Source organism: Oncorhynchus clarkii, chromosome 4, assembly GCF_045791955.1.
Source record: "Oncorhynchus clarkii lewisi isolate Uvic-CL-2024 chromosome 4, UVic_Ocla_1.0, whole genome shotgun sequence".
Taxonomy (NCBI): Eukaryota; Metazoa; Chordata; class Actinopteri; order Salmoniformes; family Salmonidae; genus Oncorhynchus; species Oncorhynchus clarkii.
The window spans coordinates 63,307,401-63,411,855 of record NC_092150.1 but is presented as its reverse complement, the minus strand read 5'-3'; the positions used below and the strand labels follow the sequence as shown (position 1 = coordinate 63,411,855).

The 104,455-nt window shown below is 43.9% G+C and overlaps 1 protein-coding gene across 14 annotated transcripts; it reads left to right on the top strand.

The window, feature by feature from the left end:
• The first annotated feature begins 1,539 nt into the window (after nucleotides 1-1,539).
• Nucleotides 1,540-95,329, top strand: LOC139407083 (erythrocyte membrane protein band 4.1 like 2). Of its 14 annotated transcripts, none has more exons than XM_071150442.1 (22): nucleotides 1,540-1,971; nucleotides 48,542-49,128; nucleotides 49,921-50,151; nucleotides 62,278-62,382; nucleotides 65,365-65,407; nucleotides 69,764-69,839; nucleotides 71,124-71,342; nucleotides 71,619-71,706; nucleotides 72,858-73,010; nucleotides 73,328-73,425; nucleotides 75,597-75,769; nucleotides 78,487-78,581; nucleotides 82,254-82,316; nucleotides 83,832-83,990; nucleotides 85,372-85,566; nucleotides 86,121-86,183; nucleotides 86,505-87,161; nucleotides 88,327-88,455; nucleotides 88,534-88,632; nucleotides 90,088-90,168; nucleotides 90,963-91,078; nucleotides 94,232-95,329. In XM_071150442.1, exons 2-21 carry the CDS (start codon nucleotides 48,556-48,558, stop codon nucleotides 91,068-91,070), a joined length of 3,408 nt encoding a protein of 1,135 aa, XP_071006543.1. In that variant the 5' UTR covers nucleotides 1,540-1,971; nucleotides 48,542-48,555; the 3' UTR covers nucleotides 91,071-91,078; nucleotides 94,232-95,329. The 14 variants fall into 14 exon arrangements, with proteins under 14 accessions (XP_071006543.1, XP_071006540.1, XP_071006542.1 ...); XM_071150439.1 differs by lacking the exon at nucleotides 1,540-1,971 and adding an exon at nucleotides 6,698-6,783; XM_071150441.1 differs by lacking the exon at nucleotides 1,540-1,971 and adding an exon at nucleotides 28,490-28,584.
• Nucleotides 95,330-104,455: the final 9,126 nt, after the last annotated feature.

Sequence of the window (104,455 nt, the reverse complement as noted above, 5' to 3'; positions counted from 1 at the left end):
CCTCAGTTAGACTAGGCCACAGAGGACCCCAGGACATGGTTTGTAACGCACACATGCTGTGTAGGTGGCGTGGTGAATAAAATAGATCAGAGCTCTTACAACTATCTGAGTACTGTTTATCTCTTCTCTTCATGTATATAATAATTGAGGGGAAAAGACTCATCAAATCAATTCACACCTTATTGTATTTGTGTTAGTGACAGTTATCAGCTTTGTAATTTCAGCCATATATTGCCTCTTGTAAAATAACACAGAAGTCACATACATTGAGGTGATCCTGAAGGACAGATCTCTCAACAAGCCAGTAGTTTGTCATCATATAACATTGAGTCCAATTCACCTGCTGAAGCTTATGCAGTATTGAAATGACATTAAAAACATTAATTTCATTTCTGTTCAAACTCCATGAGAAGAAGTACACCACACTCCTTCCTTGTTCACCATCCTCTCCTCGGGTAACACCTGTATTGTTTGCGGAACAAACAGTGCCTTGAAAGTGTAAGGTTCACATATGTGCTTGTCTCTGCCTTTCACGCCTTTGTTTGTGTTGTAACTGTAAACCACTGGATTTGGTTTCAGGTTGTGGGGGAGATATCCGCCATCACAGAAAGGGAACAGGTGTAATAGCAGGACCAGTTTGGCGACTTGTTCTTGAACTAAACAGAAGCAGACAGGTGAATGCATGGAATGTCTCTCACCACCATACCCCTTGTGCCCATGTCATTTGTAGTACAATCTCTGAGGTGAGTAAGAATCTGAAATGCCTATATTTGCTTAAAGTTCCTTCCTCCAGGATATGTGACATGGGGTGCAGTGTTACACAACAGCAACCATTCATAGAACCACAATTAAGATGTTTTACATGTAAATTGTAGCCATGTAAAATCAAGACTTATTTTTACACTGAAGTATTCTTGAAATGTACAAAGTAATCTCAAAGATGTGTAATTGATTGCGGTATGTGCGGAATATCAGCCATTAAAGGCATATGCATGCCGTCATGAAACAGATTATAATGTGGAGGATTAAAATTAATGGATTTTTAGTCATTCCATCAGCTCCACTGTCATGCACCTGTACATGGCAGTCATCCTGCGTCATGGGGGGTATTACATGAAAAGATTATGAAGAGAGCAGTTGCTGTTGTCTCAATAATCAGTCAAACAATGACAGTGGAGCTGCTGCTTTAAAAAAGTCGAGGATTTTGAACCAGGCTGCCTGTGTTCAAGGCTCAGCCCCAAGGTAGCATCGAGAGGATTTACTTGCACACAGTGTGTGACAGTCACTGCTCCAAGTACTTCTTCTTTCTCCCTCTTAATCCACTGTTGACTTTAACACTAGCCATCCTCATTGGTCAGCAGTAAGGAGAACTAGCGGATACTCTATTTTCATCCCATTGGAATTTGCTTCATTGAAGGTAAACCTGGACCTAGCTCTTCTACCACAGGTGATGTTAACCTAGAGCAACCTCTTTGCCAACAAAAAGTGAGCAGCCAGGATATCTTTTAATGCAGTTTTTAATGCATTTAATATCTACATCACGGGCCAGATGGTGAATTGTGAATTCTTCTAACTAATCCCTTTGGGTAAATCTGCATAGCCACCATGTTCCGGGATTTGACAAGAAACAACAACCCTGGGTGGTTAAGAGAGAACAGTTTGATTCCCTGGTAGTATCACTGCACATATCATGCTAATCAACTGGAACTAGGATTTATCTGTCGTTAATCTGTAATTGAGAATCAGTGGTTTAAACAGGAACCACACTATTGAGGTATATCATTTCTCTTTTACTTCTGGTTTTAAATTCTACATGGGTGTGGTCTTGTTTCATACCTCTGACAGCATGTACAACTATTAAATTAATACAAGATGGGCATAATTCTCCCTTTGTCTTTGTTTTGCACCCGTATTTCTTGGGATGTATCGGTGGACCTGGCTGTCATCTGGGATCATGTTCATCTTCTGCTGGTGAGTTGGATGTTACTTTTACCTTGATGTGTGAAGAAAGACGGAATATGGATAGTTCAATGAATTCAAACTTTATTTGCCACATGCGCCGAATACAACAAGTGTAGACTTGACCGTGAAATACTTACTTACAAGCCCTTAACCAACAGTGCACTTCAAGAATAAAATATTTACCAAGTAGGCTAAAATAAAAAGTAATACACTGACTCAATACCGGGCACCGTTACCGAGTCAGTATGCAGGGGTACAGGCTAGTTGAGGTAATCTGTACATGTAGGTGGGGGCGAAGTGACTATGCATAGGTAACAAACAAACAGCGAGTAGCAGCAGTGTAGAAGGGGGGGGGGGGGGGGGGTCAATGTATATTGTGCGGTGGTGATTTTTATGAGTCTAATGGCTTTGGGTTAGAAGCTGAGGAGCCTGTTGGTCCTAGACTTGGCGCTCCGGTACCGCTTGCCGTGCGGTAGCAGAGAAAGCAGTCTATAACTTGGGTGACTGGAGTCTCTGACAATTTTATGGGCTTTCCTCTGACACCGCTTATTATATAGGTCCTGGATGGCAGGAAGCTTGGCCCCAGTGATGTACTGGGCCGTTTGCACTACCCTCTGTAGCGCCTTACGGTCAGATGCTGAGCAGTTGCCATACCAGGCGGTGATGCAACCAGTCAGGATGCTCTCGATGGTGTGCTTTTGAGGATCTGGGGGCCCATGCCAAATCTTTTCAGTCTCCAGAGGGGGAAAAGGTTTTGTTGTGCCCTCTTCACGACTGTCTCGGTATGTTTGGACCATGATAGTTCGTTGGAACATGGAACATGAAACTCTTGACCCGCTCCACTACAGCCCCGTCGATGTTAATGGGGGCCTGTTCGGCCTGCCTTTTCCTGGAGTCCACGATCAGCTCCTTTGTCTTGCTCACATTGAGGGAGAGGTTGTTGTCCTGGCACCACACTGCCAGTTCTCTGACATCCTCCCATAGGCCGTCTCATTGTTGTCGGTGATCAGGCCTACCACTGTTGTGTTGTCAGCAAACTTAATGTTGGTGTTGGAGTTGTGTTTGGCCACGCAGTCGTGGGTCAACATGCAATGTCTCAAGAACTGCATATTTGGCTATTTTTCTTTGCATTTGTGCTTTATTAATCCTATTTGAAATTGACCTTTCAAAACCTTTTTACCAAAATAATTTGCTCTTTAAAATGTGATTCCTCAGTCTATTTTATGTGTTATTTGGTTGGCTGAAATTAAGATGTTGGTTTCATCATGGTTTGATGTTTCAGATGTTGGCTTTTTGACATGACCCTATCACAGGAGTGTTGTGAGGGACCCTTTAGACCTCTGTAACACAGTCCTATTATGAGCTACAACTAAAGGTCGACCGAATAATCAGCATGGCCGATTAATTAGGGCCGATTTTCAAGTTTTCATTACAATCGGTTAATCTGCCTTTTTGGATGCTGATTACATTGAAATCCAGGAGTAGACTGCATGGCAGGCTGACCACCTTTACGTGAGTGCAGCATCAAAAGGACCTTGTGGATGCAAGGAGCCAAGGTAAGCTGCTAGCTAGCATTAAACTTGTTTTATAAAAAACAATCTTCACAATCACTAGTTAACTACACATGGTTGATGATATTACTAAGTTAACTATCTTGTTCTGCATTGCATATAATCAATGCGGTGTCTGGTAATTTATCATCGAATCACAGCCTACTTCAACTTCGCCAAGCGGGTGATGATTTAACAAAAGCGCATTTGTGAAAAAAGCACAATCGTTGCACAAATGTACCTAACCATAAACATCAATGCCTTTCTTAAAATTAATACACAATTATATTTTTTTGAACCTGCATATGTAGTTAAAAGAAACTCATGTTAGAAGGCAATATTAACTAGGGAAATTGTGTCACTTCTCTTGCGTTCAGTGCAAGCAGAGTCAGGGTATATGCAGCAGTTTGGGCAGCCTGGCTCGTTCCGAACTGTGTGAAGACCATTTCTTCCTAACAAAGACCGTAATTAATTTGCCAGAATTTTACATAATTATATAACGTTAAAGGTTGTGCAATGCAACTGCAATATTTAGACTTAGGGTTACCACCCGTTTGATAAAATACTGAACGGTTCCGTATTTCACTGAAAGAATAAACGTTTTGTTTTCGAAATGATAGTTTCCGGATTTCACCATATTAATGACCAAAGGCTTGTTTTATTATATTATAATTAAGTATATGATTTGATATTTGATAGAGCAGTCTGACTGAGCGGTGGTAGGCAGCAGCAGGCTCGTAAGCATGCATTCAAACAGCACTTTACTGTGTTTGCCAGCAGCTCTTAGCAATGTTTGAAGCACAGTGCTGTTTGACTTCAAGCCTATCAACTCCCGAGATTAGGCTGGCAATACTAAAGTGTCTATAAGAACATCCATTAGTCAAAGGTAGATGAAATACAAATGGTATAGAGAGAAATAGTCCTATAATTCCTATAATAAGTACAACCTAAAACTTATTGACTGGGAATATTGAAGACTCATGTTAAAAGGAATCACCATCAATCAACCGATATGTTCTCATGTTCTGAGCAAAGAACTTAAACGTTAGCTTTTTTACATGGCACATATTGCACTTTAACTTTCTTCTCCAACACTGTGTTTTTGCATTATTTAAACCAAATTGAACATGTTTCATTATTTATTTGAGACTAAATTGATTTTATCATATTACATTAAAATAAGTGTTCATTGTTCATTCAGTATTGTTGTAATTGTCATTATTACAAATATATAAAAACTGTCCGATTTAATCGGTATCGGCTTTTTTGGGTCCTCCAATAATCGGTATCGGTGTTGAAAAATTCTTTATTAGCATTTTGCATCATCATGATGATGTGGCCAGTGACACTTTGCTTCTCGAAAGTACAATATCTTGAAAAGTTGACTGCTGACATGCAAAATATTTTGGGACTGTATCAACTGTGGGCTAATGCATTTCTTGGCAGAGTGGTTTTCCTTTTAATGTTCCCTGTGCAGTAAATATAAGTAGTCTAGTATAATCACTAGACATATATATATATATATATATATATATATATATATACACACACCATATACATGCTCACACGCACTACATTGACACTCACACACATTCACATACTGACACCACACACACACTTTTACTCTCATATACTGCTGCTACTCTGTTCTTTATTTTACTCTTATTATATATCCTGATGCCTAGTCTCTTTACCCTGCCTTCATGTAGATACTGTACAGTATCTACCTCATACCTCTCTCTGCACATTGATCTGGGACTGGTACTCCCTGTATATAGCTCCATTCTTGTATATTTAATTCCTTGTGTTACCATTTTCTTTTTCTACTCTGGTCGTTGGGAAAAGCTTAGAAACAGGCATTTCACTGTAAAGTCTACACCGGTTGTATTTGGCGCATGTGACCAATACAATTTGATTAGCTCACGTCTACATCAAGGTTATAAACAAAGACAAGGCCATCAGCCCATTGATTCATTACACTACAAACATTTAAAAGGTAATCGATGCATTAATAAAGCACACTCAACCTCCTAAACATAAAATGGTATATTGATCCCCAGTGCCCACAACAGAATATCTGCTATGTAATGGATATTTGATGGCAAGTGAAATTGCTAATGGTTGTTGTGCGTGCTGCTGCACTACCCTGCAGCAAGGTGGTCCAGTCTTTTATTTGTTTTGCCAAGTAAAGCTGTTGATATGTCATCTGATGCTGCGGTTGTTGAACACACAACACTGTTCTTTGATACAAATTCACTCCATTTAAAAAAAAATGTTTAGTCTGTCCAGGTCAAAATGATATGGTGTTGTCTCTGCTTCACATTAATTTCTAAAAGGAATTGAAAGGCAACATGTCAACCAAATATCATGGGATCATTACAATATTACACTGAGTGTACCAAACATTAGGAACACCTTCCTTATATTGAGTAGTACTGCCTTTTGCCCTCAGAACAGCCTCAATTTGTCAGGGCATGGACTCTACAAGGTGTCAAGCGTTCCACAGGGACGGCGGTCGATATTGATGCCAATGCTTCCCATAGTTGTCAAGTTGGCTGGATGTTCTTTGGGTGGCGGAGCCTTCTTTTAGGAAACTGTTGAGTGCGAAAAACTCAGCAGTGTTGCAATTCTTGACACACTCAAACTGGTGCGCCTGGCACTTATTACCATACCCCATTCAAATGGACTTCAATATTTTGTTTGGCCCATTCACCCTCTGAATGGCACACATACACAAACCATGTCTCAAGGCTTAAAAATCCTTCTTTAACCCCCCCCCCCTACACTGTTTGAAGTGAATTTAACAGGTGACATCAATAAGGGATCATAGCTTTTACCTGGATTCACATGGTCAGTCTATGACTATAATGGAAAGAGCAGGTGTTCATAATGTTTCTTGCAATCAGTAAAATGTAAAAACATGGCAATTACAATACATTTTCAGTAGTGGGAGCCACTTCCACGCCAAACTCTTAATACACGTGCAAATTGTAGACCGCCAATAGAAAAACGACTACATTTACAGACTGGTAGCGAAACCAATCACAATGCATTCTAGGATACTTGTAAAATGACTAAGCCAATGATATTTGAGGCACCTGTTTTTTTTTTTTTTACGGGGCGGGGCTAGTGTGATCGACTGAGTTGCCTTTTCTCCCAGACAGATTTTTGGTCTGGGAATTTCAATTTTAGAATATAGGAGGTTGACCAGAGCATATTTTTATGAGGCCACGTTCTGAAAGTGTTTCTTATCTCATCTGAACTGCATCAGGTAAGTTGATTAGCCATGGTGCAACCTAATTGGTAGTCAGTGATGAAAGTGAGGTAAACATAAGTATTTGTAAAACGTGAACATTTGTAAAAAAAAATACAAATAAAGGTTTTTAACCTAGTAGGCTAGCAAGCCAGGCAGCTAAATTAAATTTCCTTGGTCAGTTTTGGAGCATCTCCATCTGTTCCTTGACCACGTTGTTTAAGAGGTAATGGGCATGGCATGTTTGTGTTCAACACTTATCGTTACCTATGACTGGTTCTCAAGTGGGATCCAACCTTTTACTACATGACAGCTGGCTTGCCCGAAAAATCTGACTCTTTGTGAAACATGAATGCCTTTATATAAGCAAGTTGTAGCTAGTTAATCCTCAATCATTTTATATAACCATGGTCTACATGGTTACCTTCTGTTGGAACCTCTTCTTATACCTCAAGAGGTTCATAGGCTTCTTCTTATACCTCAGGAACTCCTTTGAGTTGGCTAGAAGCTCCTGCAAGTTTGTCTAGCTAACGATAGTTATCGACATCATTATGCATTTCAGGATGTGCCCAACTACTGTTTACTTGTTTACTTGTTTTCTTGGGTAAATAATACTATAGCTCGCAGACAACACTAACAGATAACACTGGTTACGTCTGATTTATGAGATGGCTAGCTACGCGATTGAGAATTGTTGCTAGTAACGTTACCTGAATTCGTAAAAAGTTGACATTGACAGGCTTACCGTAATTAATAAACACGTTAGTTACGTATCGGTTGTCTTTCTTTGCTGTAACTCAAATCCTTTGATAATGCTTTCAAATGGAATCACGCCTGCAGACATTACACGTGCAGTTATCGCCAGTATATGTTTTGATTTTACGCGCAAAACAGACCGCTAGCTAGCTGATACACGCTAACTTTAGCTAGCGACACTTTGCTTTTAAATGGACTTATCTGGCACAATCTTGCTAAAGTTGTGGGTGTAGGATGCATGGCCACTTAAATCAAGCACGTCATTACAATGAATGAATGTGATGGTTTTGTAACGTAAGATCATAAATCTGGAACGTGCTCTGAGCATTCCGTATTCCTTACGTAAATCCGAGACACTCCATTTAGTAAGAATACGTATGTTACGTTTCACATGGTATGTATTCATGTGTGGATGTCCACGATACATTTTGCATGAAATATTACGAATTTGCTAAGTGTATATTACGTAATATATTACGAATTACAATTGGTTGTGGCTAACGTCAGCTTGCTCCAGGACAGCGTTCACCAAACCCCCCCCCCGTAAAAATACACATCTGATTCAAATGATAAAAGTTTGACGATTATTTGAATCAGCTGTGTAGTGCTAGGGCAAAAACCAAAACATGCACCCATTGGAGTGCAGAGGACAGAGTTTGGGAAACTATGGTTAAGGTTTTGATGTATGTTAGGGCAGGGTGTCAAACGAATTTCCATGGAGGGCTTAGTGTCCGCTTGTTTTTTTTTTTTTTCATTTCAATTAAGATCTAGACAACCAGGTTAGGGGAGTTCCTTAGTAATCAGGTACCTTAATTCATCAATCAAGTACAAGGGAGGAGCGGAAGAACCGCAGACACTCGGCCCTCTGCTGAATGAGTTTGACATGTGGGGATGGGTCAGCTAACATACTAAGTAGCTAAAAAGTAGTGAGTAGTTGCTAAAATTGTCCGTGATGCGATTCGAACACGCAAACGTTGGGTTGCTTGGCATTTCCTATGTTACATCTAGTCTGAAACCAGTCTGCAAAGCTCAGTATTTCTCTCTCTGTGTAGCATCTGTGTGATGCTTCCAACCAAATCCATGTAGACTAATGACAGATGGCTTGCCTTGAGCTCAAGGACACGCCTCACTTGTAGACACCCAAATGGCAGAACAGGCTGCATTGGAAGAAAGCCAAGTGTAATTAAAACCTCACCCAAACCAAACCGTAACTATAGACATTTAACAGCTTTTTCAGCAGGAGTGGAAGTGAACCCTGGAACCCCAAATAACTTCTGGTGTATTTGTAAACAACAGCTGTTCTGTTGCGGCTGTAAACCACTAGCTAACTTAGTCTAGCTAATGTGAAGTTGGCTAGCTGGTGTAAGGTGTTAAGTTAGCTAGCTGCCTAACATTACGTTAGCAGCTCATTTGAGTTAGCTTGCACACAAACTTACTGTAGCGTGCTACCTAGCAAATAATATTTTTTTTTAATCATAAAAAAATATATATATTTACTGACTTGAATAGGTTCTCCGCCTGCCTCCATTTTCAGGGTGCTTAGAAAAACAAAATAACTAGCTATCTTTCTGATGGCTCCCGAGTGGCGCAGCGGTCTAAAGCACTGCATTTCACTGCAGTCCCAGGTTCGAATCCAGGCTGCATTACATCTGGACATGATTGAGAGTCCCATAGAGCGGTGCACAATTGGCCCAGCGTCGTAATGATATACAGTACTAGTCAAAAGTTTGGACACACACACTTCCAGGGTTTTTCTTTATTTTTACTATTTTCTACATTAGAGAATAGTAGTGGAGACATCAATACTATGAAGTAACACATGGAATCATGTACTAACCAAAAATGTAGAAACCAAAAATTTGTTAAACAAATCAAAATATTCTCTCAACCAACTTCATGGAAAGCATTTCAATTAACAAGATGGATAGATTTGGTAGAATACCAAGTCCATATAATGGCAAGAACAGCTCAAATAAGCAAAGAGAAACGACAGTCCATTACTTTCGCCTGTGATTTCAGTTTTGTTATACTCACAGACATGATTTTAACAGTTTAAGAAACCAATTATATGCATATCCTAGCTTCTGGGCCTGAGTAACAGGCAGTTTACTTTGGGAACTCTTTTCATCCGGACGTGAAAATACTGCCCCATATCCCAAAGAGGTTTTAATAGTCAAATTGCTGCAAAGAAACCACTACTAAAGGACACCAATAAGAAGAGACTTGCTTGGGCCAAGAAACACGAGCAATGGACGGACATTAGACCGGTGGAAATCTGTCTTTTGGTCTGATGAGTCCAAATTGTAGATTTTTGGTTCCAACCGCGGTGTCTTTGTGAGACGCAGAGTGGGTGAACAGATGATCTCTGCATGTGTGGTTCCCACTGTGACGCATGGAGGTGTGATGATGTGGGGGTTCTTTGCTGGTGACACTGTCTGATTTATTTAGAATTCAAGGCACACTTAACCAGCACGGCTACCACAGCATTCCCATCTGGTTTGCGCTTAGTCCCGCTATTATTTGTTTTTCAACAGGGCCATGACCCAACTTGAGGTCGACCGATTAATCGGAATGGCCGATTTAATTAGGGCCGATTTCAAGTTTTCATAACAATCGGAAATCTGTATTTTTGGGTGCCGATTTGCCGCTTTTTTATTTATTTAATTTTTATATACCTTTATTTAACTAGGCAAGTCAGTTAAGAACACATTCTTATTTTAAATGACGGCCTAGGAACGGTGGGTTAACCTCCTCGTTCAGGGGCAGAATGACCGATTTTTGGCGTTTTGCCAGCAGTTCTTCGTTGTGCGTCAAGCATTGCACTGTTTATGACTTCAAGCCTATCAACTCCCGAGATGAGGCTGGTTTAACCGAAGTGAAATGGCTAGCTAGTTAGCGCGCGCTAATAGCGTTTCAAACGTCACTCGCTCTGAGCCTTCTAGTAGTTGTTCCCCTTGCTCTGCATGGGTAACGCTGCTTCGATGGTGGCTGTTGTCATTGTGTTGTCATTGTGTTGCTGGTTTGAGCCCAGGGAGGAGCGAGGAGAGGGACGGAAGCTATGCTGTTACACTGGCAATACTAAAGTGCCTATAAGAACATCTAATAGTTAAAGGTTAATGAAATACAAATGGTATAGAGGGAAATAGTCCTATAATTCCTATAATAACTACAACTTAAAACTTCTTACCTGGGAATATTTAAGACTCATGTTAAATGGAACCACCAGCTTTCATATGTTCTCATGTTCTGAGCAAAGAACTGAAACGTTAGCTTTCTTACATAGCACATATTGCACTTTTATTTTCTTCTCCAACACTTTTTTTGCATTATTTAAACCAAATTGAACATGTTTCATTATTTACTTGAGGCTAAATGTATTTTATTTATGTATTATATTAAGTTCAAATAAGTGTTCATTCAGTATTGTTGTAATTGTCGTTATTAAAAACAAAACAAAAATCGTCAGATTTAATCTGTATCGGCCTTTTTTGGTCCTCCAATAATCGGTATAGGCGTTGAAAAATCATAATCGGTCGACCTCTAGACCCAACACACCTCCAGGCTGTGTAAGGGCTATTTGACCAAGAAGGTGAGTGATGGAGTGTTGCATCAGATGACCTGGCCTCTCAATCACCCGACCTCAACCCAATTGAGATGGTTTGGAATGAGTCGGACCACAGAGTGAAGGAAAAGCAGCCAACCAGTGCTCAGCATATGTGGGAACTCCTTCAAGACTGTTGGAAAAGCATTCCTCATGAAGCTGGTTGGGAGAATGCCAAGAGTGTGCAACGCTGTCATCAGGCAAAGGGTTGCTATTTTGAAGAATCTCAAATATAACATATATGTTGACTTGTTTTAAAACATTTTGGGTTACTACATGACTCCATATGTTATTTCATAGTTTTGATGTCTTCAGTATTATTCTACATTATAGTAAAAATAAAGAAACCCATTGAATGAGTAGGTGTCCAAACTTTTGACTGGTACTGTACATCTGAGGTATTTATCATCAACCATTCATTACTAAGTAATGCTTCATTACTCATCAATAGTTCTGCCTGCAAATCACTTGCAAGTTCACTTGTTGAGAGGATGAAAGTGAATACAGTGCCTCATTATGGCTTGTCAGATGTCCTAATGAGACATTTGGGGGGTTGATTATCTCCTAATTAGACAGTGGCTAGCATGACAGTACATGGAACAGTGAGTTATTGTGTGAAGCTGCATGATGGTGCCCTGTCACAGAGTTCAGTAGATTTGCTCGTTACTTGAGTTTTTGCAGCTTGGTAAATGACTGTCCAAAATGTTTTGCATTAGCCTATTGGTAGAAGGGTAATATATTTTACTAGAAGTTAAAGAGCTATGGTACTCTTATTGATGTTAAACCTTTCGATGGGAAATTACAGTGCAACCTATCCTGGGGTTTGTTTCTGATACTTTTGGGCCATGCCTGATAAAATGTAGGGGTAGGACTTCTCAAGCAGGCTATCTGGTGCTGTGCTGTGCTTGTTGAGCACTGCAGTGCTATTATATACCCCCTGGCCTATTCTTATGCAGCCTTGAGATTCCTTTCTTGGACACGTCTCTGAGCACATGCAGCACTACGTTTGTGGTTCATGGAAAGTTGAACTGGAATCACGCTGTAACGGATTTTGCCTAGATTTTGGTTTAGGGTTAATCCATGGTTCATGTTCCATTAGCTTCAGTGGTTGAGGAGACTGAAGGCGAAAGATCTGGTTGAGAAACATCTCTGGTGTATGGGAGGGCGAGTGGGAAAAGCTGCAGCATAGTGTACTCATTAACCTACTTCAGGCAACCGCTCATGTTATCTCTTTAGAGTAACATCAAGATAGTATGAGGTCAGGTGACACATGTCCCCTTTCCTTGGTTCAGTACCTAAGGATGCCTAAACACTTGTTTCCTCTTATCTAGTTTCCATGGTGGTTGGACTCAATCTAAGCTAAATGTAGCATTCAGCTTGGCTCTGTGTACTCAAAAGAACCCTGTTGAAAAGGTTTCAACTTGACTTTCTCATTATATATATATATATATAAAAAAGTATATATAAACTGCTGTAAATTGGCACCACTGACAGCTGTTAGAACAACTGATATGCCAATTCTTAATTGTTCCAAAAGAGGAAGAAATGCCAGCGCTCTGAAATGTCAACTTTGTTCTGTCGCTACAGGTAAGTACCTCAGATTGTGATTGGACAAAGGTGAGGTGGGGATTTATTCCTGTTTGAACATTGTTGCAACAGACCCCTCTCCATGACGCTCAGTCTCCAAATTCTGGGTGTGCACTGTGAGAGTGATTGCTTAACCATTCGGAAGGGTTATGGGAACATCCCGCTTTTAGAGTCCTGTGTTCCTGACATCCTGCCATGGCCACTGTTTTTCCACAGGGATTGTCACAATGGTTTAGGCTTCTATGGAATGGCTCAACAAATAAAAGTTACACGCCTCTGGAACAAAAACTCTGTTGCTTCTCAGACAGTTTCATATCAAGCATTTTTCAAAGATTACCTTTACAATCCAACACAAGGCTTTTGATTCAGTTGACTTCAAAGCTCTACACAATTCTCCCAACCAAAATTGTTTGCAACAAGCTTCATTCATTGGTAGAGCTAAACAAAAGTAAACCGTGATCAGAAATGACTTGCTAAAGTAGTAAGCCACCATGTCTCTATATACAGTGCATTTGGAAAATATTCAGACCCCTTGACCTTTTTCCACATTTTATTAATTTAGTCTTCTAAAATTAATTAAATACCCTTTTTCGCTCATTAATCTACGCACAATACCCCATAATGACAAAGCAAAAACAGGTTTTTAAATGTTTTTGTCAACAAAAAAATACTAATGAAATAGCTTATTTACATAAGTATTCAGACCCTTTGCTATGAGACTCAAAATTGAGCTTTGGTGATTCCTGTTTCCATTGATCATCCTTGAGATGTTTCTACAACTTGGAGTCCACCTGTGGTAAATTCAATTGATTTGACATGATTTGGAAAAGCACACACCTGTCTATGTAAGGGCCCACAGTTGACAGTGTGTGTCAGAGCAAAAACCAAGCCATGAGGTCGAAGGAATTGTCCGTAGTGCTCCAAGACAGGATTGTGTCGAGGCACAGATCAGGGGATAGGTACTCAAGAAATGTCTGCAGCATTAATGGCTGGAGGAAGTTTGGAAACAACAAGACTCTTCCTACAGCTGGCCGCCCGGCCAAACTGGGCTGTCGGTGGAGAAGGTCCCTGGTCAGAGAGATGACCAAGAACTTGATGGTCACTCTGACAGAGCTCCAGAGTTCCTCTGTGGAGATGGGAGAATCTTCTTGAAGGACAACCGTCTCTGTAGCACTCCACCAATCAGGCCTTTATGGTAGAGTGGCCAGACAGAAGCCACTCCTCAGTTAAAGGTAATGACAGCCCACGTGGAGTTTGCCAACAGGCACCTAAAGACTCTGACCATAAGAAACAAGATTCTCTGGTCTGATGAAACCAAGATTGAACTATTTGGCCTGAATGCCAAGCGTCACGTCTGGAGGAAACCTGGCACCATCCCTATGGTGAAGCATCGTGGTGGCAGCAGCATGCTGTGGGATGTTTTCAGTGGCAGGGACTTAGGAGACTAGTCAGGATCGAGGGAAATCTGCCGGAGCAAAGTACAGAAAGACCCTTGATGAAAACCCAGAGCGATCAGGACCTCAGACTGGGGCGACAGTTCCCCTTCCATACAGGACAACGACCCGAAGTATACAGCTAAGACAACACAGGAGTGTCTTCGGGACAAGTCTCTGAATGAGCGGCCCAGACTTGAACCCGATCTAACATCTCTGGAGAGACCTGAAAATAGCTGTACAGGGACGTTCCCCATCCAACCTGACAGAGCTTGAGAGGATCTGCAGAGAAGGATGGGAGTACGAAGATGCAGCTATTGATTGCCTACAGATTCTTACTCAGTTTGCTTGGTGGCTGACCTGCCTAAACTGTGTCCCTCCCCTCTCTCTCTGTCCTTCGGTAGCTTGCTATGAAAGAGAGTTTGTTCTCCGAATTATGGCAACTAATGTCTCCATTACAAAAATACTGAATCTTAGGAATCGAATCCTAGCGGAATCAAATCTTGACACTCAGAAATGGGAGTTGACACCAGCAGTAAATATTTTGAGTTGATTCTCCACCTCTACATCACCGTCGTTAACACTTGGAAAAATTACAGAGAAGGGCAAGTGACCGCAGTATAGGAGTACTTTGAGAAGTTACAATGTACAAAAATATATAAATTCAACATGCAACAATTTCAAAGACTTTACTGAGTTAGTTCATATAAGGAAATCGGCCAGTTGAAATATTCATTCGGCACTAATCTATGGATTTCACATGACTGGGAATACAGATATGCGTCTGGTCACAGATACCATTTAAAAAAAACAAACAAATGGGCATGGATCAGAAAACCGTCCAGTATCTGGTGTGACCACCATTTGGTCTTATGCAGCGTGACGCATCTCCTTCACATAGAGTTGATCAGGCTGTTGATTGTGGCCTGCGGAATGTTGTCCCACTCCTCCTCGATGGCTGTGCCAAGTTGCTGGATATTGGCGGGAACTGGAACATGCTGTCTTGTACGTTGATCTAGATCATACTGTTTAATAAGATTCTTGATATGCCACACATTTCAGGAGGGTGGATTATCTTGGCAAAGAACATGCTCAGTAACAAGGATGTAAACAAATTTGTTTAAAAATTAGCGATAAGCTTTTTGTGCATATGGAACATTTCTGTGATCTTTGATTTAAGCTCATGAAACATGTTACCACCACTAAATGTATCGTTTAAAAAAAAAAATTGGGATGTCATTTTCATGGACAGCAACTATTCAACATTTCCCCAAACTATACTAGCCTCCCTCCACAGCAACGATCTGAACCTGAATGATACCTGGGCAGTGGTCACAGATAAGGCATCCTACTGCCTGAAGGCATACAAGGTGGTTCTGAAAGGAGTGATATCCAACAGGAGTGATGCCCTATGAAATTCCGTTTTTTTCCCTGTTCAAATTATGAATTCGGTGTTTTACAATTAACACATTTTATCATCAAGTGTCTAATGTGAATGAATACAATTTTATAACATAACAGTACATTTGTAATGACGCAACACAACATTGCACAATTTCTTTTATCAAGGCAAGTGCTTCAATACTGAGTTCTACTAAGTGTTAAATTACAAATGAAAGAAAGTCATGCAGCAACCTTCTCCTCTGTTTCCAGCTGGCTGAGGATGTTTGTGACTGCCTGGGGATGTTTGTGACTGCCTGGGAGGGTGACTTTTCTGCCAACAAAAACTCTGTACAGATGAACATGCTCTGCATGGTACTTCACTGCCTCAAACCAGCTACTCCATCTGGAGCTCACTGCTTCAGGAAGAGTCTTGGCCTGCACAAACGCCTTCATAATGAGGAAGCTCACCCATCTTCTCTTTCTGGCAGGCTTCTTGAAGAAGACAGATCTCATCCATGTCAAAAGTGATGAAACAGAGAAGTGAACTCAGCAAAAAAAGAAACATCCTCACTGTCAACTGCGTTTAAATTCATATTTGTAAATATTTGTATGAACATAAGATTCAACAACTGAAACATAAACTGAACAAGTTCCACAGACATGTGACTAACAGAAATGTAATTATGTGTCCCTGAACAAAAAGGGGGTCAAAATCAAAAGTAACAGTCAGTATCTGGTGTGGCCACCAGCTGCGTTTAGTTACTGCAGTGCATCTCCTCATGCACTGTACCAGATTTGCCAGTTCTTGCTGTGAGATGTTACCCCACTCTTCCACCAAGGCACCTGCAAGTTCCCGGACATTTCTGGGGGGAATGGCCTTAGCCCTCACTCTCCGATCCAACAGGTCCCAGACGTGCTCAATGGGATTGAGATCCGGGCTCTTCGCTGGCCATGGCAGAACACTGACATTCTTGCCTTGCAGGAAATCACGCACAGAACGAACAGTATGGCTGGTGGCATTGTCATGCTGGAGGGTCATGTCAGGATGAGCCTGCAGGAAGGGTACCACATGAGGGAGGAGGATGTCTTCCCTGTAATGCACAGCGTTACTTATTCCTTTGACGATAAACGCGAAGCTGACCATCGCCCCCTGGTGAGACACAACCGCGTCAGAGAAGAGCACTTTTTGCCAGTCCTGTCTGGTCCATAGGCGACGTTGTTGCCGGTGATGTCCTGTGAGGACCTGCCTTACAACAGGCCTACAAGCCCCCAGTCCAGCCTCTCTCAGCCTATTGCGGACAGTCTGAGCATTGATGGAGGGATTGTGCGTTCCTGGTGTAACTCGGGCAGTTGTTGTTGCCATCCTGTACCTGTCCCGCCGGTGTGATGTTCGGATGTACTGATCCTGTGCAGGTGTTGTTACACGTGGTCTGCCACTGCGAGGACAATCAGTTGTCCATCCTGTCTCCCTGTAGCGCTGTCTTAGGAGTCTGAGTACTTAATTGCCTACCGTCTGTAAACCGTTTGTCTTAATGAACGTTCCACACGTGCATGTTCATTAATGGTTTATGGTTCATTGAACAATTATGGGAAACAGTGTATAAACCCTTTACAATGAAGATATGTGTAGGTATTTGGATTTTGTCACGAACGGGCTCGAAGTTCGTAACAAAAAGGGAGACAACGTGGAGTTAACCTCTTAAGTCTACCCCTTCCTTTTTTGAACATTCTGTTAAAAATCGCGCAACTTTTCTTTTTTTTTTTTTTTTCATTTTTTTTTTTTTTTGTTTGTTTTTTTGAATTTTACCGCTTTTTCTCCCCAATTTCGTAGTATCCAATTGTTGTAGTAGCTACTATCTTGTCTCATCGCTACAACTCCCGTACGGGCTCGGGAGAGACGAAGGTTGAAAGTCATGCGTCCTCCGATACACAACCAACCAAGCCGCTGCTTCTTTAACACAGTGCACATCCAACCCGGAAGCCAGCCGCACCAATGCGGCGGAGGAAACACCGTGCACCTGGCCACCTTGGCTAGCGTACACTGCGCCCAGCCCGCCACAGGAGTCGCTGGTGCGCGATGAGACAAGGACACCCCTACCGACCAAGCCCTCCCTAACCCGGGCGACGCTAGGCCAATTGTGCGTCGCCCCACGGACCTCCCGGTCGCGGCCGGTTACGACAGAGCCTGGGCGCGAACCCAGGACTCTGATGGCACAGCTGGCGCTGCAGTACAGCGCCCTTAACCACTGCGCCACCCGGGAGGCCCCAATCACGCAACTTTTCAGCGTCCTGCTACTAATGCCAGGAATATAGTATATGCATATGATTAGTATGTGTGGATAGAAAACACTCTGAAGTTTCTAAAACTGGTTAAATCACGGCTGTGACTATAACAGATAGTGTGTTTCATTGAAAAACGCAAGAAAAACTGCTCTCTGAAAGCTAAAAATAATTTCCATAAGTCACTTTCATGGGTTGTTAAAAGGGGACAAAATTTAATATCGACCTGCATGCAATTCATACAAATTCCACACGATGTCGCCGTTGTCGTCATTTTCAATGGAATTTTTTGTTGGAAAATCCAACTATCTGGATTCCGTTTCTTCCGGTCTCCACCAGGATCTTTTCAATGTGGACATTGGCAGCCATTGATTTGCAGACGAGGAGCTATTGAATATACATCGCCCTGTAATCATTTTGATAGATTATAAACGTTTACTAATACCTAAAGTTGGATTACAAAAGGATTTCGAAGTGTTTTGTGAAAGTTTATCGTCGACTTTTTTAATTTAAAAAAATGACGCAGCGTTTAAAAATGATGTTTTTTTCTGAATGACACAGCTTCCATAGAAAGCTATTTTGGGTATATATGGACCGATTTAAACGAAAAAAAGACCCAATAGTGATGTTTATGGGGCATATAGGAGTGCCAAGAAAGAAGCTCGTCAAAGGTAATGAATGTTTTATATTTTATTTCTGCGTTTTGTGTTGCGCCGGCTAAGCTATATCTTTGTTTACATCGCATTCAGGCATTTTGGGGTGTTGCATGCTATCAGATAATAGCTTCTCATGCTTTCGCCGAAAAGCATTTTAAAAATCTGACTTGTTGGCTAGGTTCACAACGAGTGTAGCTTTAATTCAATACCCTGCTTGTGAATTTTGATGCACGTTTGAGTTTTAACGAGTACATTTAGCATTTAGCGTAGCGCATTTGCATTTCCAGGTGTCTACTTGAGACATCTGCGTCTCAAGTAGAAGAAAGAAGTTTTTTAAGGAATAACAAAATATTTATTAACTGAAGTAAACTAAATACAATTAACAATTGTGTGTGTGTAGTCAATAATCACCAGTGTGACTGGTTGCGTGCATAAATGTGATAATGAGGGGTGTTGAAAGGTGACAAAGCAAACAAATAAAACAAACACAAAAATATCAGTGTGTCTGCATGGAGAGAGTCTCCTCAATAGATGGGTAAGAGGTGTATTTATCCCGGGACACAACCGGGCCCAGGTGTGTCCCATGTCGCTGATGACCCTCCCAGCTTCGCTTAGCGACATCCTATTTACAGAAAACAAGAGCAAACATAAAGAATACGGCAGACCGAGTGGGAGGGTCGTCACAATTTTTACGAATTATCTTTGAAAGACAGGGTCCAGTTTTCTTTTTTATTTGTAGTGCTGCCTGGTCTCACCCACCAGATTGATGGCATGGCAGAGACGGGTTACATGGACACTGTTGGGCATCACTCCTTTCAGAACCACCTTGTATGCCTTCAGGCAGTAGGTTGCTTTATCTGTGACCACTGCCCAGGCATCATTCAGGTTCAGATCGTTGCTGTGGAGGGAGGCTAGTATAGTTTGGGAAAACGTTGAGAAGTTGCTGTCCATGAAAATTACATCCACCAGAAAGTACTGATTTTCAACACCTGCAATGAAAGATACTGGAAAACTTTGTTTTAACCTAAAATAATATTGTTACAAAATAAGTGTTATTTAAATTTCAAGTGTAAACAATATAGAAACAGCGATAGTTAGCTAGATGGAGAGGCAGACAGCTGCTGCTGACATTATGTATCACTATATTTCACCATGATAGCTCATCTTTTGGAATATCACAATTTGCATGCGGACAATTCACATTGCAGAATGTAAATGTAGGCTATTGCAATGGTATATTAATAGGCTGTTAACTCACCATTGACAACGTTTAGAGCGCCTCAATCCTTTGCACCTGTCTCGCCAACAACCACTGCAAACTTCTTCCCACGCATCTTCTGTAGAACGGCAGTCATATGTTGGTCGAACACACGGGACAGGTGAGTTTGACGGATGTCAGACTCGGCGTGCACACAGCCACTAAATCCTGAAAAAATGTTTGTCTTCAATCTTCTGATGCGCTTGCACTAGTAATGGTTGTTTGAAGAGGCATGCTCTGGCTAACACTGCTTTTCCTTGTTCCCCCTCTCAAAACACCCCAATCGAAAACATAATTATTTCTCTATGCCTACCCGTCTGTAATTTTACAATTATGAATTCATTTATTACAATAATTAGGCCTACTTTTAAAAAATTAAAAAAATTAAAATTCAGCCAAATTAGGGAAAATTCTTGCTTATTCCACGTTTTACAGTTGATTCCATTTTTATGACCAAATTCCGCTGTTCCGTCCGCGTTTCCCGCATCGCGGAAATCATAGAGCCCTACCATAGGGGATCTTTCAATGTTTTGTCTAGAAGCACAGGGATCTGTTTGATGTGCTACATAAAATAGGTAAACATATTAGTTTAGTGAAATTACACAACTAGTGAAGTCAGAGGCACGGATGTTCTTCACCCCCTGTACTCTTTTGAAGCCCCCCTCTGTACATGCGCTACAGGCAGTGTTCCCTTTTTCGGTCACCGAGCAAATTTCACGTCTGCTGAACGCAAACTTGAACTTTGACAATTCTGTGCAACTTCCCGCGCTCGTTTACTGTGAACATGGATGCTGTACATGTTTTTAGTTTGTTTTAAGTGGTCGAGTAGGTTACTGTGGCTATTTAAAAAAAATCCTAATGTACCAAATAATATGCATCATTATTCCCATACCATTTATTGCAGAGAATTAGACCAGATATGCTACCCTCTGCCTATTGGCTACTTAGCTTATTCAAGCCTGTATCAAAATACAACACTGCCTCGAAGACAACAAAAACATCTCTTTACCCGACTCTTTTCAAAGATGTGCACACATTTTGTGCTCTTGTACGTTCTGCCTAAAACAAAATCTCTTGCATAGTTAATTTTGTATACGAAGTCTTGTATAGTACGTTTTTTGTTTCGGTATGTTGCATTGAAAGTGGCTAATATTGCATTGATTAGATCGCAATTCCCTCAGTTGATAGTGCTAACTAATGGGGAAAACGCTAGAAAATTGAGTGAATTCCAATCTCGTGCTTCTCTGTGCGGAAGTCCCAAGGAGCTGCACGCCTGTGTGCAACTAAGAGGGAACATTGGCTACAGGTATCTCTAGCTTTGCTTGCTTTTCTGCTGTTCTAGCCTAAATATCAGTGTCTCTTGCAGGATGGTGGAGCAGTGATAAAACCCCAAGCTGTATAAACAAGATGTTTAGGCAGTGCAGCCCCACATTTCTGGTTACTGGGGCAGCAGGACTGGAAAATCAAGAATGCCCTGTGTCACTTCCTACTTTTCCATCAGGAAAATGTTTGCACCACTGATTTCCGCCTCTTTAGGGTGATGCCAGTGATAACCTCAAACCCTTGGTCCTTCCAAGGGTCCTCTCTGGCTGCCTGAAAAGTGCCTGACCCCATTGTGGAATACTAATTGGAGTCGTGTTCACAGCCCCTTGCTGTTTCCTCTAACACTACAAACTGAGGGATCCTCAAGGTCTTTAATCTACTATTAGGAGGTTGCTTTAGTAAACCGAGGAGGCTATACCCCCTAATCATCTCTTTTGGACAGCTCTCGTTCTCAGTCGCAGCTAAAGAGAAATAGAAGGAAGTGCTTGACTGCTCTCATTACCCAAGGGATTGAACTGAATAGATTTTTCTAAGGAGCTTGATTAAGCTGCTGACGGATTTTTGTTTGTGTAGTTTGGAGATGTGAGCTTGCATGTCAAAAGATAAAGCTTAGATTTTTATTCAAGGTAAACACAGCTTTGACTTCCCTTTAAATTAAGCCATTGTTGGCGCTGTTTTGAGCTGATCAAATAATCAACGTAAATCACACAGTAATGGAGGAGGTTCTTTGTAAAATTCATAGTTCTTATTTCCATACCCTTTAGTGAGACAAAAAGGCCCTTGTTCATGCTGGAGAGGGTGAGATAAAGGGATGGGATTAGCAGAGGAGACAGAGGAAATGGCCTGAATGGGAAGGATGGAGTGTGTCACCACGTCAGACTTCCTGTTACCATGCTCTGCGGGTGCAAAGGTCACAGGGCTGTTTGGGGCCGCTTGCAGGAGGTGCAGACGGCTCCTTCTCTGGAAAATAAACATGGCCCCCAACTTTCACCATGTCAGAGCTGGCCTTGGCAGAACAGGCTGCTGCACTTCTGCTGTTCTCTCCGCTCACATGCAGTCACACACTTTATCTAACAAGTCTTACGCATGATTTTTTTTTTTTACTACACTATATTCAAAAGATTAGCCAGCTGGCTAGGCTTGTTCTGGACCTGGGTTTGTCATAAGCATAATTGCCTCGTTAAATGTATAAAATACAAATTTGGGAAAACTTTGCCACAGATGAAAACCAGTATATTTGACTTCACCATCTATTGTTATTAGGGATGCACCGAGATTACATTTTTGGCCGATATTGATAACCAATATTTTACATTTTTGTGGCCTTTTAAGCATTCTAGTACAGTTAAACACACACACACACGGACGCAGCTGTCTAAGTCACTGCATCTCATTCAAATCAAATCAAATCAAATCAAATTTTATTTGTCACATACACATGGTTAGCAGATGTTAATGCGAGTGTAGCGAAATGCTTGTGCTTCTAGTTCCGACAATGCAGTAATAACCAACAAGTAATCTAACTAACAGTTCCAAAACTACTGTCTTGTACACAGTGTGAGGGGATAAAGAATATGTACATAAGGATATATGAATGAGTGATGGTACAGAGCAGCATAGGCAGATACAGTAGATTGTATCGAGTACAGTATATACATATGAGATGAGTATGTAAACAAAGTGGCATAGTTAAAGTGGCTAGTGATACATGTATTACATAAGGATACAGTCAATGATATAGAGTACAGTATATACGTATGCCTATGAGATGAATAATGTAGGGTAAGTAACATTATATAAGGTAGCATTGTTTAAAGTGGCTAGTGATATATTTACATCATTTCCCATCAATTCCCATTATTAAAGTGGCTGGAGTTGAGTCAGTGTCAGTGTGTTGGCAGCAGCCACTCAATGTTAGTGGTGGCTGTTTAACAGTCTGATAGCCTTGAGATAGAAGCTGTTTTTCAGTCTCTCGGTCCCAGCTTTGATGCACCTGTACTGACCTCGCCTTCTGGATGATAGCGGGGTGAACAGGCAGTGGCTCGGGTGGTTGATGTCCTTGATGATCTTTATGGCCTTCCTGTGACATCGGGTGGTGTAGGTGTCCTGGAGGGCAGGTAGTTTGCCCCCGGTGATGCGTTGTGCAGACCTCACTACCCTCTGGAGAGCCTTACGGTTGAGGGCGGAGCAGTTGCCGTACCAGGCTGTGATACAGCCCGCCAGGATGCTCTCGATTGTGCATCTGTAGAAGTTTGTGAGTGCTTTTGGTGACAAGCCGAATTTCTTCAGCCTCCTGAGGTTGAAGAGGCGCTGCTGCGCCTTCTTCACAATGCTGTCTGTGTGAGTGGACCAATTCAGTTTGTCTGTGATGTGTATGCCGAGGAACTTAAAACTTGCTACCCTCTCCACTACTGTTCCATCGATGTGGATAGGGGGGTGTTCCCTCTGCTGTTTCCTGAAGTCCACAATCATCTCCTTAGTTTTGTTGACGTTGAGTGTGAGGTTATTTTCCTGACACCACACTCCGAGGGCCCTCACCTCCTCCCTGTAGGCCGTCTCGTCGTTGTTGGTAATCAAGCCTACCACTGTTGTGTCGTCCGCAAACTTGATGATTGAGTTGGAGGCGTGCGTGGCCACGCAGTCGTGGGTGAACAGGGAGTACAGGAGAGGGCTCAGAACGCACCCTTGTGGGGCCCCAGTGTTGAGGATCAGCGGGGAGGAGATGTTGTTGCCTACCCTCACCACCTGGGGGCGGCCCGTCAGGAAGTCCAGTACCCAGTTGCACAGGGCGGGGTCGAGACCCAGGGTCTCGAGCTTGATGACGAGCTTGGAGGGTACTATGGTGTTGAATGCCGAGCTGTAGTCAATGAACAGCATTCTCACATAGGTATTCCTCTTGTCCAGATGGGTTAGGGCAGTGTGCAGTGTGGTTGAGATTGCATCGTCTGTGGACCTATTTGGGCGGTAAGCAAATTGGAGTGGGTCTAGGGTGTCAGGTAGGGTGGAGGTGATATGGTCCTTGACTAGTCTCTCAAAGCACTTCATGATGACGGAAGTGAGTGCTACGGGGCGGTAGTCGTTTAGCTCAGTTACCTTAGCTTTCTTGGGAACAGGAACAATGGTGGCCCTCTTGAAGCATGTGGGAACAGCAGACTGGTATAGGGATTGATTGAATATGTCCGTAAACACACCGGCCAGCTGGTCTGCGCATGCTCTGAGGGCGCGGCTGGGGATGCCGTCTGGGCCTGCAGCCTTGCGAGGGTTAACACGTTTAAATGTCTTACTCACCTCGGCTGCAGTGAAGGAGAGACCGCAAGTTTTCGTTGCAGGCCGTGTCAGTGGCACTGTATTGTCCTCAAAGCGGGCAAAAAAGTTATTTAGTCTGCCTGGGAGCAGGACATCCTGGTCCGTGACTGGGCTGGATTTCTTCCTGTAGTCCGTGATTGACTGTAGACCCTGCCACATGCCTCTTGTGTCTGAGCCGTTGAATTGAGATTCTACTTTGTCTCTGTACTGACGCTTAGCTTGTTTGATAGCCTTGCGGAGGGAATAGCTGCACTGTTTGTATTCGGTCATGTTACCAGACACCTTGCCCTGATTAAAAGCAGCGGTTCGCGCTTTCAGTTTCACACGAATGCTGCCATCAATCCACGGTTTCTGGTTAGGGAATGTTTTAATTGTTGCTATGGGAACGACATCTTCAACGCACGTTCTAATGAACTCGCACACCGAATCAGCGTATTCGTCAATGTTGTTGTCTGACGCAATACGAAACATGTCCCAGTCCACGTGATGGAAGCAGTCTTGGAGTGTGGAGTCAGCTTAGTCGGACCAGCGTTGGACAGACCTCAGCGTGGGAGCCTCATTGCAAGAGGCGTCACTACAGTCCCTGGTTTGAATCCAGGCTGTATCACATCCGGCCGTGATTGGAAGTCCCATAGGGCGGGGCACAATTTGGCCCAGCGTCGTCCGGGGTAGGCCATCATTGGAAATAAGAATTTGTTCTTAACTGGCTTGCCTAGTTAAATAAAGGTGACACACACACCACACACATTTACGTATGTCCGCATTACCAGTAAAACATCATCAAAACCGCCTTCTTTCACTTGCTGTGCTGTTTCGTTGTTCAGTTCATGTCAAGCAGTGAAGTTTCACCTCTCTGTCCGCGGCCTCTCTTCCTCTGTGCATACTGTCACTGTTCGTTTACATCTTGTCCAGCTGTGTCTAATATTTTCACGTAAACCCTGTTTCTTGTCTGTCGAAGTAGCGGTCCTTGTACATAGCATTGAGCATGGTGGCGACACAGTAGAGGCTCGGAGAGAATGCCACCGACTCGCTTGTTCACAGCTTCTAGTAGAGTACTTTTCCAAGTTAACCCGATGGTCTGTGTTGGCATTTTTGTTGAGCAGGCGTTTCATTGCCATGACAGGGTATCACGTTTGCTGTAGTCGGAGTTGAGCTTATTTCTCGAGTCAGTTTTTGGAATGGAGCTAGGAGTGTTCATGTTTCAAACATGTTCTCAAATGGCGTTGAAATTGTAGCAGCGGTATGAGAACCAGCACATTCTCGAGCATGTAATACGGCTTTCCTCAGTAGGAAATCCTTGTCGACCCACTGTGCTGTCAGACTCATAATGCTCATGAAGCTGACATCGCTGGTCCAAATGTCAGTCGTAAAGCTAATAGCAGTGACGCCCATAGCAAGTAGCTCATGAATGTGAGTTTCAACAATACCGTGTAACTCCGGTAGGGCAACCTATGAAAAATAGTGCCTACTTGGAAAGTGTGTACCGGTCCTCGACTAGTCGGCGAAAGCCAACATCATCCACGACAGAGAACGGTTGATTGTCAGGGGCAATGAATCCCATTATCTTGGAGTTTTAATGGATTTTTGCCTTGGAGTTGTCTTGCTGAAATGTTCTTACTCTTTCAAATGACAGCCCGACTTGAACTTGTTTAGTTGTTGGATGTGCGCGCCTAGTGTTTTTCTGCTTTTGTTCTGTGTAGCGCTGTATTTTTCGTGGTGCCATTACGTCATCTATCTACGTTTATATAGGTATGCACGTCAGCTTTGACGTTGGTTTTGCACATCGGTGTTAAACTAGACATTGGGTGGATGCCGATGTTGGCATTTTTAGCTAATATCGGCCGGTTACGATATGCTCACCGATAGATTGTGCATCCCTAATTGTTATCAAGTTTTGGCATCTTCCATAAGAGTCATGCATTTTTCTACATTGTAATGGACACCGTGCAACCTTTGGTACTGTAGGCAGGCTTCGGCTGCGGTACAGCAAATCCAAGTTAGCCTGTGCTCGTGGTTCTCACAGGGGAAGTTTAATGATAGGCTACATTACTTTTGGGAGGTGGGGGTACACCTGTTCTTAATGTTTTGTATTGTGTGTTTGTATATAGCGATATATTACACACCCTGTACAAAACATTAGGAACGCCCTAGTATTGAGTTGCACCCCCTTTTGCCCTCAGTACAGCCTCAATTTGTCGGGGCGTGAACTCTACAAGGTTTCGTAAGCGTCCCCCAGGGATACTGGTCCATATCGAGACCAATACTTCCCACAGTTGTCAAGTTTGCTGGATGCCCTTGGGTGGTGGACCATTCTCATTCTCACTACATTATGATAAAAAAAACTAAAGTGGAGGTGCACCCTCTAATTTTCTCCATGCCTCAGGTGGCCAAGTATAGGCCATGGCAAAAAAACTATTTTGCCCAGTCGTGACTTGCGAAGAGGAAGATCTTTGCAGGTGTTTCTGATATTAAGAAATGTCCTCTCACTGTCAACTGTGTTTATTTTCAGCAAACTTAACAATGATAAATATTTGTATGAACATAACAAGATTCAAAAACTGAGACATAAACTGAACAAGTTCCACAGACGTGACTAACAGAAATGGAATAATGTGTCCCAGATCGAACGGGGGGTCAAAATCAAAAGTAACCGTCAGTATCTGGTGTGACCACCAGCTGCATTAAGTACTGCAGTGCATCGCCTCCTTGTGGACTGCACCAGATTTGCTAGTTCTTGCTGTGAGATGTTACACCACTCTTCCATCAAGACACCTGCAAGTTCCTGGACATTCTGGGGGGGAATGGCCCTAGCCCTCACCCTCCGATCCAACAGGTCCCAGACGTGCTCAATGGGATTGAGATCCGGGCTCTTCGCTGGCCATGACAGAACACTGACATTCCTGTCTTGCAGGAAATCACGCACAGAACGAGCAGTATGGCTGGTGGCATTGTTATGCTGGAGGGTCATGTCAGGTTGAGCCCGCAGGAAGGGTACCACATGAGGGAGGAGGATGTCTTCTCTGTAACGCACAGCATTGAGATTGCCTGCAATGACAACAAGCTCAGTCCGATGATGCTGTGACACACCGCCCCAGACCATGACGGACCCTCCACCTCCAAAATCGATCCCGCTCCAGAGTACAGGCCTCAGTGTAACGCTCATTCTTTTGATGATAAACGCGAATCCGACCATCACCCCTGGTGAGTCAAAACCGCAACTTGTCAGTGAAGAGCACTTTTTTGTCAGTCCTGTCTGGTCCAGTGGCAGTGGGTTTGTAACCATAGGTGACGTTGTTGCCGGTGATGTCTGGTGAGGACCTGCCTTACAACAGCCCTCAGTTCCAACCGGAGTATTCCTTCTTGTCTTCGTGAGCCATGGAACGCAAGGAAAAGGCGCGATCACAAATGGCTGCTTGATGGACATCTGATATATTCTGCTCTCATTCACTCCCACAACAACATAGAAGCCTCATTATAATTTCTATTGATGGTTGACATATGATGTTGCGCTGCCTAGGGATTCCACTATATCTCAAGGGGATTTCATTGGGGACTCTGGTGAATACATACAAGCTCAGATTTCTGACTTCCTGTTTTGATTTAAACTCAGGATTTTGTCTGCCAATATGAGTTCTGTTATACTCACAGACATCATTCAAACAGTTTTAGAAACGTCAGTGTTTTCTATCTAATACTAATAATAATAATATGTAAATATTAGCAACTATGAATGAGGAGCAAGCCGTTTTGATATGGGCACCTTTCATCCAAGCTACTCAATACTGCCCCTGCAGCAATAAAAAGTTAATGATTTTAATCGTGTAAAGTCATCATTAAGTTGTGGGCATTGTCTTTCAGTTGAAAAGGTGCATATCCACTCTTGTGGGCCTATAATATTGTCACAAAGAATGTGCAATGAATAAACACTTCAGATAGCATTCAAAATTGATGCAAGAAATGTCCTTTGTTTTTCAACTAAACTTGAACCCAGATATTGTTTGTTTTTCACGGAAGTGCTCAAAATAGGACTTGGCGATATGGCTTAACTCATCTCAATCTTTTTCATACCAATGGGCGATAAAAATAGTTGTACCTGCTTTTTTTGCAATTGTCACTGATCTGTTTTTTTGTTTTGTTACAGATTTAACCAGAACCATGCATACAATGCACATTCACTAATAATGTAGCAGGCATAATAAATGAACACCAATCTCTCAAGCACAAGCCCACATGCTAGTGAGTAGCCACCTAATATTTATATTATGTTTTGCCAACTTTGATCTAGGTATAATTTCACAATCTCTGATTTCAGCAAGGAAAAACAGTTGAATTGTGATAAACACAACCCTGTCCACTTTGTTCAGATGTTGAAATCAAGTGGCCTACCTTATTTCTCAGAATGAGAACAAGTTGCCAATTCCTTATATAATTGTGTCATGCTTATTGCATATTTATTTAAACACAGACTGAAACAGCTAGTATATAACAATCTTTATTTGACTAAAATGCTGCTAGCGATACATGGTATCGTAATGCGTATGCGACAAGCTGAGAATTCATTTTCTGGAATGAATGTTCATTGATGCATCCGTTTTAGTAGAGTCTGTTCTGCTCGAAATTTGAGGAGTTCAAACAACCTTTCGAAACACCCTGTTTAACTTCTCCTCCTATTACAGTAAAAGGTCTCCATGTGTTTCTCAAATGCAAGTAGCGAATTGAAACTGTTTGTCAGAGAGGAAGAAGTGATCTCTCATCTTTGTTGCTGTGGAGGGTCTTAGGAGAAAGAGGTGAAGCGTGAGGTTTCACTCTCGCCAAAATCTGTCCAATGCATTTCTATGCGCTTATTTATTTTCAACCTAAGTTTGTCGCCTGCCTTCCCGCCTTTGGGACATTGACTCCCATTGAGCATATCGTCATTGCATTACAGGTCTCTCTGGTGTAAATGGGTAGGTGCACAGAAGGAGCGAACGAGACGAGACCAAAAAGACAACATGAGAACAAGCAGATTCTGCGATGCCGGCATTTGAAAAACATACATTCGAATTAATTCGACATATCGCCCAGCCCTACCTGCAATATATTTCCTTGGGAACCCCTGTGCACCTGTGATGAGATGGACCCCACATATGGAACCAAGTGACCCGGGAGCACCCGTCTCCGCGCCTCACTGCACTAATGGAAGCTGAATAAGGGAATTTAGAGCGGGACAATGGGCAGTTATGACTGATTGTTGTATCAGATTTGGAACACTCAGCCATTCACAGAGAATAAAGGGGTAAGGGGCGGTCTTCTAGGGAGCAGTCCGGCTCTATTACTGTTTAAACACAGCACACTGGAGCTCTCTCCACATGAATGTCCCTCCATTATGACACCATTTTGCCCTGTCAGTGGCAGGGAAGGGATATAGACTACATCTTTGGTTCCCCCTCAGCCTTAAATGCATAGATATGGGACGTGAACATGGATGCTTGTCCCACGGCCAAATTATACAATAGGGATGTGTTTTTGTATATTAATTTGTTTAGTAAAACCTGTGTTCCTACTTCAGTTATTCACTGCAGCTCATTGCTCATACTCTGGTGGATGAAAACAACCGTCTCATCCAGGTTTTTGTTTGGCTGTCTACGACGCCAACCTAGTTATAAACAATCAAGTCATCACACGGCTTGCTTGCAGTGTAACACAAATCAGGGTATAAATACTGTGTTTGTGTAATCCTGTAATCCTCGCTTTTAATGTGAACGGGGTGAATTTGAATATTGAGAATATTTTTTAGGGGTGTCAAAATACTGTCTCGCTGAGTGAGACAGATGGATGGCACTGTGGACACAAGGATTAGGCCATGATTTGTTTTTCTTAGGTGATCGTTAATACATGTTTTTACTCAAAAGATGACCCCTTGAGTACCGTACTTGGGAAAATAGCCTCAGCACACAAGGTAAAGGCTATCCCCCGGGGCTATGTTCTAATCTATAGAAAAACAATGACATTTTGTTACAACATGAGTCTGTTCTCTCTTGAGGCTGTAAGTAAGGGCTTCTCTATTAGGGTTGGGTCCGCATTCATTAGATTAGAGATTAGATCCACCCTAGTTTAGCCCGGCTACATCATCATGCTGCTCTGTCTTTGCTTCGGAGAGCTGACATTTTAGGGGTCCAGCCCAGATTTGGCTCAGAACCTCACTCCTCTAATCCGTTGTTGGTGGGTGGGAGTTCTGGGAGGAACGCGGTCAGTGCTCTAGAACCCAGATGTGTTCCCTCAGGAGGTCCACTCCAGGGCTGGCCCCATGCCCTCCAGTGAATATCAGCTATGACATCACCAGTCCTTCAATCAGACCCCAGACTGTAATCCACAATAACATCTCCCCCAGACTCAACAGCTGTCTGGATTAAACGGGTGTTTATTTGGGGTTTGATTCATCTGTGTGATAATGCCCCTATAATGTACTTCATGTAGGCTACCTCGCCCCTTACAGCCAGCTATGTTGATGTTTTTGTGTCATCTATACTAGAGGAATGTACCAAAGGCAAGCTGTTATCTCTGGAATGCTAAATCTTTTGGGTGCAAGGGTTTACAAAATGTTTGGAATTTTGACATGCTCAGTAATACAACCATATTAAACAAATGTTTTCGTGCAATAACTGCATATCTTCTCAGTTTCTTCATTTAATTTGCCTTCATATGACAGCAAAGTTGTGACAGTGTTCCCTTTCTTTTTAGATGAGATCCCACAAAAAAAGTAATAATTCAAGCTAAGCACATCATGAAGGGCTTAATATCCTCTATTTTGCAATCAATCTGGAACATGTGGTGTTGGGTGTGGGCTCCCAACGTGCTGAACAAATGCATCCCTTGGCTGAAGCGAAGGTTGGGGTTGAGGCTCATTTAGACTGGGGCTAAAGCCGGGGCCAATATGGACTGGTGCTGGAGTTCTGTGGCAGATGTTCTGGTCTAGGGTTGGAGTTCTGTGGCAGATGTTCTGGTCTAGGGTTGGAGTTCTGTGGCAGATGTTCTGGTCTAGGGTTGGAGTTCTGTGGCAGATGTTCTGGTCTAGGGCTGGAGTTCCCGGGCTTGAGCTCTGGAATTGGGCTGGAGCTCTGGACTGGGGCAGGAGCTCTGGACTGGGGCTGGAGTTCTGGGGCCTCATAACTGTTGCGCCATTTCTGAAAAGACAGTGTATTTAAAAATAAAAAAAATGTAGATGGAGAAACTTGGCGCATGCCATACATACGCATTTTTCCCCGTTTATAAATCAGACCTGTCCTGAAGCTGTTTGTGCATGAACGAGCATTAAAACTCTGCCTGAAAAATGCCCTCCATTCACCTTTTATGATGAAAATAAAACCCTTTATTTTCTGAATACTTTGGAAGTATTGGAATTAGGTCAAGACCGGGTTTTAAAGGAAATGGCAATTGGGAACTTGATCAAATGTCTTTAGAGGTGTTGACAGAATGTTTTCTTTTGCAATGACATTTACTGTATCTGACTGTTAACGAAAGTCCAAAACAATTGCAAATTATTGTGGCCCTGTAAACAGATCATTTGAATTCACTAATGTTTTGCATTTACTTTTTCCCCAAACCTAAATATGCTGCACTGCCCTCTGAATTTTGAAACATTGTCTACTCTGGGGAAGAAAACAAATAAAAATATATGTATATACACACACACACTAGGCCAACTTAGTGATAGCCTACGTACTTCCATGCAAATTAAACTGTCTAATCACCTGGTAAATTCTACTGTGTTATCTGCCACGCACCCTTTCAGCTGCATAGCCTAGACCAAAAACTTTAAATGGCTTATCTATTTACTACTGTTAAGTGTGTACAATTAAATGAGAGATGGGGTGAAGGGTAGCCTATCCTAACTTGTTGTAGGCCTATAGGCTATCACGCGAGTATGAAACCATACTCTACCGGTCTATGTATATTCGTAAACAGCAGCTGGTGCATCGAAATCTAAGGAAGTCTCAAGGTTTTGCTCGCCTGAGGTAGAGTATCTCATCATAAACTGTAGACCACACTATTTACCAAGAGTTTTCATCTATATTCTTCGGAGCTGTCTATTTACCACCACAAACCAATGCTGGCACTAAGACCGCACTCAATCAGCTGTATACGGCCATAAGCAAACAGGAAAATGCTGCAGAGGTCGGTGCTCCTAGTGGCCGGGGACTTTAATGCAGGAAAACTTAAATCCGTTTTACCTCATTTCTATCAGCATGTTAAATGTGCAACCAGAGGGAAAAAACCCCATTCTAGAACACCTTTAATCCACACACAGAGACGCGTACAAAGTTCTCCCTCGCCCTACATTTGGCAAATCTGACCATAATTCTATCCTTCTGATTCCTGCTTACAAGCAAAAACTAAAGCAGGAAGCACCAGTGACTAGGTCAATAAGAACGTGGTCAGATAAAGCAGATGCTAAGCTACAGGACTGTTTTGCTAGCACAGACTGGAATATGTTCTGGGATTCTTCCGATGGCATTTAGGAGTACACCACATCAGTCACTGGCCTCATCAATAAGTGCATCAACAACGTCGTCCCCACAGTGACTGTACGTACATACCAGAAAAAATGTATCACAGGTAACATCAGCACTGAGCTAAAGGGTAAAGCTGCCGCATTCAAGGAGCGGGACTGTAACCCGGAAGCTTATAAGGAATCCGCTCGTCGGATGTGGCAGGGCTTGCAAACTATTACAGACTACAAAGGGAAGCACATCCGCGAGCTGTCCAGTGACAGAGCCTACCAGACGAGCTAAATAACTTCTATGCTCACTTCGAGGCATCAGCATGACTCTGTGATCACGCTCTCCGAAGGGTCGACGTGAGTAAGACCTTTAAACAGGTCAACATTCACAGGGCCAGACGGATAACCAGGACGTGTACTCTGAGCATGTGCTGACCAACTGACATATTCAACCTGTTCCTGAGTCTGTAATACCAACATGTTTCAAGCAGACCACCATAGTCCCTGTGCCCAAGAACAGTAAGGTAACCTGCATAAATGACTACCGACCCGTAGCACTCACATCTGTAGCCATGAAGTGTTTTGAAAGGCTTGTCATGGCTCACATGGCTCACATCAACACCATTATCCCAGAAACCCTAGACCCACTCCAATTTGCAAACCGCTCAACAGATCCACTAACAATGCAATCTCTATTGCGCTCCACACTGCCCTTTCCCACCTGGACAAAAGGAACACCTATGTGAGAATGCTATTCATTGACTACAGATCCACATCCGCCGCGCTGATCCTCAACACGGGGGGCCCTCGGGTTGAGTCCCCTCCTGTACTCCCTGTTCACTCATGACTGCATGGCCAGGCACGACTCCAACACCAAGTTTGCTGTTGACACAATAGTGGTAGGCCCGATCACCAACAACGATGAGACAGCTTATAGGAAGGAGGTCAGAGACCTGGCCGTGTGATGCCAGGACAACATCTCCCTCAACGTGATCAAGACCGAGGAGATGATTGTGGACTACTGGAAAAGGAGGACCGAGCACCGCCCCATTCTCATCGACGGCGCTGTAATGGAGCAGCTTCAAGTTCCTTGGTGTCCACATCACCAACAAACTATCATGGTCCAAACACACCAAGACAGTCGTGAAGAGGGCACAACAAAACCTATTCCCCCTCAGGAGACTGAAAAGATTTGGCATGGGTCCTCAAAAGGTTCTACTGCTGCACCATCGAGAGCATGGTTGCATCACTGCCTGGTACAGCAACTGCTCGGCCTTGAGGGGGGTAGTGCGTACGGCCCAGTACATTACTGGGGCCAAGCTTTCTGCCATCCAGGACCTCTATACCAGGCGGTGTCAGAGGAAGGCCCTATAAATGGCCAAAGACTCCAGCCACCCTAGTCATAGACTGTTCTCTCTGGTACTGGAGCGTCCTGTCTAGGCCCAAGAGGATTCTAAACAGCTTTTACCCCCAAGCCATAAGACTCCTGAACAGCTAATCAAAGGGCTACCCAGACCCCTCTTTTACGCTGCTGCCAATCTCTGTTTATTATCTATACATAGTCACTTTAACTGTACCTACATGTACATATTACCTCGACTAACCAGTGCCTCCGCACATTGACTCTGTACCGGTACCCCCTGTATATAGCCTCGCTATTGTTAAATTGTTTTATTTTAAATGTTTTACTTATTTTTCTTAACTTCTTAAAAGCCCTTAACCAAAAATGCTTTAAGTAAGCGTTTCACTGTAAGGTCACCTGTTGTATTCGCTGTGTGTGACATAACATTTAATTCGATTTGATCACCGTCAGAAAAGGTGAGGAATTTGTTCTGCAATTCTAATGGAAATGAAATAAACAATAGAAAATGGATGCCTTTTGAATTATTTTAGAATGGAAAGATCAAGTGATTGCATCTTGTGTCACGAACCGGCTCGAAGTCTGTAACAGAAAGGGAGACAATGTGGAGATAAGGAATAACAAAAAGGTATTTATTAACTGAGGTAGCATAAATACAATTAACAATGGTGTGTGTGTAGTCAGTCATCAGTAGTGTGAGTGGTTGCGTGCATAAATGTGATAATGAGGGGTGTTGAAAGATGACAAAGCAAACAAATAAAACAGCCACAACCAAAGTCTAACAGTGTATCTGAATGGGGAAGAGGTGTATTTATCCCGGGACACACCCGGGCCCAGGTGTGTCCCATGTCGCTGACGACCCTCCCAGCTCCGCCCCCGACATCCTAATAAGGAAAACGAGCAAAGAGAAAGAATATGGCAGACCGAGTGGGAGCGTCGTCACACTTATTACTGTATATTTAGCTGCCTGTTTTTTGCTGTTATGAACAAGAGTGTCATATATTCCCAATTTTCACAAGGCTACTAAGCTACTTTTAGAGGTGAAAGAAACGTACACCTATTTAGGCGAGGTGCTGGCTAGCGGAGTGTAACACCTAAAAAAATAAAGGAGAGCCACACACACTAGGAGCTCAGATGTAAAAATATTTATGTCCAACGTTTTGCCAGACAAGCTGTCATCAGGGTATAACGACAAACACTACAGGATGACTCATTTATATAGTGTCAAACGACACACACACACACACACAGGTGTCTGTAATCATGTCCGGGGGTGGCCTGATATCATTGGTTAATTCTCATATATTAAAATTGCATACCAAAAACATAAATGGATAGCGTACGATCATACATACAATTTGGCTACATAAGCCTACAAACATTTACAATAGCAAAATCACAAGAATGGCTTCAGATCAAAGTCTACGTTGAGACCGAAGGGAGCAAGGGTCTTTAAATTAAAGATCCAGGCAGCCTCTCGTTTTAACAATAAATTGTCGAGGTCACCCCCTCTAAGGGAGGGTGACATGTTCGATGCCAATATAACGTAGAGACGAAATCGAGTGGTTTTCTTCCAAAAAGTGGGCCCCATTTTCACAAGCTACTAGGCTACTTTTGCCTTGCAATACAATAGTTCAACCACTAGAAACAGCATACGCATTGTCTAAAGTTTGCTGGAGGATATGTACTTAATCTCATCAAGTTTTATAAATGACAACTTTTGCTTGAACTGGCACATGCATATTTTGGGAGTAGCAACATTTTATGAATGAGACCCTTTGACTGGAGTTGGTGCTTGAGCTCTAGACTCGAGCTGGAGCTCTGGCCTGGGCCTGGATTTCTGGACTTGGGCTGGACCTCTGGGCTGGGGTTGGTGCTCTGGGATGCTGGAGTCCCTGCAGTGGGAGTATCTATGTCTGAGTTGAGTCGATACTGAGCCACAGGGACACATGCTCCACGGGGTGTAGGGGAAAATCGAAGGACAGGAAGTGTGCTAATATCAACCTGCTATCACTGTGGGGCTGCGTCTTCTACATTGTGATGTTGGGATTGGAGTCCTTTCCTGTATCAGATGCAGCTGCAATAAGGCACCACTGGGGGTTTGTGTTTATATATTTTTTAAATTATTTCACCTTTTATTTAGGAGGTGTGGTGTGTATATAGCCAATATACCACGGCTAGCGGGCTGTATCCAGGCACTCTGCTTTGCGTCGTGCTAAGAACAGCCCTTAGCTGTGGTATATTGTCCATATACCACACCTCCTCGGGCCTTATTGCTTAATTGTATTAGTGGTATGTGCAGGATACACGTGGTATACTGTACACTGTCCAACGAAGTGCTTACTTACAGGTTCCTTCTCGACAATGCAACAACGATAAGAAATCATAAAAGAGAAGAATACTAACATAGTAAATGGCTCAGTAGAATAGAAATAATGGTTTAGCATAAGTATAGTACAGAAAGGCACAATTTTTATAGTCCAATATTTACACATGTATCAGAGAAAGGGGGGGATTAAATTGTGCAGTATTAGCAATAAGACTCTGGTAGCAGAAATTGTGGTGTGTGTGTGCATATCTATGTGTGTGTGTGTGTGTGTGTGTGTTTGTGCGCGCATGAATGAGTACAATTTTATTTAGCAGGTGTCTAAGTCTGTCTTGAGATCAGCCTTATCAAGTCTGAAATGTGAGTTTCTGTGCTTTACCCCCTTGGCTCGTTGTGTGATCATGTCATGGGATAAGCTCTATCCTATGTGTACTTACTACTGTCTATTTGACCTTTCCTCTCTGATGGAATGTGTAGATTGGATTAACATTAGCCTAAACCATCAGGCTGGGGGTAGACCGATTTTATCCCACCCTCAACAGAACTTTCCCTTGCAAATCATAGAAAAACATTGCGGACACGGACGCCACATTTGATGCACATCATTATTGCAGTTAACTGCCTCAAAGTTGGTAATAAGCATGGTTGGCTGCCACTGTGTGTGGCTGGAGATTAACTAAATGCAGTTTAGATCATGCGGCTGATGGGAATGCGAGGAGTTAGTCTAGTGGCCTACATCTCCCATTTAAAGACACTGGCCCTGTCTGAATACATATACTTGCCTTTTTAACAGTAGGCAGTTTGAGAATGCAAAAAATAATGAAATGTTTAGTAGTATGCGACATTTCCAAAATCAAGTATGGTTTAAATGCCAGGATGTTATACTAATTTTGGCTCTTCATATAGTAGAATTCGATGCACGGTTTTTCACACCTGCATTGGTAGAGGTGGGCTGCAAGTGATAGGCACTGGTTCTGTTCAAGTAGCCAACAACAAAACTAGGCTACTTGCATGAGAAGATGCCCAAAGCTCCTGCAGTGGTGTTCAAATTAAGGTTAAGTAGTTTTTGTTCTCCTTAAAACGTTCACGAGCATCGGGCAACATTTTTAGCCAAAGTGGATTTTTGTTTTCTCACTGAAAGTGTTTTTGTTCTCTTGGCCTTTTTTGTCAGAGCTTTTAAAGGAAATACTTAACCATATTCTGAATGCGTCGGCCACGGGGACTCTGGATGTGGCTGCGTTATTAATGTCATGCTAATCGGTCCTTTTTGATTGAAATGATTGAATGTATGGATCAAGCCTTGGCAGTCATTCTGATCTCATTCCCAAATGATCAAAGCCTTACTTAATTATGTTGCAGTTCTGAATTTGCTATGCACCCGACTGTCCACTTTTTTTTCCTTTTTTAAAAAACTTTGGACACCTACTCATTTAAGGATTTTTCTTTATTTTGACTTTTGTAGAATAATAGTGAAGACAAACTATGAAAGAACACATGGAATCATGTAGTAAACAAAAAAGTGTTATACAAATCAAAATATTTGAGATTTTTCAAAGTAGCCTCCCTTGATGACAGCTTTACACACTCTTGGCATTCTCTCAACCAGCTTCACCTGGAATATTTTTCCAACAGTCTTGAAGGAGTTCCCACGTATGCTGAGCACTTCGGCTGCTTTTCATTCGCTCTGCATTCCAATTAATCCCAAACCATCTCAATTGGGTTGAGGTCGGGTGCTTGTGGAGGCCAAGTCATCTGATGCAACACTACATCACTCTCCTTCTTGGTCAAAGAGCCCTTACACGGCCTGGAGGTGTGTTTTGGGTCTTTGTCCTGTTGAAAAACAAATGATAGTCCCACTAAGCGCAAACCAGATGGGATGGCGTATCGCTGCAGAATTCTGTGGTAGCCATGCTGGTTAAGTGTGCCTTAAATTCTAAATAAATCACCATCACACCACCACCTCCATGTTTCACGGTGGGAAGCACACATGCAGAAATAATCCGTTCAGCTACTCTGCGTCTCACAAAGACACAGCGTTTGGAACCAAAAATCTACAATTAGGACTCATCAGACCAAAGGACAGATTTCCACCGGTCTAATGTACTTTGCTCATGTTTCTTGGCCCAAGCAAGTCTCTCCCTCTTATTGGTGTCCTTCAGTAGTGGTTTCTAGCAATTCAACCATGAAGGCGTGATTCACACCGTCTCTGAACAGTTGACATTGAGATGTGTCTCTTACTTGAACTCTGTGAAGCATTAATTTGGACTGCAAGCTGAAGTGCAGTTATTCTAATGAACTTATCCTCTGCAGCAGAGGTAAATATGGGTCTTCCTTTCCTGTGGCGGTCCTCGTGAGAGCCAGTTTCATCATAGAGCTTGATTGTTTTTGCGACTGCACTTGAAACTTTCAAAGTTATTGACATTTTCCATATTGACTGACCTTCATGTCTTAAAGTAATGATGGACTGTCGTTTCTCTTTGCTTATTTGAGCTCTTCTTGCCTGTATACCACCCCTACCTTGTCACAGCACAACTGATTGGCTCAAAGGCATTAAGAAGGAAAGAAATTCCACAAATTAACTTTTAACAATGCACACCTGTTAATTGAAATGCATTCCAGGTGAACCTCTTGAAGGTGGTTGAGAGAATGCCGAGAGTGTGCAAAGCTGTCGTCAAGGAAAGGGTGGCTACTTTGAAGAATCTCAAATGTAAAATATATTTTGTTTAACACTTTGTTTTTGGTTACTACATAATTCCATGTGTTATTTCATAGTTTTCTACAGTGTATAAAATAGTATGAATCAACAAAAACCCTTGAATGAGTAGGTGTGTCCAAACTTTTGACTGGTACTGTATGTTACAGCACTTTCTTTTCACAAATACATATGAAATGGAACCAAATGATCTATGGTCTACTAAGGCATAGGTCGAACGTGATAGTATTCCTATAACCAGCTTGAGTTGGCCCATAACTCTATTCTTGTTCTTTTCAGTTTAGAGAAATGTATCTAATTGGAAATGAGCTTTTATCAGGCTGGTTAATGCGATGCATATATGTTGAATCCTACTCAGCCAATCATGAGCCACTACTGCGTTGCGACCGTGGGATACTGCATCCTTTTTACTAAACAGTACATGCTAAATAGTATGCAGTTTAGGTATGTGGCACGCTAGTATGGTTATTCGATCACAGCTACTATCTAAACCAGTGAGTCTCATTGATTCTCAAGAGTCCTAGAATTAGCTTTTTACCATCTTTCCCTTCAGCCACCACACATACCTTACTGCGAAGTCATTCAGAGGTCAACTGGGCCCTGTAAATGAGAGCCACCCAGAAGGGCTGTTGTAGGGCGAAAGGTAGCCTAGAGGTTAAGTGCGATGGGCCAGTAACTGAAAGGTCGCTGGTTCGAATCACTGCGCCCTTCAGCAAGGCACTTAGGTCGCTGTAGGTCGCTCTGGATACGAGTGTCTGCTAAATGACACAAATAAAAATGTCTAATGTAAGGGATGCCATTATGGCTGGGCTGTTGGACTAACAGTGGGACACAGTAGCCCTGCAGTTGACAGTGATTGATCCCTGTATTGTTGTGCTCACACAGGCTGCAGGTCATTGTAGAGGAGACAACGTTGGTCTCACAGTTGCTGCCGCAGGGATGGATGGCCACTATGGGAGGAATTCATAGACCACAAAGGAGTTTACTATGCAAACAAGGGGAATTGAGGTTGTGTTAGGGCTAGGTGGCTCAGTACACAAATACAAGTGGGTTTTAATGACATGGGGTAAAGCTACTAGGTCTTGATGAACTAAATTGTTGATGATTTTGAGTTTAACTGGCATTGACCAACAAATTAGATCTTCCTAAATGTCTAAGTAAAAATGTTCCAGCATCTCATAACATGATTCTCATTTAATTTCAAAAACACTTTAATTAAAGCGATTTGTTCCACACCACTGAGTCTGAGGCACTGCACACTTAGTCTCCCCATGCTGTGGAGTTAGTCTGAACTCTAGAGGAAACCGATTCAAACAGGCTTTTCTCTTGCCATTGAGACCATTACTGCTTGTGACCCTCTTTGTTGCTGCCGAGTTAAAAGTGTGAGCTGCATGCACAACTGGGAACTTCCTGTTGCTATAGCAACTCGGCTAAATCCCAGATGGGGCACAAAGTTTGGTTTAGACGTGTTCCTAAGGAAAACCAATTTAGCCCACTTGAGTGGCGCCTTTAGCTCCCACACTCTTACTTAAGTAAGGCATCCCAACATTGGGACTGTGCTTTGTGTGTGTGTGTGTGTAAGTCAGTGCCTTGTGTGCGAGACAGACTGAAACTCATACATTGGTCTGTTGTCTCTGGCAGGTTTGCTTTATTCAAATTTAAGTTATTGAATCACACTGCAGGGTCTGTTTTGTTATCCTATCTGACGGTGCTAGGCCTAGGAGTTTTCAAAGAGCAGGAATACCCTGTCTCAAATGTAATCACGTCCTACATCACTGACAAGCCACGGTTATTTTGACTCGTGGAGTGAATGATAATATACACAGAACAAAATATAAACGCAACATGAAACAGGGGCCCAACTCTTTACATGAGCTGAAATAAAAGATTGCAGAAGTGTTCCAGACGTACAAGAAGCGTATTTCTCTTAAATGTGCACACATTTTTTACATCCTAGTTAGTGAGCATTTCTCCTTTGTGAATATAATCTATTCACCTGACAGGTGTGGCATATCAAGAAGCTGATTAAACAGCATGATCATTACACAGGTGCACTTTTTGTCACACAACACAATGCCACACAACACATTGCCACAGATGTCTCAAGTTTTGAGGGAGCGTGCAATTGGCATGCTGACTGCAGGAATGTCCACCAGAGCTGTTGCCAAATAATTTTATGGTAATTTCTCCACCATAAGCCGCCTCCAACATTTTTTTTAGGAAATACCAGGCCAATGGCAGACCGTGTATGGCAGTTTGCTGATGTCAACGTTGTGAACAAGTGCCCCATAGTGTTGGTGGGGTTATGGTATGGGCAGGCATAAGCTATGGACAACGAACACAATTGCATTTTATCAATGGCAATTTCAATGCACAGAGATACCAGGATGAGAACCTGAGGCCCATTGCAGTGCCATTCATCCGCCGCCGTTACCTTATGGTAATGCATAGCCCATTGTCTTTTCATCCTTTGGGGCATCTGGATATTCCTCTTAGTTTAATTCCTGGAAGCTGAAAATGTCCCAGTTCTTCCATGGCCTGCACACTCACCAGACATGTCACCAGTTGAGCATGTTTGGGATGCTCTGGATCGACGTGTACGACAGCGTGCCAGTTCCCGACAATATCCAGCAACTCCGTAAAGCCATTGAAGAGGAATGGGACAACTCTATGCGACGGAGATGTGTCTCGCTGCGTGAGGCAAATGGTGGTCACACCAGATACTGACTGGTTTTCTGATCCACGCCCCTACAATCTGTGACCGACCGATGTCTGTATTTCCCAGTCACGTGAAGTCCATAGATTAGAATTGCTTTCAATTGACAGATTTTCTGTAACTCAGTAGTAGAATCTTTGAAATGTTGCGGTTTTTATATTTTTGTTCAGTTTAAAAGCATGTGTGTTATGCCTTGCGTCTGTTTGATGGAAATAAGATAGGCTTGTGCTCTGGGCACTGCTGTACATAGTGGTTAAAAAATGAAAGCTTCATTCCAACACTTGTGGCTTTTCGCTCTCCCCCGTATCCATCTAACAGCAGAACTCATTGTCATTTGACTTCAATAAAGGGCTTTAGAGGAAAGAGAAAATTGACATTTTGTGCCATGAGACCCGGGCAATTAGTTCCTTTTGTCTGTGGTCTTTTCATCCTTTGGGGCGTCTGGACATTCCTCTTAGTTTAATCCTGCTGTGACCCTCCCACTGATGAGTCTGTGCCCATAGACCCTGTTATCCATCCTGCCTCCTCCCCCATTAAGCACGACAAGCAGTTTTTATCTTGCTCTCTCTTGGGGCACGCATCACTTCATAGTGCACACTTTGGGGACACCAACTCTACTTCAGAGTGCGCCTCCCTAAAAATGCCTCTGCATCATTTGGGGGATGAGCATGAGTAATACAGCCGTCAAAAAAATATTTTACCAGAGAGCGGAATTTTGTCTTGGAAGACCACGTTAATTTGCTTTCACTCTGGTATTCCATGTCTACATGTGCATTTGCGGGGCACAGCAATAAAGAAACCAAGCATCACGCTTCTCCCTAAATTCCCTTTTCCCTCCGTCTCACGCAGTCAATTGCGTCCCGACCACCAGCTCTACACACACGTGCTGAGTACGCTGACACACGTGCTGAGTAGCGCTCCCGTTAGGCCTACAGAAATAAACGCCTATTAAAAACGGATCTAACTGATGGGATACACAAGCTACATTCTTTGCCAAATGATGACAGTTTTTTTTATCGCAAATTCAAAATGGACTGGTTGACTGAAGTAGGGACATATGTGTTCCAACAACGAGCGCTGCAGTTTTGGAATAATTGTGTCCCGTCTATTTAACAATGGGGTTCAATATGTATTGACTCAAGACATTTCAGCTTTTCATTTTTAAATCATTTGTGTCTAAAAACATAAATCCACTTTGACATTATGGAGTATTGTGTGTAGGCCAGTGACATATCTCCATTTTAATTCATTTAAAATTCATGCTGTAGCACAACAAAATGTGGGAAAAGTCAAGGGGTGTGAATACTCTCTGAAGCCACTGTATATATGGTGCCACTGTATACAAATTAGGATTTGTTATCTGTAATGGTTCTGATAAATTAGGCATTGTTGCGCACTGTTGGCATATAGATAAATGTGCAGGCCTTATGTTCTAAAAATTGTTTCTCAAATGCCCATCCCTAGCATCATTTTCTGCTGGATCCTACTACGGTGCACTACTGTTGGCAACATGGCTGCTAAGACCCTCTATCGTGTGTACTGTTTTGCCAATGCAGTTCACCCGTCTGTTTCACTGTACAACGACATGACTTGAGCCCTCCCATCTGTCACCCAATGTGTGAAATTAGCACTAATACTAGGATAAAGATTTGGCCAAAATGTAATTTAGGTGCTCGCCTGCTAACACCATTAGAATAATGAGTTATAACACCATGTTGATGCTTGTGAGAATAGGTGCTGAGAATAGTACATCTTGTCTACAGTCTGGAATGGTGTGTGAAACTTTCCTTTGAGGACAGGCTCCTCAGAGCTCTTTAAACTCCTGTCATTTAGGTTAGATGGGAGCCAACCCGCAATAGCTCTGCGTGTGAATGTTTGTGTGTGTGTGTGTGTGTGGTTAGCTAGCTGCTGCAGCACCAAGCTGGTGTCCCCCAAGGAGAGAGGAGAGGACTGGCATGCCTGTGCCAGTGAAAGGCGGCAGGGCCAGGGAAAAGGAAAAGGATGGAGTGAGCGAAGGAGTTGATTAGCCTTGGTCCCTGAACACAAGTGTCCATTAACAATCCATCTCTTGGCACATACACAGCCGGGGTGGGGTCTGCCTCCTTCGCTCACCCTCTCCCTCCTCCCTCCCCCATTCTCTCTCAGCAGAGTTTGGCTTCCTCTCTCGCCCTCATTCTTCTCTCGGTCTATGCCTGTCCCCCTGAGTTTGGTGCGGTAATGACAGCAGTGTATAGAGCAGGAGGAGGTTGATCAGCTGGAATACAGCACAGGACGGTGAAAGGAAAGGACCGAGTCTTGAGTCGGTCGTCAGCGGGGGGAGAGATCACGGTAAGGTGCTGCTCTGTACTCACACCCAGCGCCACACCACAGCGGTGCACTGGGTTACTGTACTGAGGCTGACACGGCTGGCTAATAGTCAATGCAGTTCATCTGCCAATCACTTTGATAGAATGTGAGGTCAGCTGTTTTGAGTTTAGCTGGACGCAAAGAGTGTTCAGAGTTCAGCCGTTCCTGGAGCTCATGGGTCATACGATTGAGTAGATGTGGTAATGAACAAGCATTTCGCTACACCCGCAATAACATCTGCTATACATGTGTATGTGACCAATAAATGTGATAATATTTTTAAAAAATACTGGCAAATTGACTTTGCCTAGTCATTGTCCAGCTGTCATTTAATTAACCAGTGATTTGATTGGAATAATCAGTGAGGGGCGTTGTCCTGGTTGTTGTTGCAGTGACATCCTTGTTTTGCCAAGCACAGTGTCTGACCCGGTGTGTTATGAGACGTGACTTCATAATGCATGTGTGCGCAGCCGGTGACCGTGTGTAATGTCACAAAGCCAGAAGATACAAGGGCTTGATAAAGAGTTGCGACACTGTACTACAACAAATCCGCTAACCTGTGTCTAAAGATGAAACGGAACGGCAGCTCCTCTCTAATGGATTCTCCTGCCACTGTCTGGGGGATGTTTTTATTGGGGGGGGGGGGGATAGAGTCCTGGGATGAGTCCTGGGATGAGGGGGAAATGAAAGCCTGCCTGTCGCAAATCCTTTTGAAGCTGCAGCATTCCCGGTATGGTATGCCTCGGTGGGGAGCAGAACCTAAGCAAAACAATCCCCAGACCAGCGCCACAGTATAGGAGCGCTCTTAACGACGTGCTTTTTTCTCTCTCTCTCTGTCTCTCCGGTTTCCCCATTTAAGAAGAGACTCTATCAAGTACAATTACTACTCTAAAGCTCTGTTGCACCAAAAAAAAACTGTTTTAAAGAGGTTGATCGAGAAATAAGCTGCTAACTGATAACAATTTCAATGGGTTTAGACTTGGTGTTTGCTACTAGGAGACTCTTCTGCATGCAGGAGGAAACCAGTTTGAGAGGTACCAGATGGTTTAGCCAAGTTACATAAGGCATGCCATAAACATTTAATTCATATAGAAAGGACATATGGGGGGAAGCGCTTACGGCAAGCTAGATGGGAGGGGGTGGGGGGAACATTTTCAGTCCACGCATGATCTGCATTTCCATTTTGAGTACAAGGCTACATGGAGATTTCCCAGATCCAGAGTGGGTATGTGAGAGCATGCAAGTCCTATTGTTGTTTAGCAGTGTGGGAATGAGAGCGAGGGGAGAGAGAGGTGGGGGGGAAAGAGGCCTTGAATCTCCTGTCTGGGGAGTTGTTGCCCTGGGCGAGATGGAAGGAGAGGCTGAAACATAACTAGAGACCTGCTTGCTGCAGGAGGAAAAAGCGGACACTGCAGCCAGTTGGGAATGAGCAGAGAAATGATCTTTATCACAGACTGCCAGTGTTGCTTCATGTCAGTTCTTGGGACTACCTGAGAACATTGAAAAAAAAATATGATAATTTGCGTATTGTGTGTCTCTTAGAAATGTCTTAATGGTTTTGATTCCAGACTTTGTCACTGCAATCAGTGTACTTTAATTGTCCAAACCTGTCTAATTAGTGTAATGAAACAATAGGCTGTGTTAGGGTGTAGGGAGGTGAAGTGTTTGATTTGACTGGGGATAAGCTAAATTTCTTATCACTTAACACGCTCCATATAGCCTACACTTGGGCTGGAGGTGTACAGCAAACAAAACTCACGCCGACATGCTTAAAATACCCCAGACTGTCACACCCACAGTTCTCCTAGCGTAACTGATTATTATATAGCTGTAGATCGAGATGCGTGTTTTTACGAGCGTTAACACTTAGGCTAACCACCACCCACCTCCAGAACCAGTGTGTGTGTGTTGAGGCTGTGACTTCCAGTCTGTTCTGTCTGCTGGATTATGTCTGTGACATTAGCCTCTTAAAGAAAATACCATCTGACGGCATGAGGTGACGAGAGAGCACGTCAGTCATATGTCTCTATGGAGAGGCCATTTTGTTTTTTTGCTGACAAGGACCCAGATTGGTTTTGACAGGCTGTGTTGTTTCACTTACTCCCATGATGTGCAAGCGTTTGCAGATTTGGGATTTAGCCTGCAGTCTGCTGGGGTGGCCAGATCCTGGTTCCACTGAATGGCTGAGCAAGTCACTCCCCTGTGGCAAATTGGTAGAAATATGCTCTGAGTTTTGAACCTGTAGGCTGTGGTATTCAACATGGTATTCTATTTCAGGTAATCTCTGTTGTGATTTCATTTACCAGCCTGACCCTGCACTACATTCAGGTTAGGATTATCAGGGAATTGATGTTATGTTAAAAATACTATTTTCTTTTGATTAGATTAGGCCTAGATGTAGACGATTTCTTTGCAGTGGATTGTGTGATTTATTGGCCTAATTTGAACCATTTGATGTGTAGCTTAGACCTACACATCTTGTCTTTATTTGTGTTTTTGTGTGTCCTGAATGTAGCCCCGCACATCAGTGAGGAAGTGGTGTCTGTTACAATGCCATTTGTGGAGTTAGGTTGATTATTTTCTTAAATTGAATAAAGTCTGACGGTAAACCATCTGTTCCTTGTTATCAGGGTCTGAATGCTCACTGTTGTCGATGCGTGTCGGCGGCACAGTTTTCTTATCGGCCTCAATGTAATTGTATTCGTTGCAATTGTATTCGTCTTCTTGGCCTTAACCTGATTAAACCTAATCTGAATTGAAGAAGGCCAAAATGTGTTCTCCTAGCCTGTTCATTCTGTTACATTTTGCTACTAAAGTGTCGCTCATCCCTGTTAGTTCTGGATAGAATAATATTTTTCTTGGTTACATTTTCAACTCTTCCCTGAGTCTTCTCAGCTGCTGCCTCCCTTAATTCCCCTGTCAACTTGTCACATGACCCCTTGTAAAATGTGTGGAACCAAAAAAAGACCATAAAATGGCTCCTCTTCTTCGTAACTCGTTGGCTAGTCATGCGTGAGGGACCATTTTTCTATTTATAAATCGCCCCTGCATGTAACCCAGAATATTGTTCCGTGTGTGTGTGCGTGCGCTCTCATAATGATTGCTACAAGAATAGTTTAACTGAAGTGAACCATGGAATGCCAGGTACATGATCAATTCTGACTTTATTCTACAGAGGTTTACAATGCAATCACATTTGTTATCAGGAGAAAGGAAATAAACCGATTTAGTCAGGGTAGATCATTTGATTTAAGTGAATTAGTCTCTACAGAGAGTCATTGCTCCACCCTGCAGCGCCTTGTCCATTTAATTCCAGAGGCTATGTCCTCCTCTCTGGAACATGACGCTTCCAACCCAATTACTGTCGAAACGCCATTACCCAGAGACTCAGGCAGCTGTAATATCATTGCGTTGTTTTATTTTGAGCCGTGCCATTTTCTGTGATACTGAGAGAGGCGTGGCGAACCTTAACCTCTTGCCCTTGAGTCCTGTTGTCATGGTGAATGAGTAAATGCGTTGTGCAGAGCTGTTCCCTTGTCACTGATATTTGGGTTGAAACCCTGCCTGGGGCCACTGCTCTTCTCTGGTGGGAGATGCAGTTAGCCCCTTAGCAGCCAGCCATTGATGGCCAATGGCCTTTTGTACCATCACCCCACATAACATTTTAGTTCGCTCCAATTACATAATGTCAAAGAAATCCGTCACAATGAAACACGGCTGACAAAAATGCTGCTGATATTATGACGTCCTCACCGTCTTTCGAATTGCGGTGTTGTGTTACATGAGAAGAAAAAAAGAACACAACGTAGACAATACATTTATTTACAATTTGACCAACCTAAAACAAGCAACATGACAACGCACAGGCATAAAATGTGGCTTAATTTACTTGAAACTAAAGTTCACTGAAGTGAGACTTTGTCGTTGTGTTTCTTGGCTATTTACAAAGTTTTGTTCACAAACTAGGTTGTTTCTCAATGTTACATTTCATCTATTAGGGAAGACAATCCGGCTACTACTCAGACTCTTAATCTCACAGGAATGAACATGACTTAAGTCGCGTTACACCGCTAACTTCCCTCCCTTAAAGGGGCAGATGAAAATTTGTCTCCTCTGTGATATTTTGGTTAGTGGACCAAAAGGTTCGTTTTAGGCCCTGGCTCTTTTATTATTAGCTAGTGATTTGGGAATAAATATGATACGATGTTATCTTTTCCTGATTTAACTCTATCCCTCTTTCTCTCTGTGTGCAGTGTGACTGGGGACCATGACGACAGAGGTGGGATCTGAGACGGAGGTGAGGAAAGAGCCGGAGAAGGCAGAGGAGCAGCCTGCAGCACCTGAATCAGAACCAGCAGCCACCAACCAGACAGACGAGGCCAAGGCCGCAGAGCAGTCCGCCAACGACCACCCCGCTCCGGCCACCGACTCAGCCGAGGCCCCCGCAGAGGCCAAGGAGAAGCAGGAGGAGGCCCAGCCAGCTGACAACGCCACACCACAGGAGGGCGAGGACACCCCAGCCTCACCACCAGCCTCAGAGAAGAAAGGGATCTCCAGGTTCCTCCCTCCATGGCTTAAGAAGCAGAAGTCTCAGAGCCAGGTGGGACCCAAAGAGAGCCAGGCTGCAGCCAAGGAGGAGGCAGGCGTTGCCTCCGTGAAGGAGGAGGACGGTGAGAAGGGGGAGCAGGCTGAGGCAGAGCAGACGTCATCGCCCACAGCAGCCCAACCACAGGTGGAAGAAGAGAAAATTAACGGAGAGCCGAAACCAGAACAGAAAGAGGAAGTGAAATTGGAGGAAAAAGAGGAGGAGAATCATTCCACTGGCAGTGCAGACACTCAGGTATGCTAGCCTATATTGGCCATATTAACACCACACACCTCTTACTGTTTCTCCATTATCTTTGCTTGTGTTTTTCAATTCAACGATTCTCAGATTTAGATTTGATTTCCTCTCTGGCAGATGAGAACCCAGATTACTCTATTTACTATAGCTCTGCTTATCAAGATGGTCTTCTCTGCTGGCTGTCTGACAGTAGCGTGTCATCGTTGACCTTGCAGTCACACGACCTGATTCAATCACAGCAAGCCAAGCAGGGGCCCTGAGGAATTGGTGCCACTTAGCTCACTTCACTAGATCTCTCTGTCACTAGATCTCTCTGTCAAGGTTCCTCCTTCAACCCTGTTAGGAGTATTAGTCAGTCAGTCACAAAGAAGGTACATATCACTTAGCATAGAGATGTTGAATGTTCCCCTCATTTGTCCTTTATGATTTTATTACGTTGGAATCGCTGTAAGCTATTATGCTGCAGAAGAAACATCTCCTCGTTGTGCTTGTCGATATTCCAGCCAAACCCCCAGCCCTTTTCCATGTTTTAAGACTTTGATCCGCCCAATGACATCATCTACACTGATCAAGCCAATGGAAAACATAATGAGTGCTGGTTAAAAGCTGTGTGTACCGCGATAGAAGTTACACTATGGTTCTCCGTACAGATCTGTGCTGACAGAATTGATGGCACTAAGCAGAACTAGGCTACTCTTTGACAAACCACTGTTGACAAAATGGCCTTTGTGGATGTGAAGGGTTTTTCTTGTTCGCTCTGTGAATCTCCTCTTGGTGATTTGTGTCTAGCCTGCTAAGGAGGAGAAAGCAGCAGAGGAATCTCAGGAGAAGAGCGCAGCAGAAGAGGAGAACAAGGAGGCAGAGGAAGGAGGAGAGGAGAAGAAAGACGAGGAAGAGAGCCCGAAGCCTGAGGGTGGACATTCTTTTATCAAGTCACCACTGAAACTGACCAAGAAGGTGAAGATGGTGATGTGTCACGTGACCATGCTTGATGGAAGCCAGTTCCCCTGTGAGGTGGAGGTAAGTCTCTTCAATATTTATGGTTGTTCTAAGCAAAGTAACACACACGATCAAAGTCCAGATCCCGGACAAACCCCAAAATATAATTGTTTCTGGACACTTCAGATCATATGGTTTAATATTGGTGATAGAAGTCAGACCAGATGTTAAGATAGTGTTTAACCCTTTGACGCGTACGAACACAGGATTGTGATCATTCTACAGTGGCCCCTGCAGCGTACGCACAAACCGGTGTGATTAGAACACTTCATTAAACGTTGAGTTACGATTGACGCAGCGGTCAGTGTTTGAGCTGGCCACACTGTTATTTTTTCACAAAACATTTTGCACAAACGTTATGTCCTCGACGTTTGCAGTTTATTTATGGATGCAATTTTCAGACATTCACAGAAGTAGCAACAGCGTAACACAATTCTCATCCAAATCAGAAAATGTAGGCTACATCGGTCCTAGCGCTAACTGTGTAAATAGTGAGCTAACAAGCTCACTCTTAGCTGACAGAAACCATAATACGTATTAACTGAAAGCATTTACTATTTACAATTAAACACATCACGGGTGAGCTTACCAATCATCAAAATAATTTAGTAAAACACTTTCTAAAAGTCTAAAGTAATCTGCCTAGTGGGTAGTTTGTGTGCACCACCATGTTTGTTTTTTCTGCCTCAACCAAAGATAAGAAGAGGTGACAAGATGAGTTGGGTCTGTTATCAGTATGCATGTTGAAGGTTGAAGGGGTTGTGTCGTCTACCGTAATTCACTTCCCATCATTGACTTCTGGAAGTTTACTCGAAAGACGAGTGAACCGTCCCTTCACCTTGTTACAACATCTTCACCTTGTTATAACATCTTGCTAAAATATCTTTGGTCTGACAGGCGTTTGCATGACACCCAGAATGCGTTGAATGATGTCAACAAACATGGCTCCACACATAGTGGGTTAATATGGCTTAGCATTAGCTCATCATAATCAGTAAAACCTTCAAAAAAGCATTTTACATGTGTCCATTATAATCTATGCAAAAATAAGAATACATTATTTGTCACAAGTACTTGAAAAATGTGAATAAACAGTAAATACATGACTACCACACAAACCATTATGCGCCATATGGTGTATTACAGTACAAACAACATAACACGATATACAGAAACGATTATCATAGCGTAATAAGGCACTTACTTTGATAGGAACGCACACATGTCCAAAGTTATTATTAGTAAGGAAAACAATAATGAAAGCAATGGGGCGCCAGCCAGAAAATGTGACAGTGGGAAAAAGTTTGTGCAGGTTCTGTTCTGACTGGAGATGCGCAAATGTCTGCATACTTGACCCGAGGAAACACTGGAGAAGTGCTTGGGCTCGCATCAAAGAGCAAATTTTGTCCGTCTCATCGTAATGCCTCAAACTTCAATTGTCCACCACAATGAAATGGTGTACTTCTATGTGAATTATTGAGGAGGCGGAACACACTTCAATTCAAACTGTCAAATAAAACTTGTTTGAAAATAATTTGAAATTGACAAGTTGAAACACAGTATATAGACAATTAGCAGGCAGCATGCCTTGGTTTGAGGGTACTGCAGGTTAACTGTCCTGTTGCGTAACAATCACATTTTGTGCAGTCTCATATCACGTAATTTATTTTTATTTTAAACTCACACTGGGGAGAGTTGGAGATGTAAGGTTAAAGGTGATGGATAATATTTGCTCAATTATATACACTGAGTGTACAAAACATTGAGAACACCTTCCTAATATTGAGTTGCACCCTCAATTCGTCAGGAAACTGTTGAGCTTGAAAAACCGGTGCGTCTGGCACCTACTATCATACCCCTTTCAAAGGAACTTAAATCTTTTGTCTTACCAAATCTCTTAATTGTCTCGAGGCTTAAATTTTTTTTTTTTTTAAGTGACATCAATAAGGGATCATAGCTTTCACCTATTTTTACCTGGTCAGTCTGTCATGGAAAGAGCAGGTGTTCTTAATGTTTTGTACACTCAGTGTATGTATTGTGAATAGAGCTGGCACAATTTCATTGTAAAAGACGTAACTTCGTCGTAGATTTTTTGTTATACAGAAATAACAAAACATGCCGAAAACTGCTATGTTGTTCAATGTAGCCAAATCAAAAATCCGACCTACTTGCAGCTGTATAGTCATTTTGTTTGTGTTAGTCTTGGCTAGCTTAACTTGGGGCTCGCGGGACACCTGTCGACAACTTCTGGTGAAATTGGAGGGCGCGCAATTAAAATAAATAATCATAAAAATGATGGATATTAAACATTAAGGTACATACAAGTGTCTTATATCGGTTAAAAGCTTAAATTCGTGTTAATCTAACTGCACTGTCCGATTTACAATAGGCTTTACAGTGAAAGCATGCGATTGTTTGCAGACAGCGCCCCACAACATATTTTTCCACCAGCACAGGCTTCATAAAATCACAAATAGCGATGAAATATTCACTTACTTTTTGAAAATCTTCCTCTGATTTTCAATCCAAAGGGTCCCAGCTACAACATGTAGTTTTGTTAGATAAAATCCTTCTTTATATCCCAAAATGTCAGTTTAGTTGACGCCATCTATTTGAGTAATCCACTCGTTCAACATGCAGAGAAAGGAATCCTAAAAGCTACCGCTAAACTTTGTTAAAACAAGTCAAAATACGTTTCTATTCAATCCTCAGGTACCCTGTAATTAAACTATAATATTTCATACGGAAAGAAGTATGTTCAATAGGAAAACAATATTAGCAGGTGCGCGTCCTCTTCGTCGCGTGCGCACAGACTGATTTCACAGACTGATTTCCAATACTGAGTCCCAGTAATAAAACTCATAATTCTTCCTCATTTGGGAAGAAACAAGCCTGAAACCTTGAACAAAGATTGTTGACATCTAGTGGAAGCCATGGGAATTGCAATCTGGGAGCTGGATGTGGATACGCCCCTATAATTCTGGTTGGATTTTCTTTGGATTTTCTTTTATCATATCTATTGTGTTATAGTCTCATACATAATTTTTTACATTTCTAAATACTTTAAAGGGTTTTCTATCCAATGGTACCAATTATATGCATATCCTGGATCTGGGTCTGAGTAAAACGCAGTTTACTTTGGGAAAGTCAGTCAGGCGGAAATTCTGATAAAAGGACCTTAGCCCTAACAAGTTTTAATGTTCTGGTCTGTAGCTAGCTAGCACTCACTCAAGTGGCTGCTAACATCGCCAAGAAAAGGGGCACGATGGAAGCCCTACAATATGATGTTTTTCTAAATAGTGAGAACGATAGGGAGCAGGTAATGTTGAAAAGTCATCTTTAGACATGTTGTACTTTTCTTAAATGTACTTTTGTAATTGACTAAAATAAGCAGACGACAAGAAAATTGTGTTTGAAATAGGTAAGTTTTTTGCTGTGTGCCAAAGGGGTAAACCACAGGTTGTTTTCTTTAGGTAATTGTCTTTTTATCTTTTTCATAGGGAAAAAAATGGCCTGCCTTTAACGCTGTGTTTTGACATATGCATTTTTTTCCGTTTTATAGAAGATTCTGTGCAAGGATTATTGTTGTTGCAGATAAGAATTCAGAACCATTGTCATGTAGTTTAGCGTTGTCCCAGAGGAAAACAACAGTGCAGTGTACTGGAGCTGTACACAGCACAGCAGCCTCTCCTTATTCGATGAACCTCGTCACCATAATTTAGTTTTGCGCAGGAAGAGGATAGCATTACGTGTAATCCTGTTGAATAGATTGAGGTTTTTGTATCAGACATTTCATTGTTATTTCCTCCCTTGCTACCGGTGGAGTCTGAAGCTATTTATAGTAGTGCTGAGATTTGCCAGGGACCCCACGATACGATATCACAATACTTAGGTGCTGATACGACTTGCCTGGTTAAATAAAAACAATTATTGCGTTTCGATACTGTAATTTTTTTCGATGTTCCAAACGTATTGCACACGTATAGCTTCTGTGCTGTGCTGCGGCTGCTGATGATCTCAGCAGGACATCAACCTATAAACACAAGTGGACTAGAGGTGACTAACTAGGACACAGCAGGGAGAGTACTGGAGAGAACCGAGAGGAGAGGTTGGGCACCTAAAGAAGGGAACATCAGGGAGACCAAATTAACAATTTAGCTGACTGCTGCTCTCAGGGGCCATGACAACACAAGTGAAGTTGATAATACTGTGTTTGGTAGGACCTACTTCTCAGCTGGAGTAAAGGATTTATTGTGGATTTTGGCTTATCTGTAGGTGCAATAAATTATGATGATTTTGATTGTTGGTTTTGAGTCAGGTAATCATAGCATAGTTGATTAGTAGATTCTGCTGTGCCCTTTTTTATAGTGGGATAGAGAGGCTGAGAACATCAAGGCAGACAGTTTTGGCTCAACAAATGGCTCTCCCCATCACTGCATGGTTTAGCCTAGCTGTTACTATTGGACAGATTTTTGGCCGAGGTCCACTGTAAACCCCATAACACTGCAGCCTGCATTGATGATACTTTTGGTGATGTGGTGTATGTGGACACCTCTTCAAATGAGTGGATTTAGCTATTGCTGACAGGTGTATACAATTGAGCACACAGCCATGCAATCTTCATAAACAAACACTGGCAGTAGAATGGCCTTACTGAAGAGCTCAGTGACTTTCAATGTGACACTGTCATAGGATGTCAGTTCGTCAAATTTCTGCCCTGCTAGAGCTGGCACGGTAAACTGTAAGTGCTGTTATTGTGAAGTGGAAGCGTCTAGGAGCAACAACGACACAGCCGCGAAGTGGTAGGCCACACAAGCTCACAGGATGGGACCGCCGAGTGCTGTAGTGCGTAAAAATCATCTGTCGGTTGCAGCATTCACTACAGAGTTCCAAACTTCCTCCGGAAGAAATGTCAGCACAAGAACGGTTCGTCGGGAGATTAATGAAACGGGTTTCCATGGCCGAGCAGCCGCCCACAAGCCTCTTAATCACCATGTGACACAACACAATGCCAAGTGTTGGCTGGAGTGGTGTAAAGCTCGCCGCCATTGGACTCTGGAGCAGTGGAAACGCTTTCTCAAGTGTGAATCACGCTTCACCATCTGGAAGTCCGACAGACGAATCTGGGTTTGGAGGATGCCAGGGGAACGCTACATGCCCCAATGCATAGTGCCAATTGTAAAGTTTGGTGGAGGTGGATTAATAGTCTGGGGTTGTTTTTCATGGTTCGGGCTAGACCCCTTGGTTCTAGTGCAGGGAAATCTTAACGCTACTGCATGCAATGACATTCTAGATGATTTTGTGCTTCCAACTTTGTGGCAACAGTTTGGGGAAGGCCCTTTCCTGTTTCAGCATGACAATGCCGCCGTGCACAAAGCGAGGTCCATACAGAAATGGTTTGTCGAGATCGGTTTGGAAGAACTTGACTGGCCTGCACAGCCCTGACCTCAACCCCGTCGAACACCTTTGGGATGAATTGGAACGCAGACTGCGAGCCAGACCTAATCGCCCGACCTCACTAATGCTCTTGTGGCTGAATGGAAGCAAGTCCCCTCAGCAATGTTCTAACATCTAGTGGAAAGCCTTCCCGGAAGAGTGGAGGCTGTTAAAGCAGCAAAGGGGGGACCAACTCCATATTAACGCCCATGATTTTGGAATGCGATGTTCGACAAGCAGGTGTCCACATACTTTTGGTCATTTAGTGTCATGTATTATTGTTTCTCCAGCATAGCAGGTGAATTAGTGTTTCACTATATTGGACCATAGATCAAGTTCCCTAGTGTCTCATTTCCACGTTGTTACTCCCCCTCATTCCCTTTTGCCCTGAAGTTTATTTTCATTTGCCTACTAATGAGCCGTGGGAGGATGAGAAATCAATAGCCTACATCATGTGTTTTTGAAGGCACCATTCCCTGCAGTGAATTCGCACTAAATGGCCAATCTAAGAGAATTGCCGCTGGTGTCTTTTTTTTATATATATATATTTTTTAAAGTCTGTTTGGGTTCTCCCATGGGTTTGAATCATGTGGGCTATCATCTGGTTTCGCTGTGGGTGGAATTCGATGTCATGGGTGGAGCTGGGAGGTCATGGGACTGAACTTGGGCCTGTGTTTGGTGGAGGGCCCACAGGTGTTGGGTGGAGGGCTGCCCTCTCTTTCTCTCTGGCCCTCAGGTGTTGGGTTTAGGGCTGCCCTCTCTTTCTCTCTGGCCCTCAGGTGCACGTAAAGCCCCTTTTTATATTTGGGAGTTTTGTGGTTTATACACTAAAGGGATAAGCACTGGTGTTGAGGGGACCTTAACCGCTGACCTGGAAGGGATGGGTGGATGACACCCCCCTGCCCAAGCCCCAGTCCCTCCCAACTTCTACCCCCCCTGACCGGGCTGGGGTAAAAGCAGGCTGCACGGCGGGTGCTCGTCTGGTGTTCTCGTCTAGTTCTCTGGAGCCCACCACGTTCACAAGCATGGCAGATTAGAGGGGGGTCCTGAGCCCCTCACAGATTAAACCTGTAGCATCTGCTGTCCCCCACAGAGGCGTGGCAAACCAACCCTGCCTGCAAACTCATAACCTAGTCATCATATCTTCCAGTTAGTCACTCAGCTATCTCCAATAAGATCCACTCAGTAGGATAGAGGGACCTTCTCTTCATAATTACAAGTCAAGTGTTAAAGCTAGTTAGACTTAAGCAAACGCGACCATCTATTATGTTATTGATTCTGTCTCATTGGTTATTCATGTGTAGGCTAGTCATTTTCCCATCCTGGAGGCTACACTGTGTGTGATTGAGAGTGTTTGTGGATTCCAGTGCAGCTGAACATGCGTTTTGAGATGGCTTGTGAATGGGCCCCAACACTAATTGCTGTTTGAACAGGGCCAGCTTTGTTCACAGTTTCAGAATAGCTGAGGCATCAGTAAAGGCCATTGTTGGGAAGTATTCAGCCAGAAGACAGTGGCATATTTATAACGAGGTGCAATGCCTACAGTCTATCTGGGATCGTTTGGAAAATGGAGAACAACAAAGTGTTCCAGAGATTAACCTTAATTTTGGGGGGAGAAGCAAAGCAAGCTCCCACACTAACCCTCAGTGGAAAACAATTACATGTTTCATGGAAGCACACTAGGGCCACTTCAGACATTCTCGACTGTCTCCCTTTGAAAGTAATTTATATTCTTCTCTCAAACATGTTTTATGCGACTTGAATTGAGAGCTAATGGAAATGCCAAAATCTGACTGCACGGCCGTAGTTCTCTCTCGACACACTCTAAGGTGTTCTCTGAGACAGACTGAATGGTGCTGGAGCGCTTTACCCTCTCTGTCGCTCTCTTTGGGGCCGTGTAGCAGCTGTTGGGCTAGGTTCCTTGTTCCTTGTCAATCATTTGCTTATTGGTGAAATCAGCAATCGGACAATATCTTTAAGTAAATCAATCATTAATTTATTATTGCAATTGCAGACAGTAGTTGACAACGGGAACAGCGCGCATGTTTCCGAGTAAGTTCTGCAAAATAGGAAAGGGTCCAAGTTGCTTGAATATGCTTGCAGTCAACCCCTAGTGATGTCGCCTACGTCTTCTAACACCTTCTACTCATGAGACCAAGCCTATGCATATACAGTTATACAAACTTGCAGGAGAGACAATAGTTCGTGTTTTCTAAGTTGCTTTATGTATGTCTGACCTGTCTCTTATCTCTTTCACTCCCCTGCAGGGTTCTGTGTCTACGAATCTCTTTTAGCCTTGAGGCGCTTTCTCACAGACACACTGTTTTGACGGCAATAACTCACACATCTCACAGACCGTTTCTTATAAGAAGCAGAGACTAGAAAAGAACTGTGGAACAATATTAAACCTTACTATATATATATATATATATATATATATATATATATATATATATATATATATATATATATATATATATATATATATATATATATATATATGGCTAATCTGTAGTCCAGGACCCTATAGCTGTATGAGGGAGGGGTCTCATAGCCCTTCCTATTCTATTAATACAACATAAGCATAATCAATTATTGTAATACATAAATAATTTGGTGCAGCCCCTATCGTGACCCCCCCGTCACAGCCAGGCTTGACCAGACCAGGCCCCAGCCCATTAAGACCATTAGTGGGGCGTGGAGGTGTCTCTGGGACACTACAGCCTGTGCGGCGTGCCTCCCCCTTCTCTCTCTCCTCCTGGGGTCTGCTGCCTGCATGGTAAATCCACTGGTGGACTGGGCTGCTGGTGGATCTGTCTGTGATCCAGAGTGGGATTGTCATGTGTGTTTTCAAGGCAGGGGATTTGGGCCAGTGGGGGGGGGGGGGGGGGGGGGGCTTGTTGATGGTGTTTAGACTGTAGATATAGTTTCTGATGCAGCTAATCAATCAAACTCCTGACTCTGCCTTTATTGATCCTTTCTCAAGAATGCACCACTTTTGAGATGGATGGGTCAGTGTACCGGAAAATAATATTGATACATATCTAAAGAAATCTATATCTCATTCTCTACTCAGAAGTACCAGTCCGAGAAGTAGAGTCCGAGAAACACAGTGCTCTCGTACTGCCAAGCTACATAAAGCATGATTCTCATGCACTCTTGACAAGGCCATGCAGTTCCAGGTATACTCTCTCCCTCACACATTTTCCCTTGCTTTGTGAGTGCCTTGCAATAATGAGAGCGACGAAACCACAACATTTGTGTGTGTGTGTGAACAAATCGTAATGGCGTCTGGGGCTCTGCAGCAACGTAGTCATCTCCACTTCAGCCAGTGGTGTGGCTCTGTGCAGTACAAGGCTGCTTCCGCTGTGTTCCGCTTGGCTACAGAGTCCTGCTGCATTTGTTCACCATCGGCTCAGTGCGGACGGACACGTATGAGTCTAATCTGCTGGAACAGCAGGGAGCTCTGGGGCGCCGGAAAGACCAGTCTCGCCATCACACACGCGCACACACACACAGCAGGTAGCCTAGCGGTTAGCTCGTTGAGACGGTAACCAAAAGTTCGCTAGTTTGAATCCCGAGCCGACAAGGTGGAAAAAATCTCTGTGCCCTTGAGGTAAGCACTTAACCCTAATTGCTCCAGGGTTGCCATCTATAATGGCAGACTCTGGCCGTGACCCCACTCTGAGGGTGTCTCGGGGAGTTGGGTTATGCAAAAAAACACAAAAAAAACAATTTCCAATTCACTTGTATGCATATAATACACATTGTAAATGCGTGAAATGGGATAAATATTAGCACCCACCAAATTACTGTTATACACACCAATTTCCCTTTCTCTCTTTTGTAGTGGATGCAGACAAAGGGTGTCTGTGTTGTCTACCGTCCATTCCCCTTGCTTCTCTCTATAGATTGTCTGCATGTGAATTTGATTCTTACTGTTTTGTTTCAGGCAGATTTCTCTATAAGCCTATGGGAGATGATAAAACTGTGTCTGGATGTCCGGATTCTTGACTTCCAGCCATGGACAGAGTCGGACACTCCCTTCTGTCGCTTTCTCCCAGCCTGTCCTCTGTCTCTCTCTCTCCCACCCGGTCTCTAATGTCCCAGTGATGGACCCCTCCCTCCTGATTGCAAAACAATGTTCAGACATCAGGAATGCTCCCATAAAGCCAAATGAGTAGAAACAGTTAGTGTTTTCTTGGAGATTCCCAGTGTTTGGCCAAATCCGTCATTTGTTTGGTAGTAAGACGATGTGTTCATTGGGTACCATTGTTGACTGTAGATTGATATTTGCTACCAGCACCAGACCTGTTTGTTGTCTATGGTGCGTGCATGGGGGGGGGGGGGGGGGCTTTTGATTATTCCAACCCGCCAATTTCAATTAGGCTGCTGCCCAGCACCCTGCTCCCAGATCCACTTGGCCTGCTAATTAGTCCTCACTGGGTGGATTGTTGGTGGTGCCACCATGTTCCTCTCTGGGCTGGTTCACCTTGGTTCGATAAGATGATTGGACATGGCACTGTATGCATCAACGGCTGCACTGCTTCATTATTCAGGGCAACTCGCTAGCATTGATTTCAACTTGTGCCAAAGTATTACTTTTTCACACCCAGACCCTCACATATATATAATACCACAAATCCCCCCCCAAGAAGATTTCTGCTACTGTACTCTATGCCCCAAAGTTCCAAATACACAAACACTGTCATAAAACTCACTTGACCTGCTTGGCGTGTGACTGCCAGTGAGGCAATACTATTGCTGTGGCCTCCGCTCTGCATTGCTGAGGCCAAAGCAGACAGGGCAAGGCCCTTGTTCCTGAAATGCCCTCTGTTAGCATGGTAATGACTGATCTAATTGACCTGCACTGTAGAGCGGGGCCAATGGAAGAATCCTAATGAGGTTAGCTAGTAGCTCGCTAACGTCGTAGAAGTCTAGCTCCACCTTTATGACGACTGCCCCACCCTGCACTCCTCGCCCAGGTAACCACAAGTTTGTTTTCATGGAGCATCAGCCCTCTGGAGGGAGCATCTCTCTCAGCAGCACGGTTGGACTTTGGGTGGTGTTTACCTTACCTCTAGTTGAGCCTAGCGTAAATAGCTGTGACTTTGAAGAGGCAGTCAGGGACCGTGTAAGCTTATATGGATGGACTGTATAAGACCTGGAAGTTTTTATGGTGCCTTTGGTCTGCGACTGTGCTTTTACAGCTGCCAATGAGATTACTTTGCTGTTCCATTGAGATGTAGCTGTCAAAATTTTTACTAGGAAGTATGTGACTTGCAGCAGGAGGCAGTAATTCCGATTAGGACTTGTCTGCTTGTGCTGCGGTCTCTCTCTGTCAGGCACTGCTCGGGCGAGGGCACAGACCGTTTCATTGCATTTGCACTGAAATCCGAGCTTCAATTTGAAGCGTCTAAAATCTCCCGCCTAATGGTCGAACGTATTTTTTTACAGTGCTGCCTACTTTGCTAATGCACTTCAAAGCAATGGCTTCCGCATGGCCAGTAGTAAGAATGGGGGAAATCCGTTTTGCTGTTTGCCTACAATCCTTAGTGACTTGACCAGCCACTACTGAAGTGCTTTAGTAGAAGAAAGAGATGGCCCTGAACTGAACGTTGATCCTCCCCATCGGGCTTCTGTTTTCTAAACTGAGTTCATGTCCTGATTGGTTAACATGTTGTGCAGAAGGGCGTGCCACGGGCGGAAAACGCAAGGTCATGTGTAAAGTGATTAATTTAAAGCCAAACAAAGGCAGCACCTTGGACACACATCTCAGAATCCACCTGGTGCCAAATCATGTGTCTCAGGGCCACACCCCTCTGGCTACTAGGATGTTGCAGCCTCCAAGCTGATAGACTGTTAGCAAAATACTTTCTTCTCTGTCACTCTCTCACTCTACAGACGATCTAATGTAACAGTGTCTATTGTCGGGGAGCAGGGGGGGGCACTCAAAAAGCTTCACCAGTGTCCTTCTTGGGAGTGACTGATAATACTAGCATACCTTAAATATCTCCACTGTCCCAAGGAGGCGAAAATGCAGAGCTTTTTTTCTTTCCCTCTTCATCCCCCTCTGTCTAGAATGCAGTGTCGTTGTCCTTTGTGGACTTTTTCTGGTTATTGTCCCTCAGACCAAGGCAATGTGTTGCCCCGAGGAGGTAGTGTGGTAGTTCGCCCCCTTTGTCCACACTGCAATGTGTTCCAAATAGCTCCCTCATTCCACCAATGTCAAAGGACCAATAATGCTCACGCAATCCGTGGGGATTTTCCTGTAATGCCTATACTGTCTGGTTCTGCTGTGCAGGCGAATACAGGGCCAGTTGGAGAGAGCTGCCAAGCTGTCCCAAACGGCTGCATATCTGTCTGCCTGTCTGTCTGCAGGGCAAATGTCAGCTCACACCCAAGAGATGCCCTGGAGGAGTGCATTCTCTAGAGTTCTCTGACACTTTCAACACACAGCCATACAATTGTGGCATTCATGAGCCAGATAAATGAACCTCCACGTGAATGAACCCTGTCATAACGAACTGTGAAAGATGTAATATTGTTCACTAAATGAATATATTTTTCTCCTTGTCCCGTTATCTAAATAATCTGCCTCGCTGCTATTGTAGGTTGTGATTTTTTTTATTTTTATGTCCACTGTTCTTTATAATTGATGATTAGTGACATGGTTTTCATGCTCTTCTCTTTGTTCTTCTCCCTCTGCAGAAACGGGCGAAAGGCCAGTACCTGTTCTTTAAAGTGTATGAAGCCCTGAACCTACTGGAGAAGGACTACTTTGGGTTGAGTTACAAAGACAACGCTGACCAGACGGTAAAGTCATTGTGTTTTTAGCCACATTCTTCTACAGTGAGATCTGAAGCCCTGCTTTAAAAGAAGAGACTGGCTTTTTCAGAACAGTAAAAAAATAAAAAAAATAGAAATGTAAACGTATATTCTACTCAGATCCACTTTTGTGGGAATGTTTTGTTTCTAAAGTAGCAGTACTTCTAGGCCTAACTACACTGAACAAAAAATATAAACGCAACATTTTCAATGTTTTTACTTGAGTTACAGTTCATATAAGGAAATCGGTCAATTTAAATTAATTCATTAGGTCCTAATCTATGGATTTCACATGACTGGGAATACAGATATGCATCTGTTGGTCACCGATACCTTTTTTTTTAAAAGAAAAGGTAGGGGTGTGGATCAGAAAACCATTCAGTATCTGGTATGACAACCACTTGCCTCATGCAGCACGACACATGTGCTTTGCGTAGAGTTGATTGTGGCCTGTGGAAAGTTGTCCCATTCCTCTTCAATGGCTGTGCAAAGTTGCTGGATATTGGCAGGAACTGGAACACGCTGTCGTACACGTCGATCCAGAGCATCTCAAACATGCTCAATGGGTGACATGTCTGGTGAGTATGCAGGCTATGGAAGAACTGGGACAATTTTCATTTTTCAGGAATTATGTACAGATCTTTGCAACATAGGGCCGTGCATTATCATGCTGAAACATGAGGTGATGGCGGCGGATGAATGGCACGACAATGGGCATCAGGATCTCGTCACGGTATCTCTTTGCATTAAAATTGGCATCGGTAAAATGCAATTGTGTTTGCTGTCCTTATCTTATGCCTGCCCCATACCCTAACCCCACCGCCACCATGGGGCACTCTGTGCATAACGTTGACCTCAGCAAAGCTTGCCCACAAGACGCCATCGGTTGAAACTGGGATTCATCCGTGAAGAGCATAGTTCTCCAGTTTGCCAGTGTCCATTGAAAGTGAGCATTTGCCCACTGAAGTCGGTTACGACACCATACTGCAGTCAGGACAAGAACCTGGTGAGGCTGACAAGCACGCAGATGAGCTTCCCTGAGATGGTTTCTGACTGTTAGTGCAGAAATTCTTTGGTTTTGCAAACCCACAGTTTCATCAGCTCTCCGGGTGACTGGTCTCAGACGATCCCACAGGTGAAGAATCCGGTTGTGGAGGTCCTGGGCTGGCGTGTTTACACGTGGTCTGCAGTTGTGAGGCCGGTTAGACATACTGCCAAATTCTTTAAAATGACATTGGAGGCGGCTTATGGTATAGGAATTAACATAAAATTATCTGGTAACAGCTTTAGTGGACATTCCTGCAGTCTGCATGCCAATTGCACGCTCCCTCAAAACTTCTGTGGCATTGTGTTGTGTGACAACATTTTGGTGGCCTTTTATTGTCCCCAGCACAAGGTGCACCTGTGTAATGATAATGCTGTTTAGTCCGCTTCTTGATATGCCACAACTGTCAGGTGGCTAGATTATCTTGGAGAAATGCTCATAAACAGGGATGTAAGCACATTTGTGTACAGGATTTGCGAGAAATACGCGTTTTGTGTGTGGGAAATTTCTGGGATCGTCTATTTCAGCTCATGAAACATGGGACCAACACTTTACATGTTGCGTTTATATTTTTGTTCAGTGTACTTCCTAAGATGAATCATATAATAACCTCTCTCCCAATAGCACAGATGTTTTTGCGTTTATGTCCTCAAACTTTTTTTTATATCGTTCCTCAATTGTGTAATTAGCTAGACTTTTATTCTGCTACAAAAGTTACAATGACTAATGGTTTGACTGCATAATATCCCTCTCGTGATCAACATGAGCTGTTTAGACATTTGAAACGGTTTAGCGGGCCTGATGGACCACATAATTGATCGTTTAAAAATAAAAAGACGTTTTAACAAAGGCCTGAATGAACTAACAGTGATTCATAAAAGTCAGATGGACGATAAACTGTGTGCTAAGGCCAGCCCATCCTCACAGGAATGTCTGAAGTGTGCAGTTAACCTCCAGAGAACCCAGATATGCTTCCAGGGAATAACATCAGTTATATTCCAGATCTATGTCAACACAGTTTATTGGGATGCTCTCTAATATCACAGGTTCGAGACAGACGAGGTTCCGCTCAACCAACTTCAGTCCAGACTGACTCTGCTCTGCTCTGCCTTGCTCTGCTCTCGCCCCCTGCCAACCAAGCAGGCCTGCTTCACAGACCCATATCCTTCTCTCACATTGCCTGTCGGTATTCTTATGGCTTTGGTCCTGAACTTTAAAGTCTCCTCTGCACACTCTAACTGGAGCTTAATGACACAGAGTCAACACACTCCACAGTCTGTCCACAGGCTCAACATCAGTCATTGAGGGTGACTGTTTGGAGAGAGATCAGCATATTTGTGGTGGTGCTGCATGCAGAGTTTTGTTCCACGTTGACACTGGAAACTGCAGGCTAGCCAGGGGGGTGGCGGGAAAAGGCTGTATAATATAGGCTAGTGTAGTTTAGTGGAATGGGTTTTCATCGTGTGTGTGTTTTTTATATGAAAGTGGAGCACAGAAGTCGAGGGATCAGACCAGTAACGACAACCATGGCGAGTTTTGTTGTCTGGATTGGTGCTAAATATACTTTTTGTTGTTGTTGTATTTTACAGCAGCTCTGTGCCTAATGCTTCCCTCTGTCTTGTTTTTGATGACGCTCGTCTTGACATACCTGATCTCCTACAGTACTTACATGAGAAATGGCACAGTGTTCTTCTATGTTTTAGATGGTGCATCTTGCCTAGTAGTTATTTGCAATATGGACGCTTTCACAATCAAAATCCCACCTGCATTTGTCTTAACATGAGTTGCCAATCACCATGGTTACTCAACAGGGAAACTATGAAGTCTGTGGTCAGTGAACTGCTAGAAGTCTGATACTGTGTGGTTTGAAGTGCTGCATGCTTGTTGAAACCAAAACGAGTAGCTCCTTTGTTTCTCTTTTCTAGTGCTGGTTGGACCCTACAAAGGAGATCAAACGTCAGATCCGCAGTAAGTTGTGTTTTTTAAACCTCTTGAAACCTATTTCTGTATGAGGTTTCTCATTAAGTTACCGGGCCACCATGGTACTCACTAATTGGCTTTACTGTACATACCAACCTAATGAAAGGCTTCCACACTATACCCTGTTATTTCACCCACCATTTTCTCCCCGTTCACTGTACGCTCTCTTCCGATAGCCCTAATAGCTAATGTAACTGTTGATATTTACTAGATCTTTTGCAGAGACACATTTTTATTTTTTTATTTTTTCAGGAGTGAGATACTCTTTTCACATCTGGACATTGGATTGCAGTAATTCTGGATGGGGCTGGGGAGGGGGAATGTGTTGGGGATTATGTGTGTTGGGTGGAGGGAGGCTGCGCTCTGCTGAACCTCTGGGCAGAGAGAAGGGAAGGGGGGCGCTCCCCACCCCCAGTCTGATACTCCCAGAGCACTTAGCTTCCAGTAACACCGGCCAGACGTTTGCACATAGTTACACCCCCGAGGGAATTCAACATGTAGCGATGGGAACAGCGGCTCCGAGCGGAGGTACTTTCTGTCCAGGGATGCGTTAAGAGTGTAACACGTCGTGCAGTACAGCCCCAGTGGCCTGCAACAGGCCTCTTCTGTTCCACCGACTCTTACAGTGGTCATTCTACCTGGCTGTCCAAGAGCCAAACCTATGCCACTTTTCTAGCCTTATCTCTCAGTCTTGTTTGGACTGGTTCAACACCTTGTGTCATTAAGTGAGAAACAGACATATGCCCTTTGAGATAAATTCAAAATATCTGGAGCGCTGGCTGATAAGGGAGGCCACCGTTAGACTGACTTGACTGATTCAGATCAGTAGGCAGGCGGAGTTCACAATCAGGCCTGCAACTGAAATCACTAGTGGTTTATGTTACTAAGTCACATGTCACTGACTACCAGTGGGTTCCAGTGAAATCATAGATATTGGCGCACTCCATTTTCTTTAGCATATGAAATGAATCCCTCTTCGTTAAGATAATGGCCTGTGCTCTCGCTGGTTGGGGTTTGAGTGCTCTCTCCGCAGAGAGATGGAAAGACTTGGAGCGCAGCAGTGCAGAGGAAATTGCCCTGACATGAAGTCATCTTCTCTGGGATAGAATTTTGTGCAGCTTGACTCTGGACATGATGTCACCAATGTGTGTGTGGGTGGAGGTAACATGCGAGAGAGACCGGACGATGGAGAAGCTTTGTATTTGTTTCACTTATTGAACCTATTGTGTAGGATTTCAGACCAGTGGTGTATTGCTGGTGGATATCATTATATGATATGATACACCCCATTTTCATTTAAGGTGTCTGTTTACCCTGTTTACCCTGTAATAGTGTTCAATTGTGTGTGTGTGTGACTGGGGAATGGAGGCTGTCACATGACATGAATTGAGGCCTCTTGTCGGACCCACTTATCTGCAGGCTGTGACTCTGACTGGAACGTTTCAAGGATAACTGAAAAGCGAGACAGAGTGGAGGGGGGAGACTGAAATCCACTGTGTCCCTGTCACACCACCACGGTTGGACCTTTTTGCATGGGCATCTTTGGAAAAACAGTTACTTTTTAATGAGTCTGCCTATGAATGCTCACTGGGGAAATTACCCTGACTTCCAAAGGTGCTTCTGTGTGCTAGATAACACCAGTTTTTATTTTTTTCTCTCTCGATATTCGTCCTCTTTCACACCTGGAATACTACATTTAATGGGATCATTGAAGCTACTGTTCTGCAAAGTTTTCCTGCCACACACACCCACCAGAAAAACACAATGTTCCTGGACAGATCAAGTGGTATTAGTCCCTCGGATTGAGATAGTCATGTGATTAGAGCTTCAACCTCCCAGTAGCACCAGTGAATGAACCCTCCCCTCATTGATTGTGAAGGGTGATCGTCCAGACATGTGACTTGCTCTGAGCCAGCTGCCTCGCATTCCAGTGTATCAGTCTTTAATTTGCCCCCAAGCTTCCTCAAATGGTCACTGACCTCCTCCGCTCAGTCCAGCTGAAGAACAACGGCCACAATATGACTACTGTTGGAACAGTGCCGCTGGGGTCATTTTTGGAATTCCTCTAACATATTTGACATATCCTGTATCCCATGGCCAGGCTAAGCGTGGGTGAATTCAGCATGGTTTCCCTTCGCATGTCTTGTGGGAAAATAAAGTACTCATTTTTTTGTTGTTGTATGATTTTCTTTGACCTCTCAGTTGTTCAGACTTCCTGAATTCCTTCCCGTTTTCGCCACACCGTCACTGGAATTGTTTGCTTGCCTGGCTTTTCGTCCCAACGTTCACTCTCACATGGCCTTGGGATTCTGGGAAGGATGAAAAGCAGAGCCCTTCGTTGCTGCAGCAGAATAAATGGTCCCCATGGGATCACTTCATAATTACTCTGTTGCAGCGTACTGTCCAGACGAGACCCGGGACACTCACTCGCCTGCAGCTGAACAGAAAGGACATTACTATCTCTCTCCACTGATGAGCAACACAGAACCTCCACTGGGAGGTTTTCATTATTTCATTATCCCTTTTCTGCATAGAAAAATCCATAATTCCTAATACGTTTCAGACTGTACATTTCAGGGAAAGACCATTAAGTCTGTTATGTCAGGACACGGTTGACATTTGTTTTCAATTAAGCCGTTGTGTAACGTCCCTCGCCCAGATGAAAGAGGGAGAGAGAGAGACTGTCGTCATCATCATCCATCTCTTCTCTCCCCGGGTGTAATCAGGCTAGCGCTAGCCCATACCTCTCTCGCTCTCTCGCTCTCCGCTAGCGGTTGCTAGGTGACAGCCAGCCCTAGCCTAATGCTGACAAAGCTTTAGGCATCGCCACATCAAGCCAGTGGTCTATGACTGGACACGCGCGCACGCACGCACAGAAATGAGGCGATAGTGTGTATCAGCACTGCTCATCCTGTCTCATCTCACATGGCGCTCTCAAATCGTTGATAACAGGAAGTGGTAGGTAAACATGGAGCCTTGCAAAAGGCTCTTAAGCCCATCTGACCCCAACACCAAGTAGTCTCTCTACTTGTAGGCTACTACTAGAAAGTACGTTACTTACGTAAAAGTTACTTCGTGTCATGATTAAGTGTCAAGGATTTGAGTTAGAATTGTTTTATTAACCCATCCACCACCCCCTTCTTTGGAGCACACGTCTTTTTTTTTGGTACAGACTTTTCTTTGATCCATGTATATACATATCACACTTTACATATACATCTTCCATACATGGTACTTTTCTATACAGCGGTCACAACAATAATTCATGACCGAAACATGAGCTCTTTAATCCCACCTCACAGCCACTCTCAGCCCATCACAACTATCACCGTAGACCACCCTGTTTGGTGTGTGCCATATGTTTTGCAATTGTGACGTGAAGTTGATTTAAGAGTTGTTGAACGGGTTTTTCTGAAATGTACTGTGTTCTCCGCTAGCTGGTTGAACCTAAATCCAGCCTTTTTCTACTGATTTTTAAATCCCCTCAGTGTGTCCAATGATGAATACCCAAAACAGAGTGTGAGCGGTATGTTGAAAGGCCCTGTTTCTGTTCTGCTATTTTTGATGAGTCTCTTTGTGCCACGGTACAGCACCAAATCAAAATTCCTCTCACCAGGTCTTTCCAGGCTTGACAAAACTCCACTTCAAAGAGAAGACCCCAATTGTATACTCCTCGCGGCATCTCTCCTTTTCAAAACCCATTGGAGGAGAAGACCGAGGTCCCGCCCCTCTGACCTTCTCCTCCAATGTGTTTTGAAAAGGAGACGAGGAGAGAGGAATGCCAGGAGTATGCAATTCAGATCTTCACAAAGCCTCTCCTCACGGGTCTTAGCTGTTGTGTAATTGCGTGCAGCTGCTACATCCTTCCCAGTGTGTCATCTTGTTCTCTTTCTATCTCTCTGCCCGTCTCTTTTTCCTCTCCTTCTTTCCCCCCGCTCTCTGATTCCCTCTTCTCCACCACTATACATACATGCACGCACGCACACACACACACACCTACCTACCTACCTTACGATGAGCACAGCTGTTGGGGCTGTGCCACTTCTTTTAGCAGAGTGTGTGTTCTTAGCACATCTGGTTCTTAGCACATCTGGCCCGGCATGCCGCCATCGCTTGTTTTTCCGTGTTGGTTATTTTACACTAAATGCATAATTATCCTTCCTCTACATACAAACGCTCACCCAAACGAATCAGCTGGAGTCGGTTCGTCTTTGTTTGAACACACGCGGCCTGGCCTTATGGCTTAGAAATAATGATCACATGTTATGACGATATAGATCAAGTATTTCCTTTCACTCTTTTGATCAGATGAGACCCTGTTTTTTTTCTGTTCCGTTTCCACAGATGCCACCTGGCAGTTTGCGTTCAATGTCAAGTTCTACCCCCCTGATCCATCCCAGCTGACCGAGGATATTACCAGGTATAATACTGTCCCTTTCATCAGGAAACAAAGAGGTCAAACAGCCACGACACACACACACCACATCTGTTTCGTCCCCACTCCTTCAATTGTACATTTTGAATGTTTGGCTTTATTGTGTTAGTCATAAAGCAAAGAAAATGGATCTGCCCAGTCGCGCAAACAAATCATGTTTTTATACCACACAGATGGCCCGGAGCAGTCTCAAACCTACAGTCTGTTAATACTTTGCATTCACACTATTTGGACATCTTTCCAGAGTATTTTGTACACAGGCTTTATGGGGGAAATGTAAATACATGTACTGTTATGGTATGTACAGTACATGCTATTGATTTTCAGACAACATGCCCATACAGAATGTACATGCAGAATGTAGCTAAACACACACACACACACACACACACACACACACACACACACACACACACACACACACACACACACAAGCAAGCACTGTTATTCAATGTACAACTGGTCTGTATAACCTAGTCCAAATCCAGTAAAGGCAAGTCCGTTGCTGTACAGTAGTTTTACACTGCAGTAGCAACTGGTTGATGAGGTCAGAAGAGCAGAACACTGAGGGGGGAGGGGACGGTGGGCATCCACTGAGCGTTCAATGTCTGTGTGTGTGTGTGTCCCTAGTTTCCCAGTGTCTAATCATTCCCTGATCCGAGCCCTCAGCCGGTGCACTCCCATCACTGAGCCGCTGCCTAAACTAGCGTAGAAATTCCCTCTTTGATCTGCGCCGTCAAAAGGTTGCAGTAATATCCAGTGCAGTGGAGCGGTCTTCAGCCTCCAGAGTTTAGTTTCAGTACAGCCCCAGGGCCAAGGTCACAGGCAGTATGCTATTTCTGCATCTCTGAGTCTGCAGGCTGCACACCGTGAGAGGGGGGGGGGGGGGAGTTTTGCGTGCGTGCAGATGGTTGCCCTCCGTTGCCTGTGACGTTGGCCCAGGGGCTGTACTGAAACTAAACTCTGCAGGCTGAAGACCACTGCACTGAATATTGCTGCAACCTTTTGCTATTTCTGTATGGTATTTCTGCTTCTCTGCAGGCTGCTGCACTACTGTAACGTACAGGAAAACGCCCCCCTCCCACCATCTAACCCATGCGTGTTGTGTCAGAACTGAAGTAGTGGGCTAGTGTCATGAGAAATGTACAGACCAGAATTACAACCTGTGTTTCATGCCTCAATGTGGTTATGGACTGTGACTCTCTCCCTCCACCCCTCCTCCTCCTCCTCGTCGTCCCATCTCTCTCTCTTCTCTCCGTCTCCCTGTAGATATCTCCTGTGCCTTCAGCTCCGACAGGACATAGTGTCGGGGCGTCTGCCCTGCTCCTTCGTCACCCACTCCCTGCTGGGTTCCTACGCCCTGCAGGCCGAGCTGGGAGACCATGACTCCGGCGAGCACCGCCTCGATTACATCAGCGACTTCCAGTTCGCCCCCTCACAGACCAAGGAGATGGAGGAGAAGGTGGTGGAGCTCCACAAAACTCACAGGTCAGGGCCGTTTGGGGCAAAGTGACAATGACACTGTGTCATAGTTTTAGGGGAGATTAAATATTATAGCTAAAAGGGAACTCTTTAAAACCTAGGACTGGGGAGAGACACCTGTGTAGAAATTAGTTGGAAATGACCCGTGGACTTTACAGGTACTGTGATCATTATCATACTTTGAATTCCCGTTTTCAGGACCTGCCACTTCAGATCATTCACTTGAACTCTTCACCTCTGTGTTTGTTTACAATAGATTGTTTGTTTTGTCTACTTTTCTAGAGGGATGACTCCTGCTCAAGCAGATGCCCAGTTCTTAGAAAACGCTAAGAAGTTGTCGATGTACGGTGTGGATCTCCACCACGCCAAGGTGCCTAGCTGCCACACAAAGTGGTTTTGAAATGTCCAATTCAACCAGAAATTATGTTTGAGAAATAATTCCTGTATTTATTTTGGGGGAAATGTGAGGAAAAACATTTTTAGGTTTATAAAATGCCCTGCGATGAGAAAATGTGAAGCTGATGACGGTAAGAAAGGTGAATGAACTGTAAGCTGTAGTGTGGATATCCTCTGCACAAGGAGGCATAGCTTGCTGGTCAGTATTCGAACTTAGTCATTAGTCCCAGGAACTGTTCTACTATGCTCCATTCGTTGTGTATGGAGGTCTGGAAGAAACGCCTGTGAGAGCACACAGGACTCAGGGAGGCTCCTTTGATGTGGTGTGCATTGAGGGGAAGAGAGGGCGCCGGAAAACAGAAAGCCAAAGCATTTCAAGTGGAAAAGAGAGCCGGCCCTACCACCGCGTCAGCTGTACAAACACATGTGGTGGATTGGAGCCGGAGCTCTTTTCACTGGGCCATCGACATGGGAACAGCCCCGTGGAATGAACCCTTGTCTCTCCACGTGGACTCGACATGGGTTGAAAATACTCAGAGAAATATTTGGTCCAGAGAGGGAGAAAGGGAATGAGAGGGAGAGCGATAAGGGGGGAGAGAAGGATCAGTGACCTCTTAGTACATATCCCAACCGTCAGTGAGAAAAGTACATGTCAGGCCCACATGTCCTCTCACTCGCTCATGCTATCTTTCTTTCTCTGTGGGCAGGGAATGCAGGTCATGTGGAAAAGCATGCCCAGGCCATGCGGAGTGTGAGGGTTTGGCTAAAAGCCATGCATTGGCATCTAATAGTTGCCATGCCCATCGGCGGGGATGGATTTTCCTCATTTTACCGTTGAATACACAAATCAATAGTCACTCTGTATCTATCCATACAGCCGGACTTTAAAAGGCCCTTTATGGCGTCATGCAAGCTTGATAACAACGTTACCATTGAGTTGTGATGGGATGATTGAATATCCGGCCTTTTAGTTGTATGTTATATCAAATAATTCCATTGTGCTCCTTGGCGAAATCTGAGACTGTTGTCTGTTCTCTCCTTGTTGTCTATACTGTATACTTGACTGTGTTTTCTCTTCATTGTACTTTGTTGAACTGTTGCTTTGGCTGGTGTCTTTGTCTGCAGGACTCTGAGGGAGTGGACATCATGTTGGGAGTGTGTGCCAACGGCTTGCTGATCTACAAAGACCGACTCCGGATAAACCGCTTTGCCTGGCCCAAAATCCTCAAGATTTCCTACAAACGCAGCAACTTCTATATCAAAATCAGGCCGGGAGAGGTACGGAACAGCACCGCCCTCAGAGGAAAACACTAGACATTTTGGAGTTGTCCTTTTCGAAAGCCCACTCGAGAGAGAGAGCAGCCGTAGGAAGCAGACTCCTTCATTGAGCCAAATACTGACAGTGTTAGGAGATGGTTTGATTGTACAGAGGGAAATACTGACATTTAGATATTTCTTTCTTAACGCCCATTCAAACTAGTGTCTTGGAGGTGGGGGCGTTGGGTCCATATCTCTGTCTTTTGTAGCGCGCATGTTTTCTAACTAAGCTAGTCTCTAGTACTCAGGGGAACTCACGTCTATACTCTGCTTTCCAGACAGAGCAGTTTGAGAGCTCTGTGGGCTTCAAGCTGCCCAACCACCGCGCTGCCAAGAGGGTCTGGAAGGTCTGTGTGGAGAATCACACCTTCTTCAGGTAACAATCACTGTCAGCATCCACGTCAACAACCCCTACATTTCTGTTGAACTTAATCCTGTTCACCTCTAACTCACTGCATCAGACTTGAAAAGATGTCTGAACGAGGAAGAGCTAGTGTGTTAGGTCCTTTGAAGTCTGTTGTTTTTGAATGATTGCACCATTTGTTAAAATGTTCTGTTCCACCTTTTACATCCATCTACAGGCCCTTTCTAACCTGTTGACTCTGTGAAATGCGTGTCTAAGCTAACACAGACAGTCGGAGCCCATGTCAAACCACAGTGGAGCATGTTAAATTGCATTCCCCCCCCCCCCCCCCCACAGTCTGAAGTGTGTACCAACTGGAGTGTGTAATTGGCCAGTCTCTAGGGAGCACTAAGTTCCTCCGAGTCTTCCTGTCCAGTGCAAAGAGATGGAGCACAGTGGAGTGGAGCGAGGCCATTGTGCACTTATTTGTTTAAGCAGCTTCTCCATCCGAGGCCTAAAGCCATGGCCATTATCATGCGCTTAAACTGTCTTCTTAGCGTCCGCTCTGCAGGGATGTATCATTAAGGAAGGAACTGTCCCACACTGGGGATTAAGAATGAGCAAACATTTAATATCCTTTAGGAAAGCAGAGTCCCTCAGACCCACTGATAGAGATGTCTTTCAACCGTGAAACCCCAACTTCTCGCTCCCAGATCAGCCCGTCCCTTGGGGGTTCATCTGTCTTGACGTCATTTTAAACGCAACGCCCTATGGTTGGAATCACCCCAGCAACACATTACGTTAAATAAATCCCACCTGCGGCGCCTTGCATTGTTTGACAGTTTGTAAGAGGAGTGTCGGCCCATGGCAAATTGGAACCAGATTCGCCATGGAGATCCTCGGCTGTTTAATCGAGCTATGTTGTTCTTGGCACAGATGACAAGGAGGGGAGCCACAGCCTCGACAAATGCAAAGCAAAAAAAATGCTCGCTGCCTTCTACTCAACCACTAATAGCCAAAGCCCAATAGCACCTCTCTCCTCTATGATTCAGATCCTCTGTGTGCTAAATCAACTCCTAATAATGACTCTCCTTAAACTGCCATCTGCTTAATGGTCTTGTACACTGATATCAATACCAATGAGAGCTTTAATCAGCCCGGTCAATATCGGTTTGGGCCAAAGAGCTTGGCCGAAGAGCTTGATCAAATAGCGGCTTCTTTTGGACTCTGTTGTGAAGGCATGATGTCATGTCAGACCCAGGCCCTGGCTGTGCTGGGATGGAGAAGTCGTGCCGGGGATGCTGAGATCATGATGGAATCTACAGAGACCCTGACACACCAGCAGCACGCCATGGGCCAGCGTGTTTGAATGGAGTTGAAATCAGCTCTGACCTGCACGCCCCTGTGTTTAAACAACAGACCGCCGCCCCAATGTGCCTGTAGAAGAGCAGAGAGCAATTGCCTCACTTTATGGACGCCACTGTGGCTAAACCTGACACCACTAGGACGACGCCAGAGACATCTGGACTGAGTGCCTCCCCTCTCCCCTCTGCTCCAGCCTGCCGGCCCCTCAGGCTGGGCACAGGCCTGTTTGAAGGAACTTCTGCTCTGTCTGTCTCTGTCTGTCTCTGTCTGTCTGTCTGTCTGTGAGTGATAGCGCGCGCGTGAAAAATGTCTGATTTAAGGGGCTCTGCGAAGTGAATGGGGGGAGCTGGACGGGCAGGAAAGCCCTGTCGCCATAGGAGATTAAGGATAGGGGCAGGGAGGTTTGCGACCAGCCCTCCCCCACTCCCACCTCTGTCTCCCGATAATATTTAGTCCCAAACACAACTGTGACTCAGAGCAGAGCCAGCTAAGGGGAATAAGAGACAGCTAAATGTTCGGCGCCCTTTACAGCTGTGTTTACTTACGGTCACTGACAAACAATGAGACTGTTGAATGGATCCCTTATACCTGCGTCTTCATGACTCATCCTTAGCCATCTCTGTGTGTAAATGGAGAGGTTATGTTTATCACTTTGGCTTCAGCGGTGGTCCCAGTTTACTGGCATGAAATAGAGTACTAGGCTTTCTTCCAATGAAAAATCTATCTACTCTCACAGTCTTCCAGTAAACTGAAATACGTTTTGCATACTGCCACTAAACTGGATATGAAAAAGTTTTCAGAATAGTATTCATCTTATTTTGGTCCTATTCTCGCTCTAGGTTGATGACTCCAGAAGCACCCATTAAAGCCAAGTTTCTCACGCTGGGCTCCAAGTTCCGATACAGTGGGCGGACCCAGGCCCAGACACGACAGGCCAGCACCCTCATCGACAGGCCGGCACCCTACTTCGAGCGCACCTCCAGCAAGCGTATCTCACGAAGCCTGGATGGAGGTAGGCAGTGGCACTAGACAAACACACACACATTTGGGATGCCATATTACTATGCCCACTACTAAACTACAGGCTCCGCTGAGTCAGTCCATAGCTATCTCTGCAGGAGGAGTGGAGAGTGTTACTCGGTGGAATATGACCTCTACACCCGGCCTTCACAAGCAGTAAGTCTCTTTGTGTGACCATCAGGGAGCTCTCATTCAGTCCGCTCAAGGCAAACGCCGTAGGGGGACGTCACAGAACCACCCCCCCCCGGCCTCGTCATCAAAGAGATATTTAGAGAAACTGCTGGGGAAACACTCCAAACCAGAGAGGGAGCGAAGGAGGGAACGTAACAAAGGACCCGCAAGGTCAGAGGAAAACCATTACAGTGAGACGTACAAAAAGAAACACAACCCTGTTCAGATGTCTCTGTATGACCGCAGTCCTCAACATGCCCCAGCATGCCTTCTGTTTCGTCCCGATCAATTGTTAACGTTTAGAGCACACTAACACCATCCTCCTAGTTTGTTCAAACCGTCTCGTCTAAAGTGTTTAGAGCGGAGCCAGTGTCCTATACGGGGTCAGCCAGTGAGTGTGTGTGTGTAGCTAGCTGTATGCATGACTTCCTCCCCATCATGGGCATTTGGTTAGATATGGGAAATGGCTCCAACATCTGTTTCCCTTTGTTTGGGAATGACTGGGGATGAATCCGGACTCATTCGTCTTGACCAGGGGATTTCAAAAGTGTTTCAATGGCTGGACCCCTGCTGTATACGTGACACTATACATTTACCACGGGAAAGAAACAGTGCCAGTAAAGCAATTGCACGCATGAAGGATGTTGTCAGTCATTAGGCCTATTTTCAACCATTGAAAGCGTTCTAGAACTTGCTCTGAGCAAAACTTAGTGTCCAGTTGATTTGGGGAATTAGACTGAAATGCAGTAGTACTGGACTGTAGCCTGCAAGCAGGCTGCCATGAAGATGAAATGCAGGTGATGCTGTAGCTGAAAGTGTTGTTGTAATTAAACCCGGGAATCTAAGCTTGAACATGTACGGTGGTTCCTGTGACAGATCGAATAGCGTGTAATATTGACCCATCGGCATTTTGCTTCCCACTACATCAGCACTAATCCAGGAGGAGAGTACTAGCTCGACAAACATGAATCACCAAATGAATGTTGGTTACTCAATACTCTACGTTGCCGTGAGTAGCCTACAACGATTGAATGAGGCGAGGGCTTTTGCCCTTCTTCCTCCCTCTGTCTAGCTTGAAGATCTGAAGGTACTAGGATAACTAAATCAAATATCCCAAATACCCCGAGTGCACCAGGGCCATTCATTATTAAAGGGTTACTCTACTCTACTCAGTCCAGCTGTGTGCTAACCTGGCCTGCTCTGGAATCTCCATTCTTTGCTTCCTTCCCTCCTTTCCACTCCTGTATGTAGGTCCTCTCTGAGGAGCCTCTTGATCGTTCACCATCAATGCTCTATACTATTAATTCCCTCTAGCCCCGCCGTAGTAGAGGCGATCAAGAGAAGAGACGTCGGGAACCATTTGTTCTCCGTCTGGCCAGCTGTGGAGTCTTCTCTGTGCTCTGATTGAGACAAAGATCTGGCCCCTGATTAGGGCCCCCAGACCCAGTAAGCCCCCAGAGCTTTAGAGAGGGTCACAGCTGGTATGGGACCGGGACTGGGATTCTGAACGAGGCGGCGCTAGCTGAGGAGAATTTGGTTCTGGTTTCTGGAGCAATTATTCTCTCTTTCCCCAACACATGGCACAACAATACAGGGAGTGGCGGCTGTGCTGTGGGTGGCATGGTCGGTTACAGATGATAACAGGTTCCATATCACACCGCCACCATATCAAACCCTCACAACTAAACCTCAAGAATCCATGAACGGACCACTCTCTGTGTGTGTGTGTGTGTGTGTGTGTGTGTGTGTGTGTGTGTGTGTGTGTGTGTGTGTGTGTGTGTGTGTGTGTGTGTGTGTGTGTGTGTGTGTGTGTGTGTGTGTGTGTGTGTGTGTGTTGGCACTACTAAATCCACTACTGTACACTACTGCTATTCATGACATGTCAATTACAGTAGTTTCACATAGATCTAGCATGCTGTGTCATTTTTCTCTGAGCTCTTTTCATCTGAATAGCTATTGGAAGTAGGCCTATACTATAGCTAAAACAAATAGCCATGTCTGGTATGTACTATGAATCTGTGCAATCATGGTCTTCTTTCATATGAACCAGATTAAACTGTGCTCTGTGGTTAGAGTGCCCTCTGCTGGCCAGGTGTTAACTTTAGGACTTCCAGGGACTTCATGATATGTATTGTGATTCTCACGATTCTATATGTGTTGCGGTTTGATACTGCAATTTTATTATATGCGATTCGATGTTCCAAACATATTGCTCAGCATATGTCTGCTGCAGAGAGGTGAGAGAGCATGAGACAATTAGTTTTCATTAGTCCTCGATAAAAAAAGGGCTGAAAACATGTTGGGTCTATATTTATTTATTTTGTATTTTTTTAAAGATGGAGAACAGCAGGTTTAGCTAACGCTACCTAACAAAACATAACGATATTGTGATGTGACTGTCGATTTTGTATTTTTATCACGAGTTGACATTAGAATTGGATGTGCTGAGCTGAATATCATTCGGAAGTATGCGTAAATGAATGGAGAATATATTTGTTATATAAAGCTGTGTGTGTTGTCTCCTCTGTGCCCCTCTAGCTCCAATGATTAACGTGACCGAGGCCCAGGAGTCAGCCCCCACCTCTGGGGAGAACGGCAGGGAGCCTGGCCTGGAACTCTCCTCTGACTCCAAGGTGAGAGAGGAGGCAGGGGGATGTTCACACTCGGTCTCTCCTCTCTCTCTAGGTAGAATGAGACATCCCGTTGTTGGACCGGGACTGAATTGTCTGTCTGTTCCTAATCTCATTTGTCTCAAAGAAATGCCCCCAAGGTTTCACTACAGGGGAACTCAATTCATTGTATGTCTACTGTCTAGCTTAGAATAACTAGCCTATTGTTCTGTTCATTAGATTGTATGTAAACCAACCAGTATAGTGACTTAATCTTTGTGTATTTGGTTTTGTCACGTTCCCCGCCCCTCCTCAAAAGATCTACTGTGTAATGTGTTTCTTTGCGTTTTGACAAATCTACCGAACAAACCCCCCCATTCAGCCCAGTAGTCAAAACAACAGTCGCTGGAGCAGTGTATAGTTTAATTGAATTAGCTGGAGCTATAGGATGCCATTCTGAACTGTCTGCTCCGTGCCCCTGTTAGTTCCTATTGGAAGAGTTTAAGACTGGCTTGACATTTGGTAGCTGTATAAAGGATCTTATTCAGTCTTACAGTGAGTTGGCCATGAAAGCCATGTATTCAGTTCGTTATGTAACCTGTGGTGCTGAGCGCAAAGAATTCAGAGGCTCATCTCTTCTGTGATAAAGCCCAGTTCATTGGGCACACTGTCTTAGTTGTACTAGGGGTAATGTATCCCGATAGGACCATGGGACCCCCCCCCTTTGCAAATGTGATTATTAATCGAGACTCCACTAAGTGGATTTTTGTCCAGCAGATGTTGTCCTGCCATGGCAGGGTAGATGTATGGTTCTCAGGAAGTGAACATGTTGTTAAGAGGACAGAGCTCAAAGTAATTTGAGTTTTGAATTTGATTTGAATGAGGACAACTGGAGTACGATGGTGCTCTAACTCGATCTCAAACACCTTCCTGCTTTTGGGTTTCTTCCCCCCCGTTATCTCTTCTGACTTCAGTCTGCGTCTCTGTCCACTAATGATGCCAGCTCTAATCCTGTTGTACAGTTGTAGAATGTGATTGACCTCCCTCACACCCCACCCGCCCTCTTTCTCCAGCACCCCCTGACCCCTGACCTTTTCCACTGCCCCCTCTCTGTGACCTCTCGTCTGCACCCCTGACTTGACATGTCTCACTGACTAATAGTGTGTTTCTCTCTCTCCCCCTCTCCTCTCTTTTCCTGTGCACTCTATCCTGTTACTGTTTTATAATTTCTCACACACATTTATTTAATTTTACGGGTTGTGATTTTGCTTGCGTTTCCCCTACTGGCCCCTCCCTGCATGGTGTCTACATGTGGACTGCTCTCTTTCTCTCTCTGCGGCGGGGAAACGATGGTCCCTCACTGTGCAGTCTATCTTCATGTTCCCCCTGTCCTTCTCTTCCTCCTCCTCAATCTCATCCCTTCCTCCCATCCTGGACACCATCTCTGAGCTGGACGTTCTGTCCGACATCTCGGAGGACGGGGACAGGGACCCTGATTGTACCCAGCAGCAGCATGCAGACAGCTTGGCTGCAGCAGAGCAGTACCATCACCAGCCTCTAGAGGCCTCTCCTCCCCCCTCCCCCCTGGCCTGTAGCTCAGAGCCCCAGGAAGGGTCACCTGCCCAGGCCAAGGCTGCTGCTCAACCCAGGCTGGGCCTCTCCCTGCTGGACATGTTGACGGGCCTGCGCCTGGGCCTCCTTCCCTTCTCTCTGCTGGATGAGGACGGCTACCTCTGCTTTCCCAGTCTGCCCCAGGACTGTGCTGCCTGCTTGGTCCCCGCGGGGTTGCAGCGCTTCCTGCCCCTCTCCTCCCCCTCCCTGGTGCCCTCCTTCATGTTCATCTTGGCTGTGCTGCTGTCTGCCTCCCAGTCCCTGGCTCTGGCCTTCCTCTTGGCCCTGCCCCTGGCCTTGTCGCTGTGCTATCTGGAGCCCAAGGCGCCCGCCCCCGTGGCCAGGCTCTGCTCAGACAAAAACACTGACACACACACTTCCCTGCTGCAGGAAGAGCTGTGTGACCAGCTGTGTGACCCTGCTGCCTAAAGACCGCTATGACACTTTACGCCAACGCAGCGACGGCGCGTCGTTCTCTACGTACTTCTACACACTATTTTGTGCGGGTCAAATTTTGGAACGAATTGCATACGACGCTCCGTCACTTTGTTTGCGTAGGGTGTGTAGGGGCCTTAAGTGGCACCATGTCACTACCTCACCTCCGTGTTCTGCACTCCCTCCCTGTTATGTTTCTCTCTCCGTTTTCCTTCTCCAAACCCTTGATTTTCTGTGTAAAATGACCAAATTGAATTGTAATCTTTCGCCAATCTCCAGAGATCTTAAATTAGAAATCATATTGTACTAGTATTGGCTGCTCTGTCATGAATCCTTTTTGTTAAATGAATAAGAGGAAAAGGATACCTTGTACAACTTTTTAGTGTTGTAAAATGATAAATTCCTGTCATCATACGTTTGGCTGGAAATGTTGATAAACCGCTAGATGTGTGAATATGTTCAGTATATGTCTGTTATCAAGCTACTTTTGGCCTATAAGGACGTTATTGCAGCGTTTCACTCCCTGCCCCTGTCCTGATCAGTGTTATTATAGTTGCCATTTAATATGCCAGAGTTTCTCACAATTTTTTGAAAACAGTAAAAAAAAAACACATGGTAGAAAATACACAAAAAACTTCAAATCAGCTCTACACAGAAACAAGACCAGACCGCCGCCCAGTATCCCAGCCAAGGCCAGCATGTGCACCCCCCCTCCGTCCAATCATGCCTTACTCTCATGTGGGCGGAGCCTGGCTGCACCTCCCTCAATCACATGACATCGCACCTTTATGTGGTGCTGCTGGGAATCGGCCTTTCCCATCATCCATTTCACCTTCTCTTTCTCCCAACAAAAACCATTCCCACTACATGCAGGTAGAGGAGGAACCTAGCGAAGGGGCGGCGGCCACACCCACTGAGGGCACTGAGGTCTGTGAGGGCCCGTTGTACTGCACCTTTTTAAGATGATCTATAATACCATTTATACAGAGCGGTATGGGCCGTGCAGGTGTCAAACTAACATGTCCTTTTCTCCTTGGCACTCGTAGATGAAAGGAGATGAGCCAGACTTCTCCCAACAGGTTGATTTGATTGGTTGTTTGATGGTGTATTTGTCTGTAAATCAGCTGGGGTTTTCCACATCCTCTCTGCACCTCATTTTGTAGCCTGGGTTTGACTTTTGCTGCAGGAATGTATGCTTTGTTGTTGATATTTTTTTATTTTTTGTGCTGGTGACACTGTGATCTGGGATGCATTTGGTGCGTTTTATTTCCAGGGGGAAAAGGAGTACAACACACTGCTGTCCAACCACGCGCCACCAAAGCTGCACATACTACGGTTTAGGACATTGTTCCGGATAGGCTTGCCTTAGCTGCAGCATTCTAAGGGTTAACACCCAAGTGAGCTCCACATTGTGAGGACTAAGTGTTCTCTTATGTCCACATTTTAGTATTAGAGTTGATCACTACACAGCTACGGTGAAGTGTGGTTTGGAGAGGGTCCAGTGTGCTTGTGGCCCTGTCCCCACAGCCTCTGTACTGGATCTGTCCTCTGACTGCACAGGGTCTCACCACTGGCTGCATTTTATTTACTCTTTATTATTTAATTTTTTTTGCACAAAATGCCTCATGTCTTCATTTTTTGATTCCACAGAGCGGAAGGTTGAGAGTGCAGGGGGAAAATATATATGTCAGACATAGCAATTTAATGTTGGAGGTTGGTATGACTATGATGACTATTGGCGCCTAACTAAAGGGAATCAAAGCCCAAGCCTGTGTCCTCTTGGCTCCTGTCCCAGGCTGACTACTCCAGTCTACCTCTCACTCTCAGGCTCTGTGTGTGTGATTGTGTGTGTTTGAACACCAATGCATGATTCTGCATGAGGGATGGGGATTGGGTGCATGTCTGACCCAACAGGGTTTGGTGTTTAGTGGGGTGAGGGTGGCCGCTGATTACCGGCCTATTATTGAGTCAAAACATTTTTTGTGAACACATTATTTAGTATTTCCCGGTGATATCCGACTAATATTGTTTCCCTAACCCATTTAGGGATTTTCCTGCTTTGGTTGGCTTGATTTTGAGTTTTGAATTTGTAATTGTACAATAACAAACTAAACCTGCCCCCAAAACGTGGAACTGCCATGATGCCTTATGCCATGTAATTACTAGAATGTCTTTTTACGCTATTAAACGTAAATAAACAACACTTTTATCATGACCTTCCCTTACCGGGGTCATGATAGGAGAAATGACCTGGAATAACCTCATGGAGTGTAGATAATGAGAACAGTATTTCAAACCTTCTGGAGTATGCTGAATGGAAACATTTAAAATATATATGTAAATGTATTTCAAGTGAAGCCACACTCTGTCACTTATCACCATGGCAACAGCATGTGCTTTATGCCATGTATAAATTTACACCTGTCGAAATGTGACGACGAGACACATTTAAAGCGAAACCCTTGTTCAACGGTGTCAAAGGGAAAATTGGTTCCTCTGATTGGGTTCCATTGGCAGTTCCATGTTTTTGTCGTTCACGTTGTAGGCTACTACTGAACTAAAGGGTTAAACTCTTGACAAAAGCCTCACCTCACTGATGCCTCTCTCTCATCACAACCTTTGATCAGTGTGGATGTTTTCTACATCCTCCAATTCTCTAAAAGGGATCACAATGACTTGAAATCGGACTGCTTTTAATTGGATATCGTTATCCGTTAGAGTGAGGTTACGATTGGGACGGTGTGTGGCCATTATTTCTTAGTCTCACTAAATACAGTGAAGAAAGGGTGCCACTACCAGCCTGTACATTCTGTGGAATGATAGCGCCTCCTGGTGGCTCATAAGGAAATGCCCTCATTACTTGGAGCTAGGTCTCCTTGGCCAAACTAGGCTCATAATTGTAATATTTGTATTAATATTTACGGATCCCCTACAGGTTTGTAATTAAGCCATATGAAAGTTCACATGTTCAAAAAATATGTATTTTATTTATTTATTTGAGCCAACTGTGAGGTAGGAAACAACGACAAACGCCTATAATTCTGAATGCAGTCACAAATGGTAAACCCATACACACACTAAAACTAGCCATACACGGGCAATCAGTGAGGCTTGGCGTCCATCCTGTTACTGTCATGGTTTCCAGACTAATGTAGCTGTTGTCCATTGTTGTTGTCCCCTCTCCTCACCCTCCACCATGGCTGTGTGGCGTCCTCCTGGCACCACTAGGACCTGGATAAGACTCAGGAGGATGTTTTGAAACATCAGGCTAGCATTAGCGAGTTAAAGCGCAGTTTTATGGAGGCCACCCCTGAGCCGCGTCCCAGTCAGTGGGAAAAGCGCCTCACAGCCAGCCCGGCTACCAGCCTGCGTCTGCAGGCCCAAGGGGTACGTGTCCAGCCGTGTCCTACCGCCAGTCCTCCTGTCCCGCCAGCCTGCCTGCATGTCTTCTACTCTCCTCCTCGTCTCCACCTCTCTCCGATCTGTCTCTAGCCTGCCGGGAGGCCCTGACTCCGCCCTCCTTCCCCTGGTTTTGGCTCTCTTGATGTTGTATTATGATGTGACAGTTGGGATGTAGAAGCAACACCATTCCTCCTCCCTCTCTCTGTGGTCCTAATTCCACTCAGCAACCCCCCCCCCCCCCCCCCCCCCCCCTCTGCTGCTATCCTGAACAGATGGGTAGACCACTCTCTAAGAACAACACCTGCCAGTCCTCTACACGTCACTAGAGTATACTGCTCTCTCTCTCGTGCTCTGTCTCTCTCTCTCCCTCACCTCCCTCTGACTGTTAAGTGGATTTAATGATGTTACCCATAATCCCAACTGTCACACAGGGGGCCTCTGTGGGCTCTTCTGTCTGCCTGTAAATGCCATTCTTCTTTTGTCAGCCAATGGCTGAGCCAGCTCCTCTTCTCCCTCAGCCAATGGCTGGCTGAGTTTATCTCATTACTGTTGCTGTTCTGAACGGTCAGCCTCCGATCGGATTAGTTCTCTGGCTGACTGTCCACGTCTTAAGCACTCTGATCTCTGTATTTCTGTCCTGAGCCGTAGATGCACGTTATGTCAGACTGCACCACCCAATGTTCTTCCGCTCTTGTGTTTTTCTGCGCTCCTCAAGTTTTGCCCTGTCTATTATGTTTGATGATGCACAGTGTAAGCAGTTTTATTTGCCCACTGTTATTGGTACTTTCCCAGGGCTGTCCAAAGTGTGCTTTTCTTTCTTTGAGCTGCAACTTTCACTGCTGAATTTCACAACTCTGTGCTTACTGCACTTTGTGCGTCTGTGTAACCGCTTCTCCTCCTTTCAGCTGGACAAGCCTGACTTTTGAGTTCCTACTTCACGTGGCTCCTCTTGTGATTCTCCCACCCTGTGTTTCAGACCTGTGTTTGGCTGTGTTGAGTGGTGTACTGCATGCCTGCCTCTCACTCGTCACTCTTGTCACTCTCTCTACACCCGACAAGCAGGTGATAGTGTTCACACACAGGCCTTGGGTCTGGTCCTGGACCTGTGTGATAAACAGTGTGTGTGTGTGTGTGTTGTCTGTGTTACCGACATGTGCTGCCTCATTCCTAGAACGCACACCTCCAACATCCCTGTCTCAAAACTGCACTCAATCACTGCTCGATCACTCAGCCACTGTATAGTTTTAAGGGCACTTCTATATCTTCTGTTGCGTTGCACTGTGTGTGTAGACTACCTTCTCTCCAGTAATGTATGTCCTTCCTCTAACTCTGACATCTTTGCTTTGTCATTCTCTAACCTGTGTAGAGCTTGGAAGAGGAAATGACCTCCATTTTATTCAGTAAATTTGCCTGCGAGTCTGGTCTGGTTGATCCCGGCTGCACTACCACTAGGCGAGCAGCAGAGGGCGCTGTAGTCACTGCGTCTGGCCCTCTGGCCTCGGCTCTACTCACTACCGAGGTGCTCCTCAGTACAGATGAATCAAAGCCAACAAAACATCAGGTCGCTGCCCATGAGACCACTAATTGATTGTCCCATGGTGCATCTCTCTAACTCTGCCACACCAAGTTCATGACCAGTCCCGACTACCACACACAATCAAAGTAGTATCACCTATTATGGTGACTAGTTGTGTTGGCTTGGCAGTGCACAATATGATGCAAATATAATATAAGCACCTACTCATTTTGCACACACGCTGTAAGAGATTATAGAGCAAACCAGGCTGGCCATAAACTTTGGCATGAATATTTTCTTGTCATTTCATACGCTTCTGTCAATTGCCATTTTCTTTCTTTGAATGCTTGTGTTCTGTCTCATTTGAGTGGACAGTGTTACTGAATGTGTTTTACATGCTATAGAACTGTTAAAGGGTCCCTTCCTACAGATGGTTAGTGAGGTGGTCACGTTTTGTGCATGTCAGAGAGAGAGAGAGACAGTCTCTCTCTCCTAACCCGGGGAAACCTGTACAGTGCTATGGTAACCCTAGTGATTCCTAATGTCATGCTGATGTGTGTGAGTGACCGCTGCCTGTTGGTTGCCTTTACGTTCCACAGAGATGCCCCCCATCCAGAACCCAGGAGCCTCTCCCTGACCTCACGGTGGACACGGTCGCCAAGGTGGTCCCCCCCATCTAACACTGCCCCCACCCCTCCTCCATCTCCCTCCCACACATATACTTAACTTCCAGCTCATCTCTCCTTTTTCATTTCAGCCATCTCTTCTTCTAGTCATCCATCTCTCTATTTCTCTCTCCTTTTTCTGGTTGCTGTTACGCTGCCCGTTCTCCATCTGTTGCCATTTCCATCCGTCCTTATATTCGTTGCGTTGCCTTTTTTTCAGTTGGTGGTGTCGTTGTTCTTTGTTGGGTTGTGTGGTCATCTTTTACGTCTTTGTTGTTCTCTCTCCATCCCATTTGTTGTTTTTGTTCTCTGGTGTAGAGCGCAGATGATAAACAGAAATCCGGCGAGGCGGCATGGCAGGCAGCAGAAGTTGAGATAGAAGAGACGGTAGTCGTCGAGGAGATCAGGGTGGCCCCCAAAGGTTCCGTCACCATAACCACTCCTGAGGTGATCACCCACGTCGCCGTGGAGTCTGAGGTCGAGAAGCCCAAGGACAAAGTTATGGAAGAGCAGAAGAGGCCTGTGAGCGTGTCCTCGGACAGTGAGGAAGAGGAGGAGGAGGAGGAGGCGGGGGAGTACCATCCGCAAGTCACCGTCAGCGCCTCAGTTGATCAGATCAAAGAAGAGCCCGAGGAAGAAGGGGAGGAGGAGGAGGAACAGCAAGTCAATGAAGAGCCAGTTGCAGAACCACTCCCAGAGCCAGTGGTCGAGGTAAAGGCCCAGCCTGTCCCTGCAGTAGTGGAAGAAAACTCAGCGACAGAACCACAACTAGCCCCTGTGGCGGAGGAGAGCCCCGAGGACATCCTGGTTACCCCTGACGAGGCCCCTAATGGGCACGCCGAGTCCCCCGAGGGCCATCCCGGCCCCGTGGCCCTGGAAGAGGAGGAGGAGGAGGAGGAGGAGGAGCCCAGAGTCAATGGGGACGCGTCTCACTCCGAGACAGAGCGCCTCCCCCAGGTTATTTGTTGCTCTGAGGTAAATGAATGGCTGCCGTCTCCCAGACCTGCGTAGTGCAGAGCACGGCCCGTCGCCTAGCCTGCTGCTGCATACTACGCACTTCTGACCACCACCACCCACCTACCTACCTACCTACTACATACCTAGCTACCTACCTACCTTCATATTGTACCTGCCTGCTGCTTCTCTACGCTGTCTGTCCGTGCTTCTGACGCTCAGCACCTGAGCGCCACAGCAACGGAAAGCTGAAGGCCTTTCACCTGCACAGCGTTCGCTTGGGCTAATTTTCGCTAAAGGAAGTTAAATGATAAGTGATAATCGTAAGAAGTAATGGCTAACATCCCCCAAGCAGCACCTTCCGTTGTGCATCTGTGCCAAAGCTCTGCCCTACTCTACTGTGGATCTGTCCCCCAGACTACTTCACTGTAATCATCGCCACCTCTCAGTCCACCACGTTTCTGTTGGTGTTTTGTTTTTACTTTACATTATACATACTGTGAGCACGTAAACATACATATACACTATACATATGTGTGTGTCGGCCCTGGTCCCTGTGTTTGTGAACGCACTGGCAGAGATGGCGCTGAGAATTGCGTGGGAGTGGAGGCGTTGTTGTGCAGTGCATGGCACTTGTGTGTGTGTGTGTTACAGCATGTGAAGTGTGTGTTACAGCATGTGAAGTGTGTCCCCTTCCCTGTATTGGGTCTTTATTTGGTTAAGTTGTTGGTTGAGATGAGTCACTGGCATTAATTGGGTTTTGTCTCTGCCTTGGCGGTCTTCAAGGACTCATCCTCCCAACCACTTACTTAAATGTCACACCGTTCATTTGTGGGAAAGTCAATGCATGTCTGTATCGTGCTGTGCTGTTGGTCGCCTGTGGCAAAGATCAAAGCAAAAATGCATTGTACCGTTACATCAGAGTTCCAACAACCTCTATTATTTGCTTCGTTTGCTTCATTTTGCATTTTCAGTAGGTAACTTCGCTTGCATGCGCTTGGTTGCATGGTTACGCCAAAGACATTGTTGTTTATAGTTCTGTGCATTTTTGTAACGTTCATTTGCAGCCTGTGCGTGAGTTCTGTTCCTACTTCTTTAGAGGTTTGTGCTGTGTTTGCCTTTGCCCTTGGTATATGTGAAGTGTGGGTCTCTGTCATGACTCTCTCTCCCCCTACCCCCTCCTCAGCCACCTGTGGTGAAGACCGAGATGGTGACCATCTCAGACACGTTTGCGGCCCAGAAGACCGAGATTGCCACTAAGGAGGTTCCCATCGTGCACACCGAGACAAAGACCATCACGTACGAAGCTGCACAGGTAGGCCCTCTACCACTAAACGGCTAGTGTTTAGACGGGTGATATGATGCTCTAACTGGCTCCGTGTGTGTTCTCCAGCTGGACGGCAGCGGAGACGGCGAACCAGGCGTTCTCATGACGGCCCAAACCATTACCTCGGAGTCACTGTGCACCACCACCACCACACACATCACCAAGGTAACTACACGTCACCACAGTGACCCCCCACGCGTCACCATGGTAGTCGCGCAGCCGCACACTTCGCCGTGGCAACCGCACACTTTGTCATGGTAACCTCAAAGCCACATCCATCAGCAAGGTAACAGCCCAGCTCTCCGTGGTCTATTGTGTAAACGCCATGGTATGTAGACTGTGGACTCTGGCAGGGAGGATTGGATTCCCATCTGGCAGAATTATTCTGTGTAATCTGTGTGCAAATGTAGAGCAGCCTGCTCTGTAGTCTGTTGTGTTGATGCTTGGGGCTGTGACTGGCACCTACCCAGCCCAGGCAGAATTCCTCTGTTGTGACTTGGTGCAGACTCATAGATACTAAACCTCAGGCCAAGTTTGTGTGCCGCACCTGGCTTCAACAGACCCCAAACATCAGTGGACAGTGTTGCTAGCAGACTGCTGAAGAATTCTGATTTTCCTCTACTCCGATGTGCCCTTATGCAAGGGTTAAGTGCCTTACATAAGGGCATATCGACAAATGTTTACCTCGTCAGCTCGGGGATTCGAACCAGCAGCCTTTGTTACTTGTCCAACGCCCTTAATCGCTAGGCTACCTTGCTGCCCATTCAAGTCTTACCTTAACATTATAATTATTTCACAATACTGAGGACAGATCATCTCTTAGAGAGATATATGTTGAGGCAGCTTATTCTAATTCTTAGGCTATCCTCTGCACTAAATAGAATATTGGCCACATCATTGTGCATGTTAGGCCGACACATCATGAAATTGAGAAAAATTACAGACAGTAGCCTACAATTAGCAAAATAGAACTCAATTGATTGAACATGAAATGTTTTTCAATATTATTGAAATACAGTACCAGTCAAAAGTTTGGACACCTACTCATTCCAGGGTTTTTCTTTATTTTTACTATTTTCTACATTGTAGAATAATAGTGACAACATCAAAACTATGTAATAACACATATGGAATCATGTAATAACCTAAAAAGGGTTAAACAAATCCAAATTTTAATGCAGTCATCTCCGTTTTAATTTGAAGCATTTTTACCCTTTGCTTGTTTGTAACAATTGCAAAGACTTTGGCAACTTTGTATTTGTAGTAAACTTCGTTCTGAAGTTATCAGCGGTCACACACAGAGAGAGAGAGATAAACATCTTGATTATATGTTTAGAAGAGAGCTATGTATCAAGTGGCGCGGAAGGGCAAAAAAGCATTTAACAAGGCACTTAGCTGTTCTGGTTTGAGGCAGTCTGTAAATGACAAGCATTTTCAAGTGCAACTTTAGTAACGATAGTTTTTGGGAAACAGTTCTGAGATTTTAACGATGCTCCTACAGTGGTTCTAACGATGAACTTAGCCTTAAGGTGCTTTTCGGAAACCCGAGGCCTGAAGGATGTGTTGTTTTACTCGTGCAGTACGTCTGTGCACTTATCCTGAACACCTGGCTGTTTGCAGACATTAAAAGGCGGTCTCTCAGAAACCAGGATCGAGAAGCGCATTGTCATCACCGGAGACTCGGACATCGACCACGATCAGGTGAGCGTCAGTCAGTCACACATCAGACACGTCCTCCGGTGGGACCAATTACACACCACAACAGCTTGTATTACTGAAAGAAAGATGTCGGCTTATTACACTTCTGTCAAAATGTTTCCTACATTTTATACTTACGGAGATATGAGAATGTGCCATACTACTGACTGAGGTCAAGCGCTCATATGTTCAGTTAAGTGGTGTATCTAAGAGAATATATTATTGGCCATTTTTAGCAAGAATGAGAATTCAATGTGGTGGCCCAGTATCTCTGGTGGCTGCTCCTTTAGACTAGAAATGGCAATAAGAAGAGGACTTAAGTGTTTTCAATCAATGTCTCAGCTGAAAGAGATGCATCGATCCCTGTGAAAAGACCTCGCTCTGATTTATAGTGGCAAGGGTCTTTTACCTCCGTATGAGAGCTCATCTGGTCATTAAGCCAAAGAGTACAGCAGACCGATACACTCCTCACAAAAGTCCCTAAAAAACTCACCAAAATTCACAACAACATATGTTTCCATAGTAGAAGTTCTTCCCAAACCCCAAAGGCACAAGCATGGGCAGATGTCCAAGCCATGCTTTCCATTCCTCCCCCCACCCTCCCATCCTTTGTCTTCATTTTATGTTTTGCTGTTTTTTTGTTGTTGTCGCTGCTACATTTCTCATCTGTATCCATAGCGCCTCCATTTTGTTTGTCTGTTTTTCTGTTCCTTTGTTCTCCTTTATTTCTGTTAATGCCATCGTCTCCCTTTCCTTTTGGGTGTGTTGTTGCCGTGGCATGTTGCCACCCCGGGTAGGCCTTGGCCCAGGCTATAAAGGAAGCCAAAGAGCAGCACCCTGACATGTCAGTGACTCGGGTGGTGGTCCACAAAGAGACAGAGCTGGCAGAGGAGGGCGAGGACTGAGGCGCCAGGTAAGGAACAGAAGCCACCAGGAGGCCCAGGGGTGTGGTGATTAGGGGGTTTATAGGGGTAAGTGGTAAAGGTTAGTCCCCCTCTGTTAGGATTCTATAGTGGCTCTTCTAGCCCAAACCAACAGCACATCACAGGCATCCGCCGGAAGTAAGTCCCCCACAGGGTGGAACTGACTGTCTCCTTGTCTTTTTCTTTGAGATCTCCATCTTTTCTCTTAACTCCACGTTTCCTCTGTCTGCACTTATGACTGAGCTATTTTTGGACGAATTGTAAAGTTCATACAAAATGTCAGCAAACCAAACATCTGCAGATGTGTCACTTTTTCTTGTCAAAATGTTTTGTTTCACTGGCTTTACTAACCTCGTGACGTTACTATCTGTATTCTAATATGCACAGTACTGGCAGACTGTGGAAGCACACTCTCCACCAGACAGATGACCCCTCATACACACAGGAAGAGCAGATTAATGACAATGGTAATTAATTGGTGTAATGGAGGAGAAGAGAAAACAAATATTCCCTGTGGGTTGCTAGCGTGAAAGCCCTTCACAATAGCTCTTTTAACAGTCACTCGACCTTGTCAACCCCTGGAGTTGGAACCATTCCAATCCATTGAAGTCTCATGAAGCTTGGATCAAGCCCAGAGAATTGTCTTGAATACAACTCAGTCATAAATCAGTATCTATGGGCCCATCAAATAGGAGCCAGAATTGGATTCACACAATAGGATCAAATGTACCCACAGCAAGGCAGAGGCTCATAGACAATTGTTAAATATAGTCGATTCAGGGGTGCTTGGTGGATAATATTCCTTGATTACTTTGGTATTACTCTGTCCAACCAACTCATTGCTCTGCCTACACCCTGCCCATTTAGCGGTATGTCCATTGGTCGTTTGCTCAGACCGTCATGGCAGCCGTCCAATGCACAGGAACTTGTTTACATTACAGTTAAGCTATTGCTTAAAATCCATCAGCAATACAATGTGATAAAGGTATTTCCACCACTTCAGAGGAGGACCCGATAGACCTCCGGCCTGAGCCAGCCCTTCCTGCTTGTTAGTTCTGTCATCCTCTCCAGTTATGGAGGGAAATAAGCATGACTGCAGCGGCTGCTGAGAATAGAAAGGCGCTTTGATTGGTGTAGCAGCGTATTTACCCTTCAGTGAGAATTTTGTGGTCCCCCTTGTCAGATCATCAAGTGCTTTTGTCTTGTCTACCTACAGAGCCTTCAGAAAGTATTCACACCCCATGACTTTGTGTTACAAAGTGGGATGACAATTTTTTTTGTATTTTTTTTTTTTTTACTATTTATACAAAATACTCTGTCAAAGTGGACAAAAGAAAATTGATTCAACCAAAGTATTCATCCCTTGAGTCAATACATTTTAGAATGACCTTTGGCAGCGATTTCAGCTGAGTTTTTCTGAGTAAGTCTCTAAGAGCTTTCCACACTTGAATTGTGCAACATTTGCCCATTATTATTTTCAAAATTCTTAAAGCTCTGTCAAATCGGTTGTTGCTCATTGCTAGACAACCATTTCCAGGTCTTGCCATAGATTTTCAAGCAGATTTAAGTCAACTGTAACTCAGCCACTCAGGAACATACACTGTCTTCTTGGTATAAGCAACTCTAGTGTAGATTTGACCTTATGTCCTGCTGAAAGGTGAATTCATCACCCCATGTCTGGTGGAAAGCAGACTGAACCAGGTTTTCCTGTATGATTTTGCCTGTGCTTAGCTCCATTCCATATGTTTGTTTGTTTTTGCCTTGAAAAACTACTCAGTTCTTAACGATCACAAGCATACCCATAACATGATGCAGCCACCACTATGCTTGAAAATATGGAGTGGTACTCAGTAATGTGTTATTGGATTTGACCTAAACATAACACTTTGTATTCAGGACAAAAGTTAATTGCTTTGCCATATGTCTTGCACTATTACTTTAGTGCCTTGTCGCAAACAGGATGCATGTTTTGGAATATTTGTATTCTGTACAGGCTTCCTTCTTTTCACTCTTGTCAATTAGGTTAGTATTGTGGAGTAACTACAATGTTGTTGATCCATCCTCAGTTTCTCCTATCACAGCCATTAAACTCTAACTGTTTTAAAGTCACCATTGGCCTCATGGTGAAATCAATGAGCAGTTTCCTTCCTTTCCGGCAACTGAGTTAGGAAGGACGCCTGTATCTTTCTAGTGACTGGATGTATTGATACACCATCCAAAGTGTAATTAATAACGTCACCATGCTCAAAGGGGTATTCCACGTCTGCTTTTTGTATTTTTTTTTATCCTCTGCCTGTCTTTGTGTCTTTGTGAGGCTTTGGAAAACCTCCCTGATCTTTATGGTTGAATCTGTGTTTCGAATGCACTGCTCGACTGATGGTCTTCACAGATAATTGTATGTGTGGGGTACAGAGATGAGGTCGTCATTCACAAATCATGTTCAACACTTATTGCACACAGGGTGAGTCCATCCAACTTGTGTGACATGCTAAGAAAATCTTTACTCTTGAACCTATTTAAGCTTGCCATAACAAAGGGGCTGAATACTTATTGACTCAAGACATTTCAGTAAAAACGTAATTCCATGTTGACATTGTGTGTGTAGGCCGGTGACACACACAAAAAAAGTCAATTGAATCCATTTTAAATTCAGGCTGTAACACAACAACATGAGGAAAAGGTTGAGGGGTGTGAATACTTTCTGAAGGAACTGTACCTGGCAGGACGTGAGAGATGCCTCGCTCATCAAAAGACTTTGAAGCAGACGCTGGAGTACTACCTGGTTTTGGGTTTGCGTTAGGGACATGGTGTCTTTTAATCCCATTCGGCTAGTATGTAATGAGAATCCAATTTCTGCTGTAGTAGCTCTTTAGCTCAAGGCGATTCAGCCACTTTCGCCGAAGCCGATTTAAATCTTCCTAATTAAATTAGAAGAGCAACAAAATAGCAGATATGATCAACTGTATAATACACTGTTAATCAGTGCAAGGCAGTTGCATTACCATACCAAGTTATTTTAGGTGATTTTGATTAAATCTCCAGACACGTTGGACCTTCTCTGTAAAATGACTACAGTTGGTGGCACTCAACTCTCCTTCATGTTGAATAGAATATTCAGTCCTTCAATTCTTTCTCTTTCACAGAGCTGAGAGCCTGTGAAGTTCATACTTGGATGTTTGAGAACCTCCTGTCATCTCCCAAACCGAGAGTCAACCTGGTGGGAAGACTGTTGGACAACCCCGAGGCTGAACTCCTGTGTTTCATTGCACACGTTCCTTCTTTTTTTTTATCACTCAGAAGAAAACCACTTAGCTAACATTTGTAGCGTGTTTAAATTGTTTTGTGCTTTTTGCAAAAATAAGAAAAAAATTCTGCCATTATTAGAACCAGACAGGATTTATCAAGTGGTCATTTTTATTGTTGAGTAGTATTCACATTCCTAGTATGTACAGACGGGTAATGTTATGAGAAAGTCATTTCGATATCTATCTTCCTGTATTCATGCAGTTGCAGGTGGACAGGTATTATATTATATTAGCTTTGGTCCTGGTCTTCTTCCATGTTCTCTTAGAGTCAAATGTTTATCAGTTTCTGGGGACAAGGAGTAACAGCAAATTGTATTTAATTGGGTGAGTTTCCAAGGGACTAGCAAAGGACGAAGCGCTGTGTCATTTTGTACATTGCACTACAGTGCCGACACATGTTCTTCTCTATGCAGTCATAACAAAAACATTCCATTAAAGGGCAGGTGCTTTTCCTGTACCTCCCTCAGAAAAAAACACAACAACATTTACATTTAAAACATGAAACACTTAGGCAGCTTGGAAACTTTTGCTTTTCCATAACTTTCTGGCATCATTAATCAGAAATATATTTGTAGAAACATATATATTTTTTTTGCTATCTTTCTTTGTCAATCAGTAAACTGATTTAGATGATGTGTTTTTTTTGCCCCTTCTTAAATATTTTTAATATATTTCAGAGGTTTTTTGACAACTAAAAGAAATACACAAAATTGCCACTGTTTTTATCTTTTACCTGTAGGTAAAGAAGATGGCTGCCCTTAGCTCTCTCTGCAATCTGACAAACCTCACCAAACCCAATGACGATGTCAATTTGCTATTTGGGCCCAGTGTATAGCAAATAATCTTAGATTTTTAGCAGCTTTAAAATGTTGTCTCCCCCACAGCCACCCCACCCTCTGTGTAACACTGTTGAAATAAAATGTTGTTATTCTCTGATTGGATGAGTTTGGTTCCTTTTTACCAGTGTTAGGGAGTAGTGAACTATATGTAGTTCAGCTAGTAATTGAACTATATTTTGCAGTAGCTTGGTGGTAGTTGAACAAAATTTAAAATCTAGTTAGTGTTTTCAGTAGTTAATTACTTTTTTTTTATCTCACCAAGTGAGATCCTAAGTAAATATGTTAACATAAAAATTACATTCTTTAATACAATACATGGGAAGTCTATAAGTATCTGCTAGCATGCTAGCAACTTCCTTAAAACTACACGCAGAGACATGAAAACGGTATCCACAAGTTCATCTGACTCTGCGGAAGTAGATAAAGGGCCTCAGTACCAAAACACTGAAGTATCCCTTTAACAAAACCTTTTTGTGGACTTCTCAGTTTCTTAACCTTTTCAACCATAAGGAAATATTCTGAAAATATCTTGAACCATTCTTAGAAAGGTATAATAAACACTATAATTGCAGCAATAAAAAAATGTACTTTGTCTCTGCATTCCAACACCTTGTTAACCGTAATTTGGAATTCCATATTGGTTGTTGCTTCACTCCATCCATGGCTTAGCTCGTGTTTTATCCATGATCTGGTCGTGGACAGTCCCCAGTACTTGTATTCAGCATCTCCATCCACTGTACTCTCACTGTGACACTGTTCTGTTTGCAAATGAGTTCTCAGAAGGCTGTACTGTACCCAGCAGGGCAATATCCAGCGTGGGGCCATCCACACTTCCCCTTCTTAGGTGTACATTCTCCCCCCAGCCCGTCGTCTCTGCCTGGGTGATGTGGTTCTGTTGTGCTGCCTGGAGGCCATGTCCCTGGGGTAAGGTGCTGCAGACAACTCTGCCTCTACTGAGATAAAGAAAGAATATAGTCAGTCTGTCTCTTTGTGTCTGTGTGTGGTCACATCTCTGTCTACAGCCAGCAGGGTTTGAAAGCTGTGAGGCCTGAGCCCAGCTGAGAGGCAGAGCTCCATCAGTAATACTATCAATAATGAAGAAGTTGAGAAAATAATGACCAGTGACTAAGCCGTCAGGCCAGCTCCACACTAAGAAGCTTTCCAATGACTGCTACAGGTCTTTCAGACAGGGTGAACTGTTTTCAAAATTGTTTTTTTTTGTTTGTTTAAAAAGTAGCCCTTTTTCTATGCCAATGCATGTCAAATCATACCAGGTTTACACGGGCTAGTTGTCCAATAGCAATATTCTACAAGTAGTATGTTACAGACAAATAAGAAGATATAGATATTGACAATCTGTCTCATCTAATTGCATATTGTTAAAAATCACAAATTTGTTAGCTGTTATGACAGATAAAGCAGAGTGCAGTTACCTTCCTTCAGCTTCCAATTCAGGTAAACCATGATCTGTATCAACAGCAGAGTGACAGGCAGGAAGACCCCAAACCACAGCAGCCATCCAGGGACCTCCCTGAGAACCTCTCTTAGAAACAGCACCAAGCTGGACATACTGATGGTGGTAACTGGTGAGACTGATGCCTTTGGCTCTGTGACACTGCTGTAGTAATACCACTGGTGATTTGGACTTTGTGCGGTTGTTTAAACAACCCTGTGATTACTAAGTGGATTTACTGCTGCCTAGTTAATAGTTTACCCAGCCCAGGACCTGTGCTAGGGGGCCAATCCAGACGTGAGCCCCTGTTACCCTGTTCCGACATCATAAACATACAGACTCTCTGTCACTTTGGATAGTTACCATTTCTCTGAGATAGTATGGGGTTTGATGGAAACATCTAGTCTGTTGAAGCAGATATCTGAGAGATTTGAATTGGCCAAACAGATTTTGAGTGAAGCTGTTGAAAGGTTATCTGTGTGAATGTCTATTGACTGGTTTGTTTAGTTTAGGGTTGTGACACAAATTAGATTTGACTGGGCTATTATACTGACCTCTGATTGTATGGTTGTGGAAGTCTATACTTAATCAGAATACAATCGAAATCTGAATTGATAAAATCATTGCGATCTGTCTTACAAAAATCCCTGAGGTGTTTTATTTTGTTCAATAATAGGATTTATAAGACTTCTTATTATAAACAGGCTATGTTACTCAACTTTCTTTATTGGCACGATAAGCACGGTTTCCTTTGAAACAGGCTTTACTCTCAACTGCGATAGTTCAGCTATCGAATACTGTCAATGTGCATTGTGATTTTTTTTAATAAGCATGCCCGAAAGTCCCCTGCTATGATTACAGAAGAGATTTACAACACTTCATGAGCAACTCTGAAACCAAAATACTCCCCCCAAGGGATTGTGTTTCATTTTCAAGGGTTCAAGATTACTACAAAATGTTCTGTTTAGAAAAAAGTTTGTTAGCTCCTTCATCTGGCCTAGTAATGTTCATTTGTTTGCCATTCAAGGTAAGGTTATTCAAATGAGCCATTGGGGTACCGCGAATAAAAAGCCATTTTCTCAATCATCTCCATGTCAGGCCATATCTGAGGCTTTCTCTTGTTTTCGTAGACTCTTAGTGCCTTGTTCATTTGCATACTGTGGTATTTGAGAAATCCATAAAACACATCTTTGACCTGCCACAGTTTTATCTAATCAATCCCTCGGCCCTAGAAACTCACGTCACTGTCTCAGCCATCAAATGGTGAGAGAGCCACTTTGACTCCGAATGACGAATACCAACCATCTGGATCAATGCATTGGAAAGTATCCTTCTCCCTTTCATCATGAGCTTATTATGGCTACCCAGACGCTTTGCCAGGCTTCGTGGTTTCATGGGGATTTCTGTAACAATTGCGGAATATGTTTTCTCCATCACTGGCTCAAGTCCTGGAGAGGGACTATACTTAATATCACACACTGGTGCTTATTAAGGGCGTGCAGCGCTACAGTAGGCTTTTCAATGGCATTCGGCATTGTATGTGGCTTTTCTATGTGTCCTAGATCTTGCTGCATTTTCATAGTAGTTAAAGAGAAATCACCATAGAATTTGATTATATATCCACCTCTAACATGGCTTTAGACTGCACATAACCCCACAGCCCTTTATAGCTCAGCTCCAGAGAGAGTGAGAGAGAGAGAGAGAGAGAGACCGAGAGGGAGCTGTGTGTGAAATCCAACTACCTTCATAATGGAATCCGCCACCTGTCTCTTACTTTGGCTACTCAGCCCTACTACTTCACTGGATTTAGTCACGACTGACATTTTCCACAGCTTGCTCGCGTCCTAATTACATAAGCACACAAACTGGGGGTTTTGAGTGGGTATCGTCGCTCTCTTGTTAGTGAGGGTTCATAGGCGTGTTCATGTCGTGTGTTTTAGGCTGGGTTTTGAAGAGGGTAAGGGCCAGGGTGTGCTGCTTTTATATAAATATTATTCTAGGCCTCCACGGTGCTCTATAGTTCATAAGAATACAGTGCCACAAACTACTCGATGTTTGATTTTGCGTCTACTAACATGTCGTTACGATTAATCAGTGATTCAAAACCCAACAAAGTGTCGCGAGCGCTAAAGATAGACTGACTGTCGATGCTATTTAAAATATAGACTATTAGTCCTTAGCGATGGAGATGAAACGTTCAAACGCTGCCACAAAACATAAGCAACTCATCAGAGCACGTAATTACCTAGCTCCGACCCAGAGCAGACGTATTTAATTAGGCTGTCATGTTTAGACTTCCTCAGACTTTAGTAGCTACTAAACCATGATTGATCTTCTGTTTGTAAGGGAGAGGCCACAGTAAGTGGATGTCTCCCCTACAGTGATCATGTCTGGGCCTACTGTCATTGCCTAAGCACCACACTTCTCACTCGAAGGGGGGGGGCGGCATCATTCTGGATTCAGTCTATTGCCTGTCAATTGTATCGACACTCACTGGATGAGACATAAGGGTGGGGACTCTAAAATTGTGATTAATCGAGGCTAAATTGGTCATTGGCGTTTTCATTACTTGTTGATGATGACAGTCATGGGCAGCATACTGTATAGTCGCCATATTTTCTCTCCTTGATAGATGAGCATATAACAGCCATCTGTATGCTAGTCATACTAGAAGAGCATTTCAATGCCTTTCTGCCGTTTTGTTATGTATCTATCCAGAGTTGCCAATGTGTTAAATGCCACTACGCTTCATTTGAGGACAGATGACAATTTCATTTTTAGTCGCCATCACTCAGCATCAACCCAATCTCACTCATATTCCAGCTATTGACTCTGCTCCTCTGAAAATATGGATTATAATGAAAACCCGCCTGAGGTGTGTGAGTTGTCTGACCACTGTATTGTCCATAGTGAATGTAGGACTGCTGTCTACAGCAAGTCAGTACTGTAGGAAGTGGACCCACTACCTTTCGTTGATGGGATGACATGGTCTTAACCTTTCTCCTAAACCCGCTCCCTGACCAGCCCACCCACATGGATCTGCTGGAACATATGAACAGATTGCTTTCTGTTTCTCGACACATCAATCAATCTCCGTTGATCCCATTCCACACCATGAAGCTCCTTCAAGGTTAAATCTTACATTCTACTACTATATGCATCATGTACTTGTTCCGTCCTGTACATTACACTAGATTTGGTATTTAATGGTTTGCATCTGCCCATTAGCGGTAGGAGAAGAGAGAGCAGCGCAATCATGGTTTGCTCTTCAAACACTGCTCCTCCACACCATTCTATGAGCTTGTTTGTTGTTTTCCTGTAGTGCAATGTTAAGTCAACTGCTAATTCTTTTTCCAGTATGATCATACTCTGTATAAACTGAGCTATTACCATGTTCTACTATAGGCAGTGCAGCGGAGGACTGCAGAGCTGACATTGTGTTCGTGTTTACTAGAGCGTCTTGGAGACGTTGTGAAGAGGTGCGTCTGTCTGTGAGGAGCTGTTGGAGCTTAGGGTTGGCAGGGCTGGGAGTTGAGATTTGGTTCTATTTAGTAGGCTGCTCTTTTGCATTGAGCAGCGTGTTATTGCTGCAATTGTCATTATGGCATGTTTGAAACCGTTGTGGAAATGTGTGTTTCTGAACACAAGGATGAGCTGCCAGCTGCTTCAATAGGGTTCGAATGATGCACATCTTCCCATTCTATCAGCGCGCCTATTAGCCAGGCCCTGAAAGGTTTTTTAGCACGACAAAAGGAGAACAAATATTAAGACATTAAACACATGCTCAAATTAATTAATTCTAGATATGTTTCTGTTCTGTCCATCAGCCCTGCTGGCTGGCTCTTTCATCTTTTTGGGCTCTCCTGATCTTTCCCAAGTGGAGCACAACCAGACACTTGACGATGACCAAATCTGACAAGGCTTTGAAAATCTAGGATAAATATTGGATTGGCGTTGTGGCGCAACAGGGGCAGGAATTGATTAGTAAAGGAATTTGCCTTAACTCTTTAACAGATGCATGTCATGGTTGTGGGTAGACTGCTCTCTCCTGCCGCAATTCACAAACTAAGAGGACTGCCAAGAAAAAGAAAATACTCTGACAAACCCATACAAGACAATATGAGCCAATCGCAACTCCCTATCTGACGATCATAAATGCACATGTTTATTTGTTTATCTATTAGTAGCAGCATACTTCTGTATTACAGTTTGATTCTTCTGTTTTACCAGAGCCTGCAGCTCTCTACTACTCATAGTAAATAAGGAGGTAGTGTTTACAGAGGTTCTTGTGAGGTTGTACATCCATTTGAAAGGGATTCATTAGGGAGAGCGAGGGATTCATTAGGGAGAAATATCGTTAAAGTAGACGTTGTTCTCTGCATCAGGTTTGAGTAAAAGTGTTTTGACCTCTGCCCTCTTTGTATCACTCCTCACAGAGAGCCTTCTAACCTTGACGACGAGTGTGTGTGCAATTAAAAGAAAAACTGCTTTTCATTCTATAGAAGCTGCCAAGTGTATACAGCAGAATACATGGATGTAAAATACAGTATGTTAAAAATGAGCGTTAACTATGTTTTTGGTGTAGGACATACGGGATGGTGGGAAAGGTTATAATTTCTTCCTTCTTTACTTAGGTTTTCAGTGAGAAACATCTTGGGCCCTAACACTGGATGCTTGTCAAGCATAATTTATCGTTTAAGTATTCTGTTAATGGATTATGCCTCTGGGGGGGGGTATGCATTTCCCCACCTCTACACACTGGTGTATGACTGACACATACAGACACTGTAGACTATTCCCTCCCACGTGGGTTATGACAGATCTCTTCTTCTGTGATTCATCTTTCTGAATGTCATTATGTCACAATAATATATTCCACACATCATGCTGTGTCAGTGGGGTAAATCTGTTATTTCTAGGAGTTTCACAATATATTTGGTGAAAACACACTACTCTCATTTGTGGGAATTCGGATGAGTCAATCTCCCATTTGCCTGTAACAAAAAATGATGCGCATCATCAATATTCCTGTAGTGTATTGAGATGCGTGAGCAAACGAATCCCCGTTTGGATATATGCAAAGTGTATCCTGGTATGGGTAGTTTTGTTTCTGTTGGGTAACTATGGAAACAGTGCTGGTGTGTAAATGTGACAGAGGTCTAATCCTGTGGTGTGAATGACACATTTAGAGAAACCGTTTGTAGTGTAGGCTACAGAGGTGAACTGTCCAGGGGTGTAGTTGATAGCTTTTAGAATTCCACTGTTGTTATATAAGGGGATGTGTTTGGAATAGTCATTCAGCTTTTAGACATCTGTGTTTTAGTGTGTACAGCCACTTGATCACCCAAACCTATCTACCATACTGAAATGGTTTCAGCCTCAGCCTCATGGAAAACAGATCACTGTTAGCAGTACTACAAGCACAGTGCATACACTGAGTGGACAAAACCTCGAGGAAAGAGTGTTCCTAATGCTTTGTACACTCTGTTTACATTTTATCATACTAGAGTATGTACATACGGTTGTGTGGGTGCAGACTGTTCAGCAACTGTGATGATACTTTATGTACAAGCTGCTGGACAGAAATCTCCTCTCCGTTGAAAGAAAAACCCATTAGTGGGAAAGTGGAGGAGCGCACATCCTTTTTCTAACCCCAGGGAGAGACAGTTTTTTTTGGGCTCATAGAGGAAAACTCATATTTACTGTGCCTTTTTGCCCTCGTGAAATTATGACATGCTGAGAAATGCCAAGTCGTGGGCATGGCGAGAGAGATTCGGTCTGCCCGTTTTTTGTTGTTGAGCATGTGTCAACTTAAAAACAACTTTGAAACAACGTGACGTGAGAATTACAATCTCATCATCTGACTTAAATGGATTTGATTGAGACTCGTGGCAGTCAGTTTTAATTTCACGTCCTAAGACACTGGAGGTTGTTTGACTGAAAATAAATGTTTAGATTTTGAAGGGAAATGAATCAAGGGCAAGGGTGTTATCGCAACAGAAGTTGTCCAAAGGGAGCTATTCACATACAGTCTGACTAACAGCACAAGTTATGCATAAGCATGGCATATGCTGTGGATTTGGTAACATACAGCTTGACCTCAGTGTAATTGCTCTTCCTGACTCCCCATCTCTGCTTTTCCAACAAAGCTTATTTCACACAGCTCTCTGTCTGTCTTCATACCTGGGACAGTGCTTTTGAGATAGAATGTGTTTTATTTACCAGCCTTTCTAAGTGCACTGTAACATGAATTGAGAGAGCCGTGCACCAGACTGTATTTTTAATATAGCTACAGTAGAGAACGTGGCTGTCACTGTGGGATTATTGAGGGAAATGGCGCCACCATTGATACACCATTACAGACATGTATTGTTATGTGTAAAATCGTCCACATGCTTCCCAGCCGAAACCGTTCAGAATAGTTGGTGCATATATTATGACATTTTGTTCGTTTTAGACTTCGGTAAGGGTTTTTTTTCGTCTGTTCGGCACATTTTATTTCTTGAGGCAAGCCGAAGTCTTTGAGAAATACTGCGCCGAACATCTTAGTTAGATGTGAAATTGCACTACTAAGATCTGAATGACAGATTTCATGAGTTGTGTAAGAGTTCTCGTCCTCCTCTTCTGAGGAGGAGGAGTAGTATGAAGGATCGGAGGACCAATTTGCAGCATGGTAAGTGTTCATGATGTAATATTTAATTAATCAAAACTGAACACTGAAATACAAAACAATAAAGTGAACGAACGAAAACCGAAACAGTCCTGTCTGGCGACATACACAAAGACAGAAAATAAACACCCACGAAACACAGGTGGAAAAAGGCTACCTAAGTATGATTCTGAGACAACTATCGACACCTGCCTCTGATTGAGAACCATACTAGGCCGAACACAGAAACCAACATAGAAAAACAAACAGACTGCCCACCCCAACTCACGCCCTGACCATATAAAATAAAGACAAAACAAAGGAACTAAGGTCAGAACGTGACAAGTTGTCTATTTTTTTCGGACTATTTTGAGGAAGTGGCTGGCTACGGTGTCTCAAAATGGACAAACAGTACTATCTTTTTTTCAAGGGAGTATGTGAGCACACTCGTTCTGTTCGCCAGCTGAACTGAAGCATGCTGACGCCTTTCGGCTCCGCGCTCTGTAATAGAGCTTTTAATGATTCCAAGTTCCGTGATTTTGTGAAGGTGATAAAGTACAGTACCAGTGAATGTTAGGAGATGGAATGGAACTGACTTGAAAGTGAAATAAAAACAGCTTTGTTATCATGCTTGTTTACAAACTTAGCGCATGTCGTAATGTAAATAACGTACAGTGAGCTCCAAATATTGGGACAGTGACCAATGTTTTTGTTTGTTTTGGTTCTGTAGTCCAGCACTTTGGTTTTGAAAATGATACAATGACTATGAGGTTAAAGTGCAGACTGTCAGATTTAATTTGAGGGTATTTTATTTATTATATTGGGTGAACTGTTTTGAAATTACAGCACTTTATGTTCATAGCCCCCCCCCCCCCATTTTTCAGGACCAAAAACTTGTGTAATAAAGTAGTCAGATGTTTAGTATTTGGTCCCATATTCCTAGAACACAATGATTTCATCGAGCATGTGACTCTACAAACGTGTTGGATGCATTTGCTGTTTGTAGTCAAATGTTTAGTATTTGGTCCCATATTCCTAGAACACAATGATTACATCGAGCATGTGACTACAAACGTGTTGGATGCATTTGCTGTTTGTTTTGGTTGTGTTTCAGATTATTT

Excerpts from the sequence above, each read along its gene's own strand:
- LOC139407083 (XM_071150442.1), top strand. The coding sequence starts at position 48,556 with ATGACGACAGAGGTGGGATCTGAGACGGAGGTGAGGAAAGAGCCGGAG. Across the intron at positions 65,408-69,763 it reads GATCAAACGTCAGATCCGCA|ATGCCACCTGGCAGTTTGCG; the intron begins GTAAGTTGTGTT and ends CCGTTTCCACAG. Across the intron at positions 83,991-85,371 it reads TGCGTCTGCAGGCCCAAGGG|AGCTTGGAAGAGGAAATGAC; the intron begins GTACGTGTCCAG and ends TAACCTGTGTAG.